General features: G+C 39.7%; 1 protein-coding gene, 1 long non-coding RNA gene and 1 pseudogene across 4 annotated transcripts; all 3 read left to right on the forward strand.

Moving 5' to 3' along the window:
* The first annotated feature begins 3,970 nt into the window (after positions 1 to 3,970).
* On the forward strand, positions 3,971 to 5,677 carry LOC129559208 (elongation factor 1-alpha 1 pseudogene; annotated as a pseudogene).
* A 28,588-nt stretch (positions 5,678 to 34,265) lies between these two features.
* ZNF300 (zinc finger protein 300) lies at positions 34,266 to 43,877 on the forward strand. The gene is made up of 6 exons (XM_055429525.2): positions 34,266 to 34,468; positions 35,202 to 35,328; positions 35,979 to 36,022; positions 40,196 to 40,322; positions 40,566 to 40,688; positions 41,818 to 43,877. Exons 3-6 carry the CDS (start codon positions 36,011 to 36,013, stop codon positions 43,395 to 43,397), a joined length of 1,842 nt encoding a protein of 613 aa, XP_055285500.2. The 5' UTR covers positions 34,266 to 34,468; positions 35,202 to 35,328; positions 35,979 to 36,010; the 3' UTR covers positions 43,398 to 43,877.
* A 3,775-nt stretch (positions 43,878 to 47,652) lies between these two features.
* Positions 47,653 to 120,387, forward strand: LOC129558398 (uncharacterized). 3 transcript variants are annotated; one of them, XR_008686420.2, is made up of 9 exons: positions 47,653 to 47,771; positions 78,982 to 80,617; positions 84,931 to 85,200; positions 86,455 to 86,584; positions 87,342 to 87,473; positions 88,051 to 88,108; positions 94,525 to 94,790; positions 102,781 to 103,021; positions 119,791 to 120,387. It is a non-coding gene; the product is annotated as an uncharacterized LOC129558398 (long non-coding RNA). The 3 variants fall into 3 exon arrangements; XR_016038024.1 differs by lacking the exons at positions 47,653 to 47,771; positions 78,982 to 80,617; positions 84,931 to 85,200; ... (1 more) ...; positions 87,342 to 87,473; positions 88,051 to 88,108 and adding an exon at positions 90,480 to 90,566; XR_016038023.1 differs by lacking the exons at positions 47,653 to 47,771; positions 78,982 to 80,617; positions 84,931 to 85,200; ... (2 more) ...; positions 88,051 to 88,108; positions 94,525 to 94,790 and adding an exon at positions 90,116 to 90,566.
* Positions 120,388 to 122,761: the final 2,374 nt, after the last annotated feature.

Here is a 122,761-nt window from a genome sequence, read left to right on the forward strand (position 1 = left end):
ATAACTTTCCTTCCAAGGAGCAAGCGTCTTTTAATTTCATGGCTGCAATCAGCATCTGCAGTGATTTTGGAGCCCACAGAGTAAATACTAAATAAACTTTAGCTCTTAATTGGCATCACACTTCTTTTACAAAGCTGTTCTTGGTCTCACTGTCAAATAGACTTTCCCACCTTCCAGGGCTCTCCTGATTCGAGTGGACATTTAGCCATTCCATTTCTTATGTCTAAGTCTGTCTTCACACTTGGTAATGACCTCCTGAGGGTCAGGGATCCTCTAATTCATTTTTGCATGCCTCAGAGTGTCCCCAGCACAGTGCCTAGAACTGAATAACACACTGTTCTCCATTTGAAGGTGCTGAGAAGGAAAGAGAGCCACTTATACGGAATCAGCAGACAGCTTTGGATTCCACCTTGGCACTCACTGGTTGGTGAGAATCCATAGACATCCCCCAGTTTTCTTACATATAAAATGAGGAAAATACTACTACCAGCCTCACAAGGTTGGGGTGAGCTTCTGTGTGCCACATAACCACACATCCTCCAACCCATCCCAAAAGCAAAATAGTAAGAACTTTCTAGTTGTTTTTTGAATCTTAGTTTGCCTTCTCACAGTAGCTGAACTCCCCCTTGTGGAAAAAATTCAGATTGCATTCTATGAGTCTATAAATAATCTGGGAGCCAGTTTATCTCAGCATTGTTTATATCGTTGAAAAACTGAAAACCAACCTTCCAACAGGAGGTGGCACTAGTGGTAAAGAACCCACCTGCCAATGCAGGAGATGTAAGAGACCCAGGTTTGACCCCTGGGTCAGGAAGATCCCATGGAGAAGGACAATCCACTCCAGTATTCTTGCCTGGAGAATCCCATAGACAGAGGAGCCTACAGACCATAGGGCTGCACAGAGTTGGACATGACTGAAGCTACTTAGCATGCATGCACAACATACAAAGGGAAATAATCGAGCCATTTGAATATAATGAAATAGATGTCTAGGGGGTACTTCTAAGTAAAACTCTAATTATTAACATATAAACTTTGTACAATTTTGTAAGTATCTACACACATACATTAAATGTTAATAGTGCTTATGTTGGATAGTGAAATTCAGTTGTTTTTCACTTAGGGTACACTTGGAGTCAACCCCAAGTATGCGAATCCCGTTGAGAGGCAGTGAAAGTCCAAATCCTGCGACACCATGGACTATACAGTGCATGGAATTCTCCTGGCCAGAATACTGGAATGAGTAGCCAATCCCTTCTCCGGGGGATCTTCTCTACCAAGGGATTGAACCAGGTCTCCCACATTTCAGGCAGATTCTTTACCAGCTGAGCTACCAGAGAATCCCATTGATAAGGTAATCCCAAGATAAATGAAAACAGATCAATATGTGCTCCCTGGGCCTGCTGCATGCAGACAGCCCAGATAGGAAAGGGTGGAATGGAAAGCCAAGGGGAATAAAGGATCTTGGGCTGGAGTTCTGGGAGCCTCTCAGAAGTGTGTCGATGGGGGCTGTGTATCCACTGTTATTGGCCAGGCTGATCTGAAGTCCTGAAACTGACCCTTTGTTCCCAGCACCAGCCAGACACACAGCCAAAGACAAAGTGCCAGAACCATCCAGGCCTTGCTGGGGACACTGATGGTGAGTAAGTGTGTCCTCTGAGGCTCCAGTCTAGACTGGGGAAGCACTGGAGCGTGAAAGAGGACCGCTGTGGTGAGTGGTGGAGACCGGGAGCACTTCCGGAGCTCCAGGGACAGAAGGAATCTCCCAGGGGTTCAGGGCAGGGAAGGTTCCTGGAAGAGGTTGCAGATAAGTTGGATACACATTAGTTCAGCATTTTACCCAGGATTTTTCAATGATTCAGCACCCAAGAGCCACCTAATGGATAGCCAGAACATATGAAGACTGTACATTTTAAGTTTTTTGTTAGTTAGTACTTAAAATTTAAACGATATAAGAAGTAATACACTTACATCAGTGAAAGGGACAAAGCTACTTTTAGTCTTCAGCCAAAGTGTATATATCTGGCTCCATGAAGAAAGGTCAATTTTACTTCTGATTTTTCTCTTTTCTTTTTCTTTCGGCTGTATTAGAAAAATCTGAACTTAAAACAGTAAGTCATCAGTTACTGTGGAAAACAGTATGGTGGTTCCTCAAAAAATGAAACACAGAATTACCACGTGATCCAGCAATTCCACTTTTACATATATACCTAAAAAAATCTGAAGCAAGGACCAAACTTTTGCTGTTAACCATTGAGCCATACTACCTTCCCAGCTGTCCAGAGACAGAAACTTTTAAACTTGAATGACAAAAGCTGATTCCAATAGTACCAGAGGGTAAATGAATGTCAAAACTGACAGTTACATTCAGTGACTTGGAGGAGAACAGCCATTTAGAGAGCCATGAAAATACCAGGCAAGCTGAAGTGTGGGCACTTGGTGTTTTCATTGCAAACAGAACCTCATTCCCCATTAAACAGGAAGTGTGATCTCAGAGTTCTAAGTCACAGACTTGAACAAGCAGCAGAGTTAGGCTACTCTCCAGAGTTTATGACACAGTGTCCTCCTGCCCTTTGCTTATGTCCAAAACACTGAGAAACCAAGATAGTATCTGCAAGTCTGGGAAATCTTGTAGAGCTCATTCCCAGAATGCAAGTGTGGTCCAACATTCATGAATCAATGTAATTCATCCTATTAACAGACTAAATCACAAAAACTATGAGATCAAGATATGAGGCAAAAAATGTATTCAACAAGATTCAACACCTATATATGATAAACTAAGAACTGAAGAGAAATGGCACATCCAGGTGATGGAATATTATTCAGCTCTAAAAAGAAATGACCTGTCAAGTCTTGAAAAGACATGGAAGGAACTTCAGTGTATATTGCTTAGCGAAAGAAGCCAATCTGAAAAGGCTATATACTGTATGATTCCAACTATATGACATTCTGGAAAAGGTGAAACTATGGAAGCGGTAATAAAGATCAGTGGTTGCAAGGGGTTAGGGGGAGGGAGGGAAGCAATGGCACAGAATAAATGATTTTTATAGGTGGGTAAATATATTCTGTATGATATCATAATGGTAGATACATGTCATTATACATTTGTAGAAACCTGTAGAATATATGGCAGCAAGAGTAAACCATTATAGAAACTATGGAGTTTTGAATGATTGTAAAGTGCTCATGTAGGTTTATCAGTTGTAATAAATGCACCACTCTGGTAGGATGTTAATACTATTGGATGCTGTGCCTATGCAGGGAAACTCTGTACTTCCTTTTCAGTTTTGCTGTGAACCTTAAGTTGCTCTAAAGAATCAAGTCTATTAAAAACGATAGGCACATTCACACAATGGAGTGTTATCCAGTGACGAAATGAGCTTGTTTTCACAAAAACTTATGACTTTTTAAACTTGTTTTTTAATTGAAGGATAATTGCTTATGACTCTTCTGTTCAGTTCAGTTCAGTCGCTCAGTCGTGTCCGACTCTCTGCGACCCCATGAATCACAGCACACCAGGCCTCCCTGTCCATCACCAACTCCCGGAGTTCACTCAAACTCATGTCCATCGAGTTGGTGATGCCATCCAGCCATCTCATTCTCTGTCATCCCCTTCTCCTTCTGCCCCCAATCCTTTCCAGCATCAGAGTCTTTTCCAGTGAGTCAACTCGTATGACTCTTAAATGCGTATTATTAAATGAAAGAAGTCAATCTGAAAAGGCAACTTGCTGCTGCATGATTCCATTTGTATGACATTATGAAAAAGGAAAAACCATACAGAGAGTAAAAACATCAGTGGTTTTCAGGGATGTTGAGAGAGGAGGAGAGAGTTGAATAGATGAAGCACAGTGGTTTTTTAGGGTGTTAAACTATTTTGTATCATGATATTAATTATTAATTTATCATATTAATACCATACTTAATATTAATAGCTTGGCTTTTTCGCATCGGGTTTGCCGCCAGGACACAGGTGTCGTGAAAACCACTGCTAAACCTAAGCCAAAATGGGAAAGGAGAAGACCCACATCAACATCGTTGTCATTGGGCACGTAGATTCAGGGAAGTCTACCATGACTGGCCATCTAATCTACAAATGTGGTGGGATCGACAAGAGAACAATTGAAAAGTTTGAGAAGGAGGCTGCCGAGATGGGAAAGGGCTCCTTCAAATATGCCTGGGTCTTGGACAAACTGAAAGCTGAATGTGAGCGTGGTATCACCATTGATATCTCCCTGTGGAAATTTGAGACCAGCAAGTACTATGTAACCATCATTGATGCCCCAGGACACAGAGACTTCATCAAAAACATGATTACAGGCACATCCCAGGCTGACTGTGCTGTCCTGATTGTTGCTGCTGGTGTTGGTGAATTTGAAGCCGGTATCTCCAAGAATGGGCAGACCCATGAGCATGCCCTTCTGGCTTACACCCTGGGTGTGAAACAAGTAATTGTTGGCGTTAACAAAATGGATTCCACTGAGCCACCCTACAGCCAGAAGAGATACGAGGAAATTGTTAAGGAAGTCAGCACCTACATTAAGAAAACTGGCTACAACCCCGACACAGTAGCATTTGTGCCAATTTCTGGCTGGAATGGTGACAACATGCTGGAGCCAAGTGCTAACATGCCATGGTTCAAGGGATAGAAAGTCACCCGTAAGGATGGCAATGCCAGTAGAACCACCCTGCTTGAAGCTATGGATTGCATCCTGCCACCAACTCGCCCAACTGACAAGCCCTTGCGTTTGCCTCTCCAGGATGTCTATAAAATTAGTGGTATTGGTACTGTCCCTGTGGGTTCTGTGGAGACTGGTGTTCTCAAACCTGGTATGGTGGCCACCTTTGCTCCAGTCAACGTAACAACTGAAGTGAAGTCTGTAGAAATGCACCATGAAGCATTGAGTGAAGCCCTTCCTGGGGACAATGTGGGCTTCAATGTCAAGAAGGTGTCTGTCAAAGATGTCCGTCGTGGCAATGTGGCTGGTGACAGCAAAAATGATCCACCCGTGGAAGCTGCTGGCTTCACAGCTCAGGTGATTATTTTGAACCACCCAGGCCAAATCATTGCCGGATATGCACCTGTGCTGGATTGTCACACAGCTCACATTGCTTGCAAGTTTGCTGAGCTGAAGGAGAAGATTGATCGTCGTTCCGGGAAGAAGCTGGAAGATGGCCCTAAATTCTTGAAATCTGGTGATGCTACCATCATTGATATGGTTCCTGGCAAGCCCATTGTGTCAAGAGCTTCTCTGACTATCCTCCCCTGGGCCATTTTGCTGTGCGTGACATGAGACAGACAGTCGCTGTGGGTGTCATCAAAGCAGTGGACAAGAAGGCAGCTGGAGCTGGCAAGGTCACCAAGTCTGCCCAGAAAGCTCAGGAGACTAAATGAATATTATCCCCAATACCTGCCACCCCAGTCTTAATCAGTGGTGGAAGAACGGTCTCAGAACTGTTTATCTCAATTGGCCATTTAAGTTTAATAGTAAAAGACTGGTTAATGATAACAATGCATCGTAAAACCTTCAGAAGGAAAGGAGAATGTTTTTGTGGACCATATGTTTTGTGTGTGGCAGTTTAAATTATTAGTTTTTAAAATCAGTATTTTTTAATGAAAACAACTTGACCAAAAATCTGTCACAGAATTTGAGACCCATTTTAAAAAGTTTAATGAGAAACCTGTGTCTTCTTTTGGTCAACACTGTAACTCCCTATAGTACTACTTTGGTAAGAGTTGCTCATAAGCTATTTCTGGTAAAACAATTTTCAAATTATGGGTTTGTATTTCTAGGGTGGAGCTTCAGGTTTGTTAACCTTGTGTTGAGAACTCATCTGTTTTAATAACAACTTAAGCATTGGAGCAACACTTTCTAGATAGGACAGATGAGCAGAGTATGTTTTATATGTAAGCTAATTTGTAAGGTCAGATTCTATAGTATAAAAGCTCCTGTTGCATATAAAATTTTGTATGGTTACATAAGTGAATAAATCTTAATGTCATTTAGTTTCCAAGTTATGAGGATGTCCATTCACATTTATAATTAGTTAATCTAAAATGTGAGGCTTAAACAGTATTGAGTACTGCCCTGCTGGGGTTAATTGTATCCAGGTTCTAGGAAAAATAAAAGATGCTGGAGGCTAAAAAAAAAAAAAATTAATATCTTGATACTATAACGATGGATATACATGGCACTATGAAATTGTCAAAACCCATAGAAACTTTACAGCAAAAACCTTGAACATTATGTTCAATTTAAAAAAATAATTTATGCAGTAAGGGGAATCTCATAATGGAATTGAAACTTTGATAAAATAAAGTGTATTATACATTTATGAAATAACCTCACCATACAGGGTGAGCGGAAAAGGTATTGACCCAATTATCTTGGGAAATGAGTGAAGTGAGACTAGAGTCAAGTAAACTACATATAAGCACGGTACTCTGGTTGCTAAAGCTGTTTTCCACAGGTGTTCAGGTTAGTCATCCTGAAGCTGCTACACATGTATACTGGAACCAAATGATTAAATAAATGAAGGGCAGATGGGAAAACTCAGGAGTGAGAGATTACTGTTAAGCTAGTGGGGAAGGTAAGAATGACCTACATGATACTAGATTAGATTTGGAGATGTCAGTATGAAATGATGTTTAGCTTAATGCAGACTCAGGTGAGTACATACAGAGAGAGGTATCAGTTCAGTTCAGTTCAGTCACTCAGTCGTGTCCGACTCTCCGCAACCCCATGAATCACAGCACGCCAGGCCTCCCTGTCCATCACCAACTCCCGGAGTTCACTCAAACTCATGTCCACAGAGTCGGTGATGCCATCCAGCCATCTCATTCTCGGTCGTCCCCTTCTCCTCCTGCCCCCAACCCTTCCCAGCATCAGAGTCTTTTCCAGTGAGTCAACTCGTCGCATGAGGTGGCCAAAGTATTGCAGTTTCAGCTTTAGCATCAGTCCTTCCAATGAACACCCAGGATCGATCTCCCTTAGAACGGACTGGTTGGATCTCCTTGAGGTACAAGGGACTCTCAAGAGTCTTCTCCAACACCACAGTTCAAAAGCATCAATTCTTCGGCGATCAGCTTTCTTCACAGTCCAACTCTCACATCCATACATGACCACGGGAAAAACCATAGCCTTGACTAGACGGACCTTTGTTGGCAAAGTAATGTCTCTGTTTTTTAATATATTATCAAGGTTGATCATAACTTTCCTTCCAAGGAGTAAGCGTCTTTTAATTTCATGGCTGCAATCAGCATCTGCAGTGATTTTGGAGCCCAAAAAAACAAAGTCTGACACTGTTTCCACTGTTTTTCCATCTATTTCCCATGAAGTGATGGGACATAGGTATGCTTATATGCATGGGTTAATATAAACATACATGTTTCTTTGCTCTCTCAGCTGGGAGGGCCAGAAACTGACACTCCAATAGCAGCAAGCATACCCAGTGCTCATATCTTGCTTTCATTTTTATATAACAGCTTTATGGAGATTTAATTCACATACATATAATTCACGTATTTAAAGTGTACATTTCAAAGTTTTCCAAAGCAGCTGCACTGTTTTGCATTTCTATCAGCACTGTAGAGTATGAGTGTTTCCAGTGTCTCTACATCCTTTCTAACAGTCACTGTTGTCCATCTTTCCAATTACAGCTGTCTTTGTGGGTATGAGATGGTATTTCACTGGGGTTTTGATTTGTATTTCCCTGATGGCTAATGATGTTCAGCATCTTTTCATGTGCTTATTGGTCATTTGTATATTTTGTTTGAAATAATGTCTCTTCAGATCCTATGTCTATTTTTAAACTGAGTTATTTTTCTTTTCAATGGGAGTTCTTTATATGCAGTCACATTGTGAGGCACTGGGGGGTTAGGGCTTCAACATACGGATTTGGGGGGACAATTAACAGTTGTAAGAGGGGGTAATTTAGCCCCCCAAAACAACTATTTAAATTATAGTAAGTGTTTTAAGAGGCCGTGGCTGTTTTCTTTTGCTCACTCTCCCATGATATCTATCTCATATTTATATATTTTATGTAAATAACAATACATTTACATACTCTATCATTGATCAAGAAGTAGCAGAAGTCCTTTATATATGCAAAAGAAAATAACAGGAGAAAAGGTTATTTTATACTTTAGAGTTCTTTAGGACGCCCTATGTTTCATTACAATTCATATTTCGTTAAAAGAAAAAAAAAATTAGGGAATTCCCTGGCAGTCCAATTGTCAGGACTCGGCACTTGCACTGCTCTGGCCCGAGTTCAATCTCTAGCTGGGGAACTAAGATCCTGCAAGCCATGCAGCATGTCCTAGATAAGTAAATAAACCCTGACACAGGTGACCACGACAACCCACACACAGCTGGGTCAACAGGGTCGAAGAAGCCACTGTGGGAGAATGTCCCCCGGGTCCTCCAGACCTCACTGAGAGAAAACCATAGATTTGCACTAAGGTTTAGCAACAAGGATATTTATTGTAGCACTTTTTAATAAACTGAAAGTTGGAACAAATTAAAGAACTGATTAAACAAATAGATATATACCCCCCAAATAAATTTGTAATCATCAAAAATTATGTTGCCAAATATTTATCAAAATGTAAATGGTAGTTGAGTATACATCAACATCAGTACACCTTCTTTGACCCTCTAGTCCTGCCTTCTGTGGGCTCTAACCAGGGCTACTGGAATAGAGACAGGCTAGAGTTTGAAGCGGAGAAGGCAATGGCACCCCACTCCAGTACTCTTGCCTAGAAAAGCCCATGGATGGAGGAGCCTGGTAGGCTGCAGTCCATGGGGTCGCTACCAGTTGGACGTGACTGAGCGACTTCGCTTTCACTTTTCACTTTCACGCATTGGAGAAGGAAATGGCAACCCACTCAAGTGTTCTTGCCTGGAGAATCCCAGGGACGGGGGAGCCCAGTGGGCTGCCGTCTATGGGGTCACACAGAGTCGGACACGACTGAAGTAACTTAGCAGCAGCAGCAGCAGAGTTTGAAGGGAGGATGCACAATATCAGGTTCTCAGCAGGCCCCAGGAACTGGCAGGGACATCAGTAGTCTTGGATATACAGAGTACACATGGTGAGACTCATTCAGCAGTCTCTCTGGACTGTTCCCCAGGAAAACTGAGGTGCAGGTCCCTGTGGTTTCAGCTGAGGAGGAGCAGAGTTCAATCAAATGCTGTGTTTTCAATTGGGAGATGTTGTAAGTAATAGGAGAGTTGAAGACAAATATCTGGGCTAGGATTTACCTGCTGGCTATTTGACCTTTGGCAAGTCACTTCACCTTACTGAGCCTCAGTAAAACTGGAAAGAATACCTGTGTTGCACTACTTTACCCCTCCCCCTTTTAAAAAATTAAGGTAACAAATATATTTTATAAAACAACCTAATTTAAAGTAGGAATGTATGCGGGTGCACACACTCATGCTAACTGTTCCCTCTGCCCAGCACACTTGCACTATTTCATTAAGACTTTCCTCAAAGATCAAGGAGGCCTCCCTGCCTACCTAAGCTAAACTTAACCCTCTCCCCATTTCCCTCACCCCATCGACTTTTTCTTTGTGTACAACGCATCACCTCTGCTATACTATTACTGATATATTGTGCTTATTGTTTATTGACTATCTCTACTTACTAAAAGTAAAATTTCATAAAGGTAAGGGTTTTTGTCTGATTAATGTTGTATCCCCAGAACCAGTTTGGCTCATAGATGCTAGTCATTGAAAAAAATATATATGTAGCTGTAGTATGTTTCATAAAACAATGCTTATCACATGGGATACATATGTAATACTTTACAGTATTTTATTTGTTAAAATGGTCACATAGAAGATTCCATTTATACGATGTTCCAGAAAGGCAAAATTAACCTATAAAGATACAAATTGGAAAATTGGTTGTTTCTCAGCATGTGGGGGAAAGGATTGATTGGAAAGGGGGAGAACTTTCTGGGGATATTAAAATGTCTTGCATTTTTATGGCATGGTATACAACAAATTTTACATTTTATTCTCTGTGAGTTATATGCAAATTATTCTATTTAAATTTTAACCCAACTTTTAAAAAGAACTGGCAAATAAAAAATATTAGTCTTAACAAAGATTTCACCCCTCTTATTATTGTACTGGGTTTCACCCATAGTATGAAAAACTGACTTACGGGTTGCTGTGGAGTTAAGGGTAGACATCTTTGATAAGGCAGGTAGCACTCCACTTGCATCTGGTCCCATCACTGCATGGCAAATAGATGGGGTAAAAAATGGAAACAGTATTTTCCTGGGCTCCAAAATCACTGCGGACTGTGACTGCAGCCACAAAATTAAAATACCCTTGCCCCTTGGAAGAAAAGCTATGACAAACCTAGACAGCATATTAAAAACCAGAGATATCACTTTGTCACAAAGGTCCCTCTAGTCAAAATTATGGTTTTCCAGTGGTCATGTATGGATGATAGTTGGACCTTAAAAAAGGCTGAGGGTGGAATAGAATTGTGGTGCTGGAGAAGACTCTTGGGAGTCCCTTCCACATAAAGGAGATCAAACTAGTCAATTTTAAAGAAAATCAATCCTGATTATTAACTGGCTGATGCTGAAGCTGAAGCTCCAATCCTTTGGCCACTGGATGGGGAGGTCTGACTCATTGGAAAAGACTCTGATGCTGAGAAAGATAGAGGGCAGGAGGAGGAGGTGGCGACAGAGGATGAGATGGTTGGATGACATCACTGACTCTATGGACAATAGTTTGAGTAAACTCTGGGAGATAGTGAAGGACAGGGAAGCTTGGCATCCATGGGGTCGCAAAGAGTCCTACAGGACTTCAGTTCAGTTCAGTCACTCAATCGTGTCCGACTCTGCGAACTCATGGACTGCAGCACGCCAGGCCTCCCTGTCCATCACCAACTCCTGGAGTTTACTCAAACTCATGTCCACTGAGTTGGTGATGCCCTCCAACCATCTCATCCTCTGTTGTCCCCTTCTCCTCCTGTCTTCAATCTTTCCCAGCATCAAGATCTTTTCAAATGAGTCAGTGCTTTGCATCAGGTGGCCAAAGCATTGGAGTTTCAGCTTCAGCATCATACTTCCAATGAATATTCAGGACTGATTTCCTTTAGGATGAACTGGTTGGATCACCTTGCAGTCCAAGGGATTCTCAAGAGTCTTCTCCAATGCAACAGTTCAAAAGCATCGATTCTTGGTGCTCAGCTGTCTTTATAGTCCACCTCTCACATCCATACATGACAACTGGAAAAACCATAGCCTTGACTAGATGGACCTTTGTTGGCAAAGTAATGTCTCTGCTTTTTAATACACTGTCTAGGTTAGTCATAACTTGTCTTCCAAGCAGTAAGCATCTTTTAATTTCATGGTTGCAGTCACCACCTGCAATGATTTTGGAGCCTCCCCCCAAAAAAATAAAGTCTGTCACTGTTTCCATTGTTTCCCCATCTATTTGCCATGAAGTGATGGGACCAGATGTTATGGTCTTAGTTTTCTGAATGTTGAGCTTTAAGCCAACTTTTTCACTCTCCTCTTTCACTTTCATCAAGAGGCTCTTTAGTTCTTCTTTGCTTTCTGCCATAAGGGTGGTGTTATCTGCATATCTAAGGTTACTGATATTTCTCCCAGCAATCTTGATTCCAGCTCGTGCTTCATCCAGCCCAGTGTTTCTGATGATGTACTCTGCATATAAGTTAAATAAGCAGGGTGACAATATACAGCCTTGACGTACTCCTTTTCCTATTTGGAGCCAGTCTGTTGTTCCATGTCCAGTTCTAATTGTTGCTTCCTGACTTGCATACAGATTTCTCAAGAGGCAGGTCAGGTGGTCTGGTATTCCCATCTCTTTAAGAATTTTCCACAGTTTATTGTGATCCACACAGTCAAAGGCTTTGGCATAGTCAATAAAGCAGAAATAGATGTTTTTCTGGAACTTTCTTGCTTTTTCCATGATCCAGCGGATGTTGGCAATTTGATCTCTGGTTCCTCTGCCTTTTCTAACACCAGCTTGAACATCTGGAAGTTCACAGTTCAGGTACTGTTGAAGCCTGGTTTGGAGAATTTTGAGCATTACTTTACTAGGGTGTGAGATGAATGCAATTGTGCGGTAGTTTGAGCATTCTTTGGCATTGCCTTTCTTAGGGACTGGAATGAAAACTGACCTTTTCCAGTCCTGTGGCCATTGCTGAGTTTTCCAAATTTGCTGGCATATTGAGTGCAACACTTTCATAGAATCATCTTTTAGGGTTTGAAATAGCTCAACTGGAATTCCATCCCCTCCCCTAGCTTTTTCGTAGTGATGCTTCCTAAGACCCACTTGACTTTGCATTCCAGGATGTCTGGCTCTAGGTGAGTGATCACACCATAGTGATTATCTGGGTTGTGAAGATCTTTTTTGTATAGTTCTTCTGTGTATTCTTACCACCTGTTCTTAATATCTTCTGCTTCTGTTAGGTCCATACCATTTCTGTCCTTTATTGAGCCCATCTTTGTCTGAAATGATCCCTTGGTATCTCTAATTTTCTTGAAGAGATCGCTAGTATTTCTCACTCTATTGTTTTCCTCTATTTCTTTGCACTGATCACTGAGGAAGGCTTTCTTATCTCTCTTTGCTATTTATTCTTTGGAACTCTGCATTCAAATGGGTATATCTTTCCTTTTCTCCTTTGCTTTTCACTTCTCTTCTTTTCATAGCTATTTGTAAGGCCTCCTCAGACAGCCATTTTGTTGCATTTCTTTTTCTTGGGGATGGTCTTGATCCCTGTCTCCTGTGCAATGTTACGAAGCACCGTCCATAGTTCATCAGGCACTGTCTATCAGATCTAATCCCTTGAATCTATCTGTCACTTCCACTGTATAATCATAAGGGATTTGATTTAGGTCATATCTGAATGGTCTAGTGGTTTTCCCTACTTTCTTCAATTTCAGTCTGAATTTGGCAATAAGGAGTTCATGATCTGAGCCACAATCAGCTCCTGGTCTTGTTTTTGCTAATTGTATAGAGCTTCTTCATCTTTGGCTGCAAAGAATATAATCAATCTGATTTTTATATTGACCATGTGATGATGTCTATGTATAGAGTCTTCTCTTGTGTTGTTGGACGAGGGTGTTTGCTATGACCAGTGCATTCTCTTAACAAAACTCTATTAGCTGTTGCCCTGCTTCATTCTGTATTCCAAGGCCAAATTTGCCTTACTTACTGACAAGTTTGCCAAAAGGACTCACTGACTGAACAACTCCACCAGCAACATTTCAGACACTCAGTAAAGCTTGGTTTTCTTTTCACATCCCTGAGTGTGCTTCTCAACGTGGAGTCAAACACCTGTGTGCCCCAGCTACCAAGGTTGCTCTCTGGGGTTCCACACCTGCAGAGCCCCCATATCGCCCAAACCCAGGAGCCCACTCACCTGGGACTCACAAACTCGGGTTGGGAAAGGTCACTGTAGCTTTTGACACATGCTGGTCTGTTAGGGGAAGCACACTGACTGAAACCGCCCACCCTGGCCAGGCACCATAGTAACTATTTGCATGGGCTGTTTTACAATAGGAGGTCCTGGTAATGAACACTGAACTAACAAGCCACCACCAACAGAAGAGTTCGAGAAAGGTCAAAAAGAGACAATATATGTTCCAAACACCTCCCAGAATCCTCACTGGCATCCATCTTGGCTGAACAAGGCTTTCACCACCAGGAAGGACTCTGAGTTAGAATGATTGGCTAAAGACAACCTGGAAACTAATCCCATCACCATAAAACCTGAGACTGCAGCGTCACATGGAAGAGCTGTTCTCATGGGTTCCCTTAAACTACTGCTCTCCACCCAGGTGCCCTTTCTCAATAAAACCTCTTGCTTTGTCAGCATATATGTCTCCTTGGACAATTCATTTCCAAGTGTTATACAAGAGCCCAGTTTCAGGCCCTGGAAGGGGTCGCCCTTCCTGCAACAGGTCCATGCCTCTACCCCAAAGCCTGGCTGAGCCCCATTGTTCACCAGGGCTCCCTCACACCCATGCCATCTTTCTCCACACAGCTCAACCTCCAGCCCCGAGGAAGGCCAGTTTAGTGAGCGGCTTGACCCCTCTTGACCCACTTCTGTCTGGGGGCCACCATCATCAGGACCTGGAGGGCACACAGGCAAAGAAGAAGCTGCCAGGCGCGGGGATCTAGGGGAGCAGGTTTCCTCCGATTGCAAACCATATCTCCTAGAATGCCCGCACTGCCGTGCTGCACATGCGCAAGGAGAGGCCAAGTGCGCCTGAGGTGTGTTCCCGGCTAGTTCCGTCTCATTTCAGCCTGCTTCGGCCCTTGGGTCTCTGCTGGAACGAGGCACGTGCGCAGTGCCCTGACAACCTTGCGGACTTACTCTATTTTAAGAATTCTCCCGGCAGGATCACATTTCACTAGAAATTTGAGGACTTAAGTCTGGAATTTGAGCTTGAGTACAAGGCCTTTTGTTGTGGGCCTGTGAGAATGAAGTTACAAAATGAGAGATACATCTTTGAGGCTTCCTTAAAATGCATGCAAATCGAAGCTAACAATGGTTGAAGTTAGTACTGAGCGAGTGGGATAATCGCTAAGAACATACACACACAAATTTATATTGATTACACAAATATGATGACCAAGAGCTAACTCGCCTGATTAATATTTAAAGAGAAAAACTTGAGAATGCTTGGAGAAAGTTTTCCAATAACTTTTCAGGGAAGTTCAGTATTAAAGAAGATGTGTTACCAGTCCGTTGGAGACAGCAGCAAGAAGTTCCACTTCAGAAGTAAAGGAAGCACCTGGTTGCACCTCTCCATTCTTTCACCGAAGAATGGAGAGGTGCAACCTGGTATTGTAGGGCACACGTGGAGCACAGTTCTCCAGGAAAAACCATTAATGGTGCTGCTTTCTAGGGTTATTGTCAGTGGTGGGAGGGGTGGCCTGCAGTCCAGTGGTGTTCTTGGAGGTTAGGTGAGTTTTCGCGGGTCTGGAGCAGTTCTACGGGGTCAGGCGCAGGCCTGTTCTTATGCTGCTGCTGCCATCTTGCGTTGCAGGGCCTGTGCAGGCTTCTACTCACCACAGGCGGAATTGGGGTTCAGCATAGCGGTTCTGCATCAGGAGCTGTAATGTGATAGGTTAGGTGCAAGGCCTCTGCAGACTGTCCTATACAGGTAAGTGAAACTAGATTAAGCACAAAAGAAGAGGTTAGACCTTAAGGCTTAGATTCCCTTTTATTTTTCCCAGGGACCCTAGCAGCCTTTACTGCTGGCAAATCCCTTCTCTGTCTTTTGACTTTCTCCTCATGCTTGAGGGGAGCTGAGGGGCAATGGATGGTCTGATTTCTGTAACTGTTGCTGAGTTTGGCAGTTGTTTTCCGTGTGGAAGAGCAGGGCGGCTATGCTGCCTTGAGATAAGTCATATTGTTAACGGGCTTCAGCCCTGACTGTTGGTATTCCTGAGTGACCGCCAGTTGAAGTTTTATAGATTCTAATCTTTTAGAGACCGAGGACAGAAGACAATTTAAAATAGATGGCCCAAATGTTAGCAAGAGGACAGTAGTTATTAAGAGGCCCAGGAAATGTAGGTGAGGGCTTGTTTTGTTGCTGTTGTTTGGTCACTAAGTCATCTCTCTTTCACCACCCCATGGACTGTAGCTCCCGCCACGCACCACCCCCCCACCCCCAGCTCCTCTATCCATGGGATTTTCCAGGATATGAGTACTGGAGTGCATTGCCATTTTGTTTTTCAGCAAGTCTTCCTAACCCAGGGACTGAACCCTCATCTCCTGCATCAGCAGGCGTATTCTTTACCATCAAGGAAGCCCATGGTTTTTGTTAGCCAAGTTGGTTTTCTAGTAGCCTGTCTACACTTTCTTCAATAAGGCCATTTATATTGTTGTGAAAGCAACATGACATTTTGACTCTCTCACAGACTCCTCCTTGGAAGGGCAATCCAGTTGTCCTAAAATCCCTGCTGCTTGGCATATAGGATTAACTTATCTTTTGCCATTTTTCAGAAAAGGAGTTTCAGGTTGGAGAGAGGTTCACAAGGCTCATTGTCGGGGGTGGGGGAGTAGGGGTGGTTGGTTTTGTTGTCTTGGGTTATTTCTCTGGAGTCTGGGGCTCAGGATCCCTCTTCATTCAAGTGTGATGTACCCACAGAGTGATTCCCCTACAACTTCAAGGAAGAATGGATGGTTAGGATCGCTCTGGGGTCCCTTCCACTTAGGATTGAGCTGTTCTTGTGGGCTGCTGGTTTTCCATGTGTTTAGGTTCGCCCAGTTTCCTGGCCCAAAGGGATATAGGGCTGGGTCAGTGTGTGTGGTCCTCCTGGTTACCATATTCTGTGAGACCTTTTACGGTTTCTCCTACCTGGAGAACTTGAATTGTTTCATTGCAAGGGGGTTAGGTGTCCCTTCTTGGACTTGGGGAGTGGGTCTATCATACATGAGTTCAAATGCATTTAAGTTTAACTTATCCCTACCTGGAACTAACCATATGTGGAACAAAGCAATCAGAAGCGCCTTAATCCAGTTTTCTTGAGTTTGCTGGCATAGTTTGCTTGCTAAGGACCATTTCAAGGTTTGATTGGATCTCTCTGCTTTCCCTGATGAGTATAAGGTCCACTATCACACTATCCCCTTCATCAGTTGAGACACAAATGCTGAATTATTATCATTTTGCAGGGCTCCTAGGAGCCCAATCCTGGGGATTATTTCTTTTAGTAATGCCTTAGTTGTTTCAGATTTCCTTTCAGTTCTAGAGGGGAATGCTTATATCTGAAATTGCCTGGTACTCTCAGCATGACAATGAAATCAATCTGCCAGTGTTCTCCAGGGTATGTCCCTCTGGTTTGAACAGGTCTTCTTTGGGGGCCTCTGGGGCCTCTGGTGTTGGAGTTATTTGTTGTGCCAATGGGGCAAGTGTCAACTGCCCAACCGATTATGTTTTTCATGGCTGGGGTCTCCATGATCGCAACTGGCTAATAATTGATATATAGGACTTCCTTCCCATAGTGAGATCCTTAATGGTCCTCCCTGATGGCTTGGCAAGCTACAGTTTAGGACATTAACTAGCCACCCATGGCTCTCCAAATCCTTACTGAAGCCCCATTTTGGGGCTTTGTGTAATTCTTTTTTGTGTAGTTTGGGGAATAATTGAATGGATCTGACCTTCAAAGTATGTGGGTTAGTTGCCAAGTTACTGGTTCTAGGTCCACCCTTTTTGGTAGTTCTGGAGAAGGGAAAGGCTACCCACTCCAGTATTCTGGTCTGGAGAATTCCATGGACTGTATAGTCCATGGGGTTGCAAGGAGTCAGACAACTGAGCGAGTTTCACTTTGGCAGTTATGTCCACCATGTTGTTATGTACACCATTATTACCTCTGCATCCTCCTTTTGGTGACTCCAACAATAAATCATTGCTACCTTTTTTGGAAGCTGTACTACTTATGAGAGTTGTACTTATAAGAACTGTACTGCTTCATTAGGGACTTCCCTGGTGGCTTAGACTGTAAAATGTCTGCCTACAATGTGGGAGACCTGGGCTCGATCCCTGGGTCAGAAGATCCTCTGGAGAAGGAAATGGCAACCCACTCCAGTACTCTTGCCTGGAAAATCCCATGGACGGAGGAGCCTGGTAGGCTACAGTTGATGGGGTCACAAAGAGTCAGACATGACTGAGTGACTCTACTTTCACTTTTCACTGCTTCAATATGCTTAAGACATGTACTGCCTGTTTATTCTCTGCAGTAAGCATAACTCTTCCCCTCCAAATAGCTCCATGTCTGGGTAGGATGGCATATGCATATCAGGAATCTGTGTAAATATTTAAGATCTTCTGTGTCCTGAGCTCTAAGTTTTAGGTAAGGGCCGTCAGCTCCACCTTGGGTCTGGGAGGTTACCACATATTCCACTAGCCTTTTCCCCTCATAGAGCCACACCCATCCTCTTCAGCATTCAGGAGAGACCCACTTCCTAGGTTAAGGCAATGTTTCTATTGTTTCTATACCTTCATGTTCAAGGGCCCTATTTCTGTAGGTTGTTCGGTGACAGGATTTAGTGTACAGCAAGTCTGACAGATTTTTGTTAGTTTCTGCCACACCATTCCCCAGTGAAAGTGCTGAGCCCTAACCACTGGATTGCCAGGGAATTCCCAAGTTTTTATAGTAACCACTGAGTTGTCCAAAAATGTAGTCTGGACTTGAATTGACCTTCTGGGTAATAACAATTTCAGTCATGTTCAACTCTTTGCAACCCCATGGACTTTTGCCCACCAGGCTTCTCTGTGCATGGGATTTTACCATCATGAATACTGGAGTTGGGTTACCACTTCCTCCTCCAGGGGATCTTCCTAATCCAGGGGTATCTCCTGCATTGGCAGGCAGATTCTTTACCACTGAGCCACTTGGGAAGCCCATTGTGTTCCCTTGGAGCTTATTAACACTTGAAACTGGTGTGGATTTTATATGATGATTGACTGTCAAAACATTTAATTTCTCAACCTCCTTTAGCCAGTAGCTGCTACTGCCTATAGGCAAAGAGACCATCCCTTAGCAGTTTAATCTAATTGTTTAGAACTGTCCAGAGAAGTTTGTCCTCAGCCATTAACATTTACATCTTGTGCCCACTCTCTAAGGGAATGCCAGTCTCCAGTTTGTCTCCCATTAGGTGAATATCCCTTCCTTTCAGCGATATAGGACATTTGGGGATGTATAGGAAGGAATGGGTGAGAGTGTATTTGTCCAGTTTGCATTTTAATGACTCTGTGAGAACCTGTTCTTGGCCATCTGATGTGAAGAGCCTACTTATTGGAAAAGACACTGATGCTGGGAAAGATTAAAGGCAGAAGGAGAAGGGGATAACAGAGGTTAAGATGATTGGATGGCATCATTGACTCAATGGACATGAGTTTGAGCAAGCTCCAGGAAATAGTAAAGGACAGGGAGGCCTGGCGTGCTGCAGTCCATGGGGTCACAAAGAGTCTGATATGACTTAGTGACTGAACAACAACAACAAGGCTTATTGGTTACATATCTGAAGAACATGGCAGGATATCTAAAAAATGATAGTCTCCAAGAATTCTTCCCAATTTCCAGTGACTTTTAGTTATGGTCCACTGGGTTCCGAATATGTGTAATTCCATCACTTGCTGCTTTTTATTTAGTTTGGAAATTTTGCTTATCACTGATTAAGACCCTGTTTTCATCCTTTAGCCTCTGGTTGGCTACTTTTAGGTCTGGTAACATTTTGAGCTCTTCTTTCACTTCAGATAGCTCAGTTGGTAAAGAATCTGCTTGCAATGCAGGAGACCCGGTTCGATTCCTGGGTCAGGAAGATCTCCTGGAGAAGGAAATGGCATCCCACTCCAGTATTCTTGCCTAGAGAATCCCATGAACAGAGGAGCCTGGCAGGCTACAGTCCATGGGGTTGCAAGAGTCAGACAAAACTTTGCAACTCAACCACCATATCAATTCTTTTTAAAGTTCTTTGTCCCCAATTTCCAGTAGTGACCTATCTGGAAATCTTTATTGTCTCTGGGTGGCCTCTTCCAACTGCAATTTAAGATCTATCAGTTACATATATGTATCATGTAGCTATGCTTTCAGTTTTTCATATTTAGTTATAATTTTTTCATAAAGCTTTTTAAAGTCAATTGAGTCATCCTTTTCTAGCCTACTACTGTATGTCTTTCTTTTTTCTAATAACTGTATGATCAAGAACAACTCAGCAAGGAATTGTACCAATCCTTAGATGATATGGAACTTGTTTTACATCTGGAAGTGGAATTCATCTGAATTTCTTTCTTATTGGATCTCCCATCTGTATATGGATGTTGTTTTTTTTTTCATTTTAATTTCTCTCTTGTGTCCAAAATTAAACTCCTATACATCTTTTCTTTCTCTGTCACTGTTGTTCTCTGATTGATTTAGTCTCTAATTTATTTTCTCCTTTTTCTTCTTCTCTCTTTTCTCCCTCTATTTCATTTTCTTTTATTAGTCTTTTGGAATAAGCAGAAGTTATACCTACAAGGTGGTTTGACCTGTTTAGATGACTTGAATCATAGAGTTAACTGTTCATGGTAGAAAGCGAACAGGATGGAATGGTTGAAGTTGATTCTGGTTTGTAAGGCTGATATTTTTTTTTCTTTTCCTTTATGGCTTATTACAGGATATTGAATACAGTTCACTGTGCACTTCAGTAGGACCTTGTTGTTTACCCATTCTATGTATAAGAGTTTATATCTGCTATTCTCAAACTCTCAACCCATCCGTCCCTACCCCACCCCCATCCAGCTCTCCTTAGCAACCACAAGTCTGTTCTCTATGACTGTAAGTCTATTTCTGTTTCTTCACTTCAGTCAGTTTAGTCACTCAGTCGAGTCCAGCTCTTTCCATGCCCATGGACTGCAGCATGCCAGGCTTCCCTGTCCATCACCAACTCCTGAAGCTTGTTCAAACTCATGTCCATCAAGTTGGTGATGCCATCCAACCATCTCATCCTCTGTCATCCCCTTCTCCTCCCACCTTCAATCTTTCCCAGCATCAGGGTCTTTTCCAATGAGTCAGTTCTTCACATCAGGTGGCCAAAGCACTGGAGTTTCAGCTTCAACATCAGTCCTTCTAATGAATATTCAGGACTGATTTGCTTTAGGATGGACTGTTTTGATCTCCTTGCAGTCCAAGGGACTCTCAAGAGTCTTCTCCAACACCACAGTTCAAAAGCATCAATTCTTCTGTGCTCAGCTTTCTTTCTAGTCCAACTCTTACATCCATACATGACTACTGGAAAAACCATAGCCTTGACTAGACGGACCTTTGTTAGCAAGGTAATGTCTCTGCTTTTTAATACGCTGTCTCGGTCAGTCATAGCTTTTCTTCCAAGGAGCAAGCATCTTATAATTTCATGGTTGCAGTCACCATCTGCAGTGATTTTGAAGCCCCTCAAAATAAAGTCTGTCACTCTTTCCATTGTTTCCCCATCTATTTGTCATGAAGTGATGGGACCAGATGCCATGATCTTCATTTTTTGAATGTTGAGTTTTATGCCAGCTTTTTCACTCTCCTCTTTCACTTTCATCAAGAGGCTCTTTAGTTCTTCTTTGTTTTCTGCCATAAGGGTAGTGTCATCTGTGTATCTGAGGTTATTGATATTTCTCCTGGCAATCTTGATTCCAGCTTGTGTTTTATCCAACTTGGCATTCCATATGATGTACTGCATATAAGTTAAATAAGCAGGGTGACAATATACAGCCTTGATGTACCTCTTTCCCAATTTGGAACCGGTCTGTTGTTCCATGTCTGGTTCTAACTGTTGCTTCTTGACCTGCGTACAGATTTCTCAGGAGGCAGGTGAGGTGGTTCTGTATTCCTATCTCTCGAAGAATTTTCCACAAAATAGAATTTTCTGTTTCTTAGATAAGTTCATTTGTGTCATATTTTAGATTCTGGATGAGTGATATCTTATGGTATTTGTCTTTCTGACTTACTTAGTATTATAATCTCTAGTTGCATCTGTATTCCTGCAAATGCCATTATTTCGTTCTTTTTTTATGGCTGAGTAGCATTCCATTGTGTGTGTGTGTGTGTGTGTGTGTATTCTTTATCCATTCATCTGTCAATGGACATTTAGGTTGTTTTCCTGTCTTGGCTATTGTGAGTAGTGCTGTTATGAACATATGAATCTTTTCAAATTATAGTTTTGTCTGGGTTTGTGCCTAAAAGTGGGGTTGCTGGATCATATTCCAACTCTAGTTTTAAAAGGAACCTCCATACTATTTTCCATAGTGGTTGTACCAATTTACATTCCCATCAACAGTGTAAGAAGGTTTCTTTTTCTTCACACCCTCTCTGGCATTTATTGCTTGTAGACTTTTTAGTGATGGCTATTCTGACTGGTGTAATATGGTACCTTGTAGTTTTGATTCGCATTTCTCTAATAATTAGTGATGTTGAGCATCTCTTCATGTGTCTGTTGGCCATCTGTATGTCTTCTCTGGAGAAATGTCTGTTTAGGTCTTCTGCCCATATTTTGATTCAGTTGTTTGTTTTTTTGTTATTGAATTATATGAGCAGTATATATCTTTTGGAAATTAAGCCATTGTCAGTCACATCATTTGCAGATATTTTCTTCCAGTCTTTCCACTTTGTTTATGGCTTCTTTTGCTATGCAAAAGCTTATAAGTTTGATATGTTGCATTTGTTTGCCCGTGCTTTTATTTCTATTGTCTTGGGAAACATGGCTGATAAATCTTTCATGTTCTGAAGTACTTTTGTCTGTATTTATCTGCTCTAGATGTGTCTGCTTTCTTCTTTTCTTCTTTCTTCTCTTTATCTTGCTTTTATTTCCCCCCTTTTTCTTCTTCTGTGATTTGGGGCTTCTCAGGTGTGCTAGTGGTAAAGAACCCTCCTGCAGGAGAAATAAGAGATGTGGTTTGATCCCTGTGTCAGGAAAATCCCCTGGGAAAGGGAATGGCAACCCATTCCAGTATTCTCGCCTGGAGCATCCCATGGACAGAGGAGCCTGCTGGGCTACAATCTATGGGGTTGCAAAGAGTCGGCCACAACTGAAGCAACTTAGCATACACACACATGATTTGGGTATAATGACTTCCTCATATTGTTGTTTTTCAGCTTCCTAAAGATCATTCTATACTATGTTGATCTTCTAGCCTATGTTGATCTTCTAGACTGTCTTGTTTGTCTAGATCTTGCTTTTCTTTGGGTTTCAGAACCTTTCATCTCTAACAAGGGTGAAGTATGATATTCATGTTTCCTTGACTTCTAATATAGAGGAAAGTGCCAGCAACAGTTGTAGTCAGGGTTATTTGTTGCAGGATTTTTGATTACTTATTCAGTCTCCTTAATGGGTTTAAATTTATTCAGATTTTCTTCATAATTTAGTATTGGTTAACCTTTGAGTGTGTAGGAATCTATTTCATCCAGATTATTTGTTGGTGTACAGTTGTTCATATTAGTGGTTCTCTCCTACAGTCTCTTTCTAGTTCTATAAAATCAGTTGTAATGTCCTCTCATTTCTGATTTTAGTTATTTGAATCTTTTTGTTCTTAGTCTAGTTAAATGTTTGACAATTTTGTTGATCTTTTGGAAGAACCAACTCTTCATTAATTTTCTCTATTGGTTTTTATTGTCTGTTTTGTTTATCTCTGCTCTAATCTTCATTATTCTTTCTTCTGGTAGACTTGGGAACATTCACTTGTAATTATCACTGTGTAGTATGTATATATATATATTGGCTGTGCTGGGTCTTCATTGCTGTGCATGGACTTTCTCTAATTGCATTGAGTTGCAACTATCTAGTTGCAGTGTGTGGGCTTCTCATTGTGGTGGCTTCTCATTGCAGAGCACAGGGTCTTGGGTGCATGGGTTTCAGTAGCTGTGACATGTGTGCTTAGTTGTTGTGGCTCGTGGGCTCTAGACTCAGGCTCAGTACTTGTGGCCTACAGGCTTAGTTGCTCCGTGGCATGTGGAATCTTCCCAGACCAGGGATTGAATCTGTGTCCCTTGCATTGGCTGGTGGATTCTCAACCACTGGACTACCAGGGAAGTCCCGTTGTATAGTATTTTATCACTGTAGAATTACACTGTGTTATGAGTCTGTGTTCTTAGGTGACTGTTTGGATCAGAATTCTCTTAAGATTAGCAGACCTCCATGTGTGATACAGCAATGGTCTCCTAAGCAATACTAACTTTCCTTGATTATTTCACTTTTTAAATGGTGGCACCCCACTCCAGTACTCTTGCCTGGAAAATCCCATGGACAGAGGAGCCTGGTAGGCTGCAGTTCATGGGGTCGCTAAGAGTCAGACACGACTGAGCGACTTCACTTTCACTTTATCATATTGTAATTTATTTTGTTTATTATTTATTCATTTTGGTATCATTTAAGCACAAATGGGTCAAGAATATTTAGCTGTATTAAAACGATACAGCTCAAGCTCTAGAAGAGTACATGACAAATAGTAGGTGTTTTCTGAGTATTTGCTGAACAACTAAATGATAGAATGAAAGAACATGAATGATGATGATAGAATGAAAGAACGTGAATGATAGAATGAAAGAACATGATGAATGATAGAGTTTTACTGGTTTAATAATCTTTGTGAAATTACATTCCAAAATTCCATACATCACAAAGCTTTTAAGGTGTGGGTAAGCTGGGAGTAAGAAAGATGAGAAGACCAGAAGAGAAAGGTGTTTTCATTTTGGTGAGATAATCTAAATAGTCCTTATTTACTATAGTAATTGCTGAGAGTAGTGATAAATCTATATACTAGTAAGAGGAGCATTCTTAAAAGCCCTAAGGTGAAAGTGAATTGAGGAAGAACAGAATGTCTGATGTTAAATGAATGAGGGGAAGTGGTTTATAATGATGTCCAAAAATTTGAAGAAGATAATGTAGGGCCTTTTAAGGCATGCTATAGCATTTTTAAAAGAGCAGATTTCTTGAGGTTTAATGGACAAATATTATTTTGATAACATTGGCTTATGTATACACCAGTGAAACCATCACCACAATCAAGATAATGAAAATATTCATCATCCCCCAAAGTTTCTTCTTATCCTTTGGAAATTCCTCTTCCCTGACTGGCTTCTGCTTCATCCCCAGGCAACCACTAACCCTGTTTTCTGCCACTATGTATTCATTTGCATTTTCTAGAGTCTGATGTAAGTAGAATCATAATGTATGCACTCTCATTTTTACTGATTTCTTTCAGCACACTTATTTTGAATTTAATGTAATTTTCTGTGTATATCAAGAGTTCATTCTTTTCTATTGCTGATTAGTATTCTTCTGTATGGATAGTTTATCCATTTGCCTATGATGGACATTTAAGTTAATTTTAGGTTTTGGCTTTTACAAATGAAGCTATGAGCATTCCTGTACAGATGTCTGCACGCTTATGTCTTGGATATTGTATGTTGTATGTGTACATGCCCAATACTTATTCTCTTGGATAAACATTAAAAATGGAGTAGCTGCACCATATAGTCAGTGAATATTTAACCTGAGAAATTCCGTTTTCCAAAGGGATTGCAGCATTTTACATTCCCACTGGCTGTGTATAAAAGTTCACTTCTCTACATCCTTCCAAGTTCAGTTCAGTTCAGTTCAGTTCAGTCGCTCAGTCGTGTCCGACTCTCCGCGACCCCATGAATCACAGCACGCCAGGCCTCCCTGTCCATCACCAACTCCCGGAGTTCACTCAAACTCATGTCCACAGAGTCCGTGATGCCATCCAGCCATCTCATTCTCCGTCGTCCCCTTCTCCTCCCGCCCCCAACCTTTCCCAGCATCAGAGTCTTTTCCAGTGAGTCAACTCGTCGCATGAGGTGGCCAAAGTATTGCAGTTTCAGCTTTAGCATCAGTCCCTCCAATGAACATCCAGGATTGATCTCCTCCAGAATGGACTGGTTGGATCTCCTTGCAGTATAAGTGATTAATGCTATTTCACTCTCTTAAATTAGCAGTTCCCTAATGACTGATGATGTTAGGCATCTTTTCTTATGCTTATTTGACATCAGTATGTCTTTGGGGAAGTGCATATTTAAGTTTTTTGCTCAGTCTGTAATAATTTCCTTGTTAAAGGTCTTCATATATTTTAGCTGATGGTTCTTTATTAGATGTATGATTTGGAAATGCTTTCTCTTAGTCTGTGGCTTGTCTTTTCACTCTCTTAAATTGTGTCTTTTGAAGACCAAAGGTCCAGTTTATCCTTTATTATTTTATGGTTTATGCTTTTGGTGTTACTAAGAAATTTTTGCCTCATCTTAGGTCTCAAAGGATTTCTCCTACATTTGATTCTAGGAATTTTATAGTTTTTGTTGTTTGGTTGCTAAGTTGTGTCCGACTCTGCAACCCCATGGACTGCAGCATTTTATATTTAGGACTGCAAGCCATTTTGAATTTTTTTTTTTTTTTGTATGTAGTATGAAGAATGGAGTAAGATTCAATTTAAATTATAGATATTCAGTTATTCACGGAGAAGGCAATGGCAACCCACTCCAGTACCCTTGCCTGGAAAATCCCATGGACGGAGGAGCCTGGTAGGCTGCAGTCCATGGGGTCGCTAAGAGTCGGACGCGACTGAGCAACTTCACTTTCACTTTTCACTTCCCTGCATTGGAGAAGGAAATGGCAACGCACTCCAGTGTTCTTGCCTGGAGAATCCCAGGGATGAGGGAGCCTGGTGGGCTGCCATTTATGGGGTTGCACAGAGTCGGACACTACTGAAGTGACTTAGCAGCAGCAGCAGCATTCAATTATTCAAGCACTATTTGTTGAAAAGGCTATTTTTTGCCCACACGGAATTGTCTTTGTGATTATATCAGCTGGATCTATTTCTGAGCTATCCTACTCTGTTTCATTTATACATTTTTTAATCTTTACACCAATACCATACTTTCTTGATTATTGTAGCATGTGTATAATAAGTCTTGAGATCAGGCTAGTGTTAAGCTGCAAACTTAATTTTTTCCTCAAAGCTGTTTGGACAATTCTTGGTTCTTTTCCTTTCCATATGAATATAAAACTGTCCTTTTTATATAGGGACAGTTTTATTTCTTTCCTCGTTAGTTTCTTCTCATAAGCTTGCTGCCATTTTGAATAGATTGCACTGAAGTTATAACTCAATTTGCAGAGTTTGACATTATAACAATGGGGCTCTGACACATGAATGTCATATAGCTCCTTTAAGTCTTCTTTAATTTCTATTAGTATTGTTTTAGTTTTCGGTATATTGGTGTTTCACCTCTTTTGTCAAATATGCCCCCAAATCATTCATACTTAAAAATTTGTCTTAGATGTTTAAAATGTTATTATCTGATTTTTTTAAATTTTGTTTTATTTTTTAATTGAAGGATAATTGCTTTACAGAATTTTGTTGTTTTCTGTCAAACATCAACATGAATCAGCTGTAGGTGTACATGTGTACCCTCCTTCTTGAACCTCCTTCCCATCTCCCTCCCCATTTCACCCCTCTAGGTTGATACAGAGTCCCTGATTGAGTTCTCTGAGTCATACATCAGATCCCCACTGGCTATCTATTTTACATATGGTAATGTAACTTTCCATGTTACTCTCCCCATACATCTCACCCTCTCCTCCCCCCACAATTTCTGATTATTTATTGATTATATATGGAAGCACAACTAATTATTGCATATTGATCTAGTATATTTCAACCTTTCTAAGGTTACTGATTAGTTCTAGTACCATTTTCTTTGTGGAATGCATTAGATTTTCCACATGGACGATCATGTTATCTACAAATGAATGTGGTTTTACTCTTTTCTTTCCTAACCAAATAGTTTTAATATATTTTTTGCCTTATTGTGCTAACTAGAGCCTCCAACACAATGTTTAATAGAAGTTGTGGGAGTAATTCCTTCCACTTTATTCTTTTCAAGATTATTTTAGCTATAATAGGGCCTGTTCCTGTCCATGTAAGTTTTTTTCCCCAAAAACCAACTTTTTATTGAAGTATAGTTGAATGTTGTGTGTTGTGTTAGTTTCAGTTGTATAGTAAAGTGATTAATTTATATATATGTGTATATTTAAATATGTTCTTTTTCAGATTCTTTTCTATTATAGGTTATAACATCATATTGAATCTAGTTCCCTAGTTCCCAGTAGGTCCTCGTTTATCTGTTTAATATATAGTTATGTCTATCTGTTAATACTAAACTCTTAATTTATTCCTTCCTCTCTTTCCCCTTGGTAACCATAAGTTTGTTTTCTATGTCTGTGAGTCTTTTTCTGTTCTGTAAATAAGTTTATTTGTATCTTTTTGTAGATTCCACATAAAAGTGATATCCTGTGATATTTGTCTCTGACTTACTTCACTTAGTTGATAATCTCCAGGTCCATCCTTGTTGCCGCAAGTGGCATTATTTCATTTTTTTTATGGATGAGTAATATTCCAATTCATTTTACACACACACACACACCATATATTCTTTATCCATTCATCTGTTGACAGACATTTAGGTTGCGTCCATGAATTGGCTATTGTAAATAGTGCTGCTCTGAGCATTAGGGTCTATATATCTTTTCAAATTAGAGTTTTCATCTTTTTTGGATATATGCCTAGGAGTGGGATTGCCGGATCATGTGGTAACTCTGTTTTTAGTTCTTTAAGGACTTCCAAATAAATAGTTTTGTCTAAGTCTACAAAAAATAATTTGCTATCATTTTTAAGACAAATTGCTTTAAATCTGTAGATCAATTTGGGGATAATTGATATCTTTACTATCTATAGTCTTCAAATCAGTGACCATGATATGTCTATTTATTTTATTTCTTTTAATGACATTTTGTGATTTTATTCCCAAAGATTCTACATGTTTTGATAAGTGTAAGTCTAAGTGTTTCTATTTCTTTGGAGTGATTAAAAATGGTATTAATGTTTTTATTTCTGTTTTAATGTTTTTATTATTAGTATATAGAAATGTGATTGACTTTTGTATTTTGTATACTGTTCCTTTGCTGAACTCACTTACTAGTTTTAGGCATAACATTGGTAAATTCCTTTGGATTGCCTACATAAACAATCATTTATGTCATCTGTATGTAGGGTCAGTTTAATTTCTTTAATTTCTGATTTATACACTTCTAATTTTGCTTTCTTGTGTTATTTTAGTGGGTAGAATTTCCACTACTATGTTGAAGTAAAATGGTGATAGCAAACATCATTCTCTTGTTCCTGGTCTAAGAGCGAAATCATTCAGTCTTTCATCATTAAGTATTATATCTTCTGTGGGTTTTTTTGGTAGATGCTCTTTATTAAGTTATGAAAATTCTTATCTATTATTATTTTGCTGAGAGGCTTTTTGTTTTGTGTTTTTAATCATGCATGTGTACTAGATTTTTAGCAAATGCCTGTTCTCTGTCGACATAATCATTTACTTTTTCTTTGTATCTTGTTGGTTAATTTTCCAGTTTTAGCTAGCTTTGACTACTTGAAATACATTATACTTGGTCATAGTGTATAACTCTTTTGCTATATTACTGGATTTGGTTTGCTAATATTTTATTGAGTATTTTTATGTTTTAAGTTCATGGGAGACATTGGTCTGTAGTTTTTTGTTTTTGTTTTTTTGTACTGCCTTAGTATCATTTTGGTAACAATTTCCTGATAAAATGGTTTGGAATACTGAAATTTTGGTAGAATTCTAGTTATGGAGCCATGCAAATGATCTATTTAATCTTAGTTGAGTTTTGGTGTTTGAAGAAATGGTCCAGTTCTTCTACCTTGCCAAATTTATGAGGCTGAAGTTCATAATATTCTCACATTATTGTTTTAATGAGTACAAGATCTATAGTAACTTAATATCTAGTTCTACATTTCCAACATCTTTTAAATTCTGAACTGTGTTTTTTTCCTTTGGTTTATTTTTCTCTTCATTATGAGTATCATTTTCCAGTTTCTATACACACCTGATAATTTTTGATTTGGTGGCAGACGGTGTAAATTTTATCATGTTGGATGATAGATACTTTAGTGTTCCAGTACCTATTTTGATGCTTTTTTCTGTATTTCAGCTAAGTTACTTGGAAATAGTTGTTAACTGGCATTAGAGTAAGATTTAAAGGTAGAACTAATGATTTCCCACTATTGAGGCAAGACCTTTCTGTATATTCTTCCCAGTGAATTGTGAAATTTTCCAGTCTGGCTGATGGGAACAGGCATTAATCTTGGCTTAATCTTGAACTCCAGTTACTGTTTCTTCCTTCCTCTCCAGTGTCTCTTTTCCCAGATGCTAATTTTCCTTACATAGATGCACTGACCCATACTCTCCTGAATACATGAAGTGGACCCTCTGCAAGTCTCTGGAGCTCTCATTATGTGCAGCTTTCTCCTCTTTGATCTCTGCTCTGTGACTGTAGCTGCCTTGGTCTCACTGTACTGTTAGTTCTTTCTCTACCACTCTGGAAGTCTAGACTGGACTTGCTTTTCATGTCATATCTGGAAATGTTCTCAAGGCAGTAAACTGAGCAATCAGAAGGGTCACCTCAGTTTGTTTCCCGTCTCTCAAGGATCACTGTCCTTTGCAGCCTGATGTCTAATACCTTTAAAATCATTGTTTCATACACTTGTCTGGTTTTTCCATTGGTTCAGGTGAATGTGCCCATCCATTCCCTATTACTTCACTTTGGTCACAAGCAGGAATTTGGAATTGGTTTATCAAATTTAATTTTGTTTTATAAACATGTAAATTTTTTGTGGTTATGTAGTCAAATCAACAGAACTATGGTATATTCAAAGAATATAAGATGCGATCTGTGTCCCTTCTATCTTATTTCCTTCCTCCCTGGTGTAGGAAGTGTCTAAGATAGCCACAAATGAGTCCCACCTCCTGATAAAATACTCCACATAAGTAAGCAGCTTCTAACCAACGGCATATGGCAACACTGAGGGGATGTCACATATGTAATAAGGTTATAAAAGATTGTGACTTCCATCTTGCTTACAGACTCTTCTCTTGACTCCCTAGATAAGCAAGTTGCAAGTTGGAGAGTCCTGCATGGCAAGATACCGAGGGTGGCTTCCTCACAACAATCAGCAAGGACATGAATGCCCTTAGTCCAGGAATCTTTGAGGCATTAAATTCTACCTACAATCATGTAGTTGAGCTTGGAAATGAATCTTTCCCCATTTGAGTCTTCAGATGAGAGACCCCAGCCTGGATCAATAGATCATAGATTTGTAGAAGACCTCAAAGCAGAGGATTCAGATAATCCATGTCCAGATTCCTGACCCACAGAAACTGTGAAACAATAGATGTGTGTTGTTTAAAACCACTAAGTTTTGGGGTAAGTTGCTATATTTCAAAAGATAAATAATAATACCTTTTGTAGATTATATTTTATTTGGTGACTTATTTTTCCATCATTTGCTTTTTATTTTTAAGGTTAACACATATACAGTTGATCTTCATTATTCACAGATTCTGTATCTACAAATTCACCTACTTGCTAAAATGTATTTGTAACCTCAAAAGTCAAACTCAGTGCTTTTTCAGTCACAGGCAGACATGTCCAGAGTACCAAAAATTTGAGTTGCCCCATGCACACATTCCCAGCTGAGTTTAAACAAGGGAATGCTCTGCATTCTTGTTCCAGCTCTTACACAGAGGTGAACAGATGATGAGGATGGTAGGGGCAATGCAATGTGGTGCAAGAAACTCCAGCTCTGGGGCCAGCCAGACAGGGTTTGAATATAACTCTGGCCTTTGTTATTGGACCTCAGGCAAATCACTTAACTCTTTTGAACTTTGCTTTTCTGGTAAAATAAAGACAATAGAATCCACCAACATGAATTGTTTTTAAGGTTATAATCTTAATTATACAAAGTTGTAATTTAATATTGTAATCTGTTTTATATTGATTTTTATTTTCCTTTGGAGATATGGTTCAGTATTCACTAGTTCTGTGTTTGCAGCAACTCCAATACTTTGGCCACCTCATGCGACAAGTTGACTCACTGGAAAAGACTCTGATGCTAGGAGGGATTGGGGGCGGGAGGAGACGGGGACGACAGAGAATGAGATGGATGGATGGCATCACCAACTCAATGGACATGAGTTTGAGTGAACTCCCGGAGCTGGTGATGGACAGGGAGACCTGGCGTGCTGTGATTCATGGGGTCGCAAAGAGTTGGACACGACTGAGCGACTGAACTGAACTGAACTGAATTGAACATAGCTATCATGAATAAGAAGAATTAACTGTATACATATTCACATTTTAGAAACTAAATGATAATAACAAATGATTCTCATTTTTTCTACCTTTTCCCCTCATAGAACATTATATCCTCTTTACCTCCATAGTAGTACATAGAGATATTTCTGTCTCTCTCTTACAGCTGAATACTACTGTTTTATGGGTATACTGTGATTTATACAGCTGGACCTGTTGGCAAATGTTTGGGTTGATTGTTGTCTTTAGGTATTAAAAATAGTACTGCAATGAGTAACCTATTTTGGGGGTGGGGGCAATGTATATTTGGGATATATTCCTGGAATGGAGTTTCTGAGTTCAGGAGCAAAAGCTTACATGTAGCGTTGTGGTTTTAGACTTTGCTATCCGTGGTCATGTATGGATGTGAGAGTTGGACTGTGAAGAAAGCTGATCACCGAAGAATTGATGCTTTTGAACTGTGGTGCTGGAGAAGACTCTTGAGAGTCCCTTGGACTGCAAGGAGATCCAACCAGTCCATTCTAAAGGAGATCAATCCTGGGTGTTCATTGGAAGGACTGATGCTGAAGCTGAAACTCCAATACTTTGGCCACCTCATGTGACAAGTTGACTCACTGGAAAAGACTCTGATGCTGGGAGGGATTGGGGGTGGGAAGAGACGGGGACGACAGAGAATGAGATGGCTGGATGACATCACTGACTCGATGGACATGAGTTTGAGTGAACTCCGGGAGTTGGTGATGGACAGGGAGGCCTGGCGTGCTGTGATTCATGGGGTCGCAAAGAGTCGACACAACTGAGTGACTGAACTGAACTGAACTGAATCCTCCTATTAAGAGGTACAGCTTAATTCCCATTCCTTTGTTTGTGGGCACCCTTGATGATTCACTTTCAGCACATAGAATACAGAAGTAATGAGATATCGTTTCTAATATAGGTTATAAGAGGACTCTGGCATCTATCTTGTGTGTGCTCTCTCACTGTCTTTCCCTTGACTCATTTGGTCTGCATAGAAGCCAGCTTACATAGAAACCAGCTTATATACTATGAGGCAGGCTTGAGAGAGGAAGACCCACCATGTCATGAGGATAATTGAGTTGCTGAAGGAAAGGCCCTTATGATGGGCAGTTGAGCCTGGAAATTGAAATTCTGAGGCTTATCACCAGCTTCTTCACTGAGTTTAGAAGCATAACCTTGAAATTTAGTTTAAATAACTACAGTTATTTAGCCTTGAAATAACTACAGTCCTGGCTGACGACAGCTTGAGTGCAGCAACCTCTTGACAGACTAGATCTGAACCACCCAGCTCAGCTGTTCCTACATTCTCAACTCACAGAATCAATGAAACAGTTAACTACATTTATAGTTGCAAACTGCTACTTTCTAGTAACTTGTTACACAGCAATAGCTAACAAATACCTACAGTTATGAGTCCAGTGACTCTTTGCGACCTCATGAACTGTAGTCCACCAGGCTCCTCTATGAAATTTCCCAGGCAAGAATACTGGACTGGGTTGCCATTTACTACTCCAGAGAATCTTCCTGACATAGGAATCAAACCTGCATCTCTGGGGTCTCCTGCATTGTCAGGCAAATTCTTTACCAATGCTGCTACCTGGGAAGTCCCTATTGCCAGTGTCTTCTATATAGTGAAACTCCTCAGTTGTGTCCGACTCTTTGCGACCCCACAGAATATACTGACCATGGAATTCTCCAGACCAGAATACTGGAGTGGTTAGCCTTGTCCTTCTGCAGGGGATCCTCCCAACCTAGGTCGGCGGCATTGCAAGCAGATTCTTTACCAGCTGAGCCACAAGGGAAGCCCAGCTCTATATAGGGCTGTGTCATTTTTCTTTCCCATTAGTAATATATGAGAATTCCAGGTTCCCATGGCATTCTTACTAACACTCTGTATTTCCAAACTTAGAATACTGTCTTTAAAAAACAAGGTACTAGAAGAGAAATAATATCTCACTGTGGCTTTTTTATTTCTTTCATTATGACAGAGACCTCCTCTACCTTCAACTTCTCTCACTTTTATTTTCTTCAGTCGGCCTTTGCAACTTGTTACTGCAGTAGTAGTGTACTCTAGAGAATTCCTTATAACCGTTCTTAACGTAAATTTCATTATTAATCTGTATCCTCTTCCCTTGCTCCTCGTGAACTCTTCCACCACTTTGGCGGGTTTCCCTCACAGTGGCATTTCCATTCCACATTTTCACCCTTCTCAGCAAGTAGAATCTCCTGGTATAGGGTTGCGCCATTTACAAACACTTTTAAGTCAAGTCGCAAGTGAGAATATTTTACTATTCCAAATTGTCCGTCTTTTACCAAACGCAGCCTTCTAATGGAGGACAGTATCCCTCAGACTTCTTACCCAATCCTGTAAAATCTCGCTGCAAAATTTTGTACGTTACAGGTTTGTATAATCCTCTTTTATGTTATCTTTCCCCCCTCCCCTTGCTGCCTCTGTGGTACAGCCCAGACGAAGGCGCTGAGTAAACCGAATTCCTCTGCTTGTACGGAACTGACCAGTCTCGCAAGATGGCGGCTCCCACTTAGACACGTAGCACGGGAGTGGCCATATTGCCTCCTGAACAAAGCCGCCCAGAGTGGGCAAAACTCCGCTGTACGGAACAGAGCACGCCGGGCAACCCCGCGCTTTGCTCACCCAGACAGGAAGCGGGAGAATTCACCGCTATGGATGTGACAGCCGTCTTGGGTTAAGCCGTGATGGGCGTTTCTGGAACTGCAGGTCAGAAGGCGGACGTGTGTGGTGATGAGGGTCTTTTGGATTGGTAATGGGATGAGAGGGGTCCGTGAGTGTCAGTGATTGGAGACTGATGAAGTCACTGGTAGGGAAAGTATGTAGGATTAGGGTTGGGTTTATTTGGGAATCAGGGATGGGGTTAGGTATAAGATTAGTAATTGGTGTGTCAGTGATGGGATTATCTGTGGGATCAGAAATGGTGTGTAGGGGGACTGACTGGTGTTGACTGGGTCAGGAATCTCGAGGACTCTGAAGAATCAGTGATTGATGAGGGAGGCTGTGGACTAAATGATGAGGGCATCCATGTGGCAGTCAGTGATGTGGTGGGCATGGGGGAGTTCTGTGGAGTATGTGATTGCTAGGCCCCAGGATTCAGAGATTTGGAGGGAGAAGTAATGACCAGGGTGTCTTGGATGATATAGCCTACTTTTCGTTTACGTACGTGAAAATTTCCACAGGTCATGGGCAGCCTTTCAGGTCACATCCCTTCTCAACCCGTCACTGTGCCCTTAACCTGGTACCCCTAACAAAAATGATCATTTTGAAACAATAACAAACAAATCAGAAAGGATAGGATTATTATGAAAATATGATTTTCATCCTACTTCTGTCTAAATGTATTGAAATCATTTTATATTTTATTCAAGAAACATTTATTAAACACCTACTGGGTGCCTGGAGGTAAGTATGACTGTTTCTCTCAATTGTTTCCTTACAGATCTATTTTGACAAAGTTTAGAATACCCCATATAAAACAGTATCCCTGTGGCAGGAGTACTCAGTTCCTCTGAACCAGTTAAATCTTGTCTACCTGACTCCTTGTGGGACTGAGAAGGATTTACCAGGTATGTACCTGCCTGTATTAGGGTATATTCCCTTGTATCAGTGGTCCCAACTTACTACCATTTTTATATGGAAACATCCATACTGTTGGAAATCAACAATAAAAATTTAAACATATTGATTGGCAGGAGTGTCTGCTGAATTGCAAGGAAAATATAAGAACTCTAGTGAGATTAGATTTTAGCTGCTTATTCCTTTTGGGGAATAAGGGAATACACTTCTCAGTTTTTTATTTGGTCATTAGCTGTTCTTACTGTTGGGGAATTTATCTTGGTGCGTTTGTGTGTGTGTGTGTGTGTTTATCTTGGTGTGTGTGTGTGTGTTGCCTTATGAACTCCTGTGAATAGAATTGGTGGTTAATGGCAGGGGGGGAATAAGTGGTTAATAAATCAAAAAGAAACATATCTTCACATCCATACAATTAAAAAACCTTGTCCAAGTTCTGTATGATTAAAGTATGAAGTTACAAGAGAGCTTACTTCACATTATACTTGCTAATTTTTCTATGAAGACCAAACTATCTTCTCCCACAGGTTTGCTTATCGTCTACCTAACTTCTGTGGTTGTTGTTTCTAGACTGGTGGATATAGAAGCTGCATTTTGCATCCGATCTGTGAAAATACCCTTCTGATCACCAATTTTCCCTTTTCAGGCATCTGCCATTTTAAAGGAGAGCAGAAAAAGATGAAGTCCCAGGTGAATTGTTTAATTTTTAATTTTTAAAATTTCCTGTTTTGGTTCTAAATACAATCAAATGGAAAAGTGAAGATAGCCAAAATTTAGATCAGGGAAAGATAGCCAAAATAAAGATCCAAACCTAGAAAGAATTGCTAGGTAATATGCAGATAATTTGGCTTAAAACCACTTTAAAAAGTTGTACAATTTTTCTCATCTTTTTGCTGACATCATCAGTTACATGATTTTCAGTCCTCTAAAGAGAAAGATGGAGAAGGAAATGGCAACCCACTCCAGTACTCTTGCCTAGAAAATTCCATGGATGGAGGAGCCTGGTGGGCTATAGTTCATGGGGTCACAAAGAGTCGGACACGACTGAGCAACTTCACGGAAGAGAAAGAAGATACATTTCCCATAGGAAGAAATTATTTCTTGCAATATAAAACTAAAACAACTTTCAGTTTTGGATCTTCCTTTTAGTAATGGGATATACAGTGTTCTCACCAACACTCCTGTGGTAAATGCAATAATAAATTTGTAACTGTATCATAGAGTGATTTCTTTTAGAAGGAAGTTATCATAGTGTCATAGCCTGACTCTGTAACTTTATCCTTTAGAGCTGGAGTCATCAGACTGTTGCCTGTGGGGCAAATTCAGTTTCCTAAATGTTTTTGTAAATAAAGTTTTACTGGCAGCACAGCCATGTCATTTGTTTACATATTGTCTATGGCTTCTTTTGTATTACAGTGGTAGAGTTGGATAAGCATCATATGGTCTGAAATGCTGAAAATATCTACTTTGCTGAAAAAATTTGTTGACCTCTGCTTTAAAGGACTAGATAAAGTATAGAGGCTTCCTGTTGTCCAGTTTTATCTATCAACAAAGTCTAGATAATACAGAATAGAAATGTTTTGAATAGTCTTCCAAAATATTTATTTCTTTCAAAAAGTAGTTCTTAAAATATAATTGTCAGGAATTCCCTTGCAGTGGTTAGAGCTCTGAGCTTCCACTGAACGGGGCACAGATTCAATACCTAGTTGGGGAACTAAGATCCACAGCTGAGTCGTTTGTAGTGATGTGGATGGACCTAGAGTCCATCATAGGAAGGACTAAGTCAGAAAAACAAATATCATATATTAATGATCTCTATGGAATCTGTTAATAGAAAGATGGTACAGATGAGCCTGTTTGCAGGACAGGAATGCAGATGCAGATGTAGAAAATGGACATGGGGTGGGAAGGGGAGGGTGAAAGAAATTGGTAGAGTAGGATTGATGTATACACAACTGTGTGTAAAATAGACAGCTAGTGGGAAGTTGCTGTATAGCACAGAGAGCTTAGCTCGGTGCTCTGTGATGACCTAGAGTGGTCAGATTGGGGGAAAGTGGGAAAGAGGTTCATGAGGGAGGGAATATATGTGTACATATAGCTGATTTACTTCATTGTACAGCAGAAAGTGACACAACATTGTGAAGCAACTATACTCTAATAAAAAATATAATCATAACTTTACATGAAGGTTACCTTCTTATAGGAATCTAAAAAATTAATATTAATAAATAAATAATTAAAAAATATATAATTGTCTTGCAAAGCTTTGGAAAGCAGGGGTCCCTGATGTTCTGAAGATGAGTATGGATTTTTTATTGGCCCAGTAGATTCAACTACCATGGCTAATTAACTTGCTTATTACTTTAGGATTAAAGATTTGTGTTTTTTCCATACAGTCCAGAAGTAGAAGTCATCATTTTCACACACATCTACCTTTTCTCCCTCTAACACCTATTCCCCTTCCATCTCCTCCATTTCTTCCATTCTCTCAGTCACTCAAGCTGTAAAAATTGCTTGTAACCGATACAAAAAATACAATTTTCCACTGATAATGTGCTGTATTTTACTTGAAATTAGCAAAATTTATACATATATAGTATATTAAAGCATTCTAGTGTTATTGATAAAGCAAAATTAGAATGTTAGCATTACATTTATGAATTTTCTTATCAGAATGGATTTCCTCTATTTTCTACATTTATTATCTTTCTCACGTTACTGTTCTTTAGATCACAGGAATATTATTTAAAGTGTGCAAAACCATTTTTAACTAAGTATGAACTTTATTCTCTATAATTTCATTCATTCCTTTATGGCAGATATGTCTTGAATATTCAGTATATGTCACAGCTGCTAGCTAGCTGTGAAATAACTGAAAATTTAGGCATGGTTCTTTCTTGGGAAGAATACAGAGAAAAATGGGGCAAACAGATGTGGAAACTAACAATAATACATAAAAGCTCTATAATAGACATGATAGCAAGGAATTTTTATAGTGGAGAAAGAAGAGCAGCAGCTTTATAGAGAAAGCAAGGATAAGCGGCTTTAAAAATGGTTGAATTTTGGATTATGAAGGAAGTAGGATGAGGATGGGAAACAGCATTTGCAAAAGTAGAAAAGACTGAGAATTTGAGGAAAACTAAAGTGGAGGTGTTTCGTGGAAAGTTTGTTTATAGGCAATATTAATGTAATAAAATATAAAAGGTCTTAATTACAGTATCAAGGAAGGTATTGTGGAGTACAGTGGTCAAAAAACCAAGGTATTGAGTCAGGATAGCTGCTTTTAAATCTGACAGTTGACCAGTCATATATATTTAGTGTAACCTTTGGCACAAAGTGACTTAACCACTGTAAATCCTCAGTTATCTCATATGTAAAGTGGGAAAACTAAAGGGAATCTTATGGGAACAAGCTAAATGTGTGGTAGGTTGATGGTGTGGGATGAGAGAAACCTTAAGATTGAGATGATTGAGATGAGAGTAAAGAACCAAAGGAATCTTTTAAGCAACAGAATGTTGATATTTAATTTTTTTTCATTCTGAAAGCAGTATTTGATAATAGAATAATTAGGGAAAAACCATTAAAAATAGTTTTAAATAATGCAAATCATTTAGATTCCACTATTAGGTGACTACTATTGTGAGCATACATACTGGTGCCATGATTAAAACCATTAGTTTACCTTCCAGAAACATCTATGGCTCTACAGTTACCCAAGTCCTTTATTTCAGTGTCATGTCAATGATTTGTTTTGGCTTTTTCATGAATGTTTCCTGCATATTTCTTAAGTGTGTTCTTTTTCAATATTGCTGTTATAATTGATGTATTTCATTATATTCCTAGTTATTGCATATATGTAGGAGAATTGTTAGATTTAGAAGAAACTAAATTTCTTTCCTATGAAATGAGGAGATTGGATTAGAATCTTCAAGAACTTTGAGATTCTCTGACTCTCTAAATGTGGCTCTTCTCAAAAATTTTTTATGTGTTATACTTTAAAAATCCTTCTCTATAATTATTAATAAAAATCCTCCCAGCCAGGTTTTGTTGTTATTTTATAATTTTGGGTATTTTTAAAATTAAAATTTTTCTTCATTCAGAATATATATATTTTTCTCTTTTCCAAGACATAAGATAGATATCATTGTATTATAACTGATATACTTCATTATGACAGCTAGAACTGGCATAGCTGAATACCGCAAACTGCATGGATTAAATGACAGAAATTTTTTATCTCACAGTTCTGGAGCCTGTAAGTCAAAATTCAGCTTATCAGCAGGGTTGGTTCCTTCTGAGGGCTTGAGGGAAGGATCTGTTCTAAGTCTCTCTGTTTGGCTTATAGATAACGTTCTCTGTGTGTGTGACTCTGTTCAAACGTCTCCTTTTTATATGGATATCAGTTATATTGGGTTAGGGTCCACCCTGATGACCTCATTTAACTAATTATATTTGCAATGGCCCTGTTTCCAAATAAGGTCATATTCTGATGTTCTTGGGGTTAGAACTTCAACTTACATATTTCCAGGGTATACAGTTCAGTTTCTAGCATATGAATTCAGCATTATTCTTTTCCTGTTAACTTTCCAGTTGTTTCAGTACTATTCATTGGCTAATACATCTTCCTTTCAGCTATTTTAATGCTGCTTTATCACTTACTAAATTACCATTTGTATTAGGTAGGCATTTTATGATTTACCTCTTTTGTTTTCCTGTCCTGTCTGGCTCTTGTTAAAGGCATGATTTGACACTGATTCTCCCAAATACTCTGGTACAAAACTAAGTATAGGTATAGTTTTGCATGCTACAGTAGAAATGATAAGAATGATGACTTTAGATTGAACAGGAATATTACTGTTACAGGGATTAGTATCTTTCAAGGATGTGGCTGTGGATTTCACGCAGGAGGAGTGGCAGCAACTAGACCCTGCTCAGAAGACCCTGTACAGGGACGTGATGCTGGAGAACTATAGCCACCTGGTCTCAATGGGTAAGAGTGACTTCCCTGTATAACTCAGACTTGACCAGTCAAGTACCTTTCCTTATCAGTCACTGTAGTTAGGTGTTTCCTGACATGTATATAATGACTTTGATGATCTTAATACTTTCCCCAATGGAGGTCATTACTTTCTGAAGGTTAAATGAACTACTTCATCGTAGACCTCCTTAAACTGAATCTTCTCTTTTGCCTTCTGTGCAGTCTATCCCAATTCCTCTGATTTCTATTTAATAGGCCATCCAGTTTCCAAACCAGATGTCATTTCCAAGTTGGAGCAAGGAGAAGATCCATGGATCATTAAGAGAGACATACCAAATTGGATCTGTCCATATGAAGGTCAGGCAGATGGGCGACTAGGTAAGTGAAATATAAGTTTGCTTGTTTTGTTTTTATTTTGGTTGATTGATGCCTGAGGCTTATGTTTCTCTTCTTAGTGAATTCTCTTACTCTTTTTTCTTGTGCTGAAAATTTAATAGGCACTCAACAAATAATTAATCAATTAAATAATTGTGAACCTTTATGCTGCTGCTGCTGCTGAGTCACTTCAGGGGGTAGCTATTTCTTATTGGTTGTATATGTATATCTTTTGTATTAAATGTATATTGTTTTATATATTCAATGCATTTTATGAAAAGGCTTAATAGGCAATAGAAGGCAAATTTCTTCTAAAAACACAGGTTGTATTACAAAATTAAATATCAAATAATGCTACTGTTTTTAAAAGTTCAGAGAAAATTAGAGTCTAAAGAAATGCAACAGAATTTGAAAAGGCATTTTTCAGAGCATGCAGCTGTAGCTGCTTTGAGAGATAATTTGAGTATTGATGATGATGAGAAAGGGAGGTGAAGGCAAACTGTTGGTGGAGGTGGGCAAGAAGAATATATGAACAAAACCTAGAAGATAGGGAAATATGGCTTTTCTGGGAGAACTTTGCTAGTTTTATTTGATAATATATAGAAAGAACAGTGGAATTCAAGCTTGGATTCTTGGTGTGACTGATACTGAATCCACAGCATGATCTTGGATTTTTCTCTTGTTTATATTAGTTGTTAATTAGAAAAGTAGAATGAGAGGAGATAAAATATTTTGAGTACAGAAGAGACCTTGCTTCTTCAACTAGAGGTGGCAGGATAATACTAGCCAAGTGTATAGCAGATGGTTTATAAAATAAATGAATTTGAATGGTGAAACGCATTTACACTCTGAAAGCAGGAGAAATGGGAAGATCCTAAAAAAGTAATCCAAGATTAGAGTGATAATAACTCAGATAGTTTTCTCTCTCCTTCAGGTCTAGTTTTTTCATGAATATTTCTCTTTAACATCTTTGTCTATTCATTCCCCTGATCATAGTGTATGTTTTACTGTCTTCTGAAATGGCATCTCATCCCTGTTTGGGTTCATCACCTTTATTAGATCAATCATTTTTTATACTCCTCTGTGTTCTGTTAATTATTCTTTATGACTTTTTAATTTTCCTTTCTTTTAGACAGGAAGAGTAACCTTGACAACCCCCAATCATGTATTTTGGGGTCTGTTTCCTTCCATAATAAGATATTGAAAGGAGTCACAAAGGATGGTTCATTATACTCCATTTTAAAAGTCTGTCAAAGTGATGGCCAGTTACAGAGATGTCAGAAAAACAGACTTTCCAGGCAAGTAACAGTCATCAACAACAAAACAATGACTGTAGAGTCAGACTACAAATATGATGCACTGAGGAAAATATTTCAAGAGTGCATAGAGTCAGATGCTTCAAGACAAAGACCCTATAACTATGATTCCTTTAAAAAGAACTTGAAATCTAATATTGACCTACCTAGTTGTGATAAGAACAATTTAAGAAGAAACCTTGATCAGAGTTTTGGATGTGAAAAAGCATTCATCCACAGTGTGGCCAATTCTAACCTTAAGAAGATTCACAATGGAGTAATTCCCTGTAATGATAATGAGCATGGAAATATTTTCAGCAAGAAACAATCCATTATTCATTATCAGAATGTTGAAACCAAGGAGAAAACCTGTGTGTGTATTACATGTGGAAAAGCCTTTGCTAAGAAGTCACAGCTCATTGTACATCAACGAATTCATACTGGGAAGAAACCATATGATTGTGGTGCATGTGGGAAAGCCTTCAGTGAGAAGTTTCACCTCATTGTACATCAGAGAACTCATACTGGGGAGAAACCTTATGAATGTTCTGAATGTGGAAAAGCCTTCTCTCAAAAATCATCCCTTATTATACATCAGAGAGTTCATACTGGAGAAAAACCATACGAATGTAGTGAATGTGGAAAAGCCTTCTCGCAGAAATCACCCCTCATTATACATCAGAGAATTCACACTGGAGAGAAACCTTATGAATGTAGAGAGTGTGGTAAGGCCTTCTCCCAGAAGTCACAACTGATTATACATCATAGAGCTCATACTGGAGAGAAGCCCTATGAGTGTACTGAATGTGGGAAAGCCTTCTGTGAGAAGTCCCACCTCATTATACATAAAAGAATTCACACCGGGGAGAAACCCTACAAATGTGCTCAGTGTGAGGAAGCCTTCAGCAGAAAGACAGAACTCATCACACACCAGTTAATTCATACTGGGGAGAAACCTTACACATGTACTGCTTGTGGGAAGACCTTCTCCCGAAAGTCGCAGCTCATTATACATCAGAGGATACATACTGGAGAGAAACCCTATAAATGCAGTGAATGTGGAAAAGCCTTCTGTCAGAAATCACATCTCATTGGACATCAGAGGATACACACAGGAGAAAAACCTTATGTTTGTACTGAATGTGGGAAAGCCTTCTCTCAAAAGTCTCACCTCCCAGGTCATCAGAGGATTCATACAGGAGAGAAACCATATGTTTGTGCTGAATGTGGAAAGGCGTTTTCTCAGAAGTCAGATCTTGTTTTACATCGGAGAATTCACACTGGGGAAAGACCCTATCAGTGTGCTGTATGTGGGAAAGCTTTCATCCAGAAATCACAACTCACTGTACATCAGAGAATTCATAGCAGTGGTAAAAATCATAGTGAACTAAAAACACAGACAAGCTTTCAGTATTAGTTCAAGGCTTAATACATAACAGGAACTTGATTAATTTGATAAATTTGTTGACAACATCTTTATAGAGAGAATTTTACAATAGAATTCGTATCTGTAGTATGGTGATACCTAACTCAGCAGACATGATGGAAAATAATTACATAAATGAAGGCCATTTTCACCATAACATGTAGAGCTTTTAAAGTTATGAATTGAATGGTTAGTAGAACAAATTATGTATATAGCATGTTGTCAAAGTACATATTCCTTATTATGCCTCATAACAATAAACATTGTGAAATTACTAATATTAACTTGGCATCATTTTAGTCATATACATTAATTCCCTATAAAGGACATGAAGAAAGCTTGATTTGAAAATATCAGTTCCAAGAAACTGTATTAACAAGGGAAGGCTTGGGAGTTCCCTAATAATAGGACTCAACAGTTTCACTGCTGTGGCCCAGGTTCAATTCCTGGTCAGGGAACTAAGATCAAGTTGCACAGTGCGACCAAAAAAAAGTAGGGTGAGGGGCTTAGCATGACCCCTAAAGATACATGTAAAATTCTTATACAAAGATGGAAGGATAGGTTGATCAGATTCAGCAAAGGTGATAGTTGCACATTTTCCCATTTCAAACATATAAGTTGATCTGTGGCTTTGGAAGGATCCTTTTGATGCTTCTTGATCATGTCTCCTATTCCTCTTAAAAAATTTACTTTTCCTTACTGAAAAATTGGTATCGTGGAAAGACTTTGGTACTGAACCACATTGTCTGGGTTTTAATCCTGGCTCAGCTACTCAAAAGATTGTATGACTTCAGGCTAGCCTGTTTTACATAGCTGAATATTTTTTCTTACTGGTAAATAGAAGTACAGTGTAGAGCACATTTTCAGTTAACATTAGCTCTTTTTATCTTTTGTCCCTCAGTTTCCACTTGATTTCTCCACATTTCATGCCCACCTTATCTGTTTCCTGCATGGCTGAATTATCTATTATAAAACTGGATGAGAATTTCTTCAGGGGGAGAAGGCATGCCTGACAGAGAGGGATGCGGGAATCTGTGTGGGCAGATTTCTGATCTCAGATCTCTGAACTCAGATTTCTGAGTTGAGAGCACTGACATCAGATATAACTGACCATTCACATCTTAGATAGAAGGTCTAAGGTTGAGCTACTCTGAAATTTCCTCTTGAAACATGTCCTAACTGCTCTTATGGAGGCATGAGAAAGACTAGGGATCATATTGAGAATATAGAGAAATTTAGTGAGGAAGGTGTCTTATATAGTGACAGCTTTGGACCTTATGTAGGTTTGAACAGTTTCACAGTTCCCACCTTATAGACTTCCTGTTTGATCCTTCCACCCTCATAGCTCCCAGGCAGCTTCATTGATCTGATAATAGATTTCTATAAAATCTCATTTCAGATTTAGCACTTTGCTTTCTTGTTAAACCTTTACCAGTTCTTTTTCTCCCCAGCTTTTTACTAGAGGAGCTAGCCAGTACAGTTAGGCAAGAAAAAATTCAGGCATATTCAGGTTCTACACAGACTTAAAGTTATTGAAAATATTTGAATACAACTAAATAAAAAAAGCCAATTCTATATTATCTATTCCAGAAAAGAGGGATCCCTGACATACTTTATGAGACTACCATTATCTCGATGCTAAAGCCAGAGATATTACAAGAAAATACTTAGTGGCCAGTATTTTTCCTTAACATAGCCATAGCCATTCTTAATAGACTATTTGCAAATCAGATCTAGAAATTTTTTTTTTTAAAAAAGGTACATCATGGCCAAGTAGAGTTTCATTCATGAATGCAAAGTTGGTCCAGTATACAAAGAAAAGATTTTGGTATACTTCCACATACCAAGAACCTAGAAAGTATAACTATATGGTCATTTATATATTTAGGGGGAAATTATTTGACAAAGATTCTATATCCATTTAGAATAAAATCCAGTAACATAATAAAGGCCAGCTTCCTCAAATAGTTGAAGGACATCTATAGAACATCTAAAGTTAGTGTATTTAATAGTGAAAGACTGCCTCAAGATTGGGGAAAAGTTAATGATGTCTGCTCTACTTTTCCTTGTGAATATTGTACTGGTGATCTTAGCCAGTGCAGTAGGGAAAGCAAAAAGGCAGGTGGTGGGGTGGAATAGGGGAGTGGAGTATAGTCAGGAAAGGAAAATAAAATTGTCTTTATTTACAGACAACATGGTCTTCTACACAAAAGATTTCAAAAGCTATTAAAAATTCTAGGGACTTCCCTGGTGGGCCAGTGCTCCACACTCCCAATGCAGGGGGCACGGGTTTGATTCCTGGTTGGGGAAATTAGATCCCGCATGCCTCATGATGTGGCTGAAAAGTAAGTTAATTTTGGAAAATCTTCTAGACCTGATAAACGGGCTTCACAAAATATCTAAGTAAACAAGGAGATACTCTATATTTACAGATGAAAGGATTCAATATTGATAAGATATGAACTTTCCTCAAATTGATCTTATAAATATATTGCAATCACCCACAGAAAAGATCTCAGCAGGCATTTGTGTAGAACTTGACAACCAGATTCCAAAATTCATATGAAAATATAAAAGACCTAGAATAAACAAGATATCTTTGAAAAGAAAAAAACTCATATTACCTGATTTCAAGGCTTATTATAAAGTTAGAGTAATCGAGTACATAGTATTGTCATAAGAATAGATAGGTCAATGAAATAGTATAATCTAGAAATTAAACCACACATGCAACAGATTTTTAACAAAGTTGTCAAGGTAACTCAATGGACGAAAGGTAGTCTTTTGAATAGACAATGCTGGAACATTTGGGAATCCATCTGCAGAAACAAAACAAAACCCCTTGATTCCTAGCTCATACTCAGATAAAAATCAATTTGAAAAGAATCATGAGCATGAAATACCCATAAAATTATCTTTATGAATTCTTGACATACTTCCCCACGTTTCTTCTTAATATTTTAGGTATCATTTTTGTTTTGTTATTGCCAGCTCTACATCATAATACTTACACACCAGGCACAGCCAGGTTAGTATCATTTATATTCATTAGTTATAGCCAGGAATTTCACCTTCCTCTTGTGCTGGTTAAGTCTCTCAATGTTTGAGTCCTTATCTGCAGTAGCCCCAGAGGAACCCATTCAATCATTTTGATGAGAACTTTCAGTGGTACAACATATGATGCAAATTGAGGGTTCAGCATTCTATGGCTTGTGCTCTACCTGAATTACAGAGATTTTAATACGTTTCTGTGATAGAGAAATACTGAATTTCTGACTTGGTGAGGAGATTGAAAATTCATAGAATTCTCTAGGAGATCATTGTTACTGTCCAGCAGCTAGTTTTGTGAATTTAGAGCTGTGAGGGATCTCAGGTAATCCTTGAGATAGTTATCCAGGATCATCTCCAGTCTCCTAAAGGACTGAACTACTTTCTCACCACCTGGAGCTTCATCACCTTGTTGGTAATAGGCAGCACACTCATCATGGCCTTGCTCTTTACCAGTGCATGCCATTGTCACCACAGCCTCCTCTTAGAATCTTCACCAAATTGAAGAAGAGAGCATCTTTATACAAAGGATGATATCAATATTTTAAAGTCAGAAAACTGCTTTAAAGTTCAGCACACATTTTCCATCTTTAAAAGAAAACAGAAAAACTGTCTTTAATTCCTTTTTACATAAGAGAAAATCGAGATATTAAGAGTAAAAGCAAAACAAAGAGTAACTTGGTTTCCACTCATCAGAAATCGTAATTCAGACCCAGATATTCTGATGCCAGAGTCTACACACTTAACCACTGTGTTAGACTACCCCTCTTTACATTGTAGACTGTTTCTTGAACTATTATTATTTTGTGGGTTTTGATGCCTGCACAAAGGTACTCCCCTTCTATTTAGCCAAACTTAATTATTGAAAAAAAACTCCTTTAAAAATAACTTTTAATTGATTTAAAGATTTAATTCTAATTTTTTATGTTCAGAAAGGAGCTATCCTAGATCTTAGAAATGAGATAGCTTGTTGATAAACATAGAAATCAAATCATGGATTTTTAAAAGAGCTCAGAGAATCAGAATCTGAAGAACATAGGTGAAGCCATTGATACTATTCATTCAGTGACCCTCCTAAGTTCTGGCCCTCTAAAGTTGAAACATCTAGAAATATAGTACCTTAGGAACAGTGTCCTGATTGATGATACTCTGTTGCAGGTGGTACCAACAGATACTGGCTCCAGATTTTGTTGAGATGATCAAGAGGAAATTTAATGCTTCATATTGCTTTGGGATTCCTTATGTAAGGAGATTCTTGGAGAGCTCCCAGATATGGCTGTCTGAAGAGTGTCACATCCACTATTGTACTTGCCAGAGGTAGGCCAAGCCGATCTTTGGAGGGGTCATATGTTCATATAATGGCAAAACATGACCATGTACTTATTGCAAGACTTTTATACTATATATATGAAGTGTTATATTACTTGCAGGTAGATTGGGATAAGCTAAAGACACTTACTCCTTGGAAGGAAAGTTATGACCAACCTAGACAGTATATTAAAAAGCAGAGACATTACTTTGCCAACAAAAGTCCATCTAGTCAAGGCTATGGTTTTTCCAGTGGTCATGTATGGATGTGAGAGTTGGACTGTGAAGAAAGCTGAGCGCTGAGGAATTGATGGTTTTGAACTGTGGTGCTGGAGAAGACTCTTGAGAATCCCTTGGACTGCAAGGAGATCCAGCCAGTCCATTCTAAAGGAGATCAATCCTGGGTGTTCATTGGAAGGACTGATGCTAAAGCTGAAACTCCAATACTTTGGCCACCTCATGTGAAGAGTGGATTCAGTGGAAAAGACTCTGATGCTGGGAAGGATTGGGGGTGGGAGGAGAAGGGGACGACAGAGAATGAAGTGGCTGGATGACATCACCGACTCGATGGACATGAGTTTGAGTGAACTCTGGGAGTTCGTGATAGACAGGGAGACCTGGCGTGCTGTGATTCATGGGGTCGCAAAGAGTTGGTCACGACTGAGCGACTGAAATGAACTGAACTGAACTGAACTGAAATGTATATACTAAAAATGCTAAATAAACCACTATAGTAACAAAACGCAGTTAGTAATCCAAAAGGGGATAGAAAGGAATCGGAACAAACGTTCACTCGATCAAACAGAAGGCAGAAAAAAAGAAAAAGAACAGATAGGACAAATAGGAAATAAAATGGAGATGATAGACTTAATCTAACAATATAAATTATCATGTAACAGTCCAAACACACCAATTAAATAAAGGTTGTTATATTGGCTAAAACAACACAGCCTAACGATATGCTGCCTATGAAAAGCACACTTTAGAGACATGGATAGGTTATTTTTTTCCTGTACAAATATTTGTTTTTAAACTTCTATTTTACCTTGGACTACAGTTAGTTTTCTTCCGTGGTCATGTATGGATGTGAGAGTTGGACTGTGAAGAAAGCTGATCGCCGAAATTGATGCTTTTGAACTGTGGTGTTGGAGAAGACTCTTGAGAGTCCCTTGGACTGCAAGGAGATCCAACCAGTCCATTCTAAAGGAGTTCAATCCTGGGTGTTCATTGGAAGGACTGATGCTAAAGCTGAAACTGCAATACTTTGGCCACCTCATGTGACAAGTTGACTCTGGAAAAGACTCTGATGCTGGGAAAGGTTGGGGGCGGGAGGAAAAGGGGACGACAGAGAATGAGATGGCTGGATGGCATCACCGACTCTGTGGACATGAGTTTGAGTGACCTCCGGGAGTTGGTGATAGACAGGGAGGCCTGGCGTGCTGTGATTCATGGGGTTGCGGAGAGTCGGACACGACTGAGCGACTGAACTGAACTGAACTGAACAGTTAGTTTGCAATGTTGTTTAGTTTCAGGTGTACAGCAAAGTGATTCTGTTATACATACACATATATCCTTTTTAAAATTCTTGTCCCATTTAGGTTATTAGAGAATATTGAATAGAGTTCCCTGTAGCTCCTTGTTGGTTATCTATTTTAAATATAACAGTGTGTATATGTCCATCCCAAATTCCCAATTTATCCCTCTCCCCCCATCTGTTCCCTTTGGTAACCATAGGTTTGTTTTCAAAGTCTGTGCGTCTGTTTTTATATAAGTTCATTTGTGTTGTGTTTTTTTTTTTTTTTAAGGAACCTCCATACTGTTCTCCATAGCGGCTGTCCAAATTTACATTCCCAACAGTGTAGGAGGGTTTCCTTTTCTCCACACCTTCTCTAGCATTTACTTGTAGACTTTTTAATGATGGTCATTCTGACTGGTGTGAGATGATATCTCATTGTAATTTTGACTTGTATTTCTCTAATAATTAGTGATGTTGAGCATCTTTTCGTGTGACTTTTGGCCATCTCTATGTCTTCTTTGAAGAAAGGTCTATTAAGGAATCTGCCCATTTATTGATTAGAGTGTTTTTTGATTTTGAGCCACCTGTGCTGTTTGTAAAATTTGGAGATTAATCCCTTGTTAGTCGCATTGTTTGCAAATATTTTCTCTCATTTTGTGGCTTGTCTTCTTTTTTTAATGGTTTCCTTTGCTGTGCAAAAGCTTTTGAATTTAATTTGGTCCCATTTGTTTATTTTTATTTTTATTTCCATTACTGCAGGAGTTGGATCGAAAAAGATATTCCTGCGGTTTATGTCAGAGAGTGTCCTGCCTATGTTTTCCTCTAAGAGTTTCATAGTATCTGGTCTTAAACTTAAGCCTTTAATCTATTTTGAGTTTATTTTTGTATATAGTGTTAGAGAATGTTCTGATTTCATTCTTTTACATGTAGCTGTCCAGTTTTCCCAGCACCACTTATTGAAGAAGCTATCTTTTCTCCATTGTATATTCTTGCCTCTCTTTTTGTAGATTAATTGACAATAGGTGTATGGATTATTCCTGGGCTTTCCATCCTGTTTTGCTGATACGTATTTCTGTTTCTGTGCCAGTACCATGGTGTTTTGATGACTGTAGCTTTGTAATGTAGTCTGAAGTCAGGAAGCATAATTCCTCCAGCTTTGTTTTTCTTTTATTTTTCTTTCTCAAAATTGCTTTGACTATTTGGGGTCTTTTGTGCCTCTATACAAATTAAGATTTTTTTTTTGTTGTTCTAGTTCTATCAGATTACCAATGAAAAACACCATTGGTAATTTGATAGAGTTTGCATTAAATCTGTGGATTGCCTTGGGTAGTATAGTCTTTTAAAAATCATTTTTCTTCTAATCTAAAAGCATGGTATATCTTTCCATCTGTTTGTGTCATCTTTAATTTATTTTATTTGCACCTTAGAGTTTTTCAACTACAGTTCTTATGCCTCCCTAGGTAGGTTTATCTCTATGGAATTTTATTCTTTTTGATGCAGTGGTAAATAGAATTGTTTCAATTTCTGTTCTTTCATTGTTAGTGTATACTATTGCAACAGATGTCTGTGTATTAATTTTGTACTCTGCAATTTTACTGAATTCTTTGCTGAGCTCTAGTAGTTTTCTGGTAGCATCTTTAGGGTTTTCAATGTATAATATCATGTCATCTTCAAACAGTGACAGTTTTACTTTTTCTTTTTCAATTTGAATTCTTTTTCTTTTTTTCTCTCTGACTGCCATGGCTGGGACTTCCAAAACCATGTTGAATGAAAGTGGCAAGAATGGACATCCTTGTCTTGTTCCTGAATTTAGTGGAAATGCTTTCAACTTTTCACCATTGAGAATAATGTTAGCTGTAGGTTTGTCATATATGGCCTTTATTGTGTTGAGGTAGGTTCCCTCTATTCCCACTTTCTAGAGAGTTTTTAAGCATAAATTGGTGTTGAATTTTGTGAAGAGATTTTTCTGGATCTATTGAGATGATTTTATGGTTTTTATTTTTCAATTTGTTGATGAGGTGTATCACACTGAATGATTGTAGATATTGAAAAATACTTGTATCCCTATGATAAATTTCACTTGATCATGGTGTATGATTTGGTTTGCTAGTATTTCGTTGAGTACTTTTGTGTCTGTGTTCATCAGTTATGTTAGAATGTAATTTTCTTTTCTTATGGTATCAGGTTAATGGTGACCTCAGAGCAGAAGCTTGGGAGTGGTCCTTCCTCTGTAATTTTTTGAAAGAGTTTCAGAAAGATAGGTGCTAACTCTTCACTAGATGTTTGATAGAATTTGCCTGTGAAGTGATCTGGTACTGGACTTTTGTTTGTTGGAAGTTTTTAAATCACTGTTTCAGTTTCAGTGCTTGTTATTGGTCTGTTCATATTTTCTATTTCATCCTGCTTCAGTCTTGGGAGATTGTACCTTTCTAAGAATGTGTCCATTGCTTCTTGATTATCCATTTTATTGATGTATAGTTGCTTGTAGTAGTCTCTTATTATCCTATGTATTTCTGCAATGCCAGTTGTAACTTTTCCTTTTTCACTTCTAATTTTGTTGATTTGAGCCCTCTCCCTCTTTCTCTTGATGAGTCTGGCTACAGGTTTATCGATTTTATCTTTTCAAAGAACTAGCTTTTAGTTTCATTGATCTTTTCTATTGTTTTCTTTGTCTCTATTTCATTTATTTCTGCTCTAACCTTTATGATTTCTTTCCTTCTACTAACTTTGTGTTTTGTTTATTCTTCTTTCTCTAGTTGCTTTAGGTATGAAGATTAGGTTGTTTATTTGGGATTTTTTCTTGTTTCCTGAGGTAAGATTGTATTGCTATAAACTTCCCTCTTAGAACTGCTTTTGCAGCATTTCCTAGGCTTTGGATCATTGTGCTTTTGTTTTTATTTGTCTCTAGGTATTTGTTAATTTCCTCTTTCATTTCTTCAATAATCCATTGGTTGTTTCATAGCATATTGTTTAGACTCTAGGTGTATTTTTTTTTCCTTGTAGTTGATTTCTAATCTCATGGCAGTGGTCAGAACAGATACTTGATATTATTTCAGTTTTCTTAATTTTACCAAGGCTTGCTTTGTGGTCCAACATGTGCTAAATCCTACAAAATGTTTCATATGCACTTGAAAATTGTGTATTCTGCTGCTTTTGGAAGGAATGCTCTATAAGTATCAGTGAAGCCCATCCAGTCTCGTGTCATTTAAATCTGTGTTTCCTTATTGTTTTTCTGTCTGGTTGATCTGTCCATTGATGAATGGGGTGTGAAAGTTCCCCACTACTGTTGTGTTAACTATTGATTTCAGACAAATTCAGTTGTAGTTGGAGCTTTTAATCCCTCTCTTAATGATTAATAGAATAAGGAAATAAACAATTAGCAAGGATATAGTAGATAGAATTGAACACCACTATCAACCAACCTGACTTAACTGACATTTGTAGAACATTTTACCCAACAATGGCAGAATACACATCTGCATACAGAACATTTACCAAGGTAAGTCATACTACCAGGTCATTAAAAAAAATTGGAAAGAAAATGAAGTATTCTGAACTGAATGAAAATTAAACACAATGGATCTATTTTGAAAAGCCTCTGAAGCAATACTTAGAGGGAACTATAAAGTGCTAAAGTGTCCACATGGACATTGGAAAAGGTGAAAGATCATAAATCAATGACTCAGTTTCCACCTTAAGAAATTAGGAAAAGGAAAAAAGTGAAACCCATTATAAATCAGAAGAAAGGAAATAATTGAGTTCAGCAAGGATTAAATGGAAGAAATAGAAAAAATAAACAAAAACAAAAGTTGAGAAGGCCAGCATTACCCTGATACAAACCAGAGATAATATAAAAGATAAAACAGAGGAATCAGTTCAGTTCAGTTCAGTCGCTCAGTCGTGTCCGACTCTCCACGACCCCATGAATCACAGCACGCCAGGCCTCCCTGTCCATCACCAACTCCCAGAGTTCACTCAAGCTTATGTCCATTGAGTCAGTGATGCCATCCAGCCACTTCATTCTCTGTCGTCCCCTTCTCCTCCCGCCCCCAATCCCTCCCAGCATCAGAGCCTTTTCCAGTGAGTCAACTCGTTGCATGAGGTGGTCAAAGTATTGGAGTTTCAGCTTTAGCATCAGTCCTTCCAATGAGCACTCAGGATCGATCTCCTTTAGAATGGACTGGTTGGATCTCCTTGCAGTCCAAGGGACTCTCAAGAGTCTTCTCCAACACCACAGTTCAAAAGCATCAATTCTTTGGCGCTCAGCTTTCTTCACAGTCCAACTCTCACATCCATACATGACCACGGGAAAAACCATAGCCTTGACTAGACGGACCTTGGTTGGCAAAGTAATGTCTCTGCTTTTTAATATGCTATCTAGGCTGGTCTTAACTTTCCTTCCAAGGAGTAAGCGTCTTTTAATTTCATGGCTGCAATCAGCATCCGCAGTGATTTTGGAGCCCAAAAAATAAAGTCTTGACACTGTTTCCACTGTTTCCACTGTTTTCCCATCTATTTCCCATAAAGTGATGGGACCAGATGCCATGATCTTTGTTCACTCACTAAAATAGATTTTGAAATTATAAACAAAATTTTAGCAAAATTATTCCTTCATTCAGTTCAGTTCAGTCGCTCAGTCGCGTCCAACTCTCCGCGACCCCATGAATCACAGCATGCCAGGCCTCCCTGTCCGTCACCAACTCCCGGAGTTCACTCAAACTCATGTCCATCGAGCTGATGATGCCATCCAGCCATCTTATTCTCTGTCGTCCCCGTCTCCTTCTGCCCCCAATCCTTCCTAGCATCAGAGTCTTTTCCAGTGAGTCAACTCGTCGCATGAGGTGGCCAAAGTATTGGAGTTTCAGCTTCAGCATCAGTCCTTCCAATGAACACCCAGGATTGATCTCCTTTAGAATGGACTGGTTGGATCTCCTTGCAGTCCAAGGGACTCTCAAGAGTCTTCTCCAGCACCATTCCTTCATTATATAAGTGAGATAATACATCAAGATTAAGTGGGTTTTCGGAAAAGGCAATGGCAGCCCACTCCAGTACTCTTGCCTGGAAAATCCCGTGGATGGAGGAGCCTGGTAGGTTGCAGTCCATGGGGTCACAAAGAGTTGGACTGGACTGAAAGACGTCACTTTCACTTTCATGCATTGGAGAAGGAAATGGCAACCCACTCCAGTGTTCTTGCCTGGAGAATCCCAGGGACAGGGGAGCCTGGTGGGCTGCCGTCTATGGGATGGCACAGAGTCAGACATGACTGAAGCAACTTAGCAGCAGCAGCAGCAGCAAGTGGGTTTTATTTCAGAAGTGCCAGGTTGGATTAACATTTGACATTCAGTCAGTGGAAGTCACCACAGTAATAAACTAAAAAAGAATATGGTATCTCAATAGATGTAGAAAAAGTACTTGACAAGGTTCAACATCTATGAAAACAAATTTCTTTATTCAGATAATAATAAGTGCAAAATCAAGAGCTAGCATCATACTTGATGGGAACAGATGAACCATTTTCCCTCTATCATCAAGAACAAGAAAAGGATAATTTCTTCTATTACTTTCATTCAGTAATGTACTGGAGGCCCTAGCTGGTACTATAAGCCAAGAAAGTAAAATGACATCCTGTTTGGGAAAGAAGTTTAATTCTCCTTATTCATACATCATATGTTCATCTATGTAGAAAATCATAAATAATCTACAAAAAGAGCTATTAGAATTAAAAAGTGAGTTTAGCAAGGACATTGTATACAAGATCAAAATCCTAAAATCAAATTATAGCCACCTACTAAAAACACAAACTGAAATTTAAAAAGCAGTACTTACAATAGCATTAGAAATATGAAATATGAATACAGCTAATAAAATGTGTACAGTATTGTACCTATACACTGTAATCTGTAAAACACTGCTGAGAGAAACAAAAAGGACAAAAATAATGGAGAAATATGTCCAATTTGTTGGTTCAGTCAGTTCAGTTCAGTTCAGTCTCTCAGTCGTGTCCGACTCTTTGCAACCCCATGAATCACAGCACGCCAGGCCTTCCTGTCCATCACCAACTCCCAGAGAAGACTCAATATAGTTAAGATATCAGGTCTCTCTGATTGGCCTATACATTCAACACAATCCCTACCTGTATCTCAGCAGACAACTTTTTTTTTGGTAGAATTTGACAGACTGATTTTAAAATTCATATGGTGATGCAAAAGACCAAATAGCCAAAAAAATTCTTATAAAGGAAGTATAAATTTGGGGAGCTTACTACATAATTTCATGTTTTTCTGTAAAGTTGCAGTATCAAGACAGTGTGGTATTGCTTTCATTTCAGTTCAGTCGCTCAGTCGTGTCCGACTCTTTGCGACCCCATGAATCACAGCACGCCAGGCCTCCCTGTCCATCACCAACTCCCGGAGTTCACGATGACCTCATTTATACAATGTTCTGAAATAGACACAATTTTATGGTGTAAGAAATCAGCGTTTGCCTCAGTGAGTGGATTAGCTGGGAGGGAAATTTCTCATTTGTTGGAAATGTCGTGTATTCTGATATGGTTATGCATTTCTTAAAACTCACCAAACAATATCATTTAAAACTCTGCACTTCAGTATAGGTTAATTATACCACAAGAAGAGGAACTCCTTGGCTGTCCAATGGTTAGGATTCTGGGCTTCCACCTCGGACCACGGTTTTGATCCCTGTCAGGGAGCTAAGATCCCACATGCTGCATGGTGCAGCCAAAGGGGAAAAAAAAATTATACCACAAGGAAAGAAACAAGACAACAAAAAAATCATATAATAAATTTAAAAAATTTATCATTAGAAATGAAACTTATTATACTAAAAGAACAGACTATGAAAGGTGCAACCTTCTTTGTATTTTCAAATAATAGTTCATAGTGTTCTGAGGTTCTGATCTCTTAGAAGATGATCTTCATAATTAATTATAAAGCATTATTTGGAAAAGATGCTCTAGTATCTGTATTTGTTGGATATTTCCTCCTTTTTAGAACTTCTACTTACTTGGAAACTTAGTCTCCTTCCTTTGGTCAGTAGTAGAGGTTTCTTGTCCAGCTTTCTTTGATCACATGTGAATACAAAAAACAAAGCTGTTGGCTGTGTCCTGTGTTCAGAATTTCAGACTTCCCTGAGTTAACCAGGTCAAGCACTCTTCACGGCGCTGCCTAAAAACTTGAAATTCCTGGCCAGTGGGTAGAAGTTTATGTTCAATGTGGAAGAAGAAAAAGAGACCCATGTCCCTCTCAACACAAGTAGTTTTGCCCCAGAAGCCATATGTGACCAACCGCCTGAAACCCAGGAAGAATGCTGCTGTCCTCAACCAGATCTATGAGGAAAGAGGATCTAATGACTGGTTTGACATAGATAAAAATCTGCTTGCCAAGCTAAGCAGGTTAAAAATGACTGTGACTTCTCTGGGTACAGCCCACAAATGCCTCCACTGGAGGAAAAGTCAGGGCCAGGGCTCCAGCTGCAGTCTCTTGGAGGCCAGAGATGCTACACCTTGAGTAAGATGGGCCGGTTCACCTACTCTAGGCACCAAGGGGTGATGTTAAGGCTTCTGCTAGTGGTGAGGGGCCAGCAGGACCAGCACAAGCTGAGTCACCAAGTGGCAAAGCCAGCCCAGCAAGAACCACGTGGCTACAGCAGCCACAACAGGTGCATAAGCCATGTGCCTTTTGCAACTTGGTAACTCATCTCACTGAGAACTTGAAACTCAGGAGCCTCTGCCTCTCTCCTAGCTTCATGAGAGCACCAAGTACATCATTGATCCACAGAAAGACTTGCTGTTTCCTAGTGTGAAAGTCCATGAGAACTTGATGTAGGAAATTCACATCAACTCCACAGGAAACATGGGGCAGCCCCCAGAATTGGGTGGCTTAGTTTTTCTCTGATCACCTGACAGACACTACCACTGAGTTGAATGGAATAAAGAGCTAGAACTCGAAAAATATCATGTGACAGCCAAATCTGTGTGCAAAGACCATCTCTGTGACCACCCAGTGGAAACCCTAGGAGGAGCTGCCGTGCCCTCAGCCTGGCCAGCTGCTGCATCATTTGACTATGGCCCAGCCTGAGCACTAGCGCTAGGTCTCAGAGTAGTTGGGAACCATTCACTTCACTGTTCCCCTTGTCACTATTTGAAATTGCCATATGAACAATTATTACCAGTTTCATTTATGTGCCTGTCGATGTGGCAATATGTAGTCTGTGCATGCTGCTAGACAGTGCTTTCCCAAGTGAAATTTTTTCTCTTGTGTAATTTTTACATTTATAATTTTACTGTGATGATCACATTAAGAGTTATATTAAAATGTAAATTTCAGTTCAGTTCAGTCACTCAGTTGTGTCTGACTCTTTGCAACCCCATGGACTGCAGCATGCCAGGCTTCCCTGTCCCTCACCAACTCCCAGAACCTACTCAAACTCATGTCCATCACGTTGGTGATGCCATCCAACCATCTCATCCTCTGTTGTCCCCTTCTCCTTCCGCCTTCAATCTCTCCCAGCATCAGGGTCTTTTCCACGGAGTTGGTTCTTCGCATCAGGTGGCCAAAGTATTGGAGTTTCAGCTTCAACATAAGTCTTTCCAATGAATATTCAGGACTTATTTCCTTTAGGATGAACTAGTTGGATCTCCTTGATGTCTAAGGGACCCTCAAGAGTCTTCTCCAACACCATAGTTCAAAAGCATCAATTCTTCGGCTCTTAGTTTTCTTTATGGTCCAACTTTCACATCCATACATGACTACTGGAAAAACCATAGCTTTAACTAGATGGACCTTTGTTAGTAATGTCTCTGCTTTTTAATATGCTGTCTAAGTTTGTTATAGCTTTTCTTCCAAGGAGCAAGTATCTTTTAATTTCATGGCTGCAGTTACCATCTGCAGTGATTTTAGAGCCCCCCAAAATAAAGTCTGTCACTGTTTCCATTGTTTCCCCATCTATTTGCCATGAAGTGATGGGGCCGGATGCCATGATCTTAGTTTTCTGAATGCTGAGTTTTAAGCCAGCTTTTTCAGTCTCCTCTTTCACTCTCATCAAGAGGCTCTTTAGTTCTTCTTCGCTTTCTGCCATAAGGGTGGTGTCATCTGCATATCTGAGGTTATCTTGATTCCAGCTTGTGCTTCATCCAGCCCAGATTTGGAACCTAATAAATTTGGAGCCTAATAAAATGAAGCACTTAGAAATTTGATGTTCTGCACCTAACCTAGAAAGATAAAAATGCTTATTTCTTTTGATAAATTTAAATTCCCTTCTAACCTTCTGTCATACATTAGCTCCATGCTCTGAGGCACACTCTGTGGTGTCTGAGACCCTGATAAACAGCTTGGGGGGGTGTGTGATTGTGTGTTGTGTGGTGGGGTAGGGAGTGTCATGATTAATGATGATGAAACATTCCTGTTCTTTCCCACTACCTGGGTTATTTTTTCCTTTTGCACTCATTGCCCAACCTTTCCCTACACTTGTCATTTTTCCATTTTTCTGTAGATGCTGTGTGACAGCCCCATGAATTATCCCTTCATTGTATGACTGTATGATATGTTTGCTCTGCAATGAATCATCAAGTCAAGCACTGTAGAATGGGGCTTCCTTCCATAAGATCTCCACTCAGCAGGGAGAGTTCATTGAATTCAGAGGTTTTCTTTGAGACCAGCAAATTCCATAGACTCAGTCCTTAATTTGTTCCTTGGCCTTACCATACCCATGTGATGATCCACCTCTGCATAACTCCCAGATACCAGACACCTTCAAGCTCATCCAGTTCTGTTTACATAGGATGGGCTTAGTTTCTCTAGCATTCAAAAAACATTGCTTTCTGGAAAACAATTGCATTGTCAAACACTTTCAAAGTGGGGCTGTCTTCTGCAGAATGGATGAAGTTGACTCAGGACATACATTGATGCTTATGTCTATCAGTCTGAATTCAGCTTATTTCCACTGGCTGGAGAGTGAGCTGAGTGCTTCCTGAAGATAAGGAGTGGCGGGGGAGGGTGTTTCTTCTCCAAGCCTGATAAAATTATATTCTTCAATTCTCAGGTTTTCTGGGACCTTACCCTCTGCTTTCCTCTGATCTCCCACTCACTAAAAAACAGCTAGGGGTTCTGTGTTTCCTGCTGCTCCAGAGCCTGTTGCATGGAGAGAGGAAAGGGTAATTCGTGGTCCACTGTACATTTTAAGATCACTGTAAGAAGTGGCATCTGGTCCCATCACTTCATGGGAAATAGATGGAAAAACAGTGGAAACAGTGTCAGACTTTGTTTTTTTGGGCTCCAAAATCACTGCAGATGCTGATTGCAGCCATGAAATTAAAAGACGCTTGCTCCTTGGAAGGAAAGTTATGACCAACCTTGATAGTATATTAAAAAGCAGAGACATTACTTTGCCGACCAAGGTCCGTCTAGTCAAGGCAATGGTTTTTCCCGTGGTCATGTATGGATGTGAGAGTTGGACTGTGAAGAAAGCTGATCGCCGAAGAATTGATGCTTTTGAACTGTGGTGTTGGAGAAGACTCTTGAGAGTCCCTTATACTGCAAGGAGATCCAACCAGTCCATTCTAAAGGAGATCAATCCTGGATGTTCATTGGAGGGACTGATGCTAAAGCTGAAACTCCAATACTTTGGCCACCTCATGAGACGAGTTGACTCACTGGAAAAGACTCTGATGCTGGGAAAGGTTGGGGGTGGGAGGAGAAGGGGACGACGGAGAATGAGATGGCTGGATGGCATCACCGACTCTGTGGACATGAGTTTGAGTGTACTCCGGGAGTTGGTGATGGACAGGGAGGCCTGGCGTGCTGTGATTCATGGGGTCGCGGAGAGTCGGACACGACTGAGCGACTGAACTGAACTGAACTGAACTGAAGAAGTGGAGAGCAATGCTTATTCTCCCAGCCTGTGTGTGTATGTGCTTAATCACTCAGTCATGTCTGACTCTTTGTGACCCCATGGACTGTAGCCTGCCAGGCTCCTCTGTCCATGGGGATTCTCTGGGCAAGAATACTGGGGTGAATTGCCATGCCTTCCTCCAGGGGATCTTCCCAACCCAGGGATTGAACCCAAGTCTCCCACATTACAGGCAGATTCTTTAAATCTGAGCTACCAGGTAAGCCCACGAATACTGAAGTTTTAAATGTGTGTTAGTTACTCAGTCATGTCCAACTCTTTGCAACTCCATAAACTGTAGCCCGCCAGTCTCCTCTGTCCATGGAATTCTCCAGGCAAAAATACTGGAGTAGGTAGCTGTTCCCTTCTCCAGGGCATCTTCCTGACCCGGAGACTGAACCTGTGTCTCCCACATTGAGGGCAGATTCTTTAACCTCTGAGCCACTAGGGAAGCTGTAACCTACATCAGGAATATAAGGAGGTCTGGGGGGTACAAGTGGAAGCTATTCTCCCCCCAAGTATTCGTGGTCATGGAGAATTTTTCCTTACCGTTGTAAACTTAGGACTCCCAAACTCCAGTTCCATTTTGGGAACATGTGAAGTTTGTTGCTTACTATTCCTAGAGGTTCAGTAGGAAATGTTGGCCCTTTTTGATGCCTGTGTAACCCCAGCCATTCCAACCATGGTAGTATATAGTTCAAAATAATGATGGAACAGAAGGAGAGCTAAGTCCAGTTCTTGGGCATGGAATTAATGGGTTTTCTCATTTTTCAAAGCTTCTGAATTTTTTTTATAAAGGTAGTATTATAATAAGTATTAAGCAGGGTATCTTCAGAGAGATAAATGGGAGCGACTTGAGATGGTAGTGGGTACCATGCCACCATCACTGGCCCTCCCTCTCATCAGCTTCAAGAAGTTAAGCCAGCTCTCAATCAGACAGAAAAACTGACTGGTTGCTTTTCTCTAATATCCAGTTCTTGGGATACTCTAAACTTCTCACAAAGGCAGCAGAGACAAAGGACACCGTTCTCCTTTTAGAATATATTTGAGACTATGAAAAACTGAGCACAATCTCTTCAGTAGTGAGAGAACCAGCTAATTTTCTCTGATTGTATAGAAACATTTGAGAGAAATTTTGCTGGCAACAGAAAGGGAATAGAGAAGGACTTTATGATTGACCAGGAGAAATACCCTCCCCCAGAGACAGATCCTGGGGGCAGGTATGAGAATGGTCTGTTGGACCTGGCATCCTTGGTCCAGGCTTCCTGACCAAGGTTCAAACATAATAGCTCATTCTGGAAGCTCACAATTTTCATGAGTTTTATGATTCTGTGACCTGCCTATTGTTTAGAGCATTTAGCAATGTAAGAGTCTGCTTGAAGGGGTCAGGCTGTATTCCTGATCCTTTTTTCCACAGTGATGTAGGGATCTTTGTAATCATGAAAATATCTCTTTGAATTCAGCCTGGGCCTTGAGTTACTTAGGCAGACTTTCTTTGATTAATTCTGTACCTGATCTCAGTTTTTCTTTAGGATCTAGCCAGTGGCTGACTTTTCTTCAGAGTTTCAATATCCCCTTTGCCCATAGATGCAGTTCTGATTTCTAGTGAATCTGAGCTCTGCATAGAAGTTGACAGTGTCTTGGTTTTGTGCCATGAATCTGTCTTCTATTCAGTGGATAAAACCACTGGAACACATGTCCGTTCCTGTTTTCTAAGTACTGTTTTGTCAGCCTTATGGTAGGTAATAGGATGACATGTTACTGGAAGTCCCTGCTAGAAGACTGTCTTGTGTAGACACTGTCCTCTTTGAGGTCTCCAATTCTGCATTCCCTTTTTGCTTTTCTCTAGCTCATGGTTTCCTGTGGTACTTAGGATCTTCTCTCTCTTAAGTTGGTGATAGATTCTTGTCCTGTTTGATCCCCTCCCCAGCCTGAGCCAATGAGCAAAACCTTAGGGGGATGACTATGTGGCCATCTGGCCCTCTTCACCCACAGGTAAGCATGCAGGAAATGAAATTTTTCTTCTCCTTGATCTGCTTAAGGGTTTCTTCCAAGGGGCTTGCAGCTTTAGGTATACAGTCAGCCTTTGAAATATAGATGGCTGAAGAGGGAAAGTTCTCTTCAGAAGTGTGGAGTTAGGTGAGGAGTTAGGGTACAGAGGCAAAAGGGGTCTAGTTGTGAAATAGGGTCCAGAATCGGAGTGTTTTTGGTGGGTAGGAAGGAAAAGGGAAGAGGTGATGTGAAAAAAGGTCCATCGATATTGTTGGATTCAGCGTGAAATGGAAGCTGATGGAAGTTGGGCGGGCACCCAGTGTTGATGGAGAAAACTAGGAAACCAAGAGGGTAGTTCAGTCCAGTGGGAAGTTGGAGGCCAGAGAGTGATGACTCATGAATCCCAGAGGAGAGAATCAGAACAGCACTTCTCCCAGATCCTTCTGCAACAGAGTATCTCCTTCCGTGGTTGCTCTATTACACTCCTCAGGGCAGGATCTTGCTCTGACTGCTCTAAAAAGCCACATCAAAAGAGCTTGTGCAGGTGCCTGTAAGAGACAAGAGGTAAAAATAGCATCCAGGAGCAGAATGGGGACAGGCTGGCCTGGCAGACCTGGTAAATGGCATGTTTCTCCACATTTCCTGGTACACTTATCTCAACCCAAGGTTTCCTTTCACTTTCCATTCTCCATATGTCCCCTTTTGGTGCCATCCCGACTCCTATGGGGTCCTGGAATTTCCAGAAACAAGCCAGGAAGAAGGATATATAGAAAAATAAGAGATACATTTCTTCCAAAGAAAAAGTTGGTGCCTTTAAGGGAAGCTCTCAAGTTAGGAAAATAACCTTTTGGTTGAAAGAAGAAGCAAGGGATCTTACAGGAAGCTTTGTAGAATGTTCAACTGAGAAAAGACTATTTCAAAATTTGCAGAGAGCCCCAGGAATGAAGGCATAATGTCAAAAGGTCAGTGAGAAAATCATAAGGCAGACATAGGTGCAGTGCTGTGTCATTTACAAAGTGTTTCCATGCACATTGATCCCAAATGACAATCACAACATTCCTGTGAGGGTGGCAAGCCAGATGCTCTCTCAAGGAATGAGGCTGAATATCATGAAAGTTAACAACTTGTACAAAGTCAGGTCCCAAAATATTGCCTCCAAAACAACCTATACTGCTTCTGCCATCTCACACCACCACTCCATGGGCGCAACCCACTGCCCAGCTCCACTGAAACTCCTGTGGAGGAGAAAGAAGGGATTAGAAGTGTGCCAGTTTCTGATTTACTGTCAGTGTCTCTCCTCAGGGGGCTATCCTTTTTGAGGGCTGGCTTTAGGAACTGATGTCCCAACAGTTGTGGACCTGAGATCTCATGAAAGGAGCAAAAAGGATATCCCTCGGAGAGACCTGGGTTGAATAACAAAACCTCAGCTTTTTAAGTTCCCACTTTCTCCTCCTGCCTCTGAGTTGATGTGAAAGACAAGGGGAAAAAATGAAGAAGGGGATCCATTTCTTATACTTCTAATTCTAAGCAAGCAGCAGACATTCATTAATGAGTACAGTGACATTCTATATTGATAAAATTGAATTCTGTACTTTTTCCATATTGAAAGGAGGAGAAAGAGATCTTATAGGAAGCTTTGTAGAATGTTCAGCTGAGAAGACAATTTCAGAATTTGCCCTGAGAGCCCCGGGAATTAAGACTTAATGTCAAAAGGTTAGTGAGAAAATTATAAGGCAGACATAGGTACAGTGCATATTTGCATACATAAGGCAGACATAGGTGTATATTTTCAACTGATTCTTCTATGTCAAACTCAAAGAATGACTTACTGCCTTTGGTCCTCAGTTGATATTTCAGAAAGTAGTCTACTGTAAAGGGGCTCAGAAACTCACATTTTCTGGAATGTGTGTGCTCCAGTCTGTAGGATTCTGGTTCATGAGTAGAATCTGTATTAGAGCCTTTTAGATGCTCAACATTGCTCTCTTGAGTCAGCCCAAAAACAAGGAAGAGGCTTGGCCAGGTAACACATATAATAGGAAGGCAACTGCTAAATAAGCATTGAAGGCCTGCTCTCTTCAGGTGCCCTGAATTCTCTTTAGGAACCAATCCATGGCCCATGAATCACAGTTACCACATCTTAGTAGATGGTCTGTGAACTTTGGATAGAAACCCTATTCTCCACTATATCTCTTGTCCGCCCAACCAGTCTTGTTAGTCAAATGATATATATTAATCTCTCCTGAGAATTCCCATTCCTGTTATCTCTCCATTCCAATCATTGATTTAGCAAAAGGAAAAATAAGAGTCAAGTCAGTCTCTATTGTGGACTGAGCCTAGAGTTCCCTTATCTGACAAATGTCTATTTTTTTCAAACATTGATAATTATGTACACCACTGGATACAGTATCAAGACAGAAAGGAGACCCTAACTTTGTGCAAAAGTAAAGGATGTAACCAATGCACCAGGACTCAATAAATTGCAGAAGCAACCAGCCAAAGTTTTCTATCACCTAAAATGCACTTCCCCAGGAAGCTGAACACAGAGAATACCCACTCTGGTTTGGACTTCCTGACCTGCTTCACAGAGCTACAGAACAATCACAGAGGGCTCTGGAGTGTGGGAAAAGGGAACATGAGGAAGGTGAACCCCATCCTCATCTTCTACTACCCAGCCTAGCAGGTCTCATCATGACCCCCTATATCATACTGGTTTTTCCATTTACTGCCAACAAGTTTTCAGCATATTATATATGTTATATTGATTTATATAAATTTTATGTAAATAAATATATAATTGGTTGCTTTTGCCAGGAACACTTTTATGCCTTTCATGTGTACTTACTCATGTAATTCTCAATTATAATTCTATAATTTAAATACTATTATTGTCCCCTTGTTAAATAAAAGGAAAGTAGGGAGCATATAGAGTTGACTCACTGGAAAAGACTCTGATGCTGGGAAAGATTGGGGGTGGGAGGAGAAGGGGACGACAGAGAGTGAGATGGCTGGATGGCATTACCGACTCTATGGACTCTGAGTCTGAGTGAACTCCGGGAGTTGGTGATGGACAGGGAGGCCTGGCGTGCTGTGATTCATGGGGTTGCAAAGAGTCGGACACGACTGAGCGACTGAACTGAACTGAGGGAGCATATAATGTATGTTATTTGCCAAGGCTACACTGATAGCAAATAGCAGAGCCAGCCTTCAAGCTAGGAACTTTGGCTCCAGTCACATTCTTTACCACCAAACTGTGTCATGTAAAATATCATGGCCGTATGGCTCAACAGTCCAAATCAATACAATCAGTTGATCACTTATCTCCACTTAGCACTTTGCATAGGAATTTCAAATGTACTCCTGATACCTTTCACTTGTGGCTCAGAACAGTGTGCAAAGGCATGAGACTCTGAGAGGAGGGACTTGCCTAGGGTCACAAATGTTAAAGCGCAGAGACAGATTTGAACCCACAACAAATTAGGGTGTGTTGTTTTCTTCTGCATTTCTCAGAAGACCCAGAGGAAACTGAGGCCAGGAGGGCTTAAATGAGTAGCAGTGTCCTATCTCCAGCTGGTCCAGCTTGTTACTCTACATGTGGTTGTTGCTACATTTGTACAAAGTCCTAGTTAGTCCTTTGCTCTGTATTGAATATTTGGTTGAAACTTGACCCTTCAGACTCCTTGGGGGAGTCAGGATTTTTGACAACACTCATGCAGGTGATAGGAGTTCTTTTCTTAGACCAGACAGGTGCTATGAGAAAATAAGAAGAGAATTAGGGAGATGAATAAGGCAGAGGGTGAGCAGGGCAGAGGCTGTCTGTGAATCAGGGGATTTGGTAGCAGTGACTTGTGAACCCATTACCTGTCCTTAGAGCCCACAGTAACCTTTGGAGAAGAGTTATGGGCTAAAGTGTTTCCATCAGCACAGCTGGGTTCAAATCATAGCTCTACAAGTCACTGGGTGTGTACCCTGAATAGATCATTCAATCTTTCAGGGTCCAGCTTTCTGTATTTGTAAAATAGTATTGATAATGTGACTACTCCCAAAATGACAGTTTTATTAAATAAGGTAAACTGTAATTTACCTTATAAGTAGCATAAAAGTTGCCATCAATACATTTAATTTCTATTCCCTTATATCCTGTCTTTCTTGATACTCCCCCCTTGATACTGATTTAGGGTAAGTATTAAGAGATATTACTTGTTTGCAAAAGAGAAATGGAAACTAGTGTTTTGTTCCTAAGACGAGTTTATTTGTGTATGAAGGCAATGGCAAGCCACTCCAGTACTCTTGCCTAGAAAATCCCATGAATGGAGGAGCCTGGTAGGCTGCAGTCCGTGGGGTCGCTAAGGGTCGGACACGACTGAGCGACTTCACTTTCACTTTTCACTTTCACACATTGGAGAAGGAAATGGCAACCCACTCCAGTGTTCTTGCCTGGAGAATCCCAGGGATGGGGGAGCCTGGTGGGCTTCCGTCTGTGGGGTCACACAGAGTCGGACACGACTGAAGTGACTTAGCAGCAGCAGCAGCAGCAAAAAAAAAAGCTGTACATATTTAATATATACAACTGGATGAGTTTGGAGATAATAAAAATGCTTTCTTTGAATGGCTTTGTAGTGTTGGGTTGTTTTATCAATCTTGCATGACTGGCAATAAGAACTAACTTAGGTGTATTCAACAGAGAGAAAAGAACATTGGATGTATAGACAGAATGACTGTGAAAGAGAATAAAAATGTGTTATGTACTGATGAGCAAGTTTAGGAATGACAGAAGCCTTGTCGGTGGAAATAATGCAAACCAGAAGATAGTGGAGTAACTTCTTTACATTACTAAAAAAAAAGAAAACTGCCCATATAGAATTCTTGGCCCATTAGAAATATATTTTAAAAACAAAGGTTAAATGAAAATGTCTTCAGAACTACAAAAGCTGAAATAATTTATCACCAACAAACATGCACTGCAAGAGAGTTTAAAGTAAGTCCTGAAAGCAGAATATAAAATGACAAATGTGGAGCAGTAGGGTAAAAGATAGTATTTGGAGGGTAGCCACAAGAGTGGGAAACTGAAGGTGAATTGAGACAAAGATCATGGAAACTGAGCAGAAAGATAAGGATTCAGATTCACTTTCAACAACACTGATATTAGTAATGCTAGTATTATTAATATCAAATACTACTGAATGCTGGCTCTGATGCCAGGCACTATGCAAAAAGATTAGCATTTATTATTTAAGTCTTCATAATGTCTATAAAATTAATATTTGCCTTATTTCCATCAGCAAGTTTTCTGTCATTCCTAAACTAGCCCAGTAGACCCATTTCAACCAAAGTAAGCTAATGTTAGAAAGAAGGATAGTGTTAACACTTCATATCTAGGTTTTACAATCAAACAGACTTGTCATCAAATCCCAGTTCATTTATTTTCTATCTTTATGACTTTGGATAAATTATGTCATGTCTCTGAATTTCAGTGTCTTCATTTGTAAAATCACCTGCAATGTGGGAGACCTGGGTTCACTACCTGGATTGGGAAGATCCCCTGGAGAAGGGAAAGACTACCCACTCCAGTATTCTGGCCTGGAGAATTCCATGGACTGCATAGTCCATGGGGTTGCAAAGAGTCAGGCACGACTGAGCCACTTTGACAACACTGTTTGTAAAATGGGGATAATACTAATTTTAAGGACATTTTGAAGATTTAAATAATAAATGTTAATCTCTTTGCATAGTGCCTGGCATCAGAGTCAGCATTCAGTAGTATTTGATATTATTAATAATACTAGCATTACTAATATCAGTGTTGTTGAAAGTGAATGTGAATCCTTATCTTTCTGCTCAATTTCAGTGATCTTTGTCCTAGTTCACCTTCATTTTCCCACTCTGGTGGCTACCCTCCAAATACTATCTTTTACCTTGCTGCTGCTGCTAAGTCACTTCAGTCGTGTCCGACTGTGTGTGACCCCATAGACGGAAGCCCACCAGGCTCCCCCGTCCCTGGGATTCTCCAGGCAAGAACACTGGAGTGGGTTGCCATTTCCTTCTCCAATGTGTGAAAGTGAAAAGTGAAAGTTAAGTTGCTTAGTCGTGTCTGACCCTTAGCGACCCCACGGACTGCAGGCTCCTCCATCCATGGGATTTTCTAGGCAAGAGTACTGGAGTGGCTTGCCATTGCCTTCTCCGATCTTTTACCTTACTGTTCCACATTTGTTATTTTATATTCTGACATCACATTTCTTGAGTACATCTTCCTAACTTTCCACATGTCACAGTAACCTACTTTCATCATACTTGCTTTTCAATTTCAGTTCTAAGACATTATTTCTACCTTATCTAGCAGATGGCCTACTTTGTTTCTTCAAGAAAAAAATAGAGGTATTCAGGAATGGAATTCATTCATGTTGCATCTTCTAACACAAAATTGTCTGCAAACCAATCATTTTATTTTTTTCTCCAGTCTCAGAATTATCCAAGGGTAATCATTTCATCTCTTCCCAAATTTTTTTAAAAGGTGGTCTAGAACTCCTTTCTACAACTTTACTTTCTATTGACTAGTCATTTCAATAAATCATATCACCATACTCTGTTTCATGGCAATCACATATCTTTTTGTGTCACATGTAACAATCTATTTTCTAAATCTGATAGACACTAACCTTAAATTAATGCAACCCTGAGAAGAGTCTTTCAGTGTGATTGCATATTCATTCTATTATCACTCTTTTCCATCCCACCACTCTTTGGTTTTCCATTTTCCTCTCTGGTCATTTCCTCTCAGCTCCCCTATAAATTATTCTTCCTTCCTTCATCTGTCCCAGAAGGGTTATTTAGCATTTGCTAGGTTCTGGCAATGGCACCCCACTCCAGTACTCTTGCCTGGAAAATCCCATGGATGGAGGAGCCTGGTAGGCTGCAGTCCGTGGGGTCGCAAAGAGTCAGAAATGACTGAGCGCCTTCACTTTCACTTTTCTCTTTCATGCATTGGAGAAGGAAATGGCAACCCACTCCAGTGTTCTTGCCTGGAGAATCCCAGGGACGGCGGAGCCTGCTGGGCTGCCGTCTACGGGGTCGCACAGAGTCGGACACGACTGAAGCGACTTCACTTTCACTTTTCTCTTTCATGCATTGGAGAAGGAAATGGCAACCCACTCCAGTGTTCTTGCCTGGAGAATCCCAGGGACGGCGGAGCCTGCTGGGCTGCCGTCTACGGGGTCGCACAGAGTCGGACACAACTGAAGCGACTTAGCAGCAGCAGGTTCTGGCTTTCAGTCCTTTTCTGTCAAGGGGCAGCCTCAGTCCAAGATCAGAGAGTAGGCCAATGTGTTCACGCTTTCTGTCCCTCCCCCACTTCCCACATCCCTCCCCCACTTCCCACATCCCTCCTGGTCTTGGGAAGTAGTAGCTCTCCCCTGTTGCTAGCCAGAGGATGCTTCCCCCATCCCCGGGATGTCTCTCTTGGATCAGCTGTGTCAGTCAGCTTCAACTAAGCTATGTTGCAGATAAACACCGCCCCCAAAATCTTAGTGACTCGCAACAAAGAGTTTATTTCTTATTCCGTTTACATACCTAGAGTGCATCAGCTCCAGGATTCAGGTTGATGGGTTATCTGGGATATTGCTAGTCTTACAGGGAAGGAAAAAAAAGAGAAAATGGTAAAAAGATAATGATTCTTAAAGACCTCCTTCAAAGGAGCACATAATTCACATCCATTAGCTGAAATAAGTCATATTTTCATGTCTTAAATATATTGTAAAAAGTCTGATTATCCCTCAGTGAGGGACTTCACGTGGCAGACAGACTTGAAGACAGTCCCCGTTTATACCAACACCTATATGGCCATCCTTTGTGCAGTTCCCTTGAGTGTGGTCACAGGATCTGTGACTTGCCTCTAGCATAGACTATGGCAAAGGTGACAGGGTGTGGCTTCTGTTATTTTGTAACAAAGATGAAGATCTCGTACTAGTAGATGTTCTTTCTTGTTAATTTTGATGAAGTACTCTGCTCATGTTGAGAGCTGCACTGGGGAGAGAGTGCCACATGACAGGGAACTGAGGGTCTACCTGACAGCCACCAAGGAAGAAAACTGGTGAAAAAATGAATTCTGCCAATAACTTGAGTAAACTTGGAAGTACATCCTTGTCTAGTTGAACATTCAATGAACCCCAGCCTTGACTGATAACTTCATTACAATCTATGAGAAACACTGAAGCAAAGGACCCAGTTAAATTGTTCTTGGACTTCTGAGCTACAAAATCTATGAAAAAGCAAACCTGTATTTTTTTTTCGGTCATGAGTTTTGGGTAATTTTTACTGTAATAATAGTCGTAATATAGCAATGTTTAAAGGCTTTGATAAGATAGAAAATATTTTTGAAAAATAATTAAATTTGCCTGGTCCACTTGTATGGCCACAAGTATTACCTCCTTTAACTTAGCATGCAAAATATCCTCACCCCCTCCCAAAAGGAGGCAACCAAAATTTCCATCATTTTGGCCTAAGGCTGAGGTTCAAGATTTCATCATAGTTTCTATGTAAATTTCAGATATACCTTCTCTTAATTCAGAGACATGTGAACTAAAAATTACAACTTACCTGCCTCCCAAATCCAGCATTCAATGAAAGAACAGGGACAGAACAACCACAGTGAATATTCCCCATTTTGAAAGAGAAAGACTGGTTGGCTGTGGTTGTCTCTTACACTGATAGCCACTAATGAACAACTCGAAGAGTGTGCCTCATTTAGTCCCCTCCTCTTGAATTTAAACTGGTCTTGTGACTTGTTTAAATAGTAGAATACTACAGAAGTACATTTGGACTAACTCCTGTCCTAAGCCTTAGAAAGTCCTGACAGCTTCCAATTGTTTACTGTCAGGGTCCAGGATCCAGCCACGATAAGGAAGATGTATGATTATCCTGAAACTACAATACTTTTAAGGAAACCTACGTGAGCCACCTGGAGAGGCCACATGGAAGAGAAGCAATGTGCACCAAATGACAGCCTCAACTGAGATTCCAGCCAACAGCATAGACCAACTGCCACCATCGGGGACATTCCAAATCAGTTGAACCTCCAGTGAGCCATCTTGGATATTCCAGACCAGTTGAGCCTTACGATGACTGCAGCCACAGTTCACACCATACAGAAAAAACTATTCAGGTGAACCCAACTAATCCACAGAGTCATGAGCAGCAATAAGTGGTGGTTGCTGATTGCAGCCAGTGAGCAAGGCAGATACACTGTCCCTGAGTACCTGGCCTAGTGGTTGTGTCTGTATGTGTACAGGGGTCCTAAGATGGGAGGCCCCAAAGCAACAGCAGAAGTGGTAGTGAGCACAGCCCCAGGAGAGTACAGGGGGCACAGCTTTCAAATGGGACAGCACAGGGACCTGGGTGGTAGGCTGTTTGCTTCCAGACCTCATCCCTAAGTGTTTGCAATGATTAACTCTTGGTGCTGAGCACTGGGACAGGTACTGCAGATGCCCAGCCTGTAAACTTTGTCAGTAAATTATAAAATAGCATCATATACATGGACATTGCAATAAAACATATCAGAAAGTTATTAGTATTATTCTGGTTTTGGGAATTACTGAGTCATTACAAAGCAAGTACCCATAGGCTTAAAGATAGAAATTAAATTTAAAGATCACACAATTTAACAGAAAAAAGCACTATTTTTATATGAAACTTTGCATAAACCAATTATTCAGAAGGCACCTTGAAAATTAATTTTTCTTTGTAGTTCATTAAATTGCCATTGCATAACCTCTCAGTTTAGACAAGAAACACTTGTATAAAAAGTTAAATCTTTCCAGAAAAAGTGTTATGTCAGACTTAACAACTTTACATGAACTATATTTTATCCTTCAAAATAGTTTATCAGAAATATGTTCCAGGGTTTTCACCACCAAAAAAATACTCATCACAGCTCCAGTAACAGTTCCAGTAGCAGAAAGATTCTTTTCAAAGTTAGATACTTTAAAAAATTAGGTACAATCTTACATTTACTAAAACTACCTCATATTGCTTTCAGTTTTACCCATATGAAAGTAAAGTTGCTAAAGCTATAAATTGTGATGACCTAATAAATTTGCAGAAAGGTAAGCCAAAAAATCTTGCCTGGAAAATCCCATGGATGGAGGAACCTGGTAGACTGCAGTCCATGGGGTCTCTACGAGTTGGACACGACTGAGTGACTTCACTTTCACTTTTCACTTTCTTGCATTGGAGAAGGAAATGGCAACCCACTCTAGTGTTCTTGCTTGGAGAATCCCAGGGACAGGGGAGCCTGGTGGGCTGCCATCTATGGGGTCTCACAGAGTCGGACACGACTGAAGCAACTTAGCAGCAGCAGCAGCAGCAAGCCAAAAAAATCAATGATCAATCAAGAAGTCACAAGAGTATAGTATTTTATTCATTATTTTATATAAATTGTAATGCATAAATAGTAGTTTTTACAACTTAAAATTTTATGTTCTTATATATCACTATTACCTCTACTATATTTTCTAAGTAATAAACATTTTAAAGGTAAAATCTTTATATTTTAGTATTTTCAGTAATCTTTTCTTTGAGTTTTGAACAAGGGTACCCATGTTACCATTTTGCAATGGAACCTAAGATCATATAATATCACACACACACCTATTTACTCATTTTTATTTCTTAATAAAATTTTTCATCTATAGAGCATATATATTTTGTTTTAGTATTCTTTCAGTAGATTTATATGTTGATGCATTTTATAAAATTGCATATCTTTAAGAAAATCCTAAAATCTGATATTACGCCCAGAGCACACTGCAGTTGTATATCAGCTCTTCTTGAAGATACATGAACAGTAATTTGTATTATTTGAAGGAAAAGAACAAGAATTCCTACTACCCTGGTTTTTTTTTTTAATTTAATTGGAGGATAATTTTTTTACAATATTGTGTTGATTTCTGCCATACAACAATGTGAATCAGCCATAAGTATACATATATCTCCTCCCTCTTGAACCTCCCTCTCACCTCCCACCCCATCCCACCCCTCTGGGTCATCACAGAGCCCCAAGTTAAACTCCCTGTTTTATACAGCAATTTTCTACTATCTATTTTACGTATGGTAATGTATACATTTCAGTGCTACTCTCTCAATTCGTCCTACCCTCTCTTTCCCCTGCTGTGTCCACAAGTCTGTTCTCTTAAGTGAGGTGAAAGTTGCTCAGTCGTGTCCAACTCTCTCCAGGCCAGAATACTGGAGGCTTTCCCTTCTCCAGGGGATCTTCCCAACCCAGGGATTGAACCCAGGTCTCCCGCATTGCAGGTGAATTCTTTACCAGCTGAGCCACAAGGGAAACCCAACAATACTGGAGCGGGTAGCCTATCCCTTCTCCAGCAGATCTTCCTGACCCAGGAATCAAACCAGGGTCTCCTGCATTGCAGGCAGATTCTTTACCAACTGAGCTATCAGGGAAACCCTCTGTTCTCTTTATCTATGTCTCTATTCCTGCCTTGCAAATAGTTTCATCAGTACCATTTTTCTAGATTGCATATATACGTGTTAAATATATAGTAGCTGTTTTCCTCTGACTTCCTTCACTCTGTATAACAGGCTCTAGGTGCATCCACCTCACTAGAACTGACTCAAATGTGCTCCTTTTATGGCTGAGTAATATTCCATTGTATACATGTACCACATCATCTTTATCTTCATCTATCGATGGGCATCTGTGTTGCTTCCATGTTCTGACTTTTAAATAGTGCTGCAATAATCACTGGTTACATGTGTTTGTTTAAATTATGGTTTTCTCAGGGTATATGTCCAGTAGTGGGATTGCCGGATCATATGGTAGTTTTATTCTTGGGTTTGCAAGGAATCTCCATACTATTCTCCATAGTAGCGGCATTAATTTACATTCCACCAACACTGCAAGAGGGTTCCCTTTCTACATTTCCTCTTCAGTAGTTATTGTTACCCTGGTTTTGATCCTAGTACTCTAAGTCACTCTCTCATTGCTGTTCTTGGAGATGTCCCCCAAATTTAGAACAGTTCTGTCAATTCTGCTGAATTACTTGAATAAGAATTTCTTCATTCTGTGCTGGAGAAAAGGACTTAGGTAGCTGCAGCTATTAAGTGTTTTGAAAGTGAAAGTGTTACTAAGTGGTGTCTGACTCTTTGCGACTCCATGGACTGTAGCCCACCTGACTCCTCTGTCCATGGAATTCTCCAGGCAAGAATACTGGAGTGGGTTGCCATGTCCTTCTCCAGGGGATCTTCCTGACCCAGGGATTGAACGCAGGTCTCCCACATTGCAGGCAGATTCTTTACCGTTCAAGCTACTTGGAAAGTCCATTAAGTGTATTAAATGTTACTTAATATTACATATTCTGTAGGGGCAGAGAAGATAACCTAGGATTGCCTATGGCTGAAAAGGTGGTTGTTAGAGAAAAGGTTGGCCTGGGAGCTTAGAAATAGTATTGTAAGAGTTCATGAACATTAGTTGAGATTGTCAGAGATGAAATGAATTCTATGGTAAAATAGCAACTATGTAAAGACTAAATCACCCAGTAATTTTGATAGGTTAATTTATAACTTCTTATAACTTATTTGTGTTCATGGTGTCTTCCCGCATTATTAGCCAGAAATCTCCGTGAATCAGACCTGCTGATGCTGGCCTCTGAATATAGTGGCTATTGTGATACTGGCAGCCATATCCCAGGGAGTGGGATCATGAGAGGATTTGACATTTCATTCAGTTGACAGAGTCTGTAGAGAAAAGTCTAGATAAGTTCTTAAATTGTCATTGCCATTATTAAGACACTGGACTGAATGCTTTGAGAAGCAAACATCAAAGCTCTCAAAAATTATAATAAGCATGTGACTTGAGGTTAAAGACTGGCAAGAAAAATTAAATTACAGTGTAAGTGACCTACTTGACAACTCTTTCTTCTACTTTTTAATTAATTTTTAATATATTTTGCTTTATTTTGAAAGTATTTATATGGGATAAACATTTTAAATGCATTTCTCTAAAATGCTTATTAACTCACTGTAATTATATGTATTATATAAAGATATATATGATTCATCCCAGTTGAATGATTTACTTTGTCACAAATGTTCTTTCTTGTGCTGAATCCCCTTAGATTTTAAATTCAAAATCTGAATAGTGCTGCATGACATTTGACACATAAGTTCGATCTCTATGGAAAACTAAGCCAAGTATCATGGGCTCCATGATAAAATATCTAGTTCATAAGCAAGAACCAAATTAATCATAATATGGAATAATTTTTGTTTTCTAGTTATTGTGAAATTGAGATTATCATTTATGCAAATAATTCTCAAAGTTTAGTGTTCATTATGAATACTAGGTTCACTCCAATCCAACTGAATTTTTGGAGCTGTATAAATATTAATTCAAAATCCACAAATGTTTTCTAAGGTCTAGCTAATGGAAAGAAAGCTTGAAATATGGTAGTATGGAGATGTTTTCTGGAAATATCAAGTGATAACTCTTTCTACTTATGGTGAAGCCAACAAGTACCAAGATTTTGAACTCTGTTGTTCCCAGATTCATTCAGAACACTAAACAGACAGTAGGTATTGCACATTTACTCTGTAGATTTTGTTGAGTGTTGAGTAAATAGGATTTCCTGAAACGAGCATGAGAGAAACAGAAGTTTGGCCCAATTTAACTGGAATGATGAAACTGCTATTCACTGAGTCTGGGATAATTGTTGGAGAAACAGGTTTTGGAGGGAAAATATAATGGTTTCATATATAATGTTCATCTTTTTATCTATGGGCTTCCCTGATGGCTCAGAGAGTACAGAATCTGCCTGCAGTACAGGAGACCCAGGTTCAGTCCCTGGGTTGGGAAGATCCCCTGGAGAAGGCAATGGCAACCCACTCCAGTATTCTTGCCTGAAGAATTCCATGGACAGAGGAGGCTAGCAGGCTACAGTCCATGCAGTCGCAGAGTCGGACACAACAAAGTGACTAACACTTGCAGTTTCACACTTTTTTTATTGATACGTAAGAGCTTCTTAATGGTAGGTGAATATAGCTTTCACTTGATACAAGTTGTAATTTTTATTGTTTTATGGGTTATTTTTAACATAGCTAATTATAAATATTGTTAAATTTAAAAATTTTGATCATTATTGTATCTTTTATATTGATTTTATCTTTTATATCATACTTTTATATTCCTTTCACAGATTTAAAAATTTTTTTCTCTTCATTTCCTTTTAGTTCAGTTCAGTTCAGCCACTCAGTCATGTCCGACTCTTTGCAACCCCATGAATCACAGCTCGCCAGGCCTCCCTGTTCATCACCAACTCCTGGAGTTCACTCAAACTCACGTCCATCAAGTCGGTGATGCCATCCAGCTATCTCATTCTCTGTCGTCCCCTTCTCCTCCTGCCCCCAATCCCTCCCAGTCTTTTCCAGTGAGTCAACTCTTCGCATGAGGGGGCCAAAGTGTTGGAATTTCAGCTTCAGCATCAGTCCTTCCAATGAACACACAGGACTGAGCTCTTTTAGAATGGACTGGTTGGATCTCCTTGCAGTCCAAGGGACTCTCAAGAGTCTTCTCCAGCACCACAGTTCAAAAGCATCAATTCTTTGGCACTCAGCTTTCTTTATTGTCCAGCTCTCACATCCATACATGACCACTGGAAAAACCATAGCCTTGACTAGACGGACCTTTGTTGGCAAAGTAATGTCTCTGCTTTTTAATATGCTATCTAGGTTGGTCATAACTTTCCTTCCAAGGAGTAAGCATCTTTTAATTTCATGGCTGCAATCAGCATCCGCAGTGATTTTGGAGCCCAAAAAAATAAAGTCTGACACTGTTTCCATTGTTTCCCCATCTATTTCCCATGAAGTGATGGGACCAGATGCCATGATCTTTGTTTTCTGAATGTTGAGCTTCAAGCCAACTTTTTCACTCTCCTCTTTCACTTTCATCAAGAAGCTTTTTAGTTCCTCTTCACTTTCTGCCATAAGGGTGGTGTCATCTGCATATCTGAGGTTATTGATATTTCTCCTGGCAATCTTGATTCCAGCTTGTGCTTCTTCCATCCCAGCATTCCTCGTGATGTACTCTGCATATAAGTTAAATAAGCAGGGTGACAATATACAGCCTTGACGTACTCCTTTTCCTCATTTCCTTTAGTATATTTTAATCTTACTTATATAATATATAAAATTTTTGTATATGTTTGAGTTTTTTGTATTCTTTTGGGAAGATAGTATATATAATCCAAGTCTGAAAATTTGGATATCAAAGGTCATTGGCACAGATGTGCATCTCTGCGTGCTTCCTCTAATTTGTCTCCATTGTTCATATTTTTTTGCCTCATTGAAGTCTGCTTTAATGCATATATTGAAACATGCTTGAATTGCATCAGATGCAAACTGATTGTATCATTTCTATTTCTAATTTGCTCTAAATTAGATCATTCCATCTTTCACGCTTTCTGCCTTTAGCCTTTTTCCCTGATTGCATTGCATGCCTTTTTGGTCCTCAATATGGATCAGAAACGGAGAACTGGAAAATATATAAAAAGAAGTCTGAAACTGTGAAGAATTATAAGTCCAGAGGATAGTTCAGAAAGGTGAGGATCAGAAACATTCTCATTGGAGCCCAACATCCATTTCATGCACGCTCAGAAGCATGTCATTGTCTTTGACCAGGTGACCTAACAGAAGCCAAGTTCCACAATGTGGAACTTGTACAGTATGGTGCCTGTGGAGTGCATCTGGGAGTGATCTGACATATGCTGACTCATTCCCCTGCTACTCTCAGTACTGCAGTTCATTTTATGCAGATCCCTGCAAAATGAAAAGAATTAACAGCAGCTCTGTAACCCTCAGTGTAAATTTCCAAGTATAAAGATAACCAAAGAAGTTCTTATCTGAGAATGTTTTGTATCCAAATTTTTGCATTGTTTATTGTGAAGAAATTTGAAATTTACTGATTATAGAGCAAACCTTAAAGAACAGAAGTAGGTTCCTTCTCTGTGTGACTGATGGAATGCATAAAAATAAGACGCTCTAGACTTAAATGGCTCCCAAGAACTGACTTGTACAGCACATGTCCATCACGCATAGTGAACACTCATCTCTAACTCTGAAACCAGAATACATCCTAGAACAAAAATCTGTTTTTTGGAGGTGTATATGGTAGTTTGGACCCTTCCAGAGATAGATGTTATGCTTGCTGTTTGCTTGTATCCTTAATTAATGATTAGTAAAATTTGCCATTAAGGTGCATAATTTCTCTGCTTTGACAATTTGACTTCCGTTGTAGTATAGTGATTTTTGATTAGAACTGTATCATTCAACCAACTTTTAGGGTGCTTTTGAAATTACTATAAATTGTTACTCAGCTTCTCATTCTTTTCTTTCATATTTTCATTATCTCAGTTCTTAAAAATTACTTGTTCTTGCCTTTTTCTTCTATATTTGATTCCTTAGGATAATCATTTATTTTGAAGAAAATTTTTCACTGTTGCTCCCCTAATGACTCAGACAGTAAAGAATTCACCTGCAATGTGGAAGACCTGAGTTTGATCCCTGGGTTGGGAAGATCCCCTGGAAGAGGGCATGGCAACCCACTCTAGCATTCTTGCCAGGAGAATCCCCATGAACAGAGGAGCCTGGTGGGCTACAGTCCATGGGGTCACAAAAAGTCAGGCTTGACTGAGTGACTAAGCACTCTACAGGAGATGGGCTGTCCTTCCATTTAGTCCATCATATTCAAAATACTGAAAGTAGAATCAAATCACTTTTTGAGCTGCTTGTTCCTTTCTCATTTTACAGGAACAGGAAGTTCCTCACATGTTCTCATCAAGAACAGTGTTGCCAGAGTTGTCCATCTGGTTTGTAAAGATGCAGGATGGTCCTGGAACCTGAAGCAAGCTGGAGAGACCTCCAAAGACATAATTTAAAGCCACACTCTGAAAATAACAGAGCAAATGGGAAAGGCCTGTTCTCCACTGAGTTTTCAGTCCTGGTAACTGAACTAAAAAAGATTGTGGCCTCTTCCAACCTCAACACCAGGCTCAACCAGAAAAATGAAATAAGTATTTCTCATTCAGGTTAGTTTGTCTATAATTATATCTCATTGCCTGGAAAAATGTTTTGAGACTGAGTGCACACTGCTGAGTTTCTAATTGGAGGAGAAATGATATTGAGTTCCTGTACTGTATTATTTTTAGGCAACTTTACCTACTCTATATGATTTCCTTCTTTCTGCTAGCTTTGGGTTTAGGTTGTTTTCCCAGATATTTAAGAGATAAAGTTAGGTTGTTGACTTAAAATCTTTCCTCTTGTTAAATGTAAGCATTTACATTTACATAAACGTATCTGTGCCATTCACTCACTCATGTTGCCTTAACCCTGTGAGTTTGGGATGAGTGTGTAGTGCACACTACTGCAACAGGCTTCTATGATCACCACACTCATACAGCCCCCTGGGGAGAGATCAGCAGTTCCCGGTGACACACTAGAAGTGCCCTCCATGACAAGGCCAGGCTTGTAGCCCTTTCTATAGCCATTTTCAAAATTTTTTAGTATATTTCACAAATACCTGCCATGGATGTGCTGGCTCCACTTCCTCCTGGGTACATGAAGGTTGCTCTAGCCAGACCTGAGATTAACTGTCCTATGTCTGCATCCTCGGTTGCTCTCATGTTTATAGCAACTATAGTAGGTGCGTGTAAGTGTTGTCATTGCTAATGCTACCCCTGTTGTTGCTAGGCCCCACAGATTTCTGGATTGCAAGAAAGAATGTGCTTCTCTGGAGTAAAGGATAAATTCATTAGGCCTGGGTTGTCTAAAACTGTGTGTTCCAAAGAAAGGTTTGACCCTTTCCAGGCTCCCAGGAGTTAACCTCTGAGTTTTTGGAATATACTGACTGATAAAAGCTCATTTTTTACATGGGGCTTTGGTACACTTGACAGCAGTTTGACATCTGAGAGTCCAGAGACTAAGTAACTAAGGTCAGCCATGTCATTCCTTTTCTAAATGACTGATCCTGAATAAAAACTCTGGATACCTGGCTCAGATGAACTTTGTGGGTTGGTAATACTTACATGTTGTCTCTCATTGTTGCTAGGGGAATTAAATGTCTGTATCAGTCCATGGGGAGAGGACAAAATCTGCATCTGATAGTTCTTCTAGATTCTTCCTTTTCCTTGGCTAATTTTTTTTTTTTTTTGCTGCATTGTGTGGCATATGGGATCTTAGTTCTCAAAACAGGGATCAAATCTATCTCCCCTGAGCTGGGAGTTGTTGTTATTGTCCAGTCTCTGAAGTCGTGTTCAACTCTCTGTGACCCCATGGACTGCAGCATGCCAGGGTTCCCGGTCCTTCAGCATCTCCCAGAGTTTGCTCCAATTCATAAGCATGAATTCTTATTCATAGAAACATGGAGTCTTAACTAGTGGACTGCCAGGTAAGTCCCCCTTATCTAATTTTAATCTGTATCTTTTTTTCTCTTTTAAAAATTGAGATATAATTCATTGATAGTATTAGTTTCAGGTGTACAGCATAAAGTTTTTATAGCTTATATTTCATTTAAAGTTATTATAAAATATTGGATATATTCCTGAAAGATTGTTGCTGCAAGCTGTGTGTTATGCCAGGATTTGTATCCTATCCCCAGAGGAGAGGATTTAGATCCAGGGTCAGAGACAAGGCTTGACTACTTGGAGCTTTTTGTGTAGCAAAGTTTTATTAAAGTATAACAGAACTAGGGAAAGCTTCTGACGTAGACAGAAAGGGGACAAAAAGAATGCCCTTTGCTAGTTTTTAGCAAGGTGTTTTATGTCTGTTAGAAAGCTATTAATCAGATAAGAAAGACACCTCAAGGCTGAGAGAGTTTTACCAGGGTCCTCTCCCACAATATCCATTTTTGAGATAGGATGGCACGAGGTGTGTCATCCCCCAGCCTTAAAAAAAATTGACATAAATGCTGGTTTGTTGAGCCATTATCAGCCTAAGGTTTGAGAAAAGAAAAAAAGTTAGTCTTAGGCATAACCATTTTGAAGAAAGACAGAGTCCAAAGCAAATACATAGTTTCATTACATAGCTTAAGAAAAACATTTCCATTTAAAAAAAACACACAAAAATGCATTGCTTAGCTCAAGGAAGAACCAGCTGTCTTAATTTTGTGTAGAAAAGTAAAAAAAAAAAGCATCTGCCACTTGCAGTTTATTTCCTCCTGCCACTTGGGGACCTCTGGCCTTCCTACCTGTTACCCTCTCATTCCCTATGCTCTAGCATATATTCTGGTAGCTCATTTATTCTGTACATAGTTTGTATCTCCTCCCTTTCCCTTTTGGTAACTACTACTTTTTTTTTTTCTATATCTGTGAGTCTGTTTCTGTTTCGTTATAATCACCTTTTATTTTTTAGGTTCCATATATAAATGATAAGATACAGTACTTGTCTTTCTCTGACTTATTTCACTAAGCATAATACCCACTAGGTCCATTTCATTCTTTTTTTTTTTTTTTCTTTTTTTGAGGTCAGATGGCATGTGGAATCTTAGTTCCCTGACTAGGGAGTAAACCTGTGCCCCCTGCATTAGAAGCACGAAATCTTAACCACTGGACTGCCCCAAATTTCATTCTTTTTATGCCTGAATAATATTCCATTTGTGTGTGGGTGTGTGTGTGTATACACACCACATCTTCTTTATCTGTTGAGAGACTGATCATCTATTGTTGACTATGGTAATTCATCCTGCTATGAACATTAGGGTGCATGTATCTTTATGAATTAGTGTTGTTTTCTTCAGATATGTACCATGGAATGAAATTTCTAGATCTTTATTGCAGTTCTGTTTTTAGTTTTTTGAGGGGCCTCCATCTTGTTTTTCACAATGGCTGTACCAATTTACATTCCTGTGAACAGTGTCCAAAGGTTTTTCTCCACATTCTCACCAACATTTATTATTTGTGGTATCTTTGATAATGACCATTCTGACATATGTGAGGGGATACTTATTAGTTGATCTGCATTTCTCTTATTAGTAATGTTGAGCATCTTTTCACATGTCTATTGGCCATCTGAAAGTCTCCTTTGGAAGAATGCCTATCAGCTCCTCTGCCCATTTTTAAATAGAGTTGTTCGCTTTTTGTTGTGAGACAGTATGAATTCTTTATATATTTTGGATGTTAACCCCTTATAAGGTATATGATTTGCAAATATTTTCTCCCATTTGGTAGGCTGTCTTTTCATTCTGTCGATGGTTTTCTTTGCTATGCAGATCCCATTTATTTTTGCTTTTGTTTTCTTTACCTTCAGTTCAGTTCAGTCGCTCAGTCATGTCCGACTCTTTGCGACCCCATGAATCACAGCACGCCAGGCCTCCCTGTCCATCACCAACTCCCGAAGTTCACTCAGGAGACAGATGTTTTAAAAATATTGCTACAATTTATGTCAAAGAGTGTTCTATGTTTTCTTCTTGGAGTTTTATGGTTTTCAGTCTTACATTTAGCTCATTAATCCATTTTGAGTTTATTTTTGTGTATGGTATGAGAAAATGTTCTAATTTCATTCTTTTATATGTAACTGTCTAAATCTCCCAGACTGCTTATTGAAGAGTGTATCTTTTCCCTTTTTCTATTCGTGCCTCTTTCGTCATAGATTAATGACTGAAAATGTGTGGGTTTATTTCTAGCTCTCTACTCTATTCTATTGATCTTTGTGTCTGGTTTTGCGCCAGCACCATACTGGAACAGAACAGGAAGAGCACAGCCCTTGGCAGGTAGCCTTGCTATGCCTAATTACTCCGCACCCTGTTACTAGGCAACTAGGTCTTGCCCAGCCATTGGTCGATGCCTCAGTGGGTCCCATCCACAAGCAACCAACTGTCAATGAGTGACCCTTAGTTGTCCTGCTCAGCTATTGGTCATCACTGCAGTGGGCCCTGCCCACTGGTAACTGTCAATGAGGGGCCATTGGGGAAATGATTCAGCCAAGGGGTGGTAGTGTGGTGTTCATCAGGTGGAGAGTGAGGTAAGAGGCAGATTCAGGCCTTCTCCTGGAGTCCCTCCAGCTTACCTAGCCTTGGGCCAGTGAGTGAACTAGAGGCCTCGGGGAACGAACTAGAGACCACATCCTGCAGGACTCCAGAGCCTCTCACTAAGGCCCTCCACTAGCTTTGGCCCAGGCCTTGAGGTAGTGGTGAGCCTCTCCCCGTCCCTGTCTCTACAACCTAATAGCAGTGGCTGGCTGTATGGGCTACAGTCTGTGAGATCTAGTCTCCTGCTTTGGGCAGCCTGAGAAGACTAAGGGCCAGTTGGGTTGGGTTCCTGGCTCCCTCAGGGATGACAGCTGGGCAGAATGTGGGAACCTGTCCCTGAAGGAGCTTCCAGCTGAGATCTGTCTCCTCTGAACCAGGACTGGGACCTTGAAGGGTAAAAGTCGCACCTTGGGACTTTGCCCTTTCTGTTCAGGAGAGAGAATAACAGTCATCTGGTAGAAATTTACAGGAACATCATTACCCGACCATGACCAGATCTCCGAAACAAAGAACCTGAGGTGGAGAAGTCTACAATAACCAACCACGCCCATCCCTCACATTTTGCTTTTAAAGGGACTTGCTGAAAGCTTTCAGTAACTTTGGAGTTCTTAGGGCATGAGCCACCCATTTCCTTGTATGAATCTGTAATAAACCTTTCTCTGTTCCAAACTCTAATGTTTAGTATTGATGGGCCTCACTGTGTGTCAGGCACATGGGCTGGTGAATTTGGTAACATTTTGATTATTGTAGCTTTGTAGTATAAAGTCAGAAAGCAGATTCCTATCAGGCACGGACTCAGGCTCCTTCACAAAATTTACCTTAAAAATTTTCTTCAGAATTCAAACAATTTTAAGAACATTATCTCTAAAATATTCTTAATATTAATATATAGTATATGATAATATGTATATATTTAAGATATATATATTATATAGTTTATATATTATAGGATATATTTTATGTTATACTATATTGACATTATAATATGTACTAAATTATATAATACATTACTTTGAAAAATATTCACCTTCTTTTAATGTGCAAAATATCCTCCCTAAGGGAGGCAACCAGAATTCCTATCATTTGGCTTAGTCTCAAAGTTCAGCATCGCATGATAGTTTCTGTGTAAGTTTCACATCTGCCTCTCTTAATCCAGAGACTAAACTCACACATAACGTCCAATGAAGAAAGAGGGACAGGATAACCACTGTGAACATTTCAGTTTGAAAATAGAAAGATTGGGAAGCTGTGGTAATCTCTACATCAGTGACCAGGAATGAATGACTCCTGGCGGTCTCCTTATTTGGTCCCCTCCTCTTGAATCTGATCTGGCCCCATGGCTTGCTTTAATAGAATAGAATGTGACATGCTGCTGCTGCTGCTAAGTCACTTCAGTCGTGTCCGACTCTGTGTGACCCCATAAACGGAAGCCCACCAGGCTCCCCCGTCCCTGGGATTCTCCAGGCAAGAACACTGGAGTGGGTTGCCATTTCCTTCTCCAATGTGTGAAAGTGGAAAGTGAAAAGTGAAAGTGAAGTTGCTCAGTCGTGTCCGACCCTTAGCGACCCCACGGACTGCAGCCTACCAGGCTCCTCCATCCATGGGATTTTCTAGGCAATAGTACTGGAGTGGCCTGCCATTGCCTTCTCCAAGAATGTGACATAAGTGCTATTTATTATATTACTCCTGTCCTGAGACTTAAAAGGACATGACTCCTTCTAATTTTGTATTCTTAGGGTTCAGTCACCATAGAAGTCTGATTATCCTGAAACTACCAGACTTTTAAGAAAGCCCAAGTGAGCCCCTTGAAGATGACACATGAAGGAGTGTCAAAGTGCTCTGATTGACAGCCCACAAGAAATCCCAGCCTATAGGCAGCACCAACTGCCACCATCTGGGACATTCCAAATCAGTTGAGCCTCCAGTGAGCCATCTTGGACATTCCAGACCAGTTGAGCCTCCAGATGACTGCAGCCACAGCTCACACCACATAAAGAACTACCCAGGTGAGCTCAGCAAATCCAGACTCTTAAGCCTTGATGATAATTGTTACTGATTGAAGCCACTAATTTGAAAGTAACTTGTTACATAGAAACAGATAATTGAAACAGAGGCTCACAGAGATCCCTGCTCAGAGCAATTCTTCTCTTTGTAGGTCCTGTGAAAGTTTCTAAACTGTGGGTGGGATGTGTCTTATTTAAGCCTGAGATGCCTTAATCTCTGTTAGCCGCAAGGGACGGACCTTTTCTGAATGATAGCGGCAAGCAGGGACCTTTTCTGAATACCCCTTTTCTAACAAGTATAGCTTCTGAAAACACAGGACGCATTCTCTCACGCTAACTGTAGCATCACAAAGCGTAAAGAAAATCACCCTTTAAAGCTTTACAACCAAACATAGCATCCTTTGGATAATATTGCTCTTACTTTCTGTAAGCTTATATTATTAACTATCTGTATTATTCTCCCTTTCCACATAATAGATTGCTAACTGTCAGCAAACTGAATTCCTAAGTCTAAGTAGAAAGCATGTTACTCTTTCCAACTCCCAGCAGGTCTCTCTAGATCCCAGCGCTGTACCACCTATGCGTTCTTGTGCTCATGGAAGCCTTGACTGGCCCAAACATCTCTTTGCACCTCAGTATCCTGCACGGCAGCTTCCATGAACACTTACCCAGATTTTCTTCTCAGCTCTCAGGCAAGCCGACACCTGCACAGTTTCTTTTTAGCCTTTGAGAGATGTGGCATGCTGGATCCCAGAAAGACTCTTGGGTCTTAGTTCAAGATCTCTGGGAAGCAGATTGGAGATGAACATTTGAGTGCAGCTTTATTAGGAAGAAAGTGGAGAAAGCGCAGGTGAACTGTGAGGCAATGATCCCACAAGGAGCTCTTTGATCCACAAGGAGCTCTGGAGCTGGAATGGCCTTGCAGAGTGATTGCAGATTGAAGCAAGTGACTAGAACTTTGTGTGAGCCGTATTCCCTCAGCTCCTCACTACCAGTGGGCAGTTACACAACAGTTGTAATGAATGTGTGTGGGAAACAGAAGATAAGTGGTCTTCCCATGTGCAGTGTTATAAAGAGTAGCCTGAACACTAGCTAGGATGATTTTGTCACAAACTCTATTGTATAAACCTTCAGCTATTTTATGGCTTAAACATTTTCCCATTTGGCAATGAATCTTTTGGGCGACACTGAGCCAGAAAACCTGAAAAATTTACATTTAATAAAATATTAGATGATTAAGTTGTATTTCTTTTAAAGAGAGTTGATCGTGTGTGTGCTCCTTACATGAAGTATTTTCCACCTGCCTTAAGAGGAGTAGTGATACCACTGACCCCATGAAAATCAGGAGACATGATTATCTGAAGAAGCTTCAGCATTTTTTTAAAAAGTAAGTATCCTAAGAAGACTCTGGCCAAAGATGGTAAATTTACATATAAGACAGCAGAAGGGGGTTTAAATGTCAGTTTGTGACACATGTCCTTTTATTTAGTCACTGTTTTTCTAAAACAGCTTTGTTCATTTTTCAAGTTTTCTTGCGTACCATTCTAATGTTACTATGTTGTTTCACTGGAAGAATTTTGCCAAGAGTCTGAATGAGGCCAGTTTTTATCAATGTCTTTAGCTGCATCAACCAGAAAATTAGTTAATTTTAATAACAATTTGTTTGTTTTATTCAGTTCACACGGTAAAAAAAAATTTTGGGGGGATCTCATTTTGTTGAATATGAGACAAGTTACGTAATTGAAAGTATAAATTTAGCTCAAAAGTTTAACATTGACTGTGAAATCGCCATTGATTCTAGAAGTGCAGAAGTTAGGGGCACTGACCGCCTTGCCACTTGCCATAGAAAATCCATGTATAATTCTTGATCCCTCGGAACTTAATTTGAAGTAGTCTACTGTTATATAAATGTACACAATATATAACACATTGTATAATACATATTACATTCATGACATACCTTTTTCTTAATTTTTTCAATATTTCTGGTCTGTGCAGTTCATCTACAAGTTTCTTCAAATTGTTGCAGACCTCCAAAAATATTTCAATATTTTTATTGAAAAAAATCTGTGTATAAGTGGACCAGTGCAGTTGAACCTGTGTTGTTCAAAGATCAACTGTATTTTTGTTTTGTTTTGTTGCAGTTTTGGCTGTGCTACATGCCTTGTGGGATCCCAGATCCCCAACTAGGGACTGAACTCAGGTCTTTGCAGCAAGATCGCAGAGTCCTAACCCCTGGACCATCAGGAAGTTCCCCAACTGTCTGTTTTACTATGGTAATAAAATAAAAATGTTGGAGTCATAGTTAAAACTATATTTTTACTAAATTAAGAAACCCATGAGAAAATTTCAGTTGTAGTACACATAAAATTCATTTTTTCATTCTAACAAGCTGCTATAGTCTACCAAAACGAGACTCCAATAGTCCAAAGAAAGGTTTTAATGTTTTTACATTCATAGAGGAGTTAAAAACTGTGTGTACTATAGCTGATGTTGAATATATTAAAAAAATAATTATTTCTTCATGGTTGTACACATTTTCAGTTGGTTCCTAAAGATGTTTTTAACTTGAAAGAACTAATTTGGAAGTGAAAGTGTTTTGCAACATTTTTGCTGGATGTAGAATTTTAGATAGAAATTTTTCCATTTTAATCCTATAAAATTGTCTCTCTGCTGACCTTCATTATTTGTGACAGTAAGTTTGCAGTGATTCTTCCTTTGTTCTTCTATGTGTGATTTCTCTTTTTCCTTTGGATGCTTTGAATTTTTTATCTCGTGTATAGAATTTTATTACAGTTTTCAACTTGTTTTAAATATTTTCAACAATTATTTTTTTCTTTTTCCTCTTCTCAGACTTCAGTTCTGTGTACAGCTTGATATACGTCACATGTCCTGAGACTTTTGTCATTTGGTAAATTTGTTTTAAAATCTTTTATTTTATGTGATGCCTACTATTACACCTACAATTTCACTGTTTTTTGGTTTTTTTTCTCCTTAGAGTTAAATCTGCTTTTAGTTTCATTTAGTGACATAATTTCAGATATTATATTTTCCATATCTAGAAGTTCCATTTCATTCTTCTTTATATTGTTCGTTTATCTCATATGTTTATTTTTTAAATACTTGAACATACATGTAAATCCCTTGTTCACTCACTCTCTTTTTGCTTTTTCTTCTTTGTCTCCTGTGGTTACCAGTCACATTTGCCTATTTCTTCCCATTTCTACTTATTTTAATTGTATGCTGGATGTGTGATTTTTACATTATTGAGTGACAGATTTTGTTTTATTCCTTTAAAGAGTTTTAGACACAATTCTCTCAGAATGGCAGAGTTTCTATTGATTCCCACTTTTTGTACAGGTGCCTGGAAATCACCAGGTAGAAAATTGGGTTGATTTTAGGACTTGGTTTGCTTGTTTCCCTTCCTCACTGATCACAATCATGTATTACCTATTGTCCATTATCTGAAAATAGCTGTTTCAGAAATTTTATTCAGTTCACTCATTTAGGATAGGAGAACTTTTTGTGAGGCTGTTACCTTTTCATGGATGGAAGTAAAAGGACATTAGATGACCTTCCTTTTCAAAATGTGTGTAATTTTGGATCCCTACTTTGTTATGCTTACTGATAGGAAACTGATTTTCTCCATTTTCAGGAAGCATCATCCTTCAGAGAACAGGAAACACTATGAAACTCTGGTATCCACAATGAGTGGAGAGAGGTTTTCTGATGGTAAACCTGGGTGTACTGGGAGGTGAAGCTCCCAGAAAGTCCACTAGACCTCTGTTTGGACTTGGGTCACTGGGAAGGAAGGGCTGTATGTACTTAGTTGACCACAGTTTCTTGTTCACTGAGCCTCAAGAACAATCTGTTTGAAATTCTTTCTCAGCATTCCCTCCTTTCCTTCAGACAGCTGTGTCACTATGGAGACAATCTGGTCTGTAATGTGACAGAGTGGACCCACACTTACAGTTTTAATTTACAGTTTTAACTTATACCTTCTTCCCAGTTCTTCCATATTTCTCCCTTAAGATCCTAGACAGTGGAATGGATCTTCTCTCACTGATCACCCTGCAGTTGCAACTGATTTCAGTTGCAATTTCCACTGCAATTTTCAGTTTCAGTTTCTGGACAACTAGTATGTCATGACCCAGGCTATGAAGCTTCCATGTGCTGATTCCTGGATCTTGTGGTCTCTTAGTGCTGCTTATACTTGGATAAAGATTCACTGAAACAAAACGAGACTGCATTTCCTACCATTCACCCTCAGAGGAGAATGAAAACAGTGTAAGTTTTTCACAGTTATTTCAAAAGCCTGTGGTATTTGGCACAGAAAAGATACTCAGTAAAGTTATGTTCTGGAACAGTTTATGTAATCACAGATACAGATCCCTATTGTTGCTGGTAAGCCAAAACTCACATAGTCATGACTTTAATCATCTATTTTGAAAATATTTAAAGTAATATAGAAGTATGGATTCCACAACTTTATTAAAATCAGAATCCCTCTTCTATTATTTGTATCACAAAACTTGGAGACACCAATTTTTCACTTACACCAATTTTTCATTGTAAAAGCAAATTTTTTTCTCTTATCCATGCTGCCCTGCTATCTCAGTCTCCCTGACCATCTCTGTCTAACCCTCAGTCTGCCTGCATGTTACATCCCAGCATGTTACATTCCCAGCATGTTACATCCCCATCATGTTCCATCCAACAAGGACAATTTTGTGTCTGCCTGGTGGTTTACTTTGGCTCTAGGAGCTGAGGGGGTCTTCTCAAGAGTATGCCCTGTCAGGCTTCTGTTCTTCTCAGAGAATGTGGTTGGGGGCAGAGGAATTGGTACCCAATGAACAATGTGGATATAGGTAGGTAATCTCTATGAGTAGTTTGTAAATTAGGAACTTCAGTTTTGATTTCCAGTGGATGATGTTTCAAGCTACTAAAATAAAATCATTTTCTGTAGAAATCCACTTTTCCGACTGAAGCACAATCAACTATTAAGATAAAATATTTTAATGAGGTTTCATTCTATAAGACTGTAAGGTTAAAACAACCCAATGATGCGAAATAAAAGAACCCAGATGCCAAATAGATAATGTAACAGGCTTTAATGGCTAGGCGCCCCCACGCGGGGTTCCCGGACCTAACAGAGTGAGGTCGGGGAAGTCCACACCGATCAAAGGCAAGAGGCAACTTATATAGCTTTAGGCAAGATTTGGAGTGGTGGTCTCTCATAGGTCAGTTAGCGGGGGCGGGGGCGGGGGCAAGACTGGGTTGGTTGCCCGATCTGCTCAAGGTTGTGCTGACGCTGCGGAATAGATCTTGCTGTTTGTGGGCAGAATGCTGTTTCTGGACAGGAGGGTGAGGTAAGGAGAGGGTTGATTTCTACCAGGAGCCGCTACATCAAGGACACTCCAGCAGTGGGGTGGGGAATGAGAGAATAGAGCACAATAGTCAGAGTCTGGCGGGGCTTTTTCCCGCAGGCAGGCGGGAAAGGAAGAAGAGAAGGAGAAGCCAAGATGGCCACCGGGGTCCGGCCTTACAAAGACAAAAATTTAGACCAAGTCCCAACTAATGAAGTGTCTTGACCTTTCATTATGTACTCTGTAAAGTATTATTATTACTTTATTGCCTTACTTGTTTCAAATACAGCATTATTTAAACAATACTGAAATTTGAGGAAACAGGGAAGGACAGCCACTCTTGAACACGTTTTTGTTGTTTTTGCTTTTTTTTTTTTTTTAATTCTCAATTCCTTTCAGTCTACTTGTAATAGACTTCCTGTTACATTATTGTGTTAGTGACGTGCTGAATTATGACCAAAGTGGGAATGCAAACATATGTTTCATTAAACCTACAAAATGAAGTCACAAGTTTGTGCAATAATTCTTCAAAAAGTATTTCCCAAAGGACTTCAAGGTAGATTGAAAACTTTTATTCTGACACTTAGTGCTCTGTCAACTCAAAGCCTAATTACCTTTGTGATGCAAGTTTCCCTCCCCAGTAGTGGTTGCCTTTGACCTCCAATCGTCTACGCAAAACCGCTTCTGGGCAGTTGCTTGTTTCATATTCCTCCAGCTGAAATAGTTCATCTCTCTCACTTTGTTTCTAAAAAAAAAAAAGAAATGATGTTTGCTTTATTCTTATTTTAATTCCCCTCTTTTCTACAATGAATGTTCATTGTTTGTATTTAAACATATTTTTCACGTTATATACGAGTCATTGTTTGAGCCTCCATATCCATTTGAAGACCTGGTTTTAGTACTGAGCCGAAGGTGAAATGTTGGCTAAAATGTGCCTTTAGAGTGTGGAAAAGCATCTGACAGGCTGAGAGGACCCAAACAGTCCTCACCACATTGTTTGCACTTACCTCTTCTCTGGTGTCTCTTAGCTTAGAGACGACAACAAGCAGCAGTGGAGCTGCTGCATTCCATCTCCAAAACTCTGAACATTTTTGGAAGATTATTTAAATACTATCTATATTCAAGAAAACCCAGGCCCAGAAGAAGAGAAAGATATTGAGTTTGTTCACCTTTTTCCTATCTATACAAAATAAGGGATTACCACACATTTTGGGGGGTGTACGTGTGTGTGTGTGTGTGTGATGGAAAGTGCTACCACTTGTGAAAATGACCCAGTATTCTGAAGTAGCATCTGGGAATAGGCAGGATAGGGTCCACGCTGGCAGTGACGTGGTTGGCCCTACCCAACTCATGATAGAAGCCACTTTGTCTCTGCTCAATAATCCCAGAATCAGTTATCTTAATTTTAATGGTGATGGAATCTTAGAATTCAAGGGGCTTTTGTTTGTTGGTTTGGTTGGTTTGGCTTGGCTGCTTTTCCTATACAGGTTATCTAAATAGTTATTCCTGTAGGCTAAGAGCTAGGATCAGAATCCCTGTTCTTTGCCAAGAAGACACTAAACAAATCTGTTAGCTTCCCTCTATCTCAGTTTTATCAACTATAAATGAGGATGATGGTACTTACCTTTCTCATAGCATTAGCAGAGAAATCTGTAAAAAACAGAAAAATGTCTGGCAAAAGGGACTAAGATTAAAGTTTCAAACTGGCATTGTGTTAGCCTTCCTAGGGCTATACATGCATATATTTTCCAGTGGGTTCACACACCACAAATAGAACAGTCTCTTGTTATCTGTACTCTCATTATAAGTGTATTTGCTGCAATGACTTTCAGACATTGAAGACTGTAAAGGAGTGAGCCCTGATGGAGAAAAGTGCTCACAGACAGAGGGAACGGAATTTTAAAAGTCCTTGAGCTGAGATCACGTCTCACTTCCAAAGGGGAAACCTTGTAGTAATTCCACAGACTTCCAATGAAAACATTTAAATTGTACTGTAACAGTCCAGGCAAGAGGACAGACAGTGTGCTGCAGTTGTATTTCAGCTGTGCTTGAAGGAATAATAACAGTGACTTGGCATTATTTGAAGGAAACATAACAGGAATAAGCCATAACTAACCAACCTGCTTTTACTGCCAGTGCTCCAGCCACACTGGCCTCCTTACTGTTCATGACAATACATGCTCTATCCAAGTCTTAAGACTTGGAACATGTTTGTCATATAGTAGATGTCTTAGTCCATTCAGGTTGCTTTAACAAAAATGCCATAGACTGCTTAAAAACAAATTTATCCTCACAGTTCTAGAGGCTGGGAGGTCCAGGATCAAAACACTAGCCAATTCAGTGTCTCATGAGAGTCCTTTTCTTGAATCATAGACGGTGGTCTTCTCACTGTGTCCTCATGGTGCAGAAAGGGTGAGGGAGCTCTCTGGGGGATCGTTTACGAGGGCACTGATTCCATTCTTGAGGCCTCCACTCTTATGACCTAGTTGCCTCACAATAGCCCCACCTCTAGATACCATCATTTTGGGTGCTAGTTTTCAACATAAGCATTTTGAAGGGATACAAACTTTTCATCTATAGCTGTGTGTGTCCAATAATAATTTGCTAAATGATTTAAATAAATAAAATCTCTCACATGAGAGTGAGAACATGGAGATTTTGGTAGCTGAAGTTAAGTGTGCCTTAACATAAATTTTGTCAGAGCAGAGAACTTGACCTGGGATTCCATACAGCTAAGGAGGCAGTGCTTGGGAGAAAGGATGACCTGAGAGCTCAGCAGTAGTAATCTGAGAGTCTGAACATCTGTTGAGATTGAGAGGATAGAGATGGAATCTATAAGAATTCAGCTGTGAAAGGATTAAGTCACCCACTGCTTATGGCAGGTTAATTCACCTATGTAATGACTTATTTGTGTTCATGATACCGTCCCTCTTTGTCAACCAGAAAGTTCTATGAATCAGACCTGCTGTTGCTGACCTGAGAGGAGGCTCTTGTGACACTGACGCCCATATCATCGGGGAATGGGATTATAAGAGCATTAGTTTGGCAACTGATTCATAGTGCAAAGTCTATGGAGGAAAGTCCAGATAAATTTTTAAGTTGCATTTGTCCCAAGAGTGAGACAAGTTTTTTTGGGATCTTGAAAGTAGAATTCCAGAATATGTTTTTTTCTTAAACCAAGTATCATGACTCCATCAATAAAAATATATTTTTTTCATAGATAAGAGCTAAATGAATCAAAATAGAGTAATTTCTGCTTTTAAGTTCTTATAAAAATTTTGGTTATCATCTAGAAATATGATTCTCAAACTTAATTGCTTATTGTAATTATATTAGGCATCACTTCAGTCTGGCTGAATGTTTGGAGTTATGTAGGTGTGGACTTGGAATACACAAATGTTTTCTAAGCTTGAACTAATGCAGAAGAAGCTTGAAAATTTTTAATTTGGAGCAGTTTTCTGGAAGTAGCAAGTGATATTCTTGAGTCCAAAAAGTTTAAAGAGTTCTGATTCCTGCTTTCTTGGGTTCAGTTAGGATTCTCTTAGACAATTTTGGTTGTTTTTGTGTTTCTTTGCAAAGCTCCTTTGTCCCAGGGAATTTCTCAGTGAATCTGCTCTAACAGTTCAACATCTGTGGCAGTGTAATGACTTACAGAACTGTCCTCAACAAGCCTCTGAGATTACTATAAATTCTAACACTCAACTTCTTATTATTACCTTCGTTCCTTGACTATTTGTTAATACCTCATTCCTTCAAAATTTCTTATTCTTTTTCAGCTACCTTTGATCTCTTAGGGTAATCATTCATCCAGAGAAAATCGTTTACAGAATCTTCTTCTTACCTAAGTTACACAAGAGATGGACAATCATTCCTTTTGGTTAGATGTCTAAAACCTAGGATCCAAACAATTTTTGGATGTTGCTTACTTAACTGAGCTCCTTGTCCCTTTTGCATTTTACAGGATTAGGAAGTTCCCCACACTTTCTCATCAAGAACAGTGATGCCAGAGTAGTCCATCTGGTGTGTCTGGCTGCAGGCTGGTACCTAGAACCTGAGGCAAGCTGGGGAGATCCCTAAGGACAGACTTTAAAGCCACACTCTGAAAACACCAGAGCAGGTGGAAACCACATGTTCTCCACTAAGTCTTTGGTTCTGCTTAACTGTGACCTCTTTGGTCTTCAACCCCAGACTCAACCAGAAGAAGGAAATGACTATTTCTATTGGCAGGTTAGTTTCTATATTATTACATCTCATTGCCTTGAGTGGTGTTTTAACAGCTGTGTTTCTTGTGTAATGTTGAATTTCTAATAGCACAGAAAATGATTGAGTCCCTGTACTATACTTTTTAGACAACCTCCTAATACCAAATTGAATTTGGACTAGGGTTGTTGGCATATCTTTGCTGCTAAGTGTGAGGTGTGATATTAAATTCAAAATATTTTTTCTTGAGGTTGAGTTTCTTAGCAGAGTCTGATTTTAAATAATGAATATAGTAATTGTTAACAGCAAATTGTTGACTGGCACCACAGTGAAGTCGCAGCTTTCTGTTATCCTTACATAAGTTCCTCTTTTATTCATAATATTTATATAATGACACAGTAAATAGTTAAATTATATTAAAATCATTGAAATGATTGTTTTGTCTGTAAGACACCAGGGAGGTGATTTAATTATTTTACTGGTTGATTTAAAAATGGTAGGGGCATGTGTAGCATAATCAGATTAGTACTAGGCCACCCCCTCTAGTGTAGACAGGGGCTACAGTAAAGAATTTAACTGTTATCCAAAACTAAAAGACAGAGAAATGGTAATATGCTTTAAGGTCAGCACGAACTAGATATCTGGCTCTTTTGAGAAATTGAGTATGTACTGACAGACAGTGCTACTTATCCTAATTGATGTCTCTATTTTCTTTCTTGACAGAAATAGTAATATGGATAATTTTGAGTATTATTTTGACTGTGGTCTGCTCTTTCCATGGTTGTTTTCTTCATTGCGGTGCAAGGAAGATCTAAACGTCAGTGGGCTGGGACAATGTGATGACTGTCATTTGAGTTTGTCTATTGTCGGGGCCTGGTGAAGTAAAGTGGTGACTTGGAAGAGTAAATGATTATCTAAAGGAGTTTTATATGTATTTAATAGAGACTGAAGGCTTGGAAAGCAGGAATATGAAAGGTCATTTCTTGGTAGCACTACTTTGGTTAGGAATCTTAGTTTTATTTTGGCTGAATTACTTATTATTCTTAAACTTTCTGTTGTAAAAAAGATGTTATTTGCCCAATACAATAGATTCCCATATGGACTTTAAATTTCAGCTCCCTTATTTTCATCTGCCTTCAGTTAAGAATAATGTAGGGGCCCTTTCCCTTAATTCTACCACCCTGAGTAGCCTGGTTCCCATAATGGAGCAGATGAGACGTCCACCAGTGAAATGTGGGACACCACTAAGTACACTATAGCAAAAGACAAACAAACTATCACAAAAAGTTAAGTAGAAAGAACCCCAAAGTGTGGATACAACCCACTTTCAAATAAGGGGATAACTTAGAGATAATTTAAACTTTCTCAAATGTTCTCCTGAAGAAAACTTTCCCCAGTGTTAATTTGGGTGAATACCTGATTAAATAAAGTTAAAATTTCTTACTTTAAAAGTAATCAGAGATATGAAATACAATATGAATTATGAATCTCTAAAAGCATTTAATTTCATGAATGAATATTTCAGAAAATACTAAGTTAAAAATATATAAATGTCCGTATTTTAAAAGTAAATATATAATGTGAAAAATACTTAAAGATGGAATGAATTAGTTTTCTTTTTATATCCATGGATGATATTTATTTTCCATGTATTTCTGATCCTCACAGTTAGTCATTATAAAGAATGTATAGTACTCTGGAAAAAAGTTTAGAAAAAACAGTCTGATAATTTTCTTCCCTGGTAATACTTTCTATGCATATCAATCAGATAAAAGGCGAGAACCCCTCTTTAAGGAGAATTGTAACAGGGGCCCCCAAATGGTAAGAATCCTAACAATTTCTTATTCCAGTAAAATTCCTGGAGCATATGAGGCACTTGATTTATGTTACATTGAATTACATGTTGAACCCAATCCCTCATTTTCCATGTGAAGAAACTGAGGTCTAAAGACATTCACTGATGGAATTTAGTCCTGTTAACAGAACTGAGATTGGGATTCTGAACACCCAGCTTCCAGTCTTGCAGTCCTTTAACTCTGCCATGATGTCTGTCTAAAGCAAGGACAATTTTGAGTTGAAATACAATGTTAATATTTGTGTTCAATGCCAGCTGCCAATTGGGACTGTTCTTCTTTCCATGATCTAAGTAAATCTATGTCCAAAATGCTGCTGCGTTTTCCTAATCTCAGTTCCTCCTAAATCTACCTGCTATAGACCCATACATTTCACAGTGCTGACTTTGTGCAGAGTGACAGCTAGAAAATAGGTGAAGTCATCCTCAACAGTCACCCAGGAGGACATGACTGGGCATTGCCACTCATCACCCATTAAGGACTTCATATATTTAATTTGTCCAATTTGGTTAAATAGTTCATATTAAGCAAAACTTAATAGAATAGTGATGGGGTAAAGATCAGTGCGGTTTCCCTATCAGAATTCTATAGGGAGAAAAAATGTTCTGCAATAAAATGACTCAAAACTCTTTCATCTGGGATTGATCCTTTTACCCAAGGCATAGTTTCTGTTGCATCTCTCTGAAGTTTGATTTCTGGGTAGTTTGGAGCAAACCTCTCTCTGGCATTGCCCAAGTTCTTTCTCTTCAATTTTGGAAGACATGAACATGTTCCACGGCGTGGGCTTGCCTGGCCTCAAGGATGAATGTGCTTGGAGACCACCAGTTGGGTTAGAGGATTTATTCTTCCCTCCCCAAGACTCTTCTTTATCTAACACATCTCCAAAACTGCCCAACCATTGTTACTTTGGGATTGACACTATGCCTTGGGTAAAAGAATCAGCTTTCTTCACAGTCCAACTCTCACATCCATACATGACCACGGGAGAAACCATAGCCTTGACTAGACAGACCTTTGTTGGCAAATAATCAAAATATATTTTTCTATGGAACTTACTGAGACCACTTCCAGGAATTCAGAGTATGCTTCACTTTGCTAATTGTAGTCACGGAGAGCTAGTAATTACTCATATTTGTGTGCAAAGTTTTTTTCCTGTCTCTTCATTCTCTGTGTCTTCTGAATTTCCATATTCTACTGGAAACATCTTCATCACAGTTGACCTTGTTCTGAAAATCTATAATTCCCATCTTTTAACTCTTCATCAATCTCTCTAATATGCTTATTTTTAACAAGAGTAAAATTACAGACGTTTCAGTACATTGAGTTTCTACCACAATTTGACTATCTGAAACAATAAATTTTGGCAGAATATTTTTGTCATAGTCTTTGGCCTCTCTTTTTTTCACATTGCATAGTCTTATTACCAATAACAGTAGTTTATATGTCCGACACTGGTGGAAATATGACTCAAACTTCTGGATACTTTCTGATCTGTCCATTCAAATCCTGTCTCTCAGTTGTTGAAAAATATAGATTGTTTTCCTTTCTCTTAAACTTATCTTTACTGTTTTTTGTGCTAGAAGTATATGAAAGTTAAAGTCTCCTGGGGATTAGAGTTGATATTGTCAGGTTTCCATCAGTGCAATACAGTGCAATAATAAATTCCACTTGAATGGACCATCATATAGTTTGACTTATCAGAACAGTGGAGACCACTACTGTGGTCAAAACTTCATCCACATTGATTCCAGTTTGTAATACAGGTTCTTCTCTTTCTCTTTCCCTTACTGAGCTTCTCTTCCCCCTGTGTGATACTGATTCCTGCCATCCATATCAAAGCCTCTCCTTAGGTGAATCAACTCTCTTGGGGAGGTGGGTGAAAATGGTTTGGTAGCTTTGGTGCTCTCCAGACAGGCTCCGAGAAGCTTGGCCCTAGAGTAATAACTCATCCCAGTTTGCCTGGGACTAGCCTGGTTTCAGTAATGAAAGTCATGTATCTCAGGAAACCTTTACATGATATGAAAATCTCCAGTTTTCAATAATGGGTACAGAAGGTTGGAGGAAAACAAATAAAACCAATGCAACAGCCCCCAAAATAGGTTTGAAAGCAACAATCTTTTTAATATCAGATGAATGCAGCATGGATTATCTATCAACCTTTTTTAGTCACTGTCACTGTTTTTTTTCCTCTGATTACTGATATTGGCAATCATAATTTGCAGTTCACAGTGATGAACCACCTATTGTTGCATCGGTTTGAGTGATATGACTTGTGTGCATGTAAATGCATTGTAATCATGAGCATTACCCATCCGTCTCTGACTTTGTCAGTTAATTGTTGTGCATTGTATTAAGATAGTGCTAAAGTTCTTTGAAAGAATATTGGCTGGCATTTCTCAAATTTGATAGTGCAAACTAAGAGCTCTAAGAAGCTCAGTGAACCCAAAGCATGAGAATCATAAAGAAAACTGCACAAAATCACACCGTATTTAAATTACTTAAGTCTAAGATCAATCCTGGGTGTTCATTGGAAGGACTGATGCTAAAGCTGAAGCTGCAATACTTTGGCCACCTCATGCGACGAGTTGACTCACTGGAAAAGACTCTGATGCTGGGAAAGGTTGGGGGCGGGAGGAGAAGGGGGACGACAGAGAATGAGATGGCTGGATGGCATCACCGACTCTGTGGACATGAGTTTGAGTGAACTCCGGGAGGTGGTGATGGACAGGGAGTCCTGGCGTGCTGTGATTCATGGGGTCGCGGAGAGTCGGACACGACTGAGCGACTGAACTGAACTGAATGATAAAAGGAAAATCTGAAGTCCAGAAACAGAAAAAAGATACATTATTCTTATTCTGTAATAAGAATTACAGCAGACTTGTCAGTGGAAAAGAATGCATGTCAGAGGAGAGTAAGGGTAACTTCTTTTAAGTATTAAAAAAAATGTTTTTAAGTTGTCAGTCTACAGTCTACCCACCAGAAATAAATTTCATACACAAAGGTAAAATACTTACTCATCCCTGCAGAAGGTTAAAGAATTAATTGCCAACAGAGCTTCACTGCAAATGTCAAAGGAAAGCCTGTAATCTCAAGGAAATAGAGCATGTGGAAATCTGGATTTGTACAAGAAATGAAATTCATTGAAAATAAATCTACAACAAATACAGGACTTTTTTCCCCTTACAATTTAAATCTCTTCAAGAGATAATTGACTATTTAAAGCTAAAAAATGACATATTTGTAGTTTTATGACGTATACAGAAATGAGTGATAAGAATAGAACTTAGACAGGAATGAGGTAAATGGAAGTGTATTATTATATGATCCTCAAAGTGCCATGAAGTTTAATATTGGTTGAAGGTGGTCTGTATTTAAAGATGTATACTATAAATAGTTATATTCATCATAATGTAAAGCAAAATTATAACATTATTCAGTTCAGTTCAGTTGCTCAGTTGTGTCCGACTCTTTGTGACCCCATGAACTGCAGAACACCAGGCCTCCCTGTCCATCACCAATTCCCAGAGTCCACTCAAACCCATGTCCATTGAGTCAGTGATGCCATCCAGCCATCTCATCCTCTGTCATCCCCTTCTCCTCCTGCCCTCAATCTTTCCCAGCATCAGGGTCTTTTCAAATCAGTCAGCTCTCCACATCAGGTGGCCAAAGTATTGGAGTTTCAGTTTCAACATCAGTCCTTTTAATGAACACCCAGGACTGATCTCCCTTAGGATGGACTGGTTGGATCTCCTTGCAGTCCAAGGGACTCTCAAGAGTCTTCTCCAGCACCACCGTTCAAAAGCATCAATTCTTTGGCACTCAGCTTTCTTTATAGTCCAGCTCTCACATCCATATATGACCAGTGGAAAAACCATAGCCTTGACTAGACGGACCTTTGTTGGCAAAGTAATGTCTCTGCTTTTTAATATGCTGTCTAGGTTGGTCATAACTTTCCTTCCAAGGAGTAAGTGTCTTTTAATTTCATGGTTGCAGTCACCATCTGCAGTGATTTTGGAGCCCAGAAAAATAAAGTCAGCCACTGTTTCCCCATCTATTTGCCATGAAGTGATGGGACCGGATTAAACATAATTAAAAATAGTCTAATAGGAAAAAGAATGCAAAGAGATAAGCAAGTACAAAATAATAGAAAGGTGTTTCACACAAGCATATCAATAGTAACATTACACATAAATGGTGCAAAATGAAGTGAAAGTGAAAGTCGCTCTGTCACATCCAACTCTTTGTGACCCCATGGACTATAAAAAGTCCATGGAATTCTCCAGGCCAGAATACTAGAGTAGGTAGCCTTTCCCTTCTCCAAGGGATCTTCCCAACCCAGGGATCGAACCCAGGTCTCCCACATTGCAGGTGAATTCTTTACCAGCTGAGCCACAGGGAAGCCAAAAGATCCAACTAAATGTCAGATTGTCAAATTAGATTAAAAAAACAAAACACAATAATATGTTGTCTATAAGAAACCCAATAAAAATACAAATGTTGCTGAAAAGTTAAGATAGAAAATAATACATAGCATGCAAACACTAATCCAGAGAAGTGGAAAGTGGCTATATTAATAGAAATCAAATTAGATTTCAGAGTATAGAATATTTATAGGGATGGAGGACCATGTAGAAACGATAAAGGGCCAATTTTACAAGAAGATAAAACAATTCTAATTCTTTGTACACCAAATAGCAAAGTTTCAAAATACATGAAGCAAAAAACCTATAGGCCTGTGAGAAGAAAGTGACATATCTACAGTATATACGCAGGAATATCAATAACAATATCTCAGTAACTGATAGAACGAGTAGAAAGAAAATCATTCAGGACACAGTAGACTTAAACATGACTCTCAGCCAACTTCACCTAATTGACAGTTATAGAACATCCCACAGCACAATAGCAGAGTACAAATATAACTTTTTCTCAAGTGCCTATAGACCATTTACAAAGTACCATTTACATTATGTGTCATAAAATTAAGAAAGATTTCAACAAAATATAAGGTATTTACCTTATTCATATCCTTGTTACCATGAAACTACTGTGGAAAAAAATCATTAGTATGGGATCCTTAATGGAATCCTGGAAGAAAAAAGGACTTTCGTGGCAAAACTGATGAAAAACAAATGAAAGTTTTAGTTTAGTTAGTAATATTGTTACCAATGTTAATTTCCTTGTTATGATCATTGTACTACAGTATTAAGATATTAACATTAGGGGAGTCTGGGTGAGGAGTATATGGAAACTCTCTACTATTTTTGCAACTTTACTGTAGGTCAAAATAAGTTTTTTTTAAATGTAAGTCAGGTTTTGCCTATTAGCTTTTGTGAACTGCTGCCATAGTTAAGGTAGTAAGAAAGACTTAGGTTACAAACCTAGGTTATCACTTATTACCTATGTAACTCTGGGTAAGTTGCTCAAGTCCTCTGAACCTTTGTTTATTTAATTTGTAAAACAGATGTTGATACCTTAATTATAAAATTGTTATGAGAATTAGGTATGTAGGTTATGGGCCAAGGACAACGCCTGGCACATAGAAGGCAGCCGCAGACTGTTTTTCTTCCCACTGCACAGTTGACGTGACCTGTGTGCTATGCCCCTATTCTTTTGGAGCCCACAGTCCAGACAGAAAAATATTCTGATCATTTCGGCTTTACTGTACATGATTTCCTGTCCTAGGACACTCTCAGTCTACCTTGTACTGTTTGTGATTTAGCATTAATGATTCTCATGAGCAGGCAAAGAGAGTAACAGAAAAGATGCCAATACTCTCTACTATACAGTGAACTCCTTGAGAAGAGGATTAGTGTTTTTCACTTCCCTAGATTCACCACCCAGACCTGAGTACAGGGCTTTTCACAATTATATTGAAGTTAGTGGAAAGTAAGAAAGGAAGAGAAATCTGACCATATGCCCAGTGAATGAGGCTGTGGCCATTGGCTTTTTGTTTGTTTGGCTTTCCACTGAAGGAGAATCTGTGTCCCTGACATCCTGGGCTGCTGCAGCCTTTTCCCTTCTTTTTCACCCCTAGTGGTTCCGTGCCAGGCAAAGGGCCAGCAGAAGGATGATGTTAAGAGTTGATTTGTCTTCTTCCAGTCATATGATGATGGGAATGCCTTTTATCAGGAGTTCGGTCATTTTCCTTTCTTTTCCTCTAGGCTTCAGCATGGTTTGGGAGACCTTCTGGCTTCCATCCTGTTAATCATTCAGTCTGCAAGCTTGAAATGAAGGATCCCACCACTGGAACTTTAGCTGTTCTGATACAGGCTTGCTGGCGGTATCTTCTCCTGCAAGCACCACACCCACGCTGCCTTCTGGGGAGAGACTGGCACCTCCTGCCGACATGCTGAATTGCCCTCTGAGGACAAGGAGATGCTCACAGGCCTTGCTACCTCATAGGTGGGTACATATTGGAAGCACCTGCTCTGGCCATGCTGGCTCTGCTTCCTCCTGGATTCATGAAGGCTGCTACTGCCAGTGCTGGGTTGATCTGCCCTGAATGTGAAGACTTGGTGGATGCCATGTCATAGTACCCGCCACGGCTTCTGTTATTGCTACCTCCCCTGCCCCTGCTGCCATCCTTCTGTCAGGTATTGCAGGTTTCATGATGGCAAGAGTATGTGCTCCCATAAGAATTCTAGGAGGACTCTTGGATTCCTCGCTCCCCATTAAGCATAACCAGAAGAGATGACTTTAAGTATCTCAGAGATAATGTGCAGTCAACCTGATGCCGACCTGATCTTGGTGTTCTTAAGGCAGTTCATGTTTTCACATGAGCCTCACAGTACCAAGTGCTTTGTAGGAGCAAAGAACCATGGCTCCATTTTCTAGATTTTCTGCCTAATCTTAGCTAGACTTTTCTTGTCCTCTGCCTCAAAGGCAGTTAAATCCACTCTGTCCCAGCTGGGATGGCCTGAGCACTGCTAGAGCTCTTCCCTGATAGTCTCAGGAGGTTTTTCCAGTAAATGGAAAGATCTCCAGCACTTAAAGAGCAACACGCCTGAAGGTAAAAAGAGCAACTGGTGGCAACTTTCAGATGGAGATCTTGCCTGTGGATTGATTGCCTGTGGAGATCCATGCCTGTGGATTGATATCTTAAGTTCAAATAGGGCTGTTAACCCTTGGCCTAGCCATATTCTTCTCGCCCTGTTCAAAGAGGGACCAAGTCCTGTGCATTCTACTTCACTTCTCACATCCACCTCTTTTTCTTGACAGACCAAGCCCTAATTAAGTACATTAAGTATATCACTGATCTCATTAGACTCTTTGTGACCTCATGGACTGTAGCCCACCAGGCTCCTCTGTCCATAGAATTGCTCCCTGCTCTCTGCTAAAAGAAGTACATGCAAATCCCTCCCTCCCTCTGGCACGCAAGGCCCATTGAACATCCCCAATTGCCCTGTCTGGTGTTACTTTCCATAATCCCCCTTATATGCTCAGTCGAAGGTCTCTTTCTCCACAAAGGCTCGGTGAACCTCTGGGGCCATGTCATATCTCTCCTTCCTTTGAATCCATGCCATATTTGGGAGTCCTGCCACAGAGACCCCTAACAGCTTCAGTTCCGCATTGGAGTGTATTCTTTCCATCACTGTCTTTGTTCTGCTCTATGATTCTTAAAGGGAGAGACTGAAATGCCTAGACTCACTTGGTCAGCTCTAAGGTCTTTGTAGGCTTGAGCCATTTGAACCATGTAATGCAGCAACACAGATTTGTTGCTTAAGGCTATCTTTTGTGAAGACAGCTGAAAAGATACATTATCTCTTGTCCCAGTTTCCTTATCAACCTCATAAGGATCTATTTCCCTAGCACCTACAAGCACAGTGTCTGGTAAATGCAGTAAACCAGTGCAGTGTCTGGTAAACCCACACACAGTGCCCTTTAAGACAAAGGGGCCCTCTAGCCAGACATAGCCCCTCAGACAGTCTGGCTAGTAGATCAGTGCCCTTTCCTCCAGGCTGAGGCAAGCCAGCACCATGATGACTACACAGCTTGGTGAAAGAAATGCAGCTACTCTTACCCTCACCTCTGAGCCAGGTGAGCCAGGTGCCCTTGTGCAGTGAGCTACCTGCAGAACTGTATGGGACAGCCTTACTGACTCACAAACCTCAGACTTGAATTCCCCCACCCTTCCCTACCCCCAGGCCTACTCAAGTTCACTTGCCCATCAGTCTGAGCAGCTTAGCTTTCCTTGTAGACCAGAGGTCAGCCAACCATGGGCTAAATCCAATCCACTACCTGTTTTGGAAATAAAGTTTTACTGGAAAACAACTTCCTTTACACGTTTTCTATGGCTGTTTCTGTGCCACCATGGCAGAGTTGAGTGACTGTAACAGGGACCATATGGCTTCACAAAGACTAAAATGTTATCTTGCCTTTTACAGAAAAAGTTTGCCTACCATGTCCTAAACCTCTGTGTGTCTGGAACTTAGTTCGCACCTCCAAATCTCATGTATTTTATGTTATTCTTGAGAGTCTACTTGTGGGTGGTCTCTGCTCTTCTGTCCAAACAACCTGAGCAAGGGCATATGTTCCTTAGGGCTTCTGGGGCTCGCCTACCTGGTGTGAAATCCATCTTCGCTCCTTAGTAGCCTGTAGCCTTGGGAACCTCACTTTACTCAGCATAAGATGGAAATGGTAGAAGATGTGCACTGTATGAGTTAATACACTCAGTTCCAGCAGGGACAGATCTGGTAGGATGTTAAGTAGATGGGAGTGGGTTTCAGCACCTTCCTTTGTAAGAAGCACATGGAGAATTTGGCGTTGGGTACCCGAGTGTGTGTGGATCCTCTCCACAGGCAAAGGAAGGTGGAACTTGCTGGTTCAGCTCTTCCCAGTAATGGATCCAGTTCCATTACTGCCACATTTTGGACTCACCACCTTGGGGCTCGCACGTGCTTTCCTATGCGCACACCTCACACTAATCCCCTTTTAGCCTCAAACCCCCAGAGGGTGGGACAGCCCAGAGCAACTGAGGATGGAACGGGGTTAGTGATTGTGGACCACTTAGCCTAATGTACCAGAGATGATCAAGCCCATGGATGCAGATTGGCCCCCACGCAGGGTGTGGAACCGTGGTGGGCAGTCTGGAGGGCCATCCTGTAGCCTGATGCACCCGTTCCCTGCAGCCTCTGCCGTATGTTGCAACATGAGGAGCCGACAGCAATACCGCAACTGGCTCTCTCGGGAGCCTCCACCTCCACGCCGGCTGCTTTGAATCCTCTCTCCACTGTGAACTGTCACCATCTCACAACCATGTGTCCTTGGCCCCCAGCAACCTCCCTCCCCCAAAACATGGTGCCGCCCTGCTATAGAACCTGGTGACCCTCTGGAGGGATATGGGAGCCTAAGTCTGCTCTTCCAAGGTTCTAGAAGGAGGGAGATATTAATATAACTCACAAGGTGTGCTGCATTCAACATTTGGATCCACCACAAGGAGTAGGCTTATTGCCAGTCACAGGTCAGTGATAGTGAACACAGATCTGGGGGCCTCAGGAAGAATACCATGGGGCCATGGGTCAGGAAGCACAAGTTGTGTAAGATTGCTAAAAATTACCACAAGACTGGAGGATGTGCTGAGGATGGAGTCAGCAGGCATCAAGCCACAGAAGGCATTTAAGGCCAGAGAGCACGAGAGGAATTTATAGCAAGGCTGTGACAAATGACATTCAGGTTTTAGGAAAAGGGTTCCAGTAGCTTCTTGAAAAATGTCTTTAAGAAGAATGTCTGTGGAATCTGACGAGTTATTATGAGGCTCCACAACAGTCTAGGCAAGATATAGTGACCTGATTTAGGACAGTAATTGTTGAGAGAAAAGAAGAGGCGCCAAATTCAAGAATCATAAAGGGATTATATCAACAAGACATGGTGATGAATTAGATGGGGTGGTGAGAGCATGGATCTTGGGGCTTAGAAGAAAGTGGGGACTAAAGAGGAACTTTCTTCTCTGGTACAGGAGGAAAAGATGGTTTAGGCAGAAATGATTTGGAGAAGCCAAGAGAAGACATTTGCCTAATGCCCTCCATTTGTTCTAGACCGAAGAATTCTTTTTAATTTATTTTTAATTGGGGAATAATTATTTTGAAATATTGTGTTGGCTTCTTTCATACAACAATGTGAATCAGCCATGACTATACATATGTCCCCTCCCTGTTGAACCTCCCTCCCACCCCAACCCCATCCCCCGTCTCCAGGCTGTCACAGAGTAGTGCTGAGTTGAACTCCCTGTGTTGTGTAGCAACTTCCTGCTAGCTGTCTCTTATGGTGACGTATGTGTTTCAGTGCTACTCTCAGTTTGTGCCACCCTCTCCTTCCCTCACTGTGTCCAAAGTCTGTTCTCTATGGTTGCATCTCTATTCCTGCCCTGCAGATAGGTTCATCAGTATCTTTTTCCTAGATTCCAAATATAAGCATTAATATATGACACTTGTTTTTCTCTTCTGACTCACTTCACCCTGTATAATAGACTCTAGGTTCGTCCACCTGACTAGAACTGACCCAAATGCATTCCTTTTATGGCTGTATAATATTCCGTTATATATATACACCACAACTTCTTTATCCATTCATCTGTCGATGGACATCTGATGCATTGCTTCCATGTGCTAGCTATTGTAAATATTGCTGCAGTGAACATTGGGGGCTACATGTTAGACCCAAGAATTCTTAACCTGAGGTCCATAAGGCCCTTGGCACTCTATGAATGGAATTCAAGGAGTCCATAAAGTTGGTGGGGAACATTTACATTTTTACCTTCTCTTTTTGGTATAAATATAAATTATTTATTTTAAAAAGCAAGTAAAAGTAAAAAAATAAAAATAAAAAAAAGCACATAATGCTTAGTATATTCTAGTTACTGTTCTGTATCCTTGAACACATTCTTTAATCTTCATAACAAATACATTAGTAACTGCTGCTGTCTCTTTTTTTACATTAGAGGGGAATGTGTTATTCATCTATTGCTACACAGCAAATTATTCAAAAACATACTGACTTTGGACAACACACATTTATCATCTCACAGTTTTAAGGCTCAGGAATTTGGGCATGCCCTCAATCTCTCACAGGGCTACAGTCAAGGTGTTAGCCAGTTCCAAGGACTCATCTGAAGACTTGATTGGGAAGGGATCTGCTGCCAAGCTCACATATGTTTTTATTGAATCCAGTTCCTCAAGGCTGTTGTGTTGTGGGCCTCTGTTCCTTGCTGGCTATTGGCTGGTTGCCACTCTTATTTACTTGTGGGCCTCTTCAGCATGTCAGCTTGCTCAGAAAAACAGCAAGTTTGCCAGCAATATAAAAGCCATAGAATTCTGGAACCTAGTGGAAGTATTATCTCCTATTCATTGCTTCTGTTGGTTAGACAAAAGTTACTCAAAAGGATGGGATTATGTAAGACTATGATTAGAAGGAGGCAGCAATCACTGGGGGCCACTTTAGAACCTATCTCCTACAGGAACAGAGGCCCAGAGGGAACTGTTAATTACCCAAGATGACACAGTTAAGGGGCAGTGTCAGGATTCCAAATTGAACAAGGCAACTCTAGAATCTATGTTCCCATTGAGCGGTGCTCCTCCTTCTGATGTAAATTGGATGTACCAGGGTATGTGTTGAATTTTCTGTGAGGTCACACTAGAAATTGTGGATAAATATTTCCTGAGAGAAGGAGAGGGGATAGGATATTAACTCTTTATCAGGTATGTAACCTGCAGCTATTTCCTCCTAGTCATAGATTGCCTTTTCATTTTGCTGATGGTTTCCTTTTCTGTGCAGAAGCTTTTTAGTTTGATGTAGCTACTCTTGTGGGCCCACCTGAGTTCAGTAGTAGAAGCAAGAGATATTTGCCCTGGCAGCTTTCCACACTGGGAGCCTGGAGCTCTCTTCTCTGCCTGGGCAGTTTCTCAAGCACCATAGGAGCTTTCTCAGCTGCTGGAAGGAACAGCCGGATGTGCAGTGAGTGACAGTCAGTGGATAAAATCTCAGCATCCTTGTCCTTGTTAGTGTTATTCTAAGACATTTTTCTCACACTTGTTCGGAGAGTTCCAGTTTCCACAATAGTAACCTGCTCTTTAGCCTTATTTTCACCCTGGTCTCACTTTCTCAGTTTCCTCACTGGTGTTTCCTAGGATTATCTTGCAGATAAATATTGCATTCAGTCCTTCTCAAATGCTTGTTCTGCAGCCATTGAGATGATCATATTTTTTCTCCTTCTGTGTCTTACCTTGTGGTGGTTTTCAACAACTTATTTTCGAATATTAATCAGCATTGCATTCTGAAAATAAACTTAATAATAAACTTAACAGTTGTGACATACAGATCGATAGATCAGTTGATTCATTTTATTAACATAGACTAGACTGTTTTCGCTCAGCCATGTCCAACTCTTTGTGATCCCATGGACCGTACAGGCCATGAAACTGTCCAGGCCAGAATACTGCAGTGGGTTGTCATTTCCTTCTCCAGGGGATCTTCCCAACCCAGGGCTCGAACCCAGGTCTCCCACATTGCACACAGATTCTTTACCAGCTGAGCCACCAGGAAAACCCAAGAATACTGGAGTGGGTAGCCTATCCCTTCTCCAGTGGATCTTCCCGACCCAGGAAGCAAACCAGGGTCTCCTGCATTTCGGAGAAGGCAATGGCAAGCCACTCCAGTACTCTTGCCTGGAAAATCCCATGGATGGAGGAGCCTGGTAGGTTGCAGTCCGTGGGGTCGCTAAGGGTCAGACACGACTGAGCGACTTCACTTTCACTTTTCACTTTCACGCATTGGAGAAGGAAATGGCAACCCACTCCAGTGTTCTTGCCTGGAGAATCCCAGGGACGGGGGACCCTGGTGGCCTTCCGTCTGTGGGGTCACACAGAGTCGGACACGACTGAAGTGACGCAGCAGCTGCAGCCTGCATTTCAGGTGGATTCTTTACCCCCTGACCTACCAGGAAAACCCTGGTATCCTATAATTTTCATTTCCTATAATGTTTTATCAAGTTGGGCATCAAAGTTACATTGCCTTTACAAAATGTGAAGAGTAGCCATGTTTTTCTATTCTCTAGAAAAGTTTGTGGTAGATTTTTGCTTTCTTCCATTATAAATGTTTAGAAGAATTTCTCTTGAAAATCATCTGAACTTATAGCTTTCTTCATGGGATGATTTTTAATGTTTTATTCAGTTGTTTTAATAGATAGACCTGTTCAGATTTTCTACTTTTTCATGAATTGGTTTTAGCAAGTCATGTTTTCTAGGAATTAATACGTTTCATCTAAGTTGTCAAATTTATTGTCAGATTGATTCACAATATCTTCATATAAATTTTGTAATCCCTGTAGAATATTTTTCTCTTTTTTCTAGCCCCTATAAGGATTTATTAATTTTTAAAAAATTTTGTGTCATAGCAGTGGTATTGCACATGAGAGGAGGCAAACTTAGATATTGTTCCCTGTGCAATTATTTTTTAACCAATTGTTTAATTCTGAGTCAGGACAGAAAGGGCTTCCCTGGTGGCTAAAAAACCTGCCCGCCAATGCAGGAGATGTGGGTTTGGTCCTTGGGTGGGGTCGATCCCCTGGAGAAAGAAATGACAACCCACTCCAGTATTCTTGCCTGGGAAATCCCATGGACAGAGGAGCCGGGTGGGCTACATTCCATGGGATTGCAAAGAGTCGGACACGACAGCACAGCACAACAACAGCATTCCAAGTTCCTATGCAATATTGTTCTTTAAAGACATGACTTAGCAACTAAACAGCAACAGGGCAGAAAGGCATGAATGTATCACCAGCACTGTGATATGCCTAGTGCATATTTGATAGTTAAGTTTTTAAAAGCTAATTACATGTTGATGGGATAGAGAAGAAAAAAACTCCCACAGAATTTGAGCTATTTTCAAACATGTGCTTTACCAGCCCTGTGCCTGGCTTATAAAGATGTTCAATATTTTATAATAAAGTATTACTTTATTTTATAAAGAACCCTTCAATAAGTAAAGGTGAACAAGTTTAAAAAAACAGCAGAAAATAAAACCAAAAATATTTACAAAGTGTGTATCTGAATATTCAACGTAAGTCGTGTTTAGAAACTACAAACTTACAGAACAGGATGTTCTACCCATATACAATTGAATAAACTCGAATAGGCAAAGAAATAGCTTGAAGATTTTATGTAGAACTGGGTGCAGGGAAGAAGATTCCCTTATAAAATGATGGCATGTTGGCACAATATTTCTGAGAAGAACAATAGGAAAATGCATATCAAAAGTGAAATGAATCAGAAAGATAAATACCGTATTCTAACACATACATACAGAATCTAGAAAAATGGTGCTGAAGAATTTATTTACAGGGCAGCAGTGGAGACAGACGTAGAGAATAGACTTATGGACATGGGGAGAGTGGAGGGGAGGGTGAGATGTATGGAAAGAGTAACATGGAAACTCACATTACCTTATGTAAAATAGATAACCAAGGGGAATTTGCTGTGTGGCTCAGGAAACTCAAAAGGGCTGTATATCAACCTAGAAGAGTGGGATGGGAGATGTGAGGGAGTTTCAAAGGGGAGGGGATATATGTATACCTATGGCTGATTCATGTTGAGGTTTGACAGAAAACAACAAAATTCTGTAAAGCAATTATCCTTCAATAAAAAAAAATTTTAAATAGTTTAAAAATTAATACTCTTTGCTGCAGCATTTCCTTTCTTAGAAAATTGTTGCAGAGAAATTATCAGATAACTGTATTTGGAAATAGATGCAAAAATTTATTACTTATGGAAATAAAATGTAAAAACAAAACAGGTCTTTTTCAGGAGGGAATGTTACAGAGACAATGCACTGAAGGAAAAAGGTCAACAAGTTAAGGAAATTTTTATATCTTAATTATTGATTATTAATGGATTTTCTTCCAAAGACTCAGAAACAAAATAATAAAATATAATAATTGTTATGATCACCAGGTGGCAGCATGGCTCTTTTTTTAAAATGGAGCATTTTGCCATTGGCTCCAGGTTGTCCCTCCAGAAGTTCCAGCTTTCTTAGTCAACCAAGATCCATGCCTGACTCACAGAAATTCCCTTTATAGCGTCATGCACTATGGTAAACTCCAGCACATTAGAACACCTACCGAAGCTCCCCACTGAGATGTTAGGGAACTCCATACTTGAAAGTTCTTCTTTAAATGAAAATATACCCCCAGGGACCCAAGTCAGCTCTAACCACACAGAGCACGGCTGCCCTCCCCTCCAGAAGTTGGAAGCATTTAAAGATGGCTAGCCTAGTGGGCTGCCGTCTACGGGGTCACACAGAGTCGGACACGACTGAAGCGACTTCGCAGCAGCAGCAGCACTATTTTCCAACATTTAATCTTATCTTTTCCAGGTGGAGAAGTCCCCAGTTTTCTGCTTTTCTCTTTATATTGCTTTAGTTTTCTTGTTGTATTCATTCTCCTGTCATTTCCACTTTTTCCAGGCAATCATGTAGCTAGCTAGTGCTTAGATTTTGTGTCTTTGGAATCCCGACACCAGTGCTTCCTACTTGTGTGTGCTTGGGCACATTACTTAAGCACTGTGTCTTTCGGATTTTTCAACCATGAATTAGGAAAGTAATAGAGCCTATGACCTCAAAGGTTGTGGTGAGGATTAAGTAGGACAATTGTGAAAAGATAGCACAAGGTGCGGCGCACATGAAATGCTCAGTTTGTGTTAGCGTGAACTGAACTTCTGTTTCTAAAACTAATACTCAGTCATCATGGAAATCTGATAAGAATGTCAGTAAACTGCCCAACATAGCATATGGTGCTCAAGGGCTTCCCAGGTGGCGCTGGTGGTAAAGAACCCATTAGGAGATGTAAGAGACTCAGGTTCAATTCCTGAGTGGGGAAGATTCCCTGAAGAAGGGCATGGCAACCCACTCCAGTATTCTTGTCTGAAGAATCCCATGGACAGAGGAGCTTGGCAGTCTACAGTCCATAGGGATGCAAAGAGTCAAACACGACTGAAGCGACTTTGCAAACAAAAAAAGCACAACACAGGAGAGCTAGCATGTAAGGGATGCCTAAAGGCTCTGTGACTCACAACTAATGAAAACATAAATGATGGCAAGAGTGATGGCTTGGTATTTTGTTTCTCTGTTTTATGAGACCTTGTTGTTGTTTTTTTTAAGAGTTTTATGTTTAAAGCAAAATAAAGAGGAATGTAGAGAAATTTCTCAGAGACTCCCCTACCCCTCTACAAGCACAGCCTCTTCTATTATTAACATTTCCCATCAGAGGGGCACATTTGTTGCAATTGAGGAAGTGATATTGAACATCATAATCACCCCAACTCCATAGTTTATATTATGGTTCACTCTTGGTGTTGTAGTTTCTGTCTGCTATAATGTTCCTTCTCCCTAAAGAATGTCCTTAACATTTTTGTTGCATATTCTGCTGGTAATGAATTCTCTCAACTTTTTTTTGTCTCATAGAGTCTTTATTTTACCTTGCAAGTAGTCCTGTTTCTGATTAAAAACTTATGTGTGACTTTTTTTCCAGGTCTGGCCATAGGCAATTACAACATCTTTCTTGATCTGAAACAAATAGACTGACAAATATTTCTCCAGCAAATGTGGGTTTATTCAGGATCAGCAGAAAATTGCAACCCGGGATCTGCAAAAATGGGGAGCCACTTGCAAGGCCCCACACAGAAGAACATGTTTATAGAGGAGGAAAGGAAATTAGGGGAGGGGGGTTGTAGTTAATAAAGAATTCACGGCTTTTCACTGTCTGAGTTCTTGCCAGGAAAGAAGATGAGTCTTCTTCCTATTGGGCTCTGCAGTGGTGCTGAGTGTGAGAGCTCCCCTTTCTGGTCTCCCAACTCTATTTAATTGAGGTTTCTGTTTATTAATTTTTATAACTTTATCTGGCTGCCCTCCCCACACCAGCCTAGACTTGGCACACAGCTTGTGCATTGCAGTCTCTGAGAGGAATTGCAGTGATTAACACAGTCCACCCGGCCACCCGTGCTCTTTTGTATATCCGCGTTCCTGGTTCAAGTGTCTCTGGAGATCTCTTTATTGGGGTCTCTTGCAGAAGCCTTCCTCAGACACTTCTGCTGAAACCCCTTTGTTGGGAACAGAGGAGGGAACCCATGTTCTCCACACTGACTCAGTACCCAATACCTTTCCATTCTAGTCTTCCCTGCTCTCCCTGCGCCTGGCCTCCAGGTTCATAAAATTGCAGGGGCAATTTTTTCAGATCAGGGGCTCCCTCAGCAGTGAGACAAGCCCCACATCTGTGCTAATCCACTTAACCCACATAACAGGAGTTACCATTCCATAAAGGAAAATGGAATGGAGGGGTCAGTGCTTTCTCCTATTTAGCCTCTTGCTTGTACTATAACAGTAAGTAATTAAAAACTTGTCTGTTATTTTTATTTTGCCTTGTTGTCATTGGCTGCTCCAACACCTGGCTCCTGACACCTTGACTTTGAAAGGTGTTGTTATTATGACTGGAATTCTGGGTGGACAGTTTTGAGATTCAGAACTTTAAAGATGGCATACCATTGACTTCCTGCTAGGACATGTATTTCTTATCCTTTATCCTCTGATTTAATGTCTTCATCTTCTCGATGTCTTAAAAATTTTCTTTTTATCATTGATGGTCAGCAGTTCAAAAATAATGAGTTTAGATTTAAGGGTGGAGTTGGTTGGTTATTTGGGGTTTTGCTGTTTGTATTGCTCATCATTTATTCTATCTGAGGTTTTTCAAACATGAAAGTTTGGTTTGATATCTTTCCTTGTTTTTGAAAAATTCTTAGTTATTATGTCTTCAAATATTTCTTCTGCCTTGTTCTCTTTCTTCTCCATGTGGGACTCCAGTTGTGTTTACTTTTGTTTGTCATAATGAAAAATCATCTAGTGACTGTTGGATTTATTGTGCCAATAATTTAATTGTTATATATACATTCATGTGTGAAAAGACTCTAGTGTGCTTTTCTTATCCCATCTTCATCCAACTTTGTTATCAAGTAAAATGTGGTGCTGGAGAAGACTCTTGAGAGTCCCTTGGACTGCAAGGAGATCCAACCAGTCCATTCTAAAGGACATCGATCCTGGGTGTTCATTGGAAGGACTGATGCTAAAGCTGAAACTCCAGTACTTTGGCCACCTCATGCGAAGAGTTGACTCACTGGAAAAGATTCTGATGCTGGGAAGGATTGGGGGCGGGAGGAGAAGGGGACGACTGAGAATGAGATGCTGGATGGCATCACCGACTCGACGGACATGAGTTTGAGTGAACTCCGGGAGTTGGTGATGGACAGGGAGGCCTGGTGTGCTGTGATTCATGGGGTCGCAGAGTCGGACACGACTGAGCGACTGAACTGAACTGAAAACTAGCTTCACTGCATAAACTTGGAATGTAGTTCCCTTTTTCTCACATTCAGAGATTTTGTAAGGGATTAGAATTAACTCTTTTGGAAATTGTTGGAGAATTGCCTATATAACTTGCTGTACATGTGTTTCGTATCGGAGATGATAATAATTTTTTTGTAATTTTATTCATTGTTATAGGACTATAGGGTTTTTATTCTTGATATATTTTAGCAAGTTGTATTTTCTCAGAAATAGTCTTGAAATTATCAATACAAATTACTTTCTGGTATTCTCTTACCATATTTTAATCTAGACTGAATTGATAGTTATGTGTCTTTTTAAATTCTCTTATCCAAGGTTGAACTTTTGATTTTCTTGATTCTCTCCATTTTACTTTTGTTTTCTATTTAATCATTTTTATTGGTTTCCTTTGTTTTCTTACTAAATCTGCTCATAGTGCCTTCACATAACTTTATTAGGAATGATTTTATTGTATGTTTCTTACCTTCTTTATTTGGACTCACTTTTATTCTGCAGTCTCCATTTCTAAGATAATAACCCATGAGTATACAATAAAATATGCAAAACCAAAAAGTTTTTTTTTTACAAAACCAAAAAGATTTTGATACGTGATTTCATAATCATTAATTTATTGATATTTTAATATACATGGTTTCTTCTTTGAACTCTGGGTTATTTATACATGCACCTTTAATTTTCAAATGTATTAGGCATTAAACTCACCTTTTTTGTACTAACTTCCAATTGTGTTGTGGTCAACAAACATGCCTATTTGAAATTTGTGAAGATGAGTTTCTTGTTCACTCAGTCACGTCCAACTCTTTGCAACCCCATGGACTGCAGCACACCAGACTTTCCTGTCCTTCACCATCTCCTAGAGTTTGCTCAAACTCATGTCCATTGAGTCGATGATGCCATCCAACCGTCTCATCCTCTTGTCACCCCCTTCTCCTTCTGCTCTCAATCTTTGCCAGCATCAGGGTCTTTTCCAGTGAGTCACCTTTTTGCATCAGTTGGCCACAGTATTGGAACTTCAGCTTCAGCATCAGTCCTTCCAATGAATATTATGGGTTGACTTTCTTTAGGATTGATTGGTTTGATCTCCTTGCTGTCCAAGAACTCTCGAGAGTCTCCAGCACCACAGTTCAAAAGCGTCAATTCTTTGGTACTCAGCCTTTTTTTATGGTCCAACTCTCACATCCGTACATGACTACTGGAAAAATCATAGTATTGACTATATGGACCTTTGTCAGCAAAGTGATGTCTCTGCTTTTAATACACTGTCTAGGTTTGTCATAGCTTTTCTTCCAAGGAGCAAACATCTTTAAATTTCATGGCTGAAGTCACCATGTGCAGTGATTTTGGAGCCCAAGAAAATAAAGTCTGTTACTGTTTCCATTGTTTCCCCATCTATTTGCCATGAAGTGGTGGGACCAGATGCCATGATCTTAATTTTTTGAATGCTGAGTTTTAAGCCAGTTTTTTCACTCTCTTTCATTTTCATCAAGAGCTCTCTAGTTCCTCTTTGCTTTCTGCCATTAGGTTGGTATCATCTGCACATCTGAGGTTATTGATATTTCTCAATCGCTCACTACAGATGTCTATATATCTACATTTGATCAAGATAAGATTACTTATGTGGTTCTAGTCTTCTTGAGTTGTCAATAATTGAAAGATATGTTTAGCCTGTTCTTACTGTGAGTATCTCAGTTTCTCTCTGATTCTATTATTTTGTGTGTTATCAACTTTAAAGCTACTTTATTAGGTATATACATGTTTGTAGGTGATGTATCTTCTAAAAGAATTAGTTTTTATTATGTATTTGCTCCCCTATATGTAAAGATGTGCTTCATCTTAAAACATTCTGATAATATAAAGTAGTCATATCAGTTATCTGGCTTAGGTTTTCTACTGATACATATTTTTCCATCCTTCCAGTTTTAAGCTTTCTATGTTTATGTGTGTTTTGTTTGGCTATTGTAAATATCATGAAGTTCAAGCTTTTAAAAATCTACTCCGACCATTCATGTCTTACTAAATGTAAGTCTAATACACTGGCCTTTAGTATATTTTTATATTTGATTTGTTTCCCATTTAAACATTTTACTTTTTAATTGCTATCAGTACCATTGAAAACATCCCCCTCACCTTAAAAATATTTATTTATTTTTAGCTGTGCTGGGTCTTCATTGCTGTACACAGGCTTTCTGTAGTTGCGGGGAGTAGGGGCTACTCTTCTTTGCAGTGCTGAGGATTCTCCTTGCGGTGACTTCTCTTGTTGGGGAGTATGGGCTATAGTACACATGGGCTCAGTAGTTGTGGCAGCACAGGCTTAGTTGCCCTGTGGCATGTGGGATCTTCCCGGACTGGGTACTGAACCCATGTCCCCTGCATTGGCAGGCAGATTCTTAACCACTGGATCACCAGGGAAGTCTGTGGATATTCTTAAGTCAGCGAATTTTAAACAATGATTTGACATTCCTCTCTTCCCTTTCCATTCTGTAGATTGGTTTAGTCCCTTATATTAGATGTTACTACCACTATTATATAAAGAGCTTTCTGTTAGCTATTTGTTCATATTCATCAATTTATTGTTCTCATACATCTTACTTCCTTCTAGGATCATTTTCCGTCTCTGTAAAGTACAATTTCTGTACTGTTCTATGGAATTAGAGAATTCCACATTTCTTAAAGTCCTTTTATGTTCCTAATTATTGTAAGTATTCTTTCTAAGTTCATCAATTACTTTAATAGTACGAAAATCAATGGACATTTTCTTTATAGGTTGCTTCATCTTTTATTAGGTACTTGATGCTTATACTTCCTGAAAGATAATCCAGCATCATTGGATTTTGTATGTCATCTCTCACTTGATTTTCATCTGTCATTTTTAGTAACTCTTCAGTTTCATGTCATGCTTCTGATACTTCACATGCTTCCCCCAAATCAGGTTTCATATAGCTCAATCCTAGTCTTTTTCTTCATGGAACCAATACTTAAGTATAATATGTAGCCCCTAATGAAATTTTTTAAATGAAAAGCTTTAAATGACATGTTAATAAACCAGAAACTATATTCTTAGCCTAGATGTCTTTGATAAAGTTCAAACATTCATCTTAAGAATGTACTGGAGATCTCTTATCAGGTTAATGAAAGCCACCAGAGATTCAAATTTCCACAACTGAACTCATTTTCCACCAAACTCTTTTATTCCTCAGCTCAGTGTACCATACCTTTACCCATCTAAATGAATAATCCAGAATCTTGAGAACTATTTTACATTTTCTCTCAATTCCAGGGTAATAAATCAATAGATTATCTTCAGTCATCACAATACCGTGTCTTAACCTTTCCATTCCCACTGCCACAGACCTCCTTCTTAGATTATCATAGCAGGTTCACCTCACTCACCAGCCTGCTGCCATGCTGGCCACTGAATGCATATGTGTTCTGCACTGCACGCCAGGTAATCTCAAAACTCATGTTTTTCAATGGCTCTTACTACCTAATAGAGATGAAGTCTGGTTTGAATCTCTTGATAATTGACATATTACTTTTTAGTTACCAGCATTTTAAAATTATGTTTTACTTACCTTCTAGATTGAGTGTCTCAAGACAACCTGGGTGGCCTGGCAACACTGGTTTTACATTTCTACATGGCAGCATTTGGCTGGACTGACTAGCAGCTGCCCAAATTTCACCGAGTTTGCGTGTCACTTAATAACTGGTCTCTGACTTAAAGGTTAAAACCGAAACTCTGAGACTTAGAACATAAAGTGCTTTGTGATACTGATGCTTCATAACTTTCTATTATTGCTCACACCGTTTCACATACTTTCTTTTATCTTCAGCCAAAAAGTCCCAATAATTTTTTGTACAAATATGCCATGGTGTTGGATCCATAGGTGCCTTCAAGCTTGTTTCTTTTGTCTAGAATGCCCTTCCCTCTTGCTTCCATCTAGTGAATTACTTCTCAATTTAAAAAGTTTAAGTCAAGTCATTTTTTTCTAGACAACTTTCCCACATGTGGCCCATTGCACACACGGACTTTTCTTCTGTTCCCCTGCAGTATCTTGTACGTATCTATTTTGTAAAACTGAAGGCATAGCCCTGCATCATCGTTGTTAATTTGCATGTCTGTCTACCTTCTTTAGATTCTTTCCATGAGTAGGGAGGGAAAGAAGAGCACAAAGGTAGGTCTTTATTTGTCATTCTGTTTCAAGCACTATTTGTCAGTTCTTAATGCTTGGTTAGTGCTCAATGTTGTCAAATTAATGTGTTTTCATTTATTTGGGAATTCTAGGAGTTTAATAGTGAAGATGGGGAAAATATAAAGTGGAAAATAGCAGGAGAAAGGAATAGAATCAAAGGAGAGGAAGTGGGAGGAAGATGGAGAAAGCAAGGGAGCAAAGCAGGTGATAACAATCGTGGGCCCACCACCTTGCATTCTTTTCACTCAAGTTTTTCTGTTGTGTTTTAAGATCAGAGTAAATTCTGAACCTTCCTTCTTTCTCCTCCTTTTGATCCAGCTACAACTGTTTTAACACCACAACCAAGACTGCCATCCTGGGGTACTTCATTTGCATAAAGATGACTGACAAATGGATAGGCATTCTTTGCAGTACCCAGACAAAATAATAATACAATCAGAACTGTTTGAGTTTCTAGATAACAAGTAATGTAATAGTAATCACAAACACTTATACAGAAACTACTATTATTCTTCTGAATCTCTTTATGTATATGCCTCATCTGGTATTCACTTATACCATTTAGAGGTTCACACTATTAATATCATCATTTTAATCTTACAGATGATGAAACTGAGGCACAGAGAGTTGCCCAGGGATCACAGCTAATAGCTGCAGCAGCCTGTGGATGAAAGCAAGGCCATCTGGTTCAAGGTCAATGTTTTCAACGACTAAATCACACTGAATATGAGTTGAAAAACCATAACTTAGCAAATCCAAAAATTCAGGAGTTAAATGAAAAACTGAGAATTAGAGATATAATTAAAGAAAAACTGAAGTGTTGGAAGAAATGGAGATAATGACATAGGGGGCATTTACAGACATACTGACAAAGTGTGTGTGGAAGACAGGACTAAGAGGCGGTCTACAGCTACGAGACGGTCCCTCTCCCTTCACCGCTCGTCCACCACTGTTTCCACCACCTCCCGCTTGACTACCTGCATTCAGAGGCTAGTCTCTTGCCTCCACCGGTTTTGATTATTGCACTCTTACTGCTCAGAGCATGATTGACACACGACTTCATCCCAGCCTCTCGTTGAGCTAAACATCATGCAGAGTCCTCTCAGCTCCTGTTCTCCGGGGGTCCAGTTGTAACTGAATTAACTCATGTTTTGAGAGCCCAGTGTGTGTCATCAGTGACTGAGGACCCCTGTCCCCACCTTCCCCTCAGGAGCTGGACATTCACCATCTGATCATATCGATAAATATACTGCAATTAAGATCTTTTGGGGTTGTGTTATTATTCACAGTAATGAAACTTTAGTTCACAGAAATTCACAGAAAAGTAACTTTATGTGCTTGTAAGAAATGATAGGCCTGGCTGAAATAATTTCTTCAGCTCCTTCAGTTCAGTTCAGTTCAGTCGCTCAATTGTGACCGACTCTTTGAAGTTGAACGGTTCTATGAAGAACTACAAGACCTTCAGCTCCTTAATGGTCATCATTTCTTCTTGGTTCAGGGACTGGTCAAGGATCTTTAGTATAATTGTGCCCCCTCACCAAAAAAAATTCAGTATCCCAAAGCTCCACACATTAGAGGAATTTATGAAAAAGGCTACCTTCCGAGGTCATCATATAGGAGTCACTGAACTTATTCTGTCTCCAGACAAGAACAGCAGTAACCCTCTGCTGGAAGCTGTTCACAGGGTCCTGAAGGTGAAGGATTGCAAGTTGCAGAGCTGAACTTCAAGACTTAGGGAGATAACTCCACAACCTGCCACTTTCCAGGCAGCCTCTCTAGACCTAAATGGCTGGACACACCCAGCAAGAAATACAAAGAGAAAAGCAATTCCTCCCACCTCCACAGGAGGAAGAATGAGGAGTGGCTTGAACTTCAGTGCATAGAACAGAAAACCTCCAGCAGCTACTGCTGCCACATACAGTGTACTCGGGCCTAGACTCTCAATGTCAGGGACAGCCCTAAAGCACCTTCCAGTCCTGGGCCCAGGAGCTCTCAGATGTCCTCCTGATGAAACGCTAAGCTGCAGTGAGAGAGAGCTCCGGGAAAAAACCAGGAGCAGCATGGAAGGGCTGTATCTTCAGTTTGGAGTTTCAATTTGATACACAGAAGTCTAAGGACACTAAGAGTTATTAGGGTAAGGATAACATGTTTCATCTGGATCTTCTCCAAGCACAATGAAGAAAACCAGTCCATTCAAACAGAATGCCAGAGACATTCACTTACTGATAAACATCACAGGCCTGATATGGGTATTGCTTAAACAATTTCTATTCAGTGAAACTATTCTCAACCGACACAAAAGGGAAAAAAGTCACCAGCTGTGAGAATCCAAACTTCAGTTGCTGGAAGCAGAGGGCTTTGCTCATCCTACACTCCATGAGACAAACCAGGGAGGAGAGCAGGGCTAAGTGTAATCCCAACCAAAATACTAGTTGGGTTTTTTTGTGTGTTGACTCCTAATTTTATATAAAAGTGCAAAAAATGTAGAAAAGCCAAAACAGTTTTGCAAAAGAAGTTGGGAAGATGTACACTACTTGGCTTCAAGGTATTAATATAATTTGGGGTGGATCAATTGTAGACCTCAGTGAAAAACCATAACCATAAACCCTCTAAAAGGAAATACAGCAGAATAGCTTCATAGCCGTGGGATAGAGAAGGATTTCTTGGACAGAACACAAGAAGCATGAACCATCAAAGGAAAATTATTCAGTTAGGTTTTGTCAGAATTAGCTGCTGCTGCTGCTGCTAAGTTGCATCAGTTGTGTCCGACTCTGCGACCCCATAGATGGCAGCCCACCAGGCTCCTCTGTCCCTGGGATTCTCCAGGCAAGAACACTGGAGTGGGTTGCCATTTCCTTCTCCAATAGAGGTCTGCTAATCAAAGCACCCTTCAAAAATGAAAAGACAAGTCACAAGACAATGCTGAGAGAAAATATTTGCAAAACCTGTATCAACAAAGAACTTGCATGAGACTATATGAAGAATACCTAGAAATCCACAAAAAGCCCAATATTTAAAAATGACCTAAAGATGAACTATTGAACAGATACTTCAGAAAAGAACAGTAGTTTGATAAACATAAAAAAGTGCTCAGTATTTTCAATCAATGGAGAAATGCAAATTAAAACCACAGTGATATCTCATTTCACAGAAATGATAAAATCAATGGCTAAAAAAATGACTACACCAAATGCTGACAAGGATGTAACTCAGTTGGAACTCTCATACATTGCTGGTAGGAGTATAAAATGTACAGCCACCTTGAAGATATGTCTGGCGGTTGGTTATATAATTAAATTTGCATCTTACCCTATGACCAAACAATTTCATTCAGGCATTTATCCAAGAGAAATTAAAGCATGTTCACAAAAAGATTCAAACAAGAGTGTTAACAGTCCGGTTCATAATAGCCCCAAATGGGAGCCAAACTAAATGTCCATAAACAGTAAAATGACTAAACTATAGCATGTTTTTACAAAAGAAGCAGATTTTATATTTTTTAGACAATTTGTGAGGAATTGACAGGACAAACTTAGGCTTTGCTTGTTGTTGTTTAATTGATAAGTCATGTCCA

Source organism: Moschus berezovskii, chromosome 8 (genome assembly GCF_049115385.1).
Source record: "Moschus berezovskii isolate FMDL1 chromosome 8, NW_MosBer_1.0, whole genome shotgun sequence".
NCBI classification, from domain to species: domain Eukaryota; kingdom Metazoa; phylum Chordata; class Mammalia; order Artiodactyla; family Moschidae; genus Moschus; species Moschus berezovskii.

Excerpts from the sequence above, each read along its gene's own strand:
- ZNF300 (XM_055429525.2), top strand. Across the intron at positions 40,323-40,565 it reads TAGCCACCTGGTCTCAATGG|GCCATCCAGTTTCCAAACCA; the intron begins GTAAGAGTGACT and ends TCTATTTAATAG. Across the intron at positions 40,689-41,817 it reads TCAGGCAGATGGGCGACTAG|ACAGGAAGAGTAACCTTGAC; the intron begins GTAAGTGAAATA and ends CCTTTCTTTTAG.